At 49.1% G+C, this 144,179-nt stretch overlaps 1 long non-coding RNA gene and 5 pseudogenes across 2 annotated transcripts; 4 read left to right on the top strand and 2 right to left on the bottom strand.

Annotated features, from left to right (window-relative positions):
- The first annotated feature begins 3,647 nt into the window (after window positions 1–3,647).
- Window positions 3,648–5,435, top strand: LOC149338478 (uncharacterized). Its single transcript, XR_016283738.1, has 3 exons — window positions 3,648–3,726; window positions 3,821–3,983; window positions 5,100–5,435. It is a non-coding gene; the product is annotated as an uncharacterized LOC149338478 (long non-coding RNA).
- A 24,695-nt stretch (window positions 5,436–30,130) lies between these two features.
- On the top strand, window positions 30,131–31,575 carry LOC149338477 (uncharacterized; annotated as a pseudogene).
- A 2,396-nt stretch (window positions 31,576–33,971) lies between these two features.
- Window positions 33,972–50,155, top strand: LOC149338476 (uncharacterized; annotated as a pseudogene).
- Window positions 50,156–52,030: 1,875 nt separating this feature from the next.
- Window positions 52,031–111,642, bottom strand: LOC149338475 (uncharacterized; annotated as a pseudogene).
- Window positions 111,643–127,337: 15,695 nt separating this feature from the next.
- Window positions 127,338–128,976, top strand: LOC149338474 (uncharacterized; annotated as a pseudogene).
- A 919-nt stretch (window positions 128,977–129,895) lies between these two features.
- LOC149338473 (uncharacterized) lies at window positions 129,896–132,094 on the bottom strand (annotated as a pseudogene). Its single transcript, XR_016283852.1, has 4 exons — window positions 131,490–132,094; window positions 131,144–131,343; window positions 130,659–130,986; window positions 129,896–130,590 (listed from the first exon to the last, which is right to left on the bottom strand). The product of XR_016283852.1 is annotated as an uncharacterized LOC149338473 (transcript).
- Between the last annotated feature and the right edge of the window lie 12,085 nt (window positions 132,095–144,179).

Genomic DNA, 144,179 nt, shown 5'->3' with positions numbered 1-144,179 from the left:
CAAAGTCATGCGTGTATCTAGAAAAACTTCCGTCCCACCTCACTACTACATCGATAACATTTCGTTGGAATCAGCCTCATCATATAAGTGCATCGGCGTCCACATTACTTATTATCTTAACTGGTCTCTTCATACCGAGAACATAATTGAAAATGCTAATCGCATGCTTTGCTACTTACGTCGCAACTTCTTTAACGTTCCTTCCAATTTGAAACTACTGCTTTATCAAACACTAATACGGTAAAAACTCGAGCATGCAACACGTGTATGGCACCCTGCTCATGACTTCATTAATGATCTTGAGCTGGTGCAAAATAACTCTGTGCGTTTAATCCTTGTTAACTACAACCGCACAGCTATGAAGTCTAATATCTGCCTCCCATAACTGACATCGCGTAGAAAAGTGTTTCGTATCATCCTGTTCCACAAGCTGTACCATCATCCCGCTCTTCGTGATCACCTCATCCCCCGTACAATTTCTGTATCCCGCCGCATTGATCATGATCACAAAGTTGGAAGTACGTCATGCAACAGAAAATGCTGCTCGCAGTCATTCCTGCCGCGAACCTCATGCGACTGGAACCACCTTACCGCAGAAGTTGCCGGCACTGAAAATTACGAGCAGTTCCGCGTAGCACTAGCTAACATTGTATATTCAGGCGCTGTTTAATGTTCATGTAATCAACTGTATTTTTCTCTCAGTTTTAGTATATTTACCATTCCCCCTGTGTAATGCCACTAGCCCGTTGTGCTCTAAGCGGTGCGGGCCGGGCTCTATTATTTTACTTTCCTTTTAGACTAGCCCACCCTAACATCTGTGTAATGCCACTGGCCTTGAGGGGTAAATAAATAAATAAACAAACAGAGTAATATGCAAGCCTCTCACACAACATTCACTAATATTTCTTTCTTTCTGTAATAACAATTTGTAGACAGCCTAAAGGCTCATATTTCACTGACGTGAAGGTTCATTTTTCAGTCACAGTTCCATACTGTAGAGCGCAGGATAGCGCTTGTGCTGCATAGTTATTCTTCTGTGTGTGTCATTGTAGGCGCTATTGTTTGTTTTCTCAAGTACTATGCACCGTGTATCCCAAACTGAAGTTCTTCTAAATCTTCTTTGATATTAGCAGTTGCAAATTCAAGCCTTCTGCAGGATTTGAAGGAGGCCCAAGGAGACGAGGACTAATTTTATGCATATGCAAATGTAAACAGCTAATCTATCTGTACTATTGTAACTTGCATTCTCTTTTTTGCTTTATGTGCTGTTCTTATATTTCGTGCCATAATGCTGAATGTCGTGATTTTTGTATGTATTATAGTGTAAATTGATACTGTATGTCTGCTGTCAAAGTGTTTTCTTTTTCTTTACTGTAATGCGCGATTGTAATGTTTATCTCTTATATTGTTTGGTGTACTTTCCATGTTCTTTTAAAGTACCAACTTGTTTTTCCTACGTTCAAAACTGTCATCTAATGGTCCCCTGGGCCTTGTCAAGCTGTGTGCACAGCTTTTAGCCCAGGGTGACCAGCCAGATTTTTCTGGTAAATAAAGTGCATTGACTGATTTATTAATTCATTGATATGCAACTTACAAATGATTGGAAATGAGGGGAACATGTGCACAGGGCGGAAAGCGCGTGATCTGCCAGGAAACACTGAGGTGGCCCCGAGAAGGGCCTTTAGTAAGGACGACATCCGTTTTGTGCCTCTTCACTAAGCAGCGAGGACACGGCGTGCGCAGTCCTCGTTTTGCACGAGCTGTCGAAGCAATCCTTGGTAAAAAAAAAAACACGAGGGAACAAAGTCGTGCTGTGTATGCAGATGCGATCGCCTCGTGGTTCCATTCACGGCGAACAACCATCCGGCAAGCCTGGCTCTTTCGACGGATTCAGGAAACGACTGAAAAGAACAAAAGTAAGGAGCGAAGAAAGGTGCACTGCTTACAGGTTAGAACACAAAAACAAAGCTAGGCGCTGCACTCGGTTAACCCATTCAACGAGGCGTGGCGTGAGCTTTAAATCCGATTTCGACAAGGCGTGAGAAGTCGCTAAAGAAGCAAAGGCACACTGCACTGAATGAATGATATAGATAGACTAAGCGCAAGTCATAACTTCTCTAAAGCCACACTGCACTCGTTTAACCCTGCAACGAGGCCTAGCTCGGGTTCTGATGTCTGGCGCCGATTTCGACAAAGAGAGGGAACACGGCCGCGAGATTGATGCCCGCAATCTTCCAGGAAGCAATGAAGCGGCCCTGAAAAGGGCCGTTTGGAGCAGATCTTCAACGTCAACCTACAGCGGCGTGGCGGCGAGCAGTAGGCCCAGCGTCCGCGGCGAACAATGACATCGGCTTCCGAGAAGCATATCCAGGGAACGACGCTGCAAAAAAAAAAAAAAAGTTTCGTTACAAGCACCGCAATTTGGTGAGTCCTCAATGCACGAGAAAACTTGCGACAATGTAGTTCAGTCCTTACCTCAGGGTTGAGAATGCGCACCCCCGACAAGCGCGTCAGCGTAGCTGTCAAACGGCGGTCCTCAAAGCGCGCCTGATGCGGATCCTTGTAGTGCCGCGGCAAAAACTTTAAATACGAGCACGACACTAGCCACGTGCTCCTGGGGAAACGGCGAAAGCCGCAAGCAAAAACTGCACAGAAATTTCAGCTGGCTGTCGCCGCCGAGCGCACCACGCACGAACGCCATAGCTGCACACGCCTCGAAACGAGCGCGCCGAGGATCACGAAACGAATGCGGCATGCCCGCTCACCACGCACGCGCGGCGCGGCGGGTGCACCTAGCGATTCCCCAGGCGCTCTAGGGAGAGGTCGAGAAAGGCGCGCTGACGCCACGTCCGGTTGAGAACGAGGGCGAAGTCAAAAAACGTCACGGAGAAGCGCATCCCATCGACCAATCAGCGTTTCCAGCCTGCCGTCCCGCAAACGCTTCTGAGCCCACTACCCTCTTCTAGCTCACTTTACCGAGGGGCGCCGATGGAGTTGGGCCTTCAGCGTTGATGGCGCTAGCGATGGGTCTAGATCATGAGAGTGAGCATTTAGGTAATCTTTGGAACCGAATTAAAATACTTTTTAAATGTTTGTTGCGTCCAACACCTGGCGTTGAGTGCCCTTGCATACATAGGAATCCCATAGCAGGCTTTTTATAGCTTCAAAATTTGGTGCCTCCACCCCTTTAAAGACTTGTCGCTTCGTGCGGGTGTTAAAGGGGCAGGCGAAAGCTCTCGGCATCGAACTGTGTAGAGCGATTTCAAGGTTAACGCCGCACGTGCATAGACTAAAGGCTCGTTTATAGTCCGACGTGACGCATGCGCGCGCGAGCGCGCGGCACAGCGACGTCACGCTAGCAGAAACGGGGCACTCTACAGTCCGGCGCGCCAACGTCGCCGACGTCCACCAACGCGCTCCGGCTGCACAACGTCGAAATAGAACCTGCTCTATCTCGCGCCGACAGCAGACGCCTGCGCTACCCAGAATGCACTGCGTGTCTGACCGAGAGTCTTTGCGCGCAACGCGGGAGGCACGGTCCACAACGGGAAGCCATGGCGGAAGTAGGCAGCATGGCCGTGTATTCCGACAGCGTCATTGAGGCATTCATTGAGGCAATTAGCAGACATCCGTGTGTGTATGATACTCGAAAACTCGAATACAGGGACACGGAGCGGAAGGAAAACGCCTGGAAACGGATCGCAAGGGAAAGCGGCCTGGCTACAGGTAAAATAAGCCGTCGCTACTCGCCGTCTGTAGTGTTTACCCTTTGTTGTGGTTGCTGCAAGCCGCTTGTTTTTCTTTTTCTTTCGTACTGTAGTGGACGAATGCCTAAAGTTGTGGAAGCGGCTCCGAGATCGTTACACGAGAGAACAGAAGGCAATTGAGCTGTCCAAAAGGAGTGGGAGCGGATATGTTGCGAAGCGAACGTGGGAATTCGCCCAAGCTATGGAATTTGACCGGGATTGCGGCCGACCAAGAAAGTACGTATTGAACGCAACGCACTTTTATTTGTCATATTACGCGCTTGTTATTTTGTGTCAGCAGTCGTATGGTATATTATGCGATGCCCCCAAGCCTGCTGCTTGACAGTGACAGGTCAAAACACATGCAGCTTGTATGTGCAGCGTGTACTACTTGTGTGTACGGAGGTGGTGGCCGCTGGCGTGCGGCACGGAACTTGCGTGTACAACAGCGCGCTAGCAGTGGAACTTTTTCATAACTGGTTTGCATGTGTATGTGAATGGGCTTTGTATACATAGTGCAGTGTTTTGAGATTACGTTCTTTCCGCCATCCCCTCTCGAAAATCCCTACAATCTGCATTGCGCCACTCTGTCGTTTCTCCTGTCACTAATTTCCTCCGGGCGGAGCTTTTTCAGTAGATAGCAGATGCCGCAAATGACATCGCTCTTTGCCTTTGTCTTCCATTTTTTGCTATTTATGTAGAACTTTACTAACAGCACCGAATGCCTCAAAGCATTCAGGCTTGCATCCGCATGGCTTGCATGATAGATGTCATGGGTTCATTAAATGACTGCGCTGAAAATGCAGTGGACGAAAATCTGTAAAAACAAAGTCTGGAGCAGATTGTCGTACCGATCATCAGCTTCTTGTTGCCAAATTTAAGCTTCGATTGAAGCAAGCTCAGAAAGCTAGCAGGCCATTCACGTACGATTTGGATCAAATTCCATCAGAATATGCAGTGGAAGTGAGAAACCAATTTCAAGAATTGGATCTAGGTGAGAGGGCGCTTGAAGAGATGTGGACTGATGTTCGTGTATCTTACCGGAGGTTACTGCTGAGATAGTGCCAAAGGCAAAGAAATGCAAGAAAGCAAGATGGTTGTCTCAAGAGGCATGGCAAGTAGCCGAGGAAAGGAGGTTGGCAAAAGTTATGGGTGAAAGAGAAAGATGCAAGATTCTAAATGCTGATTTTCAGACTAGCAAGAAGAGATAATAATGCCTTCTCGAACATGCAGTGCAAAGAAGTTGAGGACAACAGCCAATTGAGGAACTCAATGGCTCTGTATAAGATAATTAAAGATATCAAAGGAAGTGCTGCCTTTATGCAATTTATTGACATCTGTTTTCTCTTCCAGAACAACGTGTAGTTCCACTGCACGACAGACAGAGAGGCCAGTGCTTGATGAGCCCAGCACCGCAGAAGACATCTTCGCAGCAATGATGGATGGCCCCTCAGTTCATTCAACACCTGAAACAGCAGCAGAAAGCTGCGACAAGCAGATAGAATTACCTGCACCTCCAGAAAGCCTTGTGAGAAGGCCCGAGGCCAAAAAACGAAAAAATGACAGTTTTGAGGATCAGCTGCTTTTGCAGCTTCAAAAAAAAATGTCTGAAAATGAGGCCTTTGGTCTATCAATTGGGATGACCCTTGGCAGGTGGCCGCCACAGATAGCCAGCCAATGCAAGGCAAAAATAATGGACATCATAGCATCATTTGAACCACAATGTTTATAAGTACTGTGCACTCCCCTTTTTTTGCAATAAATTCAAATTTCAATAATCCCCAACTTGTGTGATATACTTGGAAGCAAGCACACATGACAGTTTTGCGATCATTTCTTGCTTTCCTGCAAAAAGAAGAGACATAGAATTTTGGTTCTCACAGCCATTGATGCAACTAGTGCACTGTCGGCCAGTCTGGACTACAGCTTAATTGGATTTGTTTGGACATGCAGCTGTCTTTTCAACCTGGCATAGTAGCATTGTCTCAGGTGGCCTTGCATGTGAAATTAGATCCTCTGTGTTATATGCACATTTCTGAAAACAGTAAGATATTTAGTACTGTTTTCTCATAAGACAATAAAAGGTTGCAGAATCAGCAACATACCAGTCAGTAGTGAGGAGTCTGGGTACTTTTTTTAAACGCTGTTTGCGTGCAAGCTTATTTCCTTCTCCTCGTTTACTACAGTCGGATTAAACTTTCGCCTGCAGTGAAACTGTCCACATTGTGGGCCACCACACAGAAATCGTCCGTGACAAAAGAACGGTAGTGTGCTGTGCTAACTTTTTATGTTGCCTAAAAAAGAAGCTAATCCCAAGTAAAAATACGCCCTAGAATTTTGATGCCTCTGGTGTGTTTATTATAGTCAAAGATTAAAAAGCTGATTTCGCTTATTGTTGTGCTTGGTCAGTGCAGTAATACGGGACGCTGCAGACCGTGGCCCATTGTTACTAAATACTGTTTTGTAAGTTGTATCCTACTATAGCAATGTGCTTATGATCATACACACTTGCATTTTCATCATTTGTCTCACGCTGGAGAGGTTCAGAAGGCACTGTGAAGTCATTCTATTCCAGTGGGTATACGAACAGCACAGAAATTAAGGAATCATTTATGAAATCTAACACTGACTCTAGCGACCATATGGGGCTGTGCAATGTTGCGGCTCAGCAGCAGATCGGTAATAGGTGCAACTAGGTAGTCACCATCAGGGATAGACAGGTTGGGACGCAGGGCAACGAAAGATGCGGCTCGTGATGGCAGAGAAACTTGGCTAGGAGAATACAATCAGGGCACAGAAGACAAGGGTTCGGGATCGATGGGTGGGAGAGCAAGGTGCAAAACGCCTTGCGAACAGTTGATAAGAGCTGAGCATTCACACAGAAAATTGAAACCAAAAATAAGGTCATGTGCACAGGGGTCCAAAACAGTCAACTCTACCAGCAGACCATGGCCGGCAACACTAACGCGAGCGGTACAGAGTCCTTCAACAGCAACCGTGGCATCGTCCGCGACAAGCACTCAAGACTGAGCAGGTGTGGGGTTGAGTCATTGCAGCTGTTCCCCGCAGGGAGGCGTCTGCAGCATGCAGACGTTGGTGAGTGGCGACACCACGGGGTTAACCCGAGCATCCGCAGGGACATCCCCTCAGGGGGATGATGGTGAACAATGCGTCACCACGGACCCGAGCATCCGCGCTTAGCCGTGCGTGGCATCGCCGTGTCCGGGGAAAAGGGGATCCTGGTGGTTGAGCCGATGCCGAGCGTTTGGACCCTTAAGGCCCCTCGGCAGAGGCAACACACCACTTTGGCCCCAGCTTCCTGTAGACGGCACCTCCGGCCTGACCCGACCGGGGGAAATCGGCAGTCGCCTTTTCCTGTCCTCCCCTCTACCTTTCACTTTCCTATTTCCTTTCTTACAACTTTCCTGTATCCTCCTCTCTTCTTTGTTTTTTCCTTTTTCCTGGCGGCGAGGGTTAATCGTGTGTGACCAACTACCCTGAGTTGAGTCATATTAGGTTATAGTTAAGGTGTACAGCTGGCGTGGGCAGGACTTTCTTTCAAGTACCTGTCGCGTCCCCTTGTTGGACTCCATGGTGGGTGGCTGGCACCATGACCGAAAAACTACATTTTTTTATGGCTCCCCCCCTTTCAAAACTTGATCGCTCTCTCAAGAGAGGGCGGACCGAAGCAGATGACTTTTTCCAGAAAAGAAAAGTATCCTTTCCAAAATTTCATGTCATTCACAGTAAAGCAGAAGAAACACAAGCAAGGATAATATCCCCATTCCAAGTCTCAAAACGCTTGACGGATGCCTTAAGCCTTGGCTACAAGGTGTCAAAAATGGCCAGTGGCGACTTACTTCTTGAACTGCGCGACAGCATACAACACTCAAAAGTTGCAACAATTGTATCCATTGGGGACATCCCTGTCTCTGTGACCCCACATCGGTCTCTGAATACTGTACGAGGCGTCATTTCTGAAATAGATTTTGTCCACCTTTCTGAAAAGGAAATGCTCGAAGGACTTACTGACCAAGAAGTTATAGATGTCCACCGGATCAAGATCCGGAAGGATGGCAAAGAAGTGGACACCAAACACCTGATCTTGACATTCAACATGAGCACATTACCCGAATCCATTGAAGTAGGCTACCTGAAAATAAATGTAAGACCGTATATTCCCAACCCACGCAGATGTTTCAACTGCCAGAGATTTGGCCACGGCTCCCAGAGTTGTCGCGGCCGCAAAACTTGCGCAAAATGCTCTTCGAAGGACCACCAATCCGAAGAATGTGTTGCTAACCTACGGTGTGCAAACTGTGATGGCGACCATGCTGCCTACTCCAGGGCTTGTCCGTCCTGGAAAAAAGAGAAAGAAATCATTACTCTCAAGACTACGCAAAACATTTCTTTCAAAGAAGCAAGAAGGCAATACTCTCAAACAAACAAATTCACCTTCACTGCAAAAACAAACTTCGCCGATGTGGTGCGTGGGCGCGGCGCACCACACCAGGCTTCGGCACCTGTCCAGGCCACACGTAGTGAGCCTGTGGCGGGGCCATCCGCGCCGTCTGGTGGAGTAGCTCACGCTACTCCGCCTACCCCAAAGGAGGGGACGCAGACCCCCGGGTCGGCGGGCCCAAAGACCTCTTCCCACAGGTCGAGGTCAAATTCGAAAATCAATGTGCCTCCTGCACGGTCGTCCAGTGCCTCCGCAGAGGCGATGGACACGACCCCGGGCAGCCCCTCGCCGTCCACGTCGGACGGTCGGCGGAGCTCCCTGGATCGGTCAAAAAGAGACAGGCCCCGAGTCACGGGGCCATAAACAACTTGATCTAGTTTTTTCAATCAGTACAAACACAAAACTAAGATGGCTTTCATAATACAATGGAACTGTAGAGGAATGTTGAGGAACTACAATGATATAACTCATATTCTAGGGTCAGTGATGCCTCTAGCCCTATGTCTCCAGGAGACCAATCTTGGTCCACAACATTCAAATATCTTAAAACATTACACAACTTTCAGGCGTGATCGCGAACATGCAAATAGACTCTCGGGAGGCGTCGCAATCATCATCCAAAGCGGCGTCCCGGCTCAAGAAATCAAACTGAAAACAAAACTTGAGGCGGTTGCGGTTAGCGTCATCAGCTACAAAACCATTACAATATGTTCTGTATATCTTCCCCCACACATCACATTAACATGCCAAGATCTAGAAGGCCTGATCGATCAACTGCCGGAGCCATTCCTGGTAGTTGGCGATTTTAACGCTCACTCTCCGTTTTGGGGAAGCGAACGCTGTGACTCTAGAGGCCAAACAATCGAAGATTTTATACTTTCGAATAATGTCTGTCTTTTAAATACGGGAAAAGCCACATATTGCTGTCCAAGCACAGCAAAAATGAGCTCTCTCGATTTAGCTTTCGCATCACCATTACTTTTTAACGATTTTAAATGGGATGTTTTAAATGACCCCATGGGCAGCGATCACTTACCTACCATCATCAGGCTCTCATCATCGACTCCAATCATCCCCACAAGGCCACGGCGCTGGAAAATTCAGCTCGCCGACTGGTCACTTTTTACAAAAAGTGCCACTCTGGAAAAGGAATTTTGTGACGACCTTAGCACAGATGAAATTAATGAGAAGTTTACTGAATGCATAATATCGGCCGCAACACTCGCTATACCACAAACAACAGGACTTGCAGAAAAGAAACACAAAGTTTGGTGGACAAAAGAATGCACATTAGCAAAAAAACAACAAAAGAAAGCCTGGAGCGCTCTGCGTCGATATCCCACTGCAGAGAACCTACTCACCTTTAAGAAGGCAAAAGCCAGAGCGCGGTATGTGCGAAGAAATGCAGAGAAAACCTCTCGGCAGAAATATGTCTCCTCAATAAATAGTTCAATAACATCAAAGAAAATGTGGGAAAAAGTTCGTAAATTTACTGGTGACCATACCCCTTTCACACTTCCTCTCTTGACGGCACCCGGGACACAAACATCTTTAGAAGAACAGGCCAACATACTGGGCGAGCATTTTGCTGAGATCTCAAGCTCATCCAACTACACAAACACATTTCAGAAACACAAATCAATAGCTGAAAAACAAAAATTTCCATCTGGAGCAGGTGTACATGAGGATTATAACCAGCCTCTCACACTACAAGAATTAAATAAAGTATTATCTTCTGGAAAAAAGACAGCACCAGGACCAGACAACGTGCATTACGCTATGCTTGCACATCTCTCCGAGGCTGCTGTAGAGGCACTGTTAAAATTCTTTAATAAAATCTGGATAACTGGAAATATACCTGACGAGTGGAAAAAAGCAGTCATAATACCTTTTCTCAAACCCGGAAAACCACCAACAAGTCCTAGCAGTTACAGACCAATAGCCCTCACCAGCTGCATTGCTAAATCTTTCGAAAGTGTAATAAACATTAGATTGACCTTCGTACTTGAATCTCGGCAACTACTAGATAAACACCAATGTGGGTTTAAGAAAACATGCTCCACCACAGATCATCTTGTCCGCCTAGAAAACACCATCCGGGAGGCGTTCATCCACAAGCAGCACTGTATTGGGGTCTTCTTCGACTTGGAGAAGGCCTACGATACTACGTGGAAGTTCGGCATCCTCCGTGACCTAGCAGAGCTAGGTATCCGCGGCAGGATGTTGAACTGCTTGAACGACTTCCTGGCTAACCGCACATTCCGAGTCCGCCTAGGAGCAACTCTCTCCATGACTTTCACCCAAGAGAACGGCGTACCCCAGGGGTGCATTCTAAGCACGACACTCTTCATAGTAAAAATGAATTCCTTAGCTAAAATAATACCCAAGTCCATAATGTATTCAGTCTATGTAGATGACCTACAAATAGCATGCACGTCCTCTAGCATATCAACCTGTGAGAGACAAATACAAATCACACTAAATAAACTAGGTGCTTGGGCAGACATAAATGGGTTTAAATTTTCTCCTCAAAAAACAGTAGCTGTTCTTTTTTCATTGCGACGAGGCCTACAGGTCGATCCCAATCTATACTTGAATCACACTGCGCTACCAATTAAACTAGAACACAAATTTTTAGGCGTAACTTTCGACAAGAAACTCACATTTCTACCACATATTAACAACCTTAAAAAGAAAGCTTCTCAAGCCCTCAATATCTTAAAAGTTCTCTCACGGAAGCGGTGGGGGTCCGATAGAGCAAGCCTTTTACAAATATATCGCTCTCTGGTGCGCTCCAAGCTGGACTACGGGTGCATAGTATATGGTTCGGCAAGAGCATCCTACTTAAAAAGATTAGACCCCATTCATAATCTTGGTCTGCGCCTATCATCTGGAGCATACAGATGATAGGCGCAGTAGCCAGCCTATACGTTGAAACTAATGAGCCCGCTCTTGAGGACCGAAGAATCGCACTAACATGCACATACGTCTTAAAAATCTGTTCTCTTCCGAAACATCTCTGCCATCCAGTTGTCACCAAGTGCCCATCTAAAAGATTATTCATCAACAAACCACATTCTATCAGACCATTACTATTGCGCTTTGAAGACAAATGTGAAGAGCTAACAGTACTAGATGCCCTACCGAATATTGCACAAAGGAATGAATATTTACCACCATGGTACAGCCTGCCTTCAGTATGTGACCTCACAATGACACATTTAGATAAAAAGCAAACGCCAAACGAGTACATATTACAGGAATTCTTTGCACTACAAGAAAAGTATGACACTTACATTGAATTTTATACCGATGGCTCAAAAACAGAAAATCACGTTGGAAGTGCAGTAATCCAAGGAAAAAACAAACAGATAATGCGACTACCAGAATGCGCATCGGTTTTTACTGCTGAGTGTTATGCCATCTTTGTAGCTGTGGAAAAAGTAGTAAGAGAGAATATCAAAAATAGCATCATTTACACCGATTCCCTGAGTATGCTCAAAGCACTGCACTCCAGAAATGCTGCTGAACCCATAATAGGTAACATCATACATAACATTGTTAAAATCACAAAACAAAAACGTAACATTAAATTCTGCTGGGTTCCTAGCCATGTTGGAATCGTAGGTAATGAAAAAGCAGATGTATGCGCTGCACAAGCCCGGAATGGCCAAATAAAACAAGTGAGCATACCGCACAGGGATTGCTTAAAGTTTATCAACAGTAAACTCAGAAATAAGTGGCAGGCCGCATGGCAAGATCACGTAAACAACAAATTACATTCTGTGAAACCAATTTTAGGGGAATGGCAATCATGTAGGCATCAAGAACGTTTTACTGAAGTTATTTTATGTCGGCTCCGCATTGGACACACCCACCTCACGCACAACTTTCTGCTAGCCAAACAAAACAAACCTCTCTGTGAAATGTGTGGTGCTGAACTCACAGTGAACCACATTTTAATTTCATGCATAAAATTAGAAGAACTAAGAAAGAAATATTTCACAACATTTTACAGGGAAAGCATCCCATTACACCCCATGCTACTCTTAGGTGATCGAGCACTGGTTGACATATCATGTATTTTTAGGTTTCTCAAGGAAGCCAACGTTTTAAACAAACTCTAAGTATTTTTAAAAAGCTTCACCATTAACAAAAACTCTAACCTTGAGGTTGGCGCAGCATAGCCTCAGTTGCTTTTGCGCCATAAAAATCAATATAACTAACTAACTCATTGCAGCTGTTCTGGTGTAGCGACCGCTGCGAAGCTCCGTGGTGCAACGTGCCAGGACGCGGAGGATGGGAAAACCCGTGCCTTCACCAAGATCTTACGAGGCGGAAGGAGTTCACAGCACGTAAACCACACAAGACACAAGCACAGGGCACATGGGACATCAAGGCACAGGCTACCATGATGAAACAAGCCAGCGAGCGCATGCCAGACCCACACATACTCTTCGTCTGCATCGTCCTTGTTCTCTCGAAGCAATATTGTTACGGGGAAATACTATTTACATTTATTTACAAGCGGTAGGATAATAGTTCCTAGCGGCGAGCATCAGGAAGCACCAACGCCAGCAGGAAGCACCAACAACCTCTTCTTCTTCGTGCGACCCTTTCACGCGGGAGGCCACTTCGACTTCCACTTTCTCTTCGTCGTAGCATGAGTCCTAGAGCTGTGCACGGGCCGCAAATTTCAGCCCGCGTCCGGCCCGAGCCCTACACTACTGACGGAGGCCCGGCCCGGCCCGGCCCGAAACCTAAGCCCGCCCGGGCCCGGCCCGGGTTAAGGCCCGGCCCGAGTTAAGGCCCGGGCCCGGCCCGACCTGCAAAACTGAAATTGAAGTGAGGATGAAACAGAAAGAGATAATTTAAGGGAAATCAGTTTATTTCAATGTTTTTAAAATGCTCGGCTCTCATGGTCTAGATGAAAATTAGTGAGTATATGCAAACACGGCGCATGTAGAGAGTTATCACTCCAAGTTATTATGTAAAAACAACAAATCGTCCATTGATGACGGCTTGAGGCAAGTGCGGCGCTCCTGCATAATGAACCCGGCAGCGCTGAAATTTCTCTCGCTGCTTGAACTGGTAGCCGGAATGGCTAACACTTTCTTGGCAAGAAGAGAAAGCTTTGGGTACGTCGCTGCCTTGCTTCTCCAAAACTGTGATAGCTCAAACTCTGAGCAAGGGGTCGACTCTGTGGCCAAGTACTCGCTCAGCTCGTCTCTTTCGGCACTCTGATTGCTGATTTCGTCGCTCCACTCGCTGAACAAATCCATGCACGGCTTTTTCGCAGGAGGTTGTTTTTGCATAGTTTCCGGCAACTCCTGTGGTGTCGACGCGACGAGCTCTCGTATGCGCCCGTACACTTATCGCGCTCCTCGGCGGAAAGCATCCTCAGGTGCCGAAATTGTGGGCAGAACATCGTTGCTATCTTGTGCTCCATGGTCAGGATAACCTTTTTCTTCAGGAAATGTTGGGCACGTTGTTGAATTTTCGCCATTTCTGTGGCATTTGATAGATGGACTTGGTCATGAAGAATTCTTTCAAGTTTGGCAAAGTGCAGTAAGGCCAAAGGCAACGTTGGTGTTTTTTCCGCCTCCAGGGCTCTTGTTGCTTCTGAAAACGGCTCCAGAAATGCGATTAGTTCCTTGAGAACCGTCTTGTCCAAGTTGTCCATGATGGAAGAGTTCCTCACTGCAAGAAGAGCTTCAATTTCTGCAATTTGGCCGAATATAGATTTCAGCATAGAAAGTTTAGAATTCCACCTTGTCGGAACTTCCTGGCGAACGGTTTGATTGAGTTGGCTGGCTAGGCCACTTTGTTTAAGAAATTTCACAACTGATTTGACATTTTCCAGTGTCTAACACATGGGGCTTCAGCTTGAATGAAATCTTCAGAGAATGTGTTTCGAAGAATGGTATTGAGAAGATGCGCGCAGCAGTTCATTCTGTTGTAGGACTGGAGAGCACACATGATGTTCGCACCCTGGTCAGTCACGAACGTAGCCTTCTGCAGAGCATCCCTGTCAATCCCCAGTTTAGAAAAACAGCGTTGCAACTCTTTCCGAATGTTTTCCCCAGTCTTGCGTTCCTCAGAAAAATTACAAGTAAAAAGAACGTGGGCGTGCAGACACCACTCGCTGTCAATGTAATGTGCCGTAGCCGTCGTGTACGCCACTTTGCGAAAATCGTCTGTCCACATATCCGTAGTGATCGCACAGCGACCCTCGATCATAGCTGTGGCAACATTCGGCATTAAGTTGCCTCGAATTTGCGTTGATAGGTCGGCTACTTTTCTGGAGACAGCAGTGCGATGCGGAAGGACATCACGGACATCGACATTGCCATGGCGAGCACCAATGCTGATTAACTCTTGTGCTACTTTTGCAAAGCCACTGCCACTGACCACGTCAAATGGACGCATATCTTTAGCACAGAAGTGTGCTAAAGCTGCAGTCAACTTTTCCTTCGCCGATGCTGGAAGCTGTGAGCTTGACGGTTTCAGAAACGAAGGTATTGTACTTGCGTTGGCTGAGCTGCTTTTACACCGGTGCCTCTGCAGATGCGATGTTCCAGTTTTAGAAGACTCGTAGGCGAAGAACGTCTTGCACATCTTGCACTGTACATGACCCAGGGGAGAATTCGTTGCACACTCACTGACGACGAGAAACTTGTCCCATACAGCGCTCTTAGCATCAGGTTTGGGATTAATCTTAAAGCGTCCGCTGGAAATTACGCTTCTAAGGTTTTCGGCAGTCAACTTCTCCATGGTACACGCCTGAATGCTTCAAGCTCATAACGTGTACGAAATAAACGAACTGTTCTTAAGTACGAAACGGAATGACAGAGGCGTGGTCTCGTAAGCCCTATAGATGTCGTGCCGCGACTGGCCGCTGTTTGTGTTGTCAAAGGATAAGCCAGCCAATAATTAAGCTGCAGCATGGCTTTTTCCTGGAAACGGCGGCGTTGCGGCTATGTTCCTGCTTCTGCTGTTCACAGGAAGGAAGGGGCTGTGTTTACTTCGCTGGCAAGCAAATACGGGGAAACACCCCAACCAAGCCTCTGTCGGAAGTAGAAGAGAGAATGCAATCCCTGCCGCGGTGCTTTAGGTGCGTTTCGAATCGTCTTCCCGAGAAAAGCGCGAAACGTCCCAGGTCTTCCCGAGAATTGGACAAAGCGTCCCATCTTTCCCTTCGCTTGATACCGACAACGGCGAGTCAAAGAAGTCAATCCTTTCCCCGGACGCTGCTGCAAAAAAAAAGGACCTCTCTTGCGCTGGCAGTGACGTTCCGTTTGACAACCTCCCGTCAACAGCCAGTGCCGCAGTTCATTAGAAAATCTTCCCTTGCCACCACTGCTTGGCTAAATTGTATGCGTTGCAAGGGCGACCCCGCGTGCGCCGTACGCAGCCTCACCTTCGCTTCATACTACCCTTCATACTGCAAGGCTCCCAGAACTAGTGGCTTCCAGCATTGGTACCTGCTAGAAACTAAAATGCGTTTCGAGCCCCACCTAGCTTTTGCTTGCTTTTTGTTAGCATTTGTACTTTCTACCCTCCTAGTACATTCCTTACTTGATGGTGCTAACACAAAGCACTTCCTGCTGTGCCTGCAAAGCCCCAGCGCACCGTGGCTAAATTCACACTTTCGCAGAAGACAGCTTTTGTCCAAAGTTTAGAGCCTAGGGGGTTTGGTTCTGAGTCACACGGTGTGGCTCGTGATGCATTCCTAGAGTTCCAAGCCTGGAAGTAAAATTCCTAGTTCTGCCCCCTTCAGTGAATATGACTGCCATGAATACTACAGGAACCTTACTACCCGGAAACCCGCAGAGCTCTACACTTTTGACTAAAGGCTAATTCACTCTGGTGACTCGCGGAGCCACTCGAATCGTCACGGAGGGGGCGACCCCAATGAGTCGCCAGCGACATGTTTGGTGCCCGATTTCGCTGTCCTCCGTGACTAATCGAGTCGCGCGACCTCCGTGCATTCACGTGACGGCAACTAAACTTTGCGCCTACGCAGGTAGCCATGGCGAGCAAGACGATAATGGTCACAACACGTCGTTGTTGCCACACGAGCGAGAATCCTGTTGTCCTGTACATGTGATAATGACCCCCCCCCCTCCCACCCTGCCCCCGTCAAAGCGTGGCGGAGGGTACTTTTGCGAGTGCCTTCGGTTCGACACACAACACCTTCCTTTGTGCAGTGTCATTTGGGCTCGTGAGACCACTCATGTGGAGATTAGTTTCGAACCTTGCAACAGTAGGGCGGCTGGAGCCACGCAGGACCAATCACGATCGCGAAGCCCGGCCGGCCCGTCCGAGACAAATATACCGTGGCCCGAGCCCGGCCCGGGCCCGGGAGAATAGACTTCCGCAAGGCCCGAGCCCGGCCCGCGGGCCGGGCCGGGTACGGGCTTTCGGGCCGGCCCGAGCCCGTGCACAGCTCTAAGCATGACCCCCGGCGGCATGAGCGCCGTCCCGGCGTTAGGCCGGTGATAGAGGAGCGGCGTGGTAGGGCTTGAGGCGCATAACGTGAACAATGTCGGTGGGTGGTGTACATGAAGAGGAGGCAGGTGTATGAGGAGCAACTTCATACGTGACATCGGTGACCTGACGCACAACACGATAAGGACCATGGTAGGGAGACAAAAGTTTTTCAGAGAGACCGACGCGACGGGAAGGGGACCACAGAAGAACGAGCGACCCCGGTTCGTAGGTGACGTGACGATGACGATTATCGTACAATGACTTCTGCGCTTGTTGGGACGCTTGGAGCCGAGTTCGGGCGATTTGGCGAGCGTCTTCAGCTTGAGCAATGGCGTCCCGGGCGAAGGCGGTGACGGGACGGTCAGCGGATGGCACGAGTGTGTCCAATGGCAGGACGGCGTGTCTGCCGTATAAGAGATAGAACGGAGAGTAACCAGTTGTGTCATGCCTGGAGGTGTTGTAAGCGAACGTCACATAGGGCAAGGCGAGATCCCAGTCTTTGTGGTCGGGGGAGACGTACATAGACAACATGTCTGTTAATGTTCGATTCAAACGCTCGGTTAGCCCGTTTGTCTGTGGGTGGTATGCTGTGGCAATCTTATGCTTGGTAGAACACGAACGCAGGATGTCGTCGACAACTCTGGACAGGAAATAGCGTCCGCGGTCTGTGAGTAATTGACGAGGGGCACCATGTTGTAGAATAAGACTGTGCAAAAGAAAGTCAGCGACATCGGTCGCGCAGCTCGTAGGCAGCGCACGGGTGATCGCATACCGAGTGGCATAGTCCGTGGCTACTGCGATCCACCTATTTCCGGAATCCGAGGTCGGGAATGATCCGAGGAGATCGAGCCCTACACGGTGGAACGGCTCCACAGGCACGTCTATAGGATGCAGAAGACCAGGAGGTGGTGCCGAAGGCTTCTTTCTGCGCTGACAAAGGTCGCAATTGGTGACGTAATGCCGGACTGTACGGTATAATCCAGGCCAAAAGAAACGGCGCCGTATGCGGTCGTAAGTTCGTGCCACACCAAGGTGGCCAGCTGCAGGCAGGTCATGGAGTTCTGCAATTATAGAAGACCGCAGCTGCTGGGGAATGACTAGGAGGAGTGAGGGCCCGTCAGGACGGAAGTTGCGGCGATAGAGAATGTCATTTTTAGTAACGAAGAGCTGCAGGGAGCGCTTCAAGCTTCCAGAGCTGAGGCCCTCGATGATGGTTTGCAAATATGGGTCTTTGCGCTGCTCCTCGGCGATGTTTTGTAGATCAGAAATGCCAAACAGGGAAGGGATATCGTCAGGGTCACTGAGAGCAGGTGGCTCGACAGGGTACCGAGACAGGCAATCAGCGTCTTGATGGAGACGTCCAGACTTGTACACGACAGTGTACGAATATTCCTGAAGGCGTAGCGCCCAGCGGCCAAGACGCCCAGAAGGGTCTTTCAGCGAGGACAGCCAGCATAGGGCGTGGTGGTCCGTGACAACAGAAAAAACACGCCCGAACAAGTATGGCCGGAATTTAGCTACAGCCCAAACCAGAGCGAGGCACTCACGTTCCGTAATGGAGTAATTTCGCTCGGCAGGTGAAAGCAGGCGGCTAGCATACGCAACCACGTGGTGTGGGCCCCGGGAGCGTTGAACCAGCACGGCTCCGATCCCGTAGCCACAGGCGTCCGTGCGGAGTTCAGTAGGGGCCGCGGGATCAAAATGTGCCAGAATCGGGGATGATGTCAGCAGGCGGACAAGCGTGGAAAACGCATTTTGTTGATCAGAGCCCCAGGTAAAGTCTGTGCCCGTCTTCAGGAGGTCAGTGAGGGGACGAGCGATAAGGGCAAAATCTTGAATAAAACGGCGAAAGTAGGAGCACAGCCCAAGAAAACTGCGCACGTCTTTCTGAGAATTTGGGCGAGGGAACTGTTGCACCGCTGCAATTTTAGCTGGATCAGGACGTACACCGGAGGCATCGACGAGATGTCCCAGAATGGTGAGTTGCCGGCGGCCGAATTGGCATTTGGACGAGTTGAGCTGGAGCCCAGCCGTACGAAAGACAGTCAGGATACTCCTGAGACGTTCAAGGTGCGAGGCAAATGTGGGCGAGAAGACAACATCGTCAAGGTAGCACAGACACGTAGTCCACTTAAATCCGCGAAGGAGTGAGTCCATCATCCGTTCGAAAGTAGCTGGTGCATTACAAAGTCCGAACGGCATCACTTTGAACTGGTATAAACCGTCAGGTGTGACGAAAGCTGTCTTTTCGCGGTCTTGCTCGTCAACGGCAATTTGCCAATAACCGGAACGAAGGTCAATGGAAGAAAAGTATTGAGATCCGTGGAGACAGTCGAGAGCGTCATCGATCCTAGGGAGTGGGTAGACGTCTCTTCTTGTGATGCGGTTCAGGTGGCGGTAGTCGACGCAGAAACGCCAACGGCCGTCTTTCTTTTTAACAAGGACGACTGGAGAGGCCCAAGGACTGGACGACGGTTCGATTATGTCCTTAGCGAGCATCTTTTCGACTTCCTGTTGTATCACTTGGCGTTCGGAGCTGGACACCCTATAAGGCCGGCGGTGCAGAGGAGTGGCGTCACCAGTGTTGATACGATGCTTCACAATAGTCGTACGAGCTAAAGGGCGGTCATTGAAGTCAAATATGTCCTAAAAAGATGCCAGAAGATGGGTAAGCGCCTCAGCTTGGTCGGCAAAGAGATCTGAAGCGATCATATTGGCAAAGTGGTCAGGTCTCGAAAGAGCTGTGACATGATCGTCCGGAGAGGACGATACACAATTTGTGACTGCAGAGATCACGTATTCATCGGTAGGGGACTGCGTGGCGAGGCACATGTCATGAGGAAGCGTCTGGACGTGCGTACTGAAGTTGAGAACAGGTAACCACGCGCTGTTTGCCGAGACTGCGACAACCGTATGGGCAAGGGCAACATTCTTTGTGACGGGCAAATCAAGGACAGGGGTGATGATATACTGGCCGTTAGGAAGAGGTGGAACAGATTTAAACAATACGTAAGTTGCGGCTTCAGGTGGTAAACGGGTGAACTCGGCAGTACAGAGACGGTGCACAACTGGGGCAGGTGGTTCTGAGAGGTACGGTAGGTCCAACTCAACAACACTCGTAGCACAGTCAATAAGGGCTGCGTGCTCACTAAGGAAATCAAGGCCGAGTATGACGTCATGAGGGCACTGATTCAGGACGGTAAAGAGCAGAGTGGTTTGGCTGTCAGAAATCGTCACACGAGCAGCACACAGGCCGAGGACTGGGGACGTTGTGCCATCGGCAACTCGAACAACAGCTGTAGGAGCAGGCGTCAGTACTTTGCGGAGGCGGCGTCGTAGGTTGGAACTCATCACAGAAATGTGGGCGCCCGTGTCAATCAGAGCAGAGACGGCAACGCCATCGACTTGTATGGTCAGTAAATTGCGCGGGGCACGAAGAACTAAACGAGGATTTTGGAGCCGGGTCGTATCTGCAGCATCACCTCTGGACGCTGCAGAAATTAGTTTTCCGCCTGTGATCGTCCGTAGGGGCCGGGAGAGGAAGCGCGCGGTCGTTGCGGCGAACGGGACTGGCGGCGCTGTGGAGATGGTGAGCGGCTGAAGCGGGGCGGCGGGACGTCGGTGGTGGGTCTTGACGTGTCCAAGGGTCGCGAGAAAGAGCTTGAGTGCAGCGTCGGGGCGATAAGGTGGGGTCGAGTAACGGTTCCGCTGGGAGGAGTACCATCGACTACGGCAATGACGGGCGATGTGGCCGACACGGGAACAGTTGAAACAGATAGGCCTGTCGTCGGGCGTACGCCACTCGGAGGGGTTGCGCGGCCGAGGAGCGGCGTAAACAGGCCGGACAGGGTATAGAGGAGGGACTTCGGGCACTTGGGAGGGATGAAGAACGGCGACAGAGGACAAACCCAAGTTAGCAAGTTCCTGGCGGACGACGGCTTGAATAAGTGGCAGGGGCAGGGGCTGGTTGGCTGCAGGTGTTGCTAAGGAGGCCGGAGCAATGGCTTCAAGCTCACGGCGTACGATACGGGTCACGTTCTCTGGTGAGGTCGGCTGGTTCCGTGGACAAAGATCTTGGCAGGACGAAGACGCAGCCGTGTTGGGCAGGCGTGCGATATGCTGGGTGATCCGTCGGCTTTTGGCATCCTCGAAGCGGCGGCATTCTTTTACGATGTCTGCAATCTTGTCGCAGTTCTTATAAACGAGCAGATTGAAGGCATCGTCTGCAATGCCCTTCAGCACATGTCGGACTTTGTCAGCCTCGCTCATCTCCTTATCGACCGTGTAGCACAAAGCCAACACATCCTGAATATAGGACACGTAGGACTCCGTGGATGACTGGGCGCGACTGGCAAGATCTCTTTTAGCGGCAAGCTGCCGGCCGAGTGGTTTGCCGAAAAGGTCAATAAGTTTCTGCTTACAGTCATCCCAACTGGTTAATGTCTCTTCGTTACTGTCGTACCACTTCAGCGCCGTGCCCTTAAGGTAAAAAACCACGTTCGCAAGCATGAAAGTTTGGTCCCACCGGTTGTTAGCGCTGCACCGTTCATACTTGCGAAGCCAGGTCTCAACGTCAGCGTCGTCGTCCCCAGAGAAGGGTCCAGGATCTCGAGGGTGAGTGAGGACCACCGAGGACACTGATGCTGCCGAATCCGGTGGAGCGGCTTCCGTCATTGTAAGCCGTGGAAGGCAGCGGCGGCGTGAAAGGTACGTCGGGGGTGGAAGGTAGCGCCCGCTGCGTAGTTCCGTCTTGCCGCACCTCCACCAGGATGTTACGGGGAAATACTATTTACATTTATTTACAAGCGGTAGGATAATAGTTCCTAGCGGCGAGCATCAGGAAGCACCAACGCCAGCAGGAAGCACCAACAACCTCTTCTTCTTCGTGCGACCCTTTCACGCGGGAGGCCACTTCGACTTCCACTTTCTCTTCGTCGTAGCAATATGTACCGTATCATAGATGATACGCTATGCGGTAAGGGGTTGACGTCACTTCACAGCCTGTGTGTGCTTGAGTGCCTCCTTGAACGAAATTCATTTCTTGTGCTTTGATTTCGTCCAGTAATACCGGTTATGAAGCGATGTTACTGATGGAAATTTACTTTGTGGCCTTCACTGCACCATTTGCTTCCGACTAAGGAGTACTCCATCCAATCACTTCAACACCTTCGCACAACTTGCAGCTGCCAAGGCACGGAACCTTCTTGTGACATGAAGTATTGTGTCAAATCGTCTCTCATTGCCAAGGCAGCTGGTGAAGAACGGTTGCTGGAAGATACGTGCTGTTCCTGCACCGAAGCTACCGACTGCCTCCAAGATCCGTCTTGAATTCTCTGCCCACTGGGCCTGTCACCATACTCGCTGGGGCAGTAGGCATTGTCCGCCATCAAGAAATTGTGCAGACATACCGCCGCCTTGATCATGTCATCGAGGAGTTTGAGGTCTCCACTGACAGTTCCTAGGAATGACCGCCACCTCGATACTAAAATGCCAAAGGCATTTTCTACGCACCGCCGTGCTCGAGAAAGTCGGTAGTTGAATATTTTCTTGGCTTCGTTCAGGTTTCTGCCTGGGTATGGCCGCATCAAATATGTGCGGAGGGGAAATGCGGCATCTCCTAGCAAACATGGGGCCCACCTAGATGCACCTGAGGGCAGATGGTAGCTGCCATCCTCCAGCTTCTTCCTGATATCACTTTCTCTGAAAAAGGAGCCATCTGACTGGCGGCCTTGCGCACCAATGTCTACCAGTGTGAAGCGGTAGTCGGCATCCGCTACTGCCAGCACAAGGAGGGAGTAAAAGCCCTTATAATTATGGAATTCCGATCCACTGTCCTCCGGGCATCGGATAGCAAAATGCTTTCCATCGATGCTACCTACAGCATTTGGAAAATTCCATTTGGAGTGGAAGTTCTTCATAATTGCCGTCCACTCTTGCGTACCTGGTGTTTTTAATACCACAGGTGCAAGGCAGTCCCATATTGCAGGAAGCGTCCCCTTCAGAATCCCAGACAGGGTAGACGGATGCATTCGATAGCTGAATGCTATATTGTGCATTGAGCCACCTGTTGCCAGGAGCCTGTAAAGTGCAGTAATGGTTATGGATTATCAAACGTGTTTACATGCTTTTCATTTTGTCACTTTGAGGCAGGAATAGAAATACAAGTAATGAGGATCCCTTGGCCCACAAGCAGTGATCATTGACAAGCACAAAAAAAAACAGCAAAATATTCTACAGACTAGTACCATTGCCAACAAACAACGCAACAATTGGCACAGCCACCCTTTTGTTCCCAGTGCATGCGATCACCTTATGTCCTGAACCGAGATAGGAGTGGTAAGTTTAGCAAGCTCACACAAAACTGCAACACATCACAGAAAGATGAAAAATTAATGCACAACACTGCATGTGTGAGCTACAGTTGTGCTTAAATTATCATGGTCATGCAGGTGCATGTATGTTTGGTAAATGATAATGTTTGCAAACTTTGGCCTAGAGCAAACATTGGAAGCCAGGAAAAAGCAACCTGAGTCTTTCAGCTGGTGGCACACTACATGAAATGAGAGTGTGTGCCCATGCTGAAAGTGTGTGCCCATGAGAGTGTGTGCCCATGCACAAAAAAATGTCACAGCATGGAAGAAAATGAATCATTTGATAATATGGACACTACTTCCTCAGGCAGCTTGTTCCATTCCGAAACCGTTTTGGGGAAAAAAGACATTTTAAAAAGTTGAGTCCGGCACCTGTATTGTTTAACTTTAAGTGAATGATCTCTACGTAAAGACACGTAATCAGGGTTGGCTATATATTTGGTTCTGTCTATTCCAGTTCTAGAATGAAATATATTATGAAATAATTTTAAACGCAGTACTTTCCTACGTTTTTGAAGTGAGTCCCAACCCAAAGATTTTTTCGCGCTCGTTACACTAAAATATCGCCCATAGTTATTGAAAACAAAACGAACGGCCAAATTCTGAACTCTTTCTAGCTTTTGAACGTCAAGCAAGGTTTTCGGATCCCAGACTGTGCAAGCATACTCAAGTATGCTTCTAACGTTTGTATTATACAGCAGTTCTTTAGTCTTTACAGGGAAAAGTTTAGCGTTACGTCGCAGGAAACCTAAAACACGACAGGCTTTGGCAGTAACGAAATGCACGTGACGATGCCAAGACATTGAACTTGTTAAATATACACCAAGATATTTAAATTCCAACACTGAAAGCAGTCTGCTATTATTTATGTTATAAGTGAAAATATGGGGAACCTTCTTTTTAGTGAAACACATATGTACAGATTTTTGTAAGTTAATATGCATTCTCCAGTTCTCACACCACTGGGCCACTTTACACAAATCCTGTTGTAATGCATCGCAGTCACTTTGATCGTTAATAATTCTATACAATACACAATCGTCCGCAAAAAGACGCATGTATGAAGAAATACCTGAAAAGATGTCATTCATGTAAATTATGAACAGTAATGGGCCCAAGACGGATCCCTGAGGCACCCCTGATGTTACAGCCACCTCATGCGATTGTTTCCCGTTGACAACAACACATTGACGCCTAACGCTCAAATATTCCTTTATCCACCTAATAACGTTCTCATTTATGTTGTACCAGTATAATTTTTGTATTAATAAGGAATGTGATACAACGTCAAAGGCCTTCTTAAAATCTAGAAAAATACAGTCAACAGAATATCCCTTATCTAAAGCACTTGACAGGTCATGTACAAATTCGGTAAGCTGGGTGACACACGAGTAACCACTGCGAAAGCCATGTTGATTAGTATTTAATAATGAATGTATACTAAGATGATTCATAATACTAGTATAAAACACATGCTCTAAAACTTTGCATAATACACTGGTCAAGGACACTGGTCGATAATTTGAAACAACATTCGTAGGTCCCGATTTATGTATAGGTACAACATTAGCAAGCCTCCATTAATCAGGCAAGGAGCCTTCCTGTAATGACTTTGTGAAAAGAATTTGAAGGTACCTTGACAACGCAAAAGCGCAAGAAGAGAGCAGGATCGTGGGTAAGCCGTCCGGACCGGTGGCACTGTTATCTTTTAAGCGTTCTAAGAGCGACACAATTCCTCGCTGATCAAATTCAATGTTCTCCATGGGTTCCGTACAGTTCAAGGCAAGGCGAAAATCGGCAGGGCTATTGCTGTCCTCAGCAGAAAAAACTGAGCTGAAAAACGTGTTAAAGCACTTGGCTTTCTCCAGATTATCATGAACGATACTTCCGTTGTGATCGAGTGGCGGGATAGACAATTCATCCTTTCTGTTTTTTTTTATGTACTGCCAAAATTCTTTAGGGCGATCCTGGATACGCATGTCGAAAGACTGAAAGTAGGTAAATTTAGCCTCTTTGACCGAAGCATTCATATCCTTTGTAATCTTTTTTAACTGATCCATGTTATCTTCCGACGGATTTCTTTTGAAGCGCGCATATAGTTGTTGCCTCTTTTCAACGACTCTGCGCAGCGCTTTTGTGAACCATGGCTTGCTTTTGCTGCGACGTTTCGTCATCACCCATGACGGCACATGCCGCTCACGCAAATCAAAAAGTTTGGCTGTCAGTGTGCGCCACAGCTCATCAACGCTGAGTGACATTTTTTTGTGTATAATAATTCCGTGTTCTTTCTATCTCATTGTTATCTTTTTTTTTTGTAACCACCTGCACACGGTGGCATTTGTGTACTTTTTCTTCTACCCCCCCACTGTAATGCCAGACAATGGCGCTGTGGGTATGATGATAAAAAAAAAAAATATACGCTTGAAGCTAGGCACAGGATGTCCAAAACACCTGAAAAGTAAATCGGCCATGTTTCTGTCATGCTCAAAGATAAACAAATCTAGGTCACAAAGAGCATAATCGTTTTGCATGCTTCGTTTAGGTTTTTTTTTCAGTACCCTTGTCATGTATGCGAGAACTTCTTAAATTTGGAGACAATAATTTCTCTTCTACAAGGTGGCAGTTATTTAATGCCTATCTGCGTCTTTGTCGTTTCTCTCTTGCCCCTTGTGTTTCTTAATGAATTTGTAATACTGATAATCTCTTGCAATTTTTATTTTTTAGTTCTTTACACAATGCAAACAGACATGTGAATAAAAGTTTTGAGGCAGTTTTGGCTCACACAATTACTATAGTACAACCTTATTTTCTAAGCGGTGATATGGTTGCTCTTCTGGTGTCGGTTTCACTGTCTCTATATACACATATATCTAAGGGGATGGTGCAAAAGGCCAGAAATATATCCCGCCCAAAGCACAGCAGCAAGATGTAGTGCTGTGGGCAACATTCACGATATGAAAGTTTATGGATCTTGTATTTTTGTAAAACCAATTTTTGGTTCTGATTCTGACTCACCTCAAAGTGACTGCAAGGCGCTCTGCTGGTGATATAGGACTTCTATGATTTGGTGGGTGGAGCACCCTGTGGTACACTAAGGCCAACAGACGATCGAAGGAAGCCTTGGTCATTCTGTGTGCAATATTTCAAAACATATGACATTCCGACATCATCAAATGTGACAACAAACTAACATCAGCAGTAATATTCTTAGCCCATTGTTGAATTTCCATTTCACTGCAAAGCGGTAAAGAAAAATTACTGAACAGCCAATCATTCCTTTACGTATAACTCTGAACAAAAAACAATGCCTGGACAATATTTCAGGAAAGGTTTATAAACAATCAACAAATAGCGACATACAGAAAAAGATGCCAAGCACTGCAATAACACATAAATATCAAGTTCTGAACACAAATAAGCTGTGATGCAAACCCACTGAAACCGCAATAATATATGTCTGGAACGCTGCACTACAACAGCAAACATTGGTTGTGTTCTTTCAATTCCTGCTGTAAAGATTTTAGCATGTGTCAGTAAGCATTTACCGCGATAAAGGCCACTCTTGCGCAGCCAATAAACTGCTGAGATAAAACTGGAAGACGTGCTCTGCGTTCAGTTACCTGAAGTATTTGAAGTGATACTCCGGGTCAGATTGCCGAAGCTCCTGCACAAGGTGATGGAATTCTCCAAATGTTGTGCGCTTGTCAAATATTTCTCTGACATACATGCTCCTCTTTCACTTGCGCCGATGCCGATCCAACAGCAGCGAAATGGCAAGGTTCTGCTGGGCGGGATATGCCCAAGCCATTTCAATCAGAGAGCACCAGAGGCGTTTGCAAGCGGCGACCAAGGAGACGAGCGCGTCGGAACAAACCGCATGCAAAAAGAGACGACTGCAAAGGAAACGGAAGCAGTCTTCGCGCAAAACATGATGGTACATAAGGCAGAGTAGACAAATAAGTTAGTGCGAGTACCACCACTTCGATTCAGGGATACAAGAAAGGTGTCTATTCATTTATCTACTTGTTCTGACAAGCGACGTGCGCCAAGAGTCGTCGAGCGACGCCCGACTGTAGAGTGGCGCGCACAGCGTAGCGAGCTCGCTACGCTGCGCGCGCCACTGACGTGACGCGTACGCCGCTCAGCGCGCGCGTCACGTCGGACTATAAACGAGCCTTAAGAGCAGGAACAGCGCGAGGGCCGCACTATCTTCCGTGGCGAGGGAGACATCAAGGTAACTTCCCTCACTTTTATGCGAAGCATACTACTTTAGCTACCACTTCAGCCCTTCACCGTGGTTATGCGCCTCCAAATCACGTGATACATGACGTCACACCACGTGACACGATGACGTCACGACTGTAGAGAAACGGGGGCCCACCTCGCGCCGTCGCTGTGGTTGTGCGCCTCCAAATTACGCGACACGATGATGCTTCGCATTCTCCAGGCTTAACCAAGTTAAGCCTCAGCCATTTTTCTGCTCTTCTTTGAGCAGCTGCCACTCCCCTCTGAGCCAGCTCGCTCTTTTTCTATTGCTTTTAGGGCGACCTCATGCTTGTGGGTGTGGACGGTTCCGACGACGAGCATAGGGTTACCACACCATCGGCTTTAGCACAAACGGCGTTATCGTTAAATAAGAGGCAACGAAGCGCACGAGTGACCTCGGGATAAAAAGAGGGTGGCGAGCTGATCTCTGAGGTGATCGCTGTAAACCGGAACAGCCAAGGAAGGAAAGAACGCGCAGTCTTGTGTTCGCAATATGTCACGCCGGTCGACGCTCGCCCGTAATCTTTCAAATCGCGCAAGACTGCGTCACGAGGAATATCGCTTTATACAGCACACGGGCGCACTGTATTTCGCCGTCATTGAGGTGCGGCCGCACCTCAGCCAGGGTCGAGACCGAGTACTTCGGCGGAGGAACCAAGCGCCTTAAACCAGTCAACCATCGTGACGGGTCTGATATGAATACTTTTTTCTTACTCAAAAGTATCGGCGTTAAAGAGAAAAAGCAAAAGGTAGCTGTGTAACTGAACTTAATCACTGTCTGGAAGCGTAAGTAACTTATAAATAGAAACATATGCGCGAGCAGGAGAGTGGCAGCGAAAGCGTGACAAAAAAAAAAAAAAAACATGCCGCCACTGCCACTCAATTGCTCGGGTACTGCGCCGGAGTACCCGGGTTCGAACCCGATCGCGGCGGCTGCGTTTCGATGGAGACGATACGCAAAATGCGCCCGTGTGCTGTGTGATGTTAGTGCACGTTAACCAGGTGGTATAAATAACTTATTCTGGAGACCTCTATTACGGCACCACTTTCTTCCTTCACTCCCTCCTTTATCCCTTCCCTTACTACGACGCGGTCCGCGGGTGTCTACAGAGATATGTGACAGTTAACTGCACCATTTCCTTTCCTCAGCACAATTTTCATTTTCGCTAAAATTGCTCAGTTTCCAGATATTTTCAATGCCATTATATTTGCAAATTAATACTGCGTATTATGACGCATTCCGTAATGGTGGCTCTGTGGGCGGTGTAGCATTGAGACCCGCACTTAGCCGTCGGACGATTCCACAGAGACCGAGAAGGCGGCACAAAAAGTGCTCGCCTTGTGCCGCCTTCGCGTTAGCAACTACAAAGCTCGAGTTCCTGCGGCAAAAAGACGAGTTCAGATGCCTCTTCAGTGCACCATTAAGCTCTAAATCTCTGTATGGGAAGGAGAACCCCTGTCCTCACTTTCAAATAACTTTTTGATCTTTTGGGAAATCGCAAGGGCTCTACTATACGAATATGAAGCAAACCATGCAACCTGGTTACTTTTGGCAAAGACTATACGTACGCTTAACAAATTAAATGGTGTAATCTTACCAGCTCATTGTCTTCATCCCAGCATTCGCCTCTTTCGCGCCCATCTTCAGTGGCAGTTTCATCTGCTTCAGTTTCGCTGGAGCTGTCCGAGTCATCCGTGCTCAAGTACGACTCATGTCGCTCAGAGTGCGTTTGTGCATCTGACTCGTCTGTACCACAGAGACGTCGTCAGCGTGTTCCATTTCGGGACATGAAGTCGCCTCTTCTGCAGGAGTATTCCATTGGGCACCTGACGGGACTGACATCTCCTCTTCGTCGCAGCTTGTGTCGGAAGAGTTTGGTCGTCCAGCCTGGCAGTCGGAAGTATACTGCGTTTCATACATAGCAGGCAACGCTGCGAAAGCTAGCGCGCCTGTTCGCGCAGGCCAAGACCGCACGCAAAAAGTAGTTCGCCAAACAACGAAAGCGAACACAAACATATTTCGTAGCGACAAATCGTAAGTGCCTCTTATACCTCTGCTACACGGATGCGTTGGAATGGCATTCGAGTCGAACGGCATTCGAAACTTCGAATGGCATTCGGAATGGACGGACCCGCGCGGTGCTACACGACCGTTTCCAAACGCATTCGAAGGCTTCAGTATTCTGTCGTCATGCTTCAGGGGCGCTGCTGCCGTCAAGTTTTGTTTTGAAAAGTATAGCAGCAACATTTAATTTGTATAGTTGTAATTCATTAGAAAACTGCACCCTTCTGCAATAAAACGCCTTTTCGAAGAAAATTTTGTATTTATCTATTACTAAACGCTTCTGTGTTAGAAAAGAGGCAAGAGCCCACAGGCGTGACGTCATATGTATATATATTTTTTGCGGTCTGTTGGCTACACTGGTCTCTCACTACTGCGTTGCTCGTGCTGGTCGCTCGCTGTTTTCTGCAACCGTCTGAAAATGAGTGACAACGAAGATTTTCAGCTAGCTTTAGGGGTTGTTAACATCATGCAGCTGGACTCAGAAATAGAAGCGGCAAAAGCGGAAGCCGACGAAATTGAGGAGCGGCTACATTTCCTGAACGGCCTGATCACTGGAGCTGCCATGGCATCTGCACGAGTAGAAAGGAGTGCGTGGATGCTCCCTCGCAACGAAGGTTGGTTCGAGCGAATTGTGCCCCAGCTCAGCGAACTGGAATTTAAAAGACACTTCCGTGTGACACGCGGTACGTTTCGATATATAGCTGACAAGTGCCGACGGATGCTGCAGCGCATGGACACTAATATGCGCGAGGCTATCTCTGTCGAGAAGCGTGTTGCCATCGGACTTTTCAAGTTGTGCTCCTCGGCGGAAGACAGGACTGTCGCTCTCGTTTTTGGTGTCGGGCGGTCGTCGGCAAATGCAGTGTTCCACGAGTTTTGTTTGGTCGTCGTGGAAGTTCTGGATGCCGACTGGATCCGGATGCCCACTGCGCAAGGCATGGAGGAGCACATGCAGGAGTTTTTTGCCGTATCTGCATTCCCGCACGCAGTGGGCGCCTTGGACGGGTGTCACTTCCCTGTGTCGCCACCGGAAGAACACGCTAGCGACTACATGAACTACAAGGGGTGGTAAGCAGTTTCTATAATTTCATCACATGTTCAAATGTATGACATTCGTTTTAAGAGGATATGTTTTAAGAGGATATGATTGCATATGCAACAGACAAACTTTTATGCCGCCTGGCTTCCTGCTCAGTACCTGAATTAAAAGCTGTGTTTTATTGCTGCTAATTTGTTTGGTACAAAAGCAGCGACAGCGCGTACAAACAACCATGTTTTTAGCCTCCTCAGTTCTTTCACTTAAGCTAGTTTACTCTTAGCCCGTTTTGACTTCTGTGGCAGTGCTGACCCATGGCGTACTTATGGGACACTCTTGGAGGAAGCAGTGGAGTAGAGAAGGGTGGGAGGGTCAATTTAACTCTGTATGAAATATTTTTAATTCAAAGAAATGGGGCTTATGTTGTGTCCTCGTACAGGGAGGGGGATGACGTCCCTCCCTCCCCTCATCTGGCCGTATATGTTTCATTTTCACTTTTTGGAAGTTGTGATATTTGCACTGTATTGATGTCACCTATTTGCTTGTCCTAAAATTCTGCAGGTACAGCATAATCCTGCTGGCCCTGGTGGACCACCGATACAAGTTTGTTTGTAAGCGTTGGTTGGCCAGGACGGTGCTATGACTCCTATGCGTACCACAGGTCAAGCCTGTCGGACATCGTCGACGGACCCTTATTTCAGTCGCCAGTCGCCATGATGAGCGGCACAGCAGTGCCACCGCTCATTCTGTGCGACCAGGCATTCCCCCTGACTGCCAACCTAATAAAGCCATTTAGCCACCGAGGGCAGCTGAACGAGGCAAAAAAGACTTTCAACTATCACCTGTCCAAGTCCAGGCGTATAGTAGAAAACGCATTTGGCAGGATGAAGGCGAGGTTCCGGTTTGTTATGAAGCGCATGGAGTGCACAATTGGCAATGCTCGCCTTGCCATCCATGCAAGTTGTGTCTTGCACAACGTATGCGAGCATTTTCGGGATGAGGTGCTCCCACAGTGGCATGCTGAGGCTGAGGCTAACAGCATGGTCCTTGAACAGCCAGCGCACACCACTGACGTTGTGCTAGGCACTGGCCAAGCTGTACGGGAAGCAGTTGTAGAATTTTACCGACAGCAGTAAACATGTTGTGCCGGAAAACAAAACGTACAAAACGTGTGTACTCAGGCTATGAGGGACACCATAGTGAAGGTCTCTCGAAATTTCAACCACCTGGGGCTCTTTAACGTGCACTGACATCGCACAGTGCACGGGTCTCTAGATTTTCACCACCATCGATATTTGACCGCCGCGGCTGGGATCGAACCAGAGTCTTTCGGGTCAGCAGCCGAGTGCCATAACCGCTGAGCCACCATGGCGGCTTGTTAGTGTGTGTGTGTGCTCATCAGTCTACCGGGGAAAGACAGGATTCATCGGCATGCTGTGAACACCCTTGTGTGTGCATATGAATGTGGGAAGATGTAAATACATAGCTTGCACGTGACGTCACTTCCGCCTCCATCAAGCGCTTGCGGCCATGCTGCCGAACCATTCGGCCGTCTCCACCCGTCCTCCCTGCGATGCCTGACCACTCCTCGGACGCTTTCGATCATTTTTTTTATCTTTAGGGCGCGATGCCTACTCCACAGAGGAATGAACCATTCAGTGCAGGCTACTGTTCTGAACTTATTTGATCGCCGCGCGTACGCTACGCACACAAGGGGAAAATTTGCGACGACAGAGGTCCGTACACGCTGCGACCGGGAGTCGATGCGGCGATGGGTGTGGATGTGTTCCCTGAAGTGAACCAGGGGGATATCGTGTACTCTTTCCAGCTTTGTGAAATTGGAAGAAATGAAAGCCTTCTAATCAATGGAAGCAGACAACGAATTCTACAGTATAGGTAGGTGAGAAGCCTGTCTGCGATGCGCCTACGAGCCGAAAAGCTCGGCTTCGGCCCGCCGCTTTCTCTGCCGTCATTGCTCGCTGCGGTCGTGGCGATCCGAACCGGCTTGCCTAGTGCTGTAACTAGGATGCAACGACGCGGGACCCAGTCTGGGTTTGTGTTGTCAGACAAATCGGATGGGGTCAATCAAAACAGCAACATTCACTTCAAGGTGTAACCATTGCTTCCCACGTTTTCGCAAACATTTAGTTGACGACTCAAGCCTCTTACCTGTCACAAAGTGGGCTCCGCACACAACTAAATTTCAGTTATCGGGGTCCAAATTGTCGCGCTTAATGCGAGCCAGCCACAGCTCGCTCAGATTCGTACTAAGTCATGGAGCGTTCGCACTTGCATGCCTACGATTATCTGACGAATGGAGGTGAAGTTCGTGTTAATCGGCTTCTCGTTTCACCTGGACCTGTCGCTACGGTTGGAGCAGCCAAGGATGGCACACAAAACCATACTGAATCTACGGATGGACGAGAACCAACACGATGCGAGCTAACACAGGCAGCGGTAAGCTAGAAGCGGTTTGGCGGTGGTTCTGCAGCATGGCCGACTAGCAGCCGACGGCCACGGGATGTGACGTCGGTGCAAGCTACGTATATTTGTGAATGCTTTGGTCTGCCAAGGAGAGACAACACTCGTCTTGCCTTCTCGTTACATGCCCTGCCAGTGCCCATTATTTATTGATTTTGACCAGGATATCATTAACCCAGTCCATTTGTATTTTCATGGCTACGAGAAAGGTTGAATGTACGTCTGATTCCAAGCTAGCATGAATCTTGTTCCGCGTGGATGGCCTGTTTGCAATGTTTTTTTTTTGTCCTGCATGAAGGGGTGCAGTGCTCATACAACAGAAGTGGGAGCAGGTAACGTTCTTGCTTCATTGACACTGTGTTGAAAGATCTGCTTTGGGTCGCATTGTGGCTCCGCAGAACAGTGACACTTTCTTGCACTGGTGCTCTCGAGTGCAAAAACTTTTTGCATTGTTCCCCATTTCCGACACTTGCGGCTCATCTCGTATGCTTTTGAAATTGTGCGCAGCCTTGATAACCTGAGCTTTCTTCTTGCATTATTCGTTGTGAAGCTTGTTGCACTTTTCTGTAATTTTGTCTTAACTTCCACTTCACTGTTGACCGCTACGTACAGAAGAAAAGTTGAAGCATAAAGTGTTTATTCCGTGGAAAAGGTTTTTCCTCACAATTCGTTATTGGATGGCTTGCTTTCTGGACGCGTTTGTTGTGGAACAAACATGTTCAGATCAACGAGGCACCACTGTGCTTTAACCTTATGTGTCCGTTCAACCACTGCTGTGCATTGTCGTCATGTCTGTCCTAAATACCCTGTAATTTTTATTGCAGTGCGACCCATGCACAGATTATTGTTCTTTGGATAAATCATTCCTAGCAACATCGTGGGGGAAATGTTATTTATTTTCTTTTTTTTCATTCTTTGTTGGCTCTTTCAAAATATTTTGTCATTGCGCTATACAGTTTCTCTTGCATTTGAAGCTGGCGCTACCGCAGGTCAAATTCTTTTTGTCTCGCTGCCCGGAGGTCCTCTCTTAAACTCTTTTGCTCTTCTAGTAATGCAGCAAAATCAACACAGGCTGGCCTCTTGCGGCCTCGTGCTGGCTGCCGTTGCCTACTCTGCTGCATTTGCTGCGCACCTCCAGCTGAGTGGGCAGCAGCAGGGTCTACAGAAGGCAGCTGTGAGCAGCTCTCTTCCCCCTCCAGGTCGCTGCGGTCGTGGACCACAGATGACTGGACCACAGCTGAGCACTGCGGTTCGTCATCTGTGGCACTGTGCTCTCCAGACTCCATGCCCCGAATGATCTGCACAATGCAATAAAATGGATGCACAGTGAAAAACCTGACCTCAAGTTTTAAAAACACCTTTCACCATATATAAAGCTTCCCTTGAGGAGCAGCTCTAGCAGAACATGAAACCTTGCATGTAACTGTAAGCGTCATCTGTGTCACACTGAAAAAAAACAGTCAAGGAACAGGAAGGATACAACTGCGTGCTTATGACTCATATACCTGTTCTACGGAAGCAGTGCTTTCACGCACAAGTGAGGCGTCATTCATAGGAAGGCGCCCCAGAAATGTTGCCAGGCGGTGGAAGTGCGGCCACGGGATGGCGCCGGACCCTGTAGTCTGTTTCTTTTGCCAGAAACTGAAATAAAGGACAAGAGTACTGTTTGAAAATTGAACAGCATGCCTTCTCGTTTGACAGAAAAATGCCTGAGCAGCTTAGTGCTGCAAAAGGTAGGATGAGGTGGTTTAAAAGCAATAAGCATACAAAGTGCTGCACATTTTGTGTCCTGCACCTAACCAAGCCTATCGTCTTGAAAAACTTTTGAACTGCATTGCAGACTATAGGCCCCCATGGCCCGATTTTGGTAATAACAGCGTATTAACTTGCATCACAGTTCATTCTCCACAATCATCATAAATGGGTGCAATTGGCAGTACAAACTAGTTTGTTTGGATTAGTACAGTTTGTTTTGAAATGCCTTTTTTTTTTTACTTCCACCTGTAATCCTTGTACTTCTAATCCGCAATGTGTGAAAGGATGCATGCCACAAAGTAATTTCATAACCGCGGTAGTACAAAGCCTGGACGATAAACGCGTCGAGGCCCTCTGCACTCTCTCTACCAAGAATATTAATAAACAAAAGCACCTGTGTAAACGCCGCAGTGTCGCACTGGGTAAGGAGTTCTGCTGCTGAACGCGACAGCGAACCTCAAGAGCGGCGGCTGCATGTCGATGGTGCCGAAATGATAAAACACCAGCTTGACGTACGTTTGACACAGTAGACCACTGCAGCGTCCTAACCAGCGACGTTGCGGATGCACGCGAGTGATCGCCTTCGCAACGAAAATTTCCGAAAATGTGTCACCGCTCCCTTTGCTTTGCATGCCTGCCTCTGATCTGCGCGATTCGTAAACGGGGCCGCAAGTACTGGTAGCAATGCAGCAAGTCTGCTGCTAAATAGGGGACAGCTGCACTGTGCCGATCACAATTTGGCCTCCTGTGCGGCGGCAGCGGCGCGCGATGTATAAAAAGTTCTTACCGCAATTTGTGGGACAAATTCTCTATCTTTGTGTGAACTTGCTGTTTTGTCCTCTGGAAGCCGGCAGCTCGAAGCTCAGCAGCAATTTCTTCGTAAATGTTGCTGTTACGCTTTCGCCGACGCAGGTCGGCCAGCCTCTCCTCCCAACAGTCAATCAAGACACTTGTCTCTCGCTCTGTCCAAACCTGCCGCGGTTGAGAAGGCTGCGCTCGTTGATTTGATTCGAAAAAGTGCAATAAACTTCACTTAATTTAAAAAAAAGGCTCACTAAACGCACGCACACACACACACACACACGCAGACGCACACACGAACACAACTACAAAATGTACAACAAAAACAAAGCAATCGCAACACCACCACAAACAGAAAAACTGGCTCTTCCAATATGGCTTCCTCTCGGTTCTACATTGGGTTCTAGAGTATGTGGTCAATTTGCTTGAAAACAACACTTTTAGCAAGGATTTGTGCATTATATGTAAAAAAAAATTAAAATTTCGTCGTTTAACGAACGCATTTGCTCTTCGCTAGTTCTGCTCCAACTTGTGGCGCAAAGACGCTGCGCTCGAGAGTACACGCGCTTGTGCCTCGAAGGCATTCCAAAATCTCGAATGTTTTCGTGGAGCGCCGTCGACTGGAAAGTCATTCCAACCGAATGCCGTTCAAAAACGTTGTGTAGCAGCGCACGTTTGGCAGTCGAGTCGAATGACGTTCGGTTGGAAGGCATTCGAAACGCCCGTGTAGCAGGGGTATTAGACTTCGTTTTGACTCTTGCCACATTTTCGTCTTGCGGCTCGTGGAGATTTCGAGAAGCACAAAGTACACGTGGTGGTATGATACGCTGTTGGTAGGGCGAATCGCTTCTACTAAATCCGCGCCCAAAAAAGTAGTTCACATTCAGTGAAAATCATGGAGGAAGGAAAGAACTAAGGAGAGGCCCTGACGTCACTTTTTGTGAAGCCGCCCAGCAACCGGAAGTTGGCTCGGCTCTCCTCACTATCTTCTTTCTCCACCGAGCTTACGGGGCAGGGATCGGGCGCGGCTCGCAAGCACTTCGTAAAAGAAAGGTATCAAAAAACCGCGCCGCTCGCCGCTACACTCCTACACCTCCTTCCGCGCAAACACGCACCCAGACACAGACCGGCGCACAGGTGCGGTGAACCTTTTCCGACGCCAGGCGAAGAAAGACGACATTGCGCACCATCCTCCTCGGGCTACCGTACACCCGCCGTGTGGCCTTCGAAACGCAGCTCAGCATCGCCGAGAGCGGCTTCATGTTTCTGTGCTGTTTGGTGAGGTGCGAAAGTTCGCTGAACAAAACAATCAACGCTTCTTCGCGTGTCGAAGCGCGGTTCCGGAGTGCCACCTTTTCGCGAGATTCATTTCAATGCATCGATCGCTCCGCGTAACGACACCAAGTTTGACGAACAAAATATCAAATGAGAGGTTATTTGCTGCATTTAAAAGCAATCTTAGATGCGTGCGGAACGTCACGACGCCAGGTAACACGCAAGGCCGAACAACACACCGTGCCGAAAGCCCGTCCACCGCCACCGAGAAGCACTCGGGCCCCTAGCAACAACGACGCTAACGACGCCGTACGCCGTTGCTAGTGGCCCGATGAGTGGCGACACCACGGGGTTAACCCGAGCATCCGCAGGGACATCCCCGCAGGGGGATGATGGTGAACAATGCGTCACCACGGACCCGAGCATCCGCGCTTAGCCGTGCGTGGCATCGCCGTGTCCGGGGAAAAGGGGATCCTGGTGGTTGAGCCGATGCCGAGCGTTTGGACCCTTAAGGCCCCTCGGCGGAGGCAACACACCACTTTGGCCCCAGCTTCCTGCAGACGGCACCTCCGGCCTGACCCGACCGGGGGAAATCGGCAGTCGCCTTTTCCTGTCCTCCCCTCTATCTTTCACTTTCTTATATCTTTCTTACAACTCTCCTGTCTCCTCCTCTTTTCTTTGTTTTTTCCTCTTTTTCCTGGCGGCGAGGGTTAACCGTGTGTGACCAACTACCCTGAGTTGAGTCATATTAGGTTATAGTTAAGGTGTACAGCTGGCGTGGGCAGGACTTGCTTTCAAGTTCCTGTCGCGTCCCCCTGTTGGACTCCATGGTGGGTGGCTGGCACCATGACCGAAAAACCTCAATGTTTTATGGCTCCCCCCCTTTCAAAACCTGATCGCTCTCTTAAAAGAGTGCGGAACGAGGCAGCAGACTTTTTTTCGAAAAAGAAACCTACATTCACAAAGTTTCATGTGATACATAGCAACAGTGACGAAAAGCAAGCTCGAATAATATCCCCATTCCTTGTAACTAAATGTTTAACAGATACCTTAGGGCCTGGCTATAAGGTATCAAAAATGGCCAGCGGCGACCTACTTCTTGAACTACGCGAGAGCATCCAGTGCTCAAAACTCTCAAACATCGATTCCATAGGGGACATCTCTGTCTCCGTAACTCCCCACCGATCCCTCAACACGGTCAAAGGCGTAATCTCAGAGGCTGACTTCATCCATCTAACAGAAACCGAAATGCTTGAAGGACTTTCCGATCAAAATGTAATTGAAGTGCACAGAATCAAAATCCGCAAAGACAACAAAGAAATAGACACCAAACACATGGTCCTCACGTTTAACACCAGCAGTTTGCCCGAAACGATCGATGTTGGATACCTGAAAATCACCGTAAGGCATTACATACCCAATCCCCGTCGCTGCTTCAATTGCCAGAAGTTTGGCCATGGCTCACAGAGCTGCCGCGGCCGCAAAACCTGCGCGAAATGCGCATCAAAGGACCACCAGTCTCAGGAATGCGACGCAGCACTACGCTGCGCAAACTGCGAAGGCGACCACGCTGCGTACTCCAGGGCGTGTCCGTCCTGGAAAAAGGAAAAAGAAATCATCATCATTAAGACCAAAGAAAACATTTCATTCAAAGAAGCGAGGAGGCGTTTTGCGCTTACCAACACATTCTCCTTCACAGCGAAACCTAACTTCGCTGATGTGGTGCGCGGGGGCGTAGCACCACACAGCACTCCAGCACCTGCCGAGGCCAGTTCTACTGCGCCTGTGGCAGGGCCACCCACGCCCCAGGCAGGGACAGCGAAGGCTGCTCTGCCAACTCCAAGCCAGGGAGTGCCGGCCCATGGGTCGACATCCCGCAGGACTTCCCCCCGTCGGGGGAGGCCTGACACTCACCCACCCGCGGCTTCCCCGCGGTCGTCCAGCACCTCTTGCGAGGTAATGGACCAAACTCCCAGCCCGCCTGCTTTACAGCGGCGGAACAGCTCCCTTGAGCGGAAAAAAGACAGGACCGTCATAACGGCCCCAGAAAATAAGTAAACTCTCAATCACTCCTATCCCAAACATAAATATGGCTTTTCTCGTTCAGTGGAACTGTAGAGGAATGTTGAGGAACTACAGTGACATAAAAGATATTCTAGGGTCAATCTCGCCCGTAGCTTTATGTCTTCAGGAGACCAATCTTGGTCCACAACATGCAAATATCCTGAAACACTATAAAACTTTTAGACGCGATCGTGAGCAGGCAAATAGACTCTCTGGAGGCGTCGCGATTGTCGTGCAAAGCGGCGTCCCTGCTCGAGAAATCACACTCAAAACAAAGCTTGAAGCTGTTGCGGTCAGTGTTGTCAGCCATAAAACAATTTCTATCTGTTCTGTATATATTCCTCCACATTTTACATTAACAGTCCACGATTTACAAGAACTTGTCAATGAACTTCCAGAACCGTATCTAGTAATTGGGGACTTTAACGCTCACTCCCCTTTTTGGGGAAGTGAGCACCGTGACTCTAGGGGTCAAATAATTGAAGATTTTATCCTCACAAATAATGTATGTCTTTTAAATACAGAAAAAGCCACGTACTGCTCCCCTGCCTCCGGGAAAATGACCTTTTTAGATTTGTCTTTTAGCTCACCTTCTGTTTTTAATGATTTTAAATGGGATGTCATTGACAATCCATATGGCAGTGACCACCTCCCTGTACTAATCACTTTAACATCCCCACCGGAAATACTCCCTACAAGGCCACGTCGCTGGAAGCTCCACCTCGCCGACTGGTCATTTTTTAGAGCAAAGGCAACTTTAGAGAATATAGTTTTAGAAAATCTTACTATCGACCAGATAAACGAAAAATTTACTAATTGTATCATAACTGCCGCACTCACAGCTATTCCTCAGTCGTCAGGAGTGACGCGACAAAACCATAAAGTATGGTGGACAAAAGAATGTAAAGAAACTAAAAAACAACAAAACAGAGCTTGGGGCAAATTCCGTAGGTATCCGACACATGAAAATCTCTTAATTTTTAAAAAGGCAAAAGCTAAAGCTCGGTACGTCCGTCGCAGTGCCGAGAAAGCTTCATGGCAGAATTATGTTTCATCTATCAACAGTCAGATCCCATCTAAAAAAATGTGGGAGCAGGTTCGGAAATTAAACGGTAGCTTTTCACCATTCACAATTCCGCTTTTAACAACACCTGGCACACAAACAAGCATAGAGGAACAGGCAGACATATTGGGGGAACATTTCACTGCAGTTTCAAGTTCATCACACTACACGCAGTCCTTTTTAAAGTACAAAAATACAGCTGAAAAACAGAGGCTGCCAACAACTGGAGGTGCAAATGAAAAATACAATAGTCTAATTACCCTCCAAGAAATCAACAGAGTACTGTCTGCCGGAAAAAAAACTGCTCCAGGACCCGACCATATACATTATGAAATGCTTGCACATCTTTCTGAGCCTGCCATAGAAGCACTTTTAAGATTCTTCAACACAGTTTGGATGTCAGGGAATATACCTGAAGCCTGGAAGAAAGCTATTATTGTACCGTTTCTTAAACCTAGTAAACCCCCAACCTCTCCTAGCAGTTATAGACCCATAGCCTTAACCAGTTGCCTCGCCAAATCCTTCGAAAGTGTCCTAAATATAAGACTAACCTTTGTTCTTCAATCCTGTGAACTGCTTGATATCCATCAGTGTGGATTTAAAAAAGGATGCTCCACTACAGATCACTTAGTCCGCCTTGAAAATACTTTCAGGGAAGCTTTTATACACAAACAACACTGTCTTAGTGTCTTTTTTGATTTAGAAAAAGCATATGATACAACCTGGAGGTTCGGGATTCTCCAGGACTTAGCTGAGCTCGGCATCCGTGGCAGAATGCTCAACTGCATTAAAGACTTTTTGTCTAACCGCTCATTTAATGTCCGCCTAGGCTCAACCCTTTCGAGGGACTTCATTCAGGAAAATGGAGTTCCTCAAGGGTGCATTTTAAGCACAACTCTCTTCGTTGTAAAAATGAATTCTATTAGAAAAATAATCCCAAGGTCCATTATGTACTCCATGTATGTTGATGATCTTCAGATAGCGTGCACATCTTCCAATATATCCACATGCGAACGACAAGTACAGCTTACAATCAACAAAATGGCAACATGGGCAGACAAGAATGGTTTCCAGTTCTGAACACAGAAAACAGTAGCCTTACTTTTTTCACTCAAACGAGGCTTGCACACAGATCCCACATTACACCTAAACCAAACCGAACTACCTTTAAAAAGGAACACAAATTTCTAGGCATAACCTTTGATAAAAAGCTTACTTTCCTGCCTCACATAAACGCACTAAAAAAGAAGGCGTCGATAGCACTGAACATACTGAAAGTCCTTTCACGCAAACACTGGGGTTCTGATCGGGTATGCCTTCTACACATTTATCGCTCTGTAGTACGTTCCATTCTAGATTATGGTTGCATAGTGTATGGATCAGCAAGGCCATCGTACTTGAAGCGACTGGATCCTGTTCACAATTTGGGATTGCGCCTTTCAACTGGTGCATACAGGACGTCACCAATAAAAAGCCTGTACGTAGAAACCAATGAACCACCACTTGCAGACAGAAGAACAACGCTCTCATGCTCATACATTTTAAAGATCCGTTCCCAGCCTAAACACATCTATTACCCACTCGTTACAAAGTGCCCATCCCGAACACTATTTACCAACAGACCCCTCGCAATCAGGCCACTTCTTCTCCGCTTTGAAGAGAAATGCCAAGAACTAGATATAATGGACACATTGCCTAATATTGCCCGCAAACGTGATCCACTCCCGCCTTGGTACTGCCTACCATCTGTGTGCGACTTCACATTAACACAATTTCAGAAGAAACATACACCGCATGAACAGATATTACAAGAGTATTTAGCACTAAACGAAAAATACAGAGAATACGAAGCATTTTATACCGATGGATCAAAATCGGCGCACTACGTGGGTAGTGCTGTAGTTCAGAATAATTGGGAAAAAATAGTACGGCTACCTGAGTGTGCATCCATTTTCACCGCCGAGTGTTACGCAGTCTTGCTAGGTGTAGAAAAAATAATAAACGAGAACATTCAGAACAGTATCATTTACACTGATTCTCTGAGCATACTAACCTCACTTCATCATAGAAATGCAGTGGCACCACTAATTGGTGATATCATACACAACATAAGAAGCGCCACAATACAGGGACAAGACAAAATTTTGCTGGGTTCCCAGTCACATTGGAATCACTGGCAATGAGAAGGCAGATGAATGCGCTGGAAAAGCTCGGAACAAAGAAATAAAGAAAGTGTACATTCCTTGCAAAGATGGTATGAGGTTGGTGCAGTGCAAATTAAGGAATAAATGGCAGTCGCAATGGAACATCGAAAGAAATAATAAGCTACATTTAGTAAAACCCATCCTAGGCGAATGGAAATCATGCTCACACCAAAAACGATTCATCGAAGTTATTTTATGCCGTCTCCGTATTGGACACACTCATCTCACACACAACTTCCTGCTATTAAGAAAGACAAACCTCTTTGCGAGCAATGCGGACATGAACTTACCGTAAACCACATACTACTATCATGCACAAAACTTGAATCAGTAAGGAAAAAATATTTTGCTATATTTTACAAAGAACATATTCCATTTCATCCAGCCTTGATTTTAGCTGAACATGCACCCGTTAGTATGCTTGATGTTTTTAGCTTTTTAAAGGAAGCCGGTGTTCTTCAAAAACTGTAATGTTCTTACCCTGTGCTTCTCTACTTAAAACGATACACCTCAGCCACTTTCTCAGTCCTGAGAAGGAGGCTGAGATTTTTATCTGAGTAGTTGGTGGCCTCGAGATCCTTGGCAAGCCAAGGATGTCCACGGAGGTTAACCAACTTTTAAAAGCTTCTGCAAACAGCCATTTCTAAAGTGTTTGTATTTAATCAGCCAGGTAATAAAAACAACTTTTAGGCCCTTTACACCACCGTTTTTATACACTTTGTCTTCAAACTTTGCTCGAGCCAATTTTACTAAACCTTGTTCTTGGCGCATGATAGCCTTAGCCGCTTATGCGCCATTAAACACAACACAACACAACGCTAGTGGCCCGAGTTTTCTTAGCAACAACGACAACGTTGCTAGTGGCCCGACTTTTTAAGCCTAAATTTTGACGTCACTTCCGCCACATTCTCGCCAATGCATTGGGAATACGAAGGGCCTCTCCTTAGTTTTCCTTCCTCCATGGTGAAAATTATGGCCAGAGAGCCCGAACACTGAGCGCCTCGCAGCTTCGACTGTGAATTTCAATGCTACTACATCGTTTTATACCGCTCTTCGTATTCGTCCAAATAATGACCGGAGTTTCGAGAAGAACGAATGATGATACGTGGCGGAGTAATCTAGTTTCGCGGACGCACTACTTCAGCAACCTCTGCAGCGTTGTCTCCTATGTATGAAACGGAGTATAGATGCAGTTGCTGCAGCTGCCTCCAGACGATGCTTTGTGCGAATCGGCACTTTTTTTAAATCCTAGTAGTAGTGGCGATATTTTCTTTTCGGACCCATGGTTGCGCTGCTGCAAGCAGCAGCAACCAACTACTACTTATGACGGCGGAGATATGAGCCAAGCAGCAACCAACTACTGCTTATGACGGGAGATGTCAGCTACGAACGGATATTCGACAACCTGATGCGGATGCTTACGTGGGGGACAGACTGGAAAAACCCCAGAACTATGTTTACGGAAAACATTCCTGGGCACTACACGAGACACAAAAGATTTTGCCCTCGTGTCGTCAGGCGACTCGCGGGTGCGGGCACGTGCAAACGGCCAGCCTCCTTTTCTTCTCGCATAGTCACGCCACACAGGACACGAGTAGGACGCGCGAAAAGCTCAGAGTGTGCCATCAGAAGAGGATATCCTGGTGCCATCTCTTTCTGTGGCCTTTCTTTATCTGGCCCTCCGAGAATTCTTGGATCTCGGATGCGAATTTTAGCTCCAAAAAGGTGCAAATTTCAATGCCAGCATATAGCTTGCGGGGGCCTTGTTTAAACTGGGTTCCAGGCCACAAATAAAAGAGTAATCTTAAAATAAGCAGTTAGGATTATACATTTTTTCCTCCATGCTATAGAGCGTGTTTTATTTACCTTATACTCCTTCGATGGTATAAACGACGTTGCAGTTTATTTTTAGAGTGCTATTTATTTCCAAAAGTGATTGAAATTGCTAGCAAAGGATATGTTGGCCCAAAATTGTAGTAAAGAGGCGGCATTGAAACAGTGAAATAGCAAGCAACCATCGGCCAAGCACGACTCGGTGGCCTACGAGGGCAATCATTGCATATTTGCCGGCCGGGCAAAGCATTCGAAGTGGATGAAGCATGGTGAGCGCTACGGGGGCGTCATCGAAAGCGAAGCTACTGCCCGTGGCCATGGGTCAACTAACAGCAGTGATTTGAAAAGTTTGAATGCTTGACTGACCGTGGTGATCATATGTTGTGCGTCGCTTGTTCAGTTGGCAGGATCTTTTGCGTGATACCACGTGCAGGCAGTGTCAGACAGCGGACAACGCAGCTGATACATTCTCTGCCATGATGCGCTGCGCTAACATGAGCTTTGGAATGACAGATGAAGCTCTCTAAAACTCACGTGATTTGGCGCATGTAGATTTTTGGCAATGCGTCGTTGATGCGTAGCTGGCCACATGTTTCCTCGGATGACTACGTTCAAGTGGACCACAATATCGTAGAGCAGCGTGCTCTAACGAAGTCGTTGAACACCAAGTACGAGCACTTGTCTAGCGCAAGGAATGTGATTAATTCTATTTGAATTATTTTTTAATTAGTCATTTAAATTTTATTTCTGAATAAAAAAAGGTGACAGCTTGCCGTCAGCAAAAAAAGCGCATTTACTCAAAAAAAAAAAAAGTGGCCGACTCTCCGCCAGCTGCCGTGGACGCTTCAACCACGATAGTTATAGCCCGTTTCTAAAGTTGATTGTTGGCAGCAGGGGCGTAGTCAAGGGGGTGTTTCGGTGTCAGAACACCCCCGAAATTTTCTGAGCGCTGCACCCCCCCCCCCCTCTTTCTCTCTCCTGTCTTTATCATGCATGCTATTTACACACCGCATCGATATAATGAAATGTAGAAACGAAAATAAAAGTTTCGGAAAAGATTGATGTACGTTGTCGCGGCTCTATAATAGGAAGCGGAAGTTTCTGCAGAAAATAGTCACTATTCTTCGCTTTCGCGCGACGTACGGCAATCCTTTAATGCTAGGCACTGTCCACCCAATTAAACACACCTTTTCACATCACCATACTTACCATCATTTGCATTGTCCTGAAATGAACGTAAACTATCGCGAAAATAAAAAGTGTTTTTCCTTTTTAAAAGTGCCTCACCTACCGGGAGCAGGTTCGCATGCATGGGGTAGAAGTTTTGACTAATGCCATTCGTTCGCAGCTGTTGACTTTGTTGTAGAGCGGAAGAGGAGCGCATTCGTGCTTGAACTGCCCCCGCTCTCGACACGAAGCACTTCAAGAAGCCAACTGCAATCGCCTGCTTGGGAAAACAGCACACTGTCGCTGTAGGGCACACAGGCGACACAACCGGCTCCGCCGACGCCATGTTGGTAGATGGCGACGCATCACTACCTCGCAGCAGACCTCCGCAGAGCTGTGCTCGTACGGGCTTTGTCTGTTAATTTTTGAAGCACTCTCTACCTTCTAAGTCTACCAGTCCAAACTATGTTTTCAATTGCTGTGCTCATTGTTTGATTAATAGTACTACACTGCTCAAGTATTCAAGGGACTATTCTTTGTGTTCCTGCAGCCCTGATTGGACGAGAGAGCTCTGCCTTCCGTAGTGCTGCAAACATCTTGTGAGACGAAGTATAGGTGCCATAGGGACAGCGACGGTGCCTGTGTTGGCTGGGTGTCACCACTTCGCGCAATTTAGCGCGCGTTCCCAGACACCCCTAGAGCATGTGGGGGTAACAGTCTTGGTGACAAAGGAGATGCCCTCGACTCAGCGTGGCAAGCTCAACCAGGGACCAGCTACCAAGTGACAAGGGGTTTGGTCGTTAGTTCACGACGATGCAGTCCCGCAGACTGGCGCACGCTGCCTCGTTGGGCCGTGGCTGGGCGAGTGGTGCTGTCCCGGGAGTCGAGCGGGTGCGCTTCTCTGAAGCTTAAACGGCGGCTCGGGCTGACAGACAGCGGTCGACGCCCTTCATATATAGGCCTCTTGCGCTGGAGTTTGAGGTAACGTGGCGGCGCCTGGTGGCGGCAAGGAAAGTTGGGTGGGTGGAACCAGGTTTGGTACTAGCGGTAGTAGCGAGCCCTGGCTGCGGCGGGCGCACCTTTCTAGCCTGCGTTTTACGTCGATTCGCACGTTTTTCTGCGCTGTTGTGAGTGCGACAAGGTTCGTCACTTGTCACCGACCACGATGCGGCCCGGCCGTGCCCTAGTTTTTCGAAAAACGACGCTCCGTGTGCCTTAGGACGAAATCCAGGCAGCAGAAGGAATCGGCGACGCCGATCCACCCGAGAGACCTAGCTCAGCCTCGTAAAAGCGGTACTGCTGCGTCGTGGGCTGCCACGAGCAAGAAGGTCTGGATCCAAATATCAAATTCTACCGTTTTCGTTCAAGGGCTACGAAGCAGAGCGCCGGGCGTGCTGCATAGCTGCAGTTCGACGCACTGAGCAATGGCTCTTTCATACTCCGACGTTCTCGGCGCGCGCAAGCGCGTCGGGTGTGGTCGAACAAGTCACGTTGGCGACGCTGCGCCAGGCTGAAATTCGCCCCCCTATACATAGCTTGCACGTGGCGTCACTTCCGCCCCTATCAAGCGCTTGCGGCCATGCTGCCGAACCATTCGGCCGACCCCGCCCGTCTGTCCTGCGATGCCTGACCACTCCTCGTACGCTTTGGATTATTTTCTTATCTTTCGGGCGCGATGCCTACTTCACAGAGGAATGAACCATTCAGTGCAGGCTACTGGTCTGAACTTATTCGATCGGCGCGCGTACGCTACGCAGACAAAGTGAAAATTTGCGACGATATAGGTCCGTACACGCTGCGACTGGGAGTCAACGCGACGATGGGCGTTGATGTGTTCCCTGTAGTGACCCAGGGGGATATCGTGTACAATTTCTAGCTTTGTGAAGTTGGAAGAAATGAAAGCCTTCGAATCTATTGAAGTACACAAAGATTTCTACAGCAGGTGGGGGAGAAGCCTGGCTATACTAGACTAAAAGCTCGGCTTCGGCCCGCCGCTTTCTCTGCCGTCATTGCTCGCTGCGGTCGTGGCGATCCGAACCGTCTTGCCTAGTGCTGTCGCTAGGATGCAGCGACGCGGGATCCAGTCTGGATTTGTGTTGTCAGACAAATCGGATGGCATCCATCAAACCAGCAACATTCACTTCAGGGTGTAGCCATTGCTTCCCACATTTTCGCAAACATTTAGTTGACGACACAAGCCTCTTACCTGTCACAAAGTGCGCTCCTCACACAAGTAAATTTCGGTTGTCAGGGTCCAAATCGTCGCGCTTAATGCGAGCCAGCCACAGCTCGCGCAGATTCGTACTGAGCCATGGATGCTCGCACTTGTATGCCTACGATTATCTTATGAATGCGGAAAGAGTTCGTGTTAATCGGCTACTCCTTTCGCCTGGAGCTGTCGCTACGGTTGGAGCAGCCAAGGGTGGCAGACAAAACCATACTGAATCTACGGATGGACGAGAACCGACACGTTGCGAGCTAACATAGGCAGCGGTAAGCTAGAGGCGGTCTGGCGGTGGATCGGCAGCATGGCCGACTCGCGACCGACTGCCACCGAATGTGACGTCGGTGCAAGCTATGTATACACCAGCCGCATCGACGCGAGACAGCGCTTTAGCGACAAGCGGCGCGCATGCGCAGAAATCCATTCATCCGGCCTGTTGCCTCCGAGTAGCGGTTACGCGCTCCGCAGCCGACGCGCGTGGTGCATTCTGGGTTCGCGGCTTCGACGCACCCGGCGCAAAATAGGCACATGTTTCCTTTCGACGCCAACATCGTCAGAGCGCGTCGAAGCCGCCGAAAACGTCGATGGTCAAGCGGCGTCGGAGTATAGAGGGTCCGCTTTGGCTAACGTGACGTGGCAGTGCCGCGCTCGTGCACGTTACGCCGGAGTATAACAGTGTCCTAACAGAGCCCTAAGCGAACCTTCGCGTTGTGCTGGCTGCTCCGCTCGCCTTGATGTTTGTTTGGTGATCTGCGTTGCTGAATACCGTCCTTGTGCACATACAGTCCAGGCGGCAAACCGTGGGATGCAGTGCCGAACACCAGGATATGCAGTCGCTACTTTGCGGGTAACGAGAAAAACAATTCCGCCAGTCACCCCGCACATGTACCATCTTTGCCCAATCAGGCTGCCGCGAAGGCTGTGGGAGCAGGCACGCGGCCGTGCGGCGGCGTTGCGCTTGCTATTGCCGGCTGGCGCTCGCCCGCTCCGAGGGTGCAGCAGCTGACGTAACTTTGCACCCTCACCCTCGTTTCTTTGATGATACTCCTAAAACGCGAAAGCGCAGCGCGCACATCTTACGAACATAATTTTATCATCTGAGAAACGAGGGTGAAGGTGAAAGTTGCGTCAGCTGCTGCACCCTCGGAGTGGGCGAGCGCCGGCCAGGGACATCGAGCGCAACGCCGCCGCACGGCGGCGCGCCTGCTCCCACAGCTTTAGAAAAACTTTTTGTTGGGCTAGATGGTGCATGTTGTAAGAAAAGAACAGTAGCGCAACCAAGACGAACACAATGTGGTTCGTCTTGTGTTCGTCTTGGTTGCGCTACTGTTCTTTTCTTACAACATGCTCCCACAGCCTTTGCGCAGCCTGGTTACTTTTGGTTAAGACGGTACCTACAATCTTTCCGCGGTCTACAGCCGGTCTCTTCCGTCCGACTCTTCAAGTCACTTGGAATGGTTTCAGAGGGGAGTGGACCGTTTTATGAGCCAGGGGGTCCACTGGTTGTCCTGCGGAAGGGAGCGTCGGCTGCTGCTGCCGTTGTACTCTGTAGTACAACTTTCGGTGCGGTGCTTCCAATTGATTTTTTTTTTCTGGTCATTCCAAACATTTAGGTGGCGGAAAAGGGGCCAGAAGCAGAGTTTCTGAGCTGCTGGGAGCAACGTCCCAGACATGAAAACTGCGTCCGAGGAAATATTCAACGAGGGAAACGAAGATGTAACCTGAAAATTTCTCTAAGTAAAACTATTCGCCTTGGTGATGTATAATTGTCGCATTTCTGAACATTGTCACCTCCTTTACATTACAAACGTGTACTTACTGAAGTCTTTACATTTTTGCACCTTTTACTTACCATGCAGCCTTCAACCCACTCTTGGCAACAGAGGCCTGCAGGGTGTTCTGACTGCACTCAGGCTCTTGCTGACCAGACAAGAGCAGACATACATGGAGGCTTTCTCACAGTATCAACTCAAGGTGATGAGGACTGTAGCCCCGCACCTCTGAAAGACGGCTTGACTTCTGCCGGCACTCAGCGACTTTAAACGTCATCACAAACTGATAACTAGCAGATGGCTGCACGTGCAGTTCGACCACACACGAAGGTTTGCTACTTTGCTCGTTATGAAAGCATTGTAAGTGCCCCTGATGCATTACGAAGTTTGTGTGGGGTGGACAGTAATGTGTTTTCTTTATTGCTTAGTCTTTTTTTCAAGCTGTCCGGGAAAGAGCGACTGATGTAACAATTGCGAACAAACTTCTCATGTTTCTTATGAAAATGAAACTCGGAGTATCTTTTTCCGCCATTGGTGTCATGTTTGGGGTGCATAACAGCACTGCCTGCCGTATCTTTTATGCAGTTCTGATTACATTGGCAGAGGTAACAAAAGATTGGATTTATAAGCCCCCTATTGAAGACAAAGGTTTCACAGCCTGAATGTTCCAAGAAAAATTATCCACAATGCACTTTGGTCATTTACTGCACTGAAGTTAAAACCGAAACACCGTCAAAGGTTAGGCAGCAGCACATGCTGTTTTCTTTGTAAAAAGGTTGCCACACACTATAATTTTTAGTTGCAATTATTCCAAATGGAATGGTGGTCTTTGCATCGAAGCCTTTCAGCGGGCGATGCTCTGATACACAAATCACTCTTGATTCTGGTTTTCTTCACCTAATTGAACCAGACGAGATGATCTTGGCTGAAAAACATTTCCTTGGTATTCGTAAACAGCTTGCTCACAAAGGAGTTGTAATGATCATGCCGCCCTTTTCAGCTGGAAGTGGCGTCCATTTTCTCCAGAAAAGAAATGGAACAAACCTACACAATTGCACCTGTGCGCATTCATGTTGAGAGGGTGATCCAAAGAATTAAGCTATACGGCATCCTGAAATACGAAGTTCCAATTTCACTTATTTAGTCTACGAAGGAAGTTTTCTATATTAGCTGTGTTTTAGCAAATCTTCAACCTCACATAACTGCAATGACACAAGCACAATGACAAGAATGTGGCCTTTTAATTTGAAGTTAAATAGCTGTGGTGTTTCCTTGGGCGCTTCAGTGTATATGAGACTTAATGTCCGAAAGCTGCTGATATCCTGTGAAAGACACAGTCGCAGAGGGCACCAGATTAATTCTTACTATCTATGGTTCTTTAATATGCACAGCAGGCAGGTGTGTTTGCATTTTGCCTTTGTTGAAATTTAGCCACTGCAGCAGGGATTTTGTCCCATGTTCTTCCGAATGGAAAAAGATGCCTGATCAGGTGATGCCCATATTGTCTAATGATGCATGTTCTTTCTTTGCCGTGATATTTATGTGTATATGTATTGTTAAATCCAGAACGTTATTTTTTCTTCCTAATGTGCAGTGGTTTTCTGTATATATTTTTTTGTTTTCAACCTCTCCACTTCAATGCCACTCGATTGCACAGCGGGTGTTGGGATAAATAAGCTTTGCGCATGCTGGATGGTGTGGTACATTACTGCACAGTACCACACCAACTTAGTTTTCAAACTTAGTTTTAATTCTTGCCTAGGCCCAACGTAAGGTCCAAAAATAAAAAAAAAACTTGCAGGATTGTTCCATCGTGGGCTGAGGCAGTCGGAGATAGGAATTGTAGGAAATAGTGTTTAGTTAGAGGAAATTATGCAGCAGGGGACTGAGAAGACTCTCTTGTAGCACAGGCAACCACACTGGTACTGACAGATTGCATCTCATATCTTTCGATGGGTTCAAACACATTGGGCGTCAGGTTGTATAGCTGCTTTCAAATGGTGGTTACGTCTGGGTAGATTTAGTGGTAGCTGTCAGTTGCGGCAGCAATATGCCTTATTCATCAATATTTGCCTTTTCCTTCACTATAGAGCACGTGTACGTGACATCACTCTGTTGAGAGCTCTCAGCGTGGCACATTGCCATGCTGTTTTGCAGTGACATATGTGACATTAGTGGATGCAGGCCAGAGGGCTGTGACGTGCGTTACCATAACATGAGCTGGCACTGTGCACGTTATTGCATGTTATTCAATAATCATGTCAGGTGGTCTGTGCTGTAGACATTATCGTCATTGTGAAAGTGAGGAACGACTAAGAAAACCCTGCACTTTAAAACTGCAGGCATTGCACGTGTCTTGTGAGCTAGCTCCTGCAATGCACTGGCTCTCTGCAAAGCATGAGTCAGCAGACTGTGGCATCAGTAAACATTGTGAAGTTGGGCACGCTGTAAAAACAATTTATTTGAAAACCTTGGCATCTATTTCCAATGCAAAAAAAATACCACAGTAGAAACATTTCTCACGTACCTGTACACTGATGTAAATACTTGCCACTTATGCTCCTTAGCACATATTGCTTCAACTCTGGAGAAGCCAAACAAGGTCTATACAAACTAACTTCACAAGTGGTTAGCAGTGTATTAGAGTACACGTTTGAGGGTTACAAGGGTTAATGCGCAGTCTAGTTGATTATCCATACGTCTCAAAAGTAAGCAAATATTTTCAGACGCACACATGAAAGGACATACACAACGCTGAGTATGTCCCTTTCTGCCTGTGTTTGAGTCTTTTTGCACTATTTTAAGAAGTATACATGTGTGAGAACTGCTTCTACAAGTGTACTCTCCTCACACAATCGAAAGCCATTGTGACAAGTCTGGAAGCCGTTGACATGTGCTAGCTTCCACTCCACTGCGAGCACCTGTCAGATAATTGAATGCAGCAAATTAACCTTAAAAAAGGTGCTTAATGCAGAACTAAAAATTTTCGAGCCTCGGAATTTCTCCTGGCAAAAAGGGCTCATCACGCTCAACAACAATCGTCACAGTTTGCTTGGAGGTGTAAACAATAAAAAAAGCACTGCGTTGTGTTCGTTCGTACATCGCAGTTTGCATTTGTATGTAATACTGATGGCGCTTGCTGACCGCCAAGTGTCCATCTCTGTACACAATGTGCTTGATGAAGCTTACTTCGTTATTGTGGTCGATAAGTACATCGTCTTTCCTGGAGTATGGGCACTGTGTTGTGTTCGTTACGTAGATCGCAGTTTGGATTTGTGTGTAATACTGATGGGGCTTGTTGACTTCCAAGTGTCCATCTCTGTACGCAATGTACTTGAGGAAGCCTACTTCATTATTGTGGTCGATAAGTACATCGTCTTTCCTGGAGTATGGGCACTGTGTTGTGTTCGTTACGTAGATCGCAGTTTGGATTTGTGTGTAATACTGATGAGGCTTGTTGACTTCCAAGTGTCCATCTCTGTACACAATGTACTTGAGGAAGCTTACTTCATTATTGTGGTCGATAAGTACATCGTCTTTCCTGGAGTATGGGCACTGTGTTGTGTTCGTTACGTAGATCGCAGTTTGGATTTGTGTGTAATACTGATGGGGCTTGTTGACTTCCAAGTGTCCATCTCTGCACGCAATGTACTTGAGGAAGCCTACTTCATTATTGTGGTCGATAAGTACATCGTCTTTCCTGGAGTATGGGCACTGTGTTGTGTTCGTTACGTAGATCGCAGTTTGGATTTGTGTGTAATACTGATGGGGCTTGTTGACTGCCAAGTGTCCATCTCTGTACACAATGTACTTGAGGAAGCTTACTTCGTTATTGTGGTCGATAAGTACATCGTATTTCCTGGAGTATGGGCACTGTGTTGTGTTCGTCACGTAGATCGCAGTTTGGATTTGTGTGTAATACTGATGGCGCTTGCTGACCGCCAAGTGTCCGTCGCTGTACACAATGTGCTTGATGAAGCTTACTTCATTATTGTGGTCGATAAGTACATCGTCTTTCCTGGAGTATGGGCACTGTGTTTTGTTCGTTACGTAGATCGCAGTTTGGATTTGTGTGTAATACTGATGGGGCTTGTTGACTGCCAAGTGTCTATCTCTGTACGCAATGTACTTGAGGAAGCTTGCTTCATTCTTGTGGTCGATAAGTACATCGTGTTTCCTGGAGTATGGGCACTGTGTTGTGTTCGTTACGTAGATCGCAGTTTGGATTTGTGTGTAATACTGATGGGGCTTGTTGACTTCCAAGTGTCCATCTCTGTACACAATGTACAATGTAAAATTTCACAGGTTCTTTAGCTTCCTCGCACCAAGGGTGCCCCGCCAGAGACGGTCTCTCGATGAGTAGAGATGCAGGGACAAAGGGAATACTTATGTACAGTTTATGTACAGCAATTTACAATAGATACAAGTTCAGGCACTAGAGACAAATTACACAGCAAAGGACAAACAACAAAAAGGTGGATCTGGCTAACACTAGGGGAGGCCCCTACTCGGCGTAGCCGAAGATGCGTAGCATCTCACCTTAGCGCAGAACGCCCGCTTCCGGCTCCGGGGCCCGGTTTTAAAGCCTTAAAGGCCCGGCCCACATTCCGTAGCTTCCAATCATGTTGCGGTCTTAACATGATTGGTTCATCCAGGGCATGGCCAGCCCTCCAGCTTCCGTAAGGTGGAGCACTCTCTCCACCACAAAAGAAAAACAAACACAAATAGACATTCGTACCGGCACGTGCGCGAATCGGTACCGCGGGGCGGGGGGGACACCCGTACTTCTTAGCGCGTTCGCGAGCGGCCGCGTTCCAAATAGGAGACGCTTCGCTTTGAGCGCCCCCAGCCGCGTTCCGATGACCCCGCGTACACTACCGATCCCTTACACGCCCTTCCCAAGATTCTACAAAGGGCTCAAATGCCACTTTTAGAATTACAGCAACAAGGGATCGAACCAACTCATGAAATCGCCGCGAGGGCGACGTACATAGAGCAGTCACATATCGTGTCATCACAGGCAAACAAAACCTGACGCAAAGTGCACACGCGCACCAACAAAACAAGCGAAATGCACACATTCAAGTACGCGTTTCACACAATCAAATACAGCGCCTTGACTGAAGTCCAAGTTGTCGCGCTGCGACCAGTTGCACCTGCATGCACACACTCTTTCTCGCGAATGAGCACACACGCACACAGACACTCGCAACCGGAGCGTTCATTGGCACTTATATGGGGTCCGTAAGCGGCCACGTGAGCCTCCTTAGTCGCACCGAGCGTCCCTGTGTGCGTTCGAGCCACCACGCGTCTCAATCGACACGATCAACGCCCAATGGCTACTATGTTCATTAGGCCGGTGCCACAGCGGGGCAAGAACTCAACAGCTGGTGACCTCCAGGATCAAACACGTCCCGGTCCTCGATGGGTACAAATCCCTGACCACACGACGCACCTGAGGGCCCGCTCTCTCTGGCGCGCAGGTACGAACCGCGTGCTGCGCAAGGAGCATAGCCCTTGCCCCGTCTAACCATACCAATGCGGCCGGTCTCGCTACGCTTGATTCGGCGTCCTGCAGCACGGAACGTAATGTTCCACGTACCGGCTTTCAACATGAAAGCCGCGCACCTGCTTCCTGGCATTTCGCCTCGCTTAGAGCCATTTGCCCCGTTCCTGCTCATGTAAACACTGACGTTGCCGTTCTCTGCTTGATAGGCATTTGCCGGCTTCGTGGCATCGTCTAACTCCGAGGCTTCATGAGCTCCCTCGCAGTCACTTGACCCGAGCTTGCCTTGCGGCAAGTCGCCGCTCATTTCCAGGTCCTCAAATGACCTGGCCGGACACATACCGGGTGCGTTCGACAACAGAGCGGCGCTCTGCCCGGTCGGCCCAGCAGGCAAACCTCCGCTCTCTGCCTCGGATGAAGGGCTCTTACCACCAGTAACGCTACGGGGCACTTCATGCCCTATGGCCGACACAGTGTGTGTTTGCAGCAACGCCAGATTTTCACCTGTTACTAGCTCCGTGTCAGAGGTCACAATCTTAGTCATAGAGCCTGCAGGAATTCCATCGATGTCCTGTTTGTTATCGGACACCTTTGTCTCGATTGGCCCTAGATCATGAGAATTGGGCTGCTCCTGTTTTTTGCTAGCCGCCCGCGGTGGCGGAAAAGCTGTGATATTTCCGCGTTTTTCAGGAATCCTGTTTTCACTTCCTGAACCGTTTGCGGCCTTTCCTAACAAAGATGCGTTCCCGCATACCGGCTGATTGCTTTCAGCGTCCTCACAGCTGTTTCCCTGACCTGTGCATGACAAGCATAATCCTTTGCCTTCCAGCACAGGCGGCCTCACCTGTCGGGACTCGGAGCAGTTCTCCCTGGCTGTTTCACTGGCTCATCTACTCTTCTTGATCTTAGAGATCTCGAGCTCTACCTGCTGGCGTCTCGCTTCTATTACCTTCAAGACATACTTAACATCCTCAGGTTCTTCCTCGCGAAGCAGCGCCTTTCCGCCATTTACTTTCGCAAGTTGAGCCTGAAGCTCCGCTAAGCGCGCCTTCGCTAACTCAACCTGGTACCTCACATCAAGTAAGGGCCGGCATGGATAACCCTCCATACCGCCGTCTGTACCCTTCAACTGTCCTACCGGCTCGAACACATGAACGGGGACGTGAACAATGCGACGAAGGAAACTCACAGTTTCGATTCGTCGATCCGCATTGCCAGCTCCTTGGCGTCGCAGTCCACCGCCACTGGTCCTGTGCCCGCTGTCGTCACTTGCTGCGACCCGCCGGTGACCGTCGAGTTCTCGACGCGCTGCTTTCCTTCACCGGACGCAGTCTCGCGTCGCTGGTCCGCTGCCGTGGCCCTTGCCGCTGTCTCTCCGCAGGTCCTTTCTCGAACGCTGCTGTTGCCTGACCGTCGCCTTTCTCCCTGCGTTCAATCTTCTTCCTGCGCCGTCTTCTGATGGCCGCAGGATCCTGTCGACTGCGCCAGTAAAATTTCACAGGTTCTTTAGCTTCCTCGCACCAGGGGTGCCCCGCCAGAGACGGTCTGTCTAACTGAATACTGAAGCTTGATCTTCGCACCAGGGGTGCCCCGTCAGAGACGGTCTCTCGATGAGTAGAGATGCAGGGATAAAGGGAATACTTATGTACAGTTTATGTACAGCAATTTACAATAGATACAAGTTCAGGCACTAGAGACAAATTACACAGCAAAGGACAAACAACAAAAAGGTGGATCTGGCTAACACTAGGGGAGGCCCCTACTCGGCGTAGCCGAAGATGCGTAGCATCTCACCTTAGCGCAGGACGCCCGCTTCCGGCTCCGGGGCCCGGTTTTAAAGCCTTAAAGGCCCGGCCCACATTCCGTAGCTTCCAATCATGTTGCGGTCTTAACATGATTGGTTCATCCAGGGCATGGCCAGCCCTCCAGCTTCCCTAAGGTAGAGCACTCTCTCCACCACAAAATAAAAACAAACACAAATAGACATTCGTGCCGGCAAGTGCGCGAATCGGTACCACGGGGCGGGGGGGACACCAGTACTTCTTAGCGCGTTCGCGAGCGGCCGCGTTCCAAATAGGAGACGCTTCGCTTTGAGCGCCCCCAGCCGTGTTCCGATGACCCCGCGTACACTACCGATCCCTTACAAGGAAGCTTACTTCATTATTGTGGTCGATAAGTACATCGTCTTTCCTGGAGTATGGGCACTGTGTTGTGTTTGTTACGTAGATCGCAGTTCGGATTTGTGTGTAATACTGATGGGGCTTGTTGACTCCCAAGTGTCCATCTATGTACACAATGTACTTGAGGAAGCTTACTTCATTATTGTGGCCGATAAGTACATTGTCTTTCCTGGAGTATGGGCACTGTGCTGTGTTCGTTACGTAGATCGCAGTTCGGATTTGTGTGTAATACTGATGGGGCTTGTTGACTTCCAAGTGTCCATCTCTGTACACAATGTACTTGAGGAAGCTTACTTCATTATTGTGGTCGATAAGTACATCGTCTTTCCTGGAGTATGGGCACTGTGTTGTGTTCGTTACGTAGATCGCAGTTCGGATTTGTGTGTAATACTGATGGGGCTTGTTGACTTCCAAGTGTCTATCTCTGTACACAATGTACTTGAGGAAGCTTACTTCATTATTGTGGCCGATAAGTACATCGTCTTTCCTGCAGTATGGGCACTGTGTTGTGTTCGTTACGTAGATCGCAGTTCGGATTTGTGTGTAATACTGATGGGGCTTGTTGACTCCCAAGTGTCCATCTCTGTACACAATGTACTTGAGGAAGCTTACTTCATTATTGTGGTCGATAAGTACATCGTCTTTCCTGGAGTATGGGCACTGTGTTGTGTTCGTTACGTAGATCGCAGTTCGGATTTGTATGTAATACTGATGGGGCTTGTTGACTTCCAAGTGTCCATCTCTGTACACAATGTACTTGAGGAAGCTTACTTCATTATTGTGGCCGATAAGTACATCGTCTTTCCTGGAGTATGGGCACTGTGTTGTGTTCGTTACGTAGATCGCAGTTTGGATTTCTGTGTAATACTGATGGGGCTTGTTGACTTCCAAGTGTCCATCTCTGTACACAATGTACTTGAGGAGGCTTACTTCATTATTGTGGCCGATAAGTACATCGTCTTTCCTGGAGTATGGGCACTGTGTTGTGTTCGTTACGTAGATCGCAGTTCGGATTTGTGTGTAATACTGATGGGGCTTGTTGACTTCCAAGTGTCCATCTCTGTACACAATGTACTTGAGGAAGCTTACTTCATTATTGTGGTCGATAAGTACATCGTCTTTCCTGGAGTGTGGGCACTGTGTTGTGTTCGTTACATAGATCGCAGTTCGGATTTGTGTGTAATACTGATGGGGCTTGTTGACTTCCAAGTGTCCATCTCTGTAGATAATGTACTTGAGGAAGCTCACTTCATTATTGTGGTGGATAAGTACATCGTCTTTCCTGGAGTATGGGCAGTGTTGTGTTCGTTGCATAGATCGCAGTTCTTATTTGTGTGTAATACTGATGGGGCTTGTTGACTTCCAAGTGCCCATCTCTGTACACAATGTACTTGAGGAAGCTTACTTCATTATTGTGGTCGATAAGTACATCGTCTTTCCTGGAGTATGGGCACTGTGTTGTGTTCGTTACGTAGATCGCAGTTCGGATTTGTGTGTAATACTGATGGGGCTTGTTGACTTCGAAGTGTCCATCTCTGTACACAATGTACTTGAGGAAGCTTACTTCATTATTGTGGCCGATAAGTACATCGTCTTTCCTGGAGTATGGGCACTGTGCTGTGTTCGTTACGTAGATCGCAGTTCGGATTTGTGTGTAATACTGATGGGGCTTGTTGACTTCCAAGTGTCCATCTCTGTACACAATGTACTTGAGGAAGCTTACTTCATTATTGTGGCCGATAAGTACATCGTCTTTCCTGGAGTATGGGCACTGTGCTGTGTTCGTTATGTAGATCGCAGTTCGGATTTGTGTGTAATACTGATGGGGCTTGTTGACTCCCAAGTGTCCATCTCTGTACACAATGTACTTGACGAAGCTTACTTCATTATTGTGGCCGATAAGTACATTGTCTTTCCTGGAGTATGGGCACTGTGCTGTGTTCGTTACGTAGATCGCAGTTCGGATTTGTGTGTAATACTGATGGGGCTTGTTGACTTCCAAGTGTCCATCTCTGTACACAATGTACTTGAGGAAGCTTACTTCATTATTGTGGTCGATAAGTACATCGTCTTTCCTGGAGTATGGGCACTGTGTTGTGTTCGTTACGTAGATCGCAGTTCGGATTTGTGTGTAATACTGATGGGGCTTGTTGACTTCCAAGTGTCCATCTCTGTACACAATGTACTTGAGGAAGCTTACTTCATTATTGTGGCCGATAAGTACATCGTCTTTCCTGGAGTATGGGCACTGTGTTGTGTTCGTTACGTAGATCGCAGTTCGGATTTGTGTGTAATACTGATGGGGCTTGTTGACTCCCAAGTGTCCATCTCTGTACACAATGTACTTGAGGAAGCTTACTTCATTATTGTGGTCGATAAGTACATCGTCTTTCCTGGAGTATGGGCACTGTGTTGTGTTCGTTACGTAGATCGCAGTTCGGATTTGTATGTAATACTGATGGGGCTTGTTGACTTCCAAGTGTCCATCTCTGTACACAATGTACTTGAGGAAGATTACTTCATTATTGTGGCCGATAAGTACATCGTCTTTCCTGGAGTATGGGCACTGTGTTGTGTTCGTTACGTAGATCGCAGTTTGGATTTCTGTGTAATACTGATGGGGCTTGTTGACTTCCAAGTGTCCATCTCTGTACACAATGTACTTGAGGAGGCTTACTTCATTATTGTGGCCGATAAGTACATCGTCTTTCCTGGAGTATGGGCACTGTGTTGTGTTCGTTACGTAGATCGCAGTTCGGATTTGTGTGTAATACTGATGGGGCTTGTTGACTTCCAAGTGTCCATCTCTGTACACAATGTACTTGAGGAAGCTTACTTCATTATTGTGGTCGATAAGTACATCGTCTTTCCTGGAGTGTGGGCACTGTGTTGTGTTCGTTACATAGATCGCAGTTCGGATTTGTGTGTAATACTGATGGGGCTTGTTGACTTCCAAGTGTCCATCTCTGTAGATAATGTACTTGAGGAAGCTCACTTCATTATTGTGGTGGATAAGTACATCGTCTTTCCTGGAGTATGGGCAGTGTTGTGTTCGTTGCATAGATCGCAGTTCTTATTTGTGTGTAATACTGATGGGGCTTGTTGACTTCCAAGTGCCCATCTCTGTACACAATGTACTTGAGGAAGCTTACTTCATTATTGTGGTCGATAAGTACATCGTCTTTCCTGGAGTATGGGCACTGTGTTGTGTTCGTTACGTAGATCGCAGTTCGGATTTGTGTGTAATACTGATGGGGCTTGTTGACTTCGAAGTGTCCATCTCTGTACACAATGTACTTGAGGAAGCTTACTTCATTATTGTGGCCGATAAGTACATCGTCTTTCCTGGAGTATGGGCACTGTGCTGTGTTCGTTACGTAGATCGCAGTTCGGATTTGTGTGTAATACTGATGGGGCTTGTTGACTTCCAAGTGTCCATCTCTGTACACAATGTACTTGAGGAAGCTTACTTCATTATTGTGGCCGATAAGTACATCGTCTTTCCTGGAGTATGGGCACTGTGTTGTGTTCGTTATGTAGATCGCAGTTCGGATTTGTGTGTAATACTGATGGGGCTTGTTGACTCCCAAGTGTCCATCTCTGTACACAATGTACTTGACGAAGCTTACTTCATTATTGTGGCCGATAAGTACATTGTCTTTCCTGGAGTATGGGCACTGTGCTGTGTTCGTTACGTAGATCGCAGTTCGGATTTGTGTGTAATACTGATGGGGCTTGTTGACTTCCAAGTGTCCATCTCTGTACACAATGTACTTGAGGAAGCTTACTTCATTATTGTGGTCGATAAGTACATCGTCTTTCCTGGAGTATGGGCACTGTGTTGTGTTCGTTACGTAGATCGCAGTTCGGATTTGTGTGTAATACTGATGGGGCTTGTTGACTTCCAAGTGTCCATCTCTGTACACAATGTACTTGAGGAAGCTTACTTCATTATTGTGGCCGATAAGTACATCGTCTTTCCTGGAGTATGGGCACTGTGTTGTGTTCGTTACGTAGATCGCAGTTCGGATTTGTGTGTAATACTGATGGGGCTTGTTGACTCCCAAGTGTCCATCTCTGTACACAATGTACTTGAGGAAGCTTACTTCATTATTGTGGCCGATAAGTACATTGTCTTTCCTGGAGTATGGGCACTGTGCTGTGTTCGTTACGTAGATCGCAGTTCGGATTTGTGTGTAATACTGATGGGGCTTGTTGACTTCCAAGTGTCCATCTCTGTACACAATGTACTTGAGGAAGCTTACTTCATTATTGTGGTCGATAAGTACATCGTCTTTCCTGGAGTATGGGCACTGTGTTGTGTTCGTTACGTAGATCGCAGTTCGGATTTGTGTGTAATACTGATGGGGCTTGTTGACTTCCAAGTGTCCATCTCTGTACACAATGTACTTGAGGAAGCTTACTTCATTATTGTGGCCGATAAGTACATCGTCTTTCCTGGAGTATGGGCACTGTGTTGTGTTCGTTACGTAGATCGCAGTTTGGATTTCTGTGTAATACTGATGGGGCTTGTTGACTTCCAAGTGTCCATCTCTGTACACAATGTACTTGAGGAAGCTTACTTCATTATTGTGGCCGATAAGTACATCGTCTTTCCTGGAGTATGGGCACTGTGTTGTGTTCGTTACGTAGATCGCAGTTCGGATTTGTGTGTAATACTGATGGGGCTTGTTGACTTCCAAGTGTCCATCTCTGTACACAATGTACTTGAGGAAGCTTACTTCATTATTGTGGTCGATAAGTACATCGTCTTTCCTGGAGTGTGGGCACTGTGTTGTGTTCGTTACATAGATCGCAGTTCGGATTTGTGTGTAATACTGATGGGGCTTGTTGACTTCCAAGTGTCCATCTCTGTAGATAATGTACTTGAGGAAGCTCACTTCATTGTTGTGGTGGATAAGTACATCGTCTTTCCTAGAGTATGGGCAGTGTTGTGTTCGTTACATAGATCGCAGTTCTTATTTGTGTGTAATACTGATGGGGCTTGTTGACTTCCAAGTGCCCATCTCTGTACACAATATACTTGAGGAAGCTTACTTCATTATTGTGGTCGATAAGTACATCGTCTTTCCTGGAGTATGGGCACTGTGTTGTGTTCGTTACGTAGATCGCAGTTCGGATTTGTGTGTAATACTGATGGGGCTTGTTGACTTCGAAGTGTCCATCTTGTGGGTTCCTAAGTGGACACAGGCCACCACCCACCGCGGGTTCGAGCTTCGCGCGAGCCAAGGGCCCCGATCAGCCGTCACCACACACACACTGGGACACCGCTGCAGCGCACTCAACCTCCGCTGGGAGGAGAGCGATTCGCCGCAAAGAAATAGGCCTCCAAGTTCACAAAGGAGACGTTTATTCACGTCGTCCTCCAGCAGATACACACACACTCAATAGTCACCCCGTCCCGGGGCGCGCGAGGAGCAAGGCTCCGCTGCGCGCACGAAGCGACTCGAGTAATGCGCACCGCTAGCACGCCGCTGCAGGAGAATGTCCCCGCGGCAGTGCTGTGATCTCTGTCTCGTGTCGACCGTTGGGCCGGTTGCGAGAGAGAGTGGGCATTCAACGCACGGTACGCCTGTCTGAGGTCGCTGGACCCCGAGTGACAGGCTCGAGCCGCTGCAGGTCAGAGGACACGTGCGGGCGAGCTCGAGTAAGCACTGGTCCGAACGGCAAGGCCGGCACGGACAAACAGTAACGTACGCACCTTACGCTGTCTCGGAGGGATCTCTCTCTCTGGGGCCCCGCTCGGACGGTCGCGCGGAGCGCGGCCGCCCCAAAGCGGGTCCCGATTTCCCGCCAAAAGGCGCCAATGGCAAAGGCCCTTGGGGAGCCGGGGCGGAGCTGTGGCTAAATGACAGTGATTAGTCACCCAGCCGCCTCTCCACCGCCTGAGGCGGGAGCAAGGGAAAGAGGAGAAACAACGCGGGAGGCCGGCAGAGCCGCGCAAAGACGACGGCGGAAAGCCAGATTCCCACATCCCCCTCTCCTTAAATGCCCTCCTACCCATCGGCAAAGCACGCGGCCAAAATAAAGAAATCAATACAGAAAAAAAATAAGCTACACTTCAGTTCCAAAATAAAGAAATGAATACACACAAAAAAAAAACTAGCTACACTTCAGTTCAAAAAATAAAGAAATGAATACACAAAAAAAAAACTAGCTACACTTCAGTTCCAGCCAGAACAATGTAAAAAAAACAAAGGAAAAACAAGGCAAACAACACTTGCATACGCTTCAGTAAATCAAAACAGCTTCCAGATTATATACACGGTACACAAGAAGATGTGAATACAACTGTACAACTATGTTACAGGTGGATGCCAGCCTCAAAGTTCGGTGGCGCGGCCCAGTGGGCCTGTCGGCGACTCACCGCTCGCAGACTTGAAGTTGAACGGGTTGGGAGGGCCGACGACTGATGGCGGTCTTCTTTCCGTTGATGACGACGGGGCCGCGGCAGAGCACTGACCTCGCGCCCTTGGACACGACATCACGTTCGGGCACAAGAAAGTTAGTGCACCCCTTTCACGCCGGCTGAAACGGGCGAGGACGTTCGGCGGCGTCCAGATGTGTAACCTTGTCCACAGCGAGGGGTCCTTCTCATCCTCGCGCTCACGCAGAAGGACACAACGGCACAACTCACAGGCGTCGCCTTGGCTCATGGTTACGCGCGCACACAGTCACAGCCACAACCACGCATACACCGGCAAGTGCGCGGACGCTGGTCGGCGACAACGATCCCCTCATCAGAAGCGTCCAGAGGCGCCGCGGCGAGGGTCAAAGGGTGCACTTTACGCCCCCCGATCGCCCCAAACGCCCCGCCAACCCTCCATACGGGCCGCACAAAACTCGCACCGCGACACACGGCTCCTTAACGAGCCAACCACCCACAGTCGGGCCGGAAATGAGAAAAGGCGCGCTGTACAAACGACACCTAATCCAATCTATTCCTTCTAGAAGATAAGAGCAAGCACGAGCGGGCTGAAGTTTGCCTATGTACAAGTCTGGTAAAAAAAAACTGAACGCCAATGCTGACGCATGTTGCCTATGTACAATCTCGGTACGCTAGAACGAAAACAGACGTACAAGCAGGAAACGAAAGTGGCTAGAAACTGACGCAAGCAAACAAATAAATAAACTGATAAACACACAAGGCTGGAACTGATCCTGCTGCCAAAACAACAAAAAAAAAACACACCGTGCTTCGCCTGGGTAGGGCCCGACGAGAAAGCTCGCCAGCTAGCTGAGGCTGCGTGCCTTCGGTTGCGGAAGAGTCCGCCGTCCGGCATCAATCACACCGGTGACCGTCGCCTCAGATTGTACCGGTGCTCCGTACGCTTGCGTTCCGCAGCACCAGTTGTGCCTTTGCGCTTGCCTTTGATACCAATGGGTACCGGCGCAAGCTCGTCAGACCGTGACGCGTAGGCCTCCAGGTCCATGAACCCCTGCTTGCTCCTGGGGAAAGGCCCCATCAAATCGCAGGTGGCCATCTGCCACGGACGCACACTGTCAATCGGTTTCATCATTACAGGCGGCTTGCCGCCCCGTGACTTCACCGCTTGACAGACATGGCAGGAACGGCAATAGCGGAAAATGTCACGCTTCATGCCGGGCCACGTCACCGAATGGCTCAGTTTTGCAAAAACTTTGGAGTCACTCAGATGACCGGCCAGTGGTTCGTCATGAGAGAATCGCAAAAGTGCGCCTCTTAGACTTTTGGGGATAACCACCTAGAACGGGTCGATGGACTCGTCATCGGTGGCTATGCACTTCAGCACGAGCCCGTCATGGTCCAGCAAATATGAATCCCCGGGGTTCGCCGCGACACACGCTGGCTTCTGCCCCCCCTGCGCCCGCTACAATACAAGTAGCGTCACGGCGCTCCGTCTCCCTGAGACCGTCGCTCACCTCGCGACAAAAGGGGTCATTTTGCTGGGCTTTCAGTAGCTCTTACGGCTGAAAACGATTCCAGTCATCCCAGAGGGGAGCATGGTCTCGTCCCCACTCAGGTTTGCAGCCAAAATTTCCGTTCGCGTCGGCACCTCCGAGGCGCTCACGAAGAGCTTTGCCTCTCGTCCGCTTTGCGAAGCGCTGCTCGCCTGGTTAGCGGAATGGGTTAACCCGTTTGCGGGTTCCCCCTCCTTGCCGCCCGGCGGCTCGTCCGCTGTTTCGCCCCCTCCGCCTACAGGCGTCAAGGCGCCGCTGGCGAGTGGGGCACGGGATAGCGCGTCAGCTACCACGTTTGTGCTCCCCTTTCGACACTGCACGGAAAAGTCGTAATGCTGTATCAGGAGAGCCCAGCGCGCCAGCCGACCCGCAGGCTCGCGGAGCCGCATCAGCCAACTAAGCGCACTGCACCCCTGCCTCAGTGGAGGCTTGGGTGGGCTGCACGAACGAGGGAGGCAAGGCTCCTAGTTCGATGAGCGGCGTGGTTTCCACAGGGAACCGGGCCAGCGCCTCGCCGTTCCCAGAGCAGAATTGACTGCTCGCGGGGCACGGCTGCTGCTGTTCGAAACTGCCGGTTGCGGCAGCGTGACACGAACTGCTTTCGCACTGGGCGGAAAGCATGCACAGCTGAGGCATGTGACCAGCGGATGCACCGCAGGGTGCTTCCGATACAGCTCCAATGGGAGCCACGTGGTCAACATTTTGGGTTGTGTCACCGTAAACCCCAATGGGGGCCGCGGCCAACCACGGTGTCTAGCTATTCGAAGGAACAGCAGCCAGCGCATCAAACGACGCTACAACTCCGTAGGGAGCCGACATGTAGCTGCCGAGTGCCGCGCTGGGGGTGGTAGACACGGTGCGCAAGCGTGATCGTCAAGGCGACCTGCTCGGCTAATGTGCCATCAAAGGCGTAAGCGCCAATGACTTAGCACGTTGGGCGCCAGTTGTGGGTTCCTAAGTGGACACAGGCCACCACCCACCGCGGGTTCGAGCTTCGCGCGAGCCAAGGGCCCCGATCAGCCGTCACCACACACACACTGGGACACCGCTGCAGCGCACTCAACCTCCGCTGGGAGGAGAGCGATTCGCCGCAAAGAAATAGGCCTCCAAGTTCACAAAGGAGACGTTTATTCACGTCGTCCTCCAGCAGATACACACACACTCAATAGTCACCCCGTCCCGGGGCGCGCGAGGAGCAAGGCTCCGCTGCGCGCACGAAGCGACTCGAGTAATGCGCACCGCTAGCACGCCGCTGCAGGAGAATGTCCCCGCGGCAGTGCTGTGATCTCTGTCTCGTGTCGACCGTTGGGCCGGTTGCGAGAGAGAGTGGGCATTCAACGCACGGTACGCCTGTCTGAGGTCGCTGGACCCCGAGTGACAGGCTCGAGCCGCTGCAGGTCAGAGGACACGTGCGGGCGAGCTCGAGTAAGCACTGGTCCGAACGGCAAGGCCGGCACGGACAAACAGTAACGTACGCACCTTACGCTGTCTCGGAGGGATCTCTCTCTCTGGGGCCCCGCTCGGACGGTCGCGCGGAGCGCGGCCGCCCCAAAGCGGGTCCCGATTTCCCGCCAAAAGGCGCCAATGGCAAAGGCCCTTGGGGAGCCGGGGCGGAGCTGTGGCTAAATGACAGTGATTAGTCACCCAGCCGCCTCTCCACCGCCTGAGGCGGGAGCAAGGGAAAGAGGAGAAACAACGCGGGAGGCCGGCAGAGCCGCGCAAAGACGACGGCGGAAAGCCAGATTCCCACAATCTCTGTACACAATGTACTTGAGGAAGCTTACTTCATTATTGTGGCCGATAAGTACATCGTCTTTCCTGGAGTATGGGCACTGTGCTGTGTTCGTTACGTAGATCGCAGTTCGGATTTGTGTGTAATACTGATGGGGCTTGTTGACTTCCAAGTGTCCATCTCTGTACACAATGTACTTGAGGAAGCTTACTTCATTATTGTGGCCGATAAGTACATCGTCTTTCCTGGAGTATGGGCACTGTGTTGTGTTCGTTACGTAGATCGCAGTTCGGATTTGTGTGTAATACTGATGGGGCTTGTTGACTCCCAAGTGTCCATCTCTGTACACAATGTACTTGAGGAAGCTTACTTCATTATTGTGGCCGATAAGTACATTGTCTTTCCTGGAGTATGGGCACTGTGCTGTGTTCGTTACGTAGATCGCAGTTCGGATTTGTGTGTAATACTGATGGGGCTTGTTGACTTCCAAGTGTCCATCTCTGTACACAATGTACTTGAGGAAGCTTACTTCATTATTGTGGTCGATAAGTACATCGTCTTTCCTGGAGTATGGGCACTCTATCTCCAGCAGCGTTGTCTGGTCTCCATATTTGGAAAATGTCGTCGGGGCGGGCACACAGCCATGGTTGCTTCAGGTGCACAATGAGCCTAACCTGAGGTTGTATTGGTTGAGAGTGTGTAGCGCAGAATATGCCACATTCCAAGCTGTTTGTACATGTGACTGATATGAAAGGGTTTCAATCTGCACTTTCCTAACAAAACTTCACAATTTATTATAACTGGGTCAAGAGCATTTTGCTGTTATATCTTTCTATGAAGAAAGATGGTAAAACATTATGGCTTCAGACTGCAGGCCTGCTTTTCACATAATGTAGATATGAAGCATCACCGCATTCGATCGTTCTGCTAAAAGTTACTTGCTACTCTTATTTTACATTGTAGGTGGTCGAATGCAACATAAATGCAGTTTACTGCCAGATATGCTGGTAGTAGTGGCAGTAGGCATATCATTTTGGCACTGGTCTACTGCATTTAAATTTGCCGTCTTTTATTTGATTCTTTTTTTTGGTTTTATAGGATAACGAGTTTAGATTTCATGCACACTTGGGGACATTCAAACAGGAAAAAAGTTTTCTGATGTAGTGCTACTCAGTGTTGTAGCACAAAGATTTACCGCCCGAAAAAAAACAGTCGTATATGTACTAATCTGGAAATCTGCTGTAGTCATTGCAGCTCCCATACCAAGTTTTCTAATATTACAGGCCTTCATGCAGCTCACAACTTACCTGCAAAACAGGCATTCCTTCTTTCTGCTCGAACTGTACCCTGGCTACAGCTGCAGTCTTTCGTCCTAAGGAAATGAAGAAATTTACAATATTTTGTGCATTAGTCGAAAATCAGCTCATTACAGTTTACATGCTGCATTCAGTTCACCGTGCATAACTGCCTTCCTAAAGAAAGGCTTCCTGTGCATAATTTGTTCGCCAAGAGTGTCTAGTGGCAGCCTTCTAGCGACAACTGCATGGGCGATTGAACTTGACAACCGGACCTGCACAAACAGGAACAGTGAAACACTTTTCTATTTTCTGCCTATTTTACGCATTATAATTATCTTTGGAAATGCTACACTGCAGCAAACTCACAAACATTGTACTGATATCTCAGTTGATTTACCTTTTGCAGCCAGCCTGCAGGACTGTACCCACAGCAATCTCCTCGGCATCCTCTTTGGAACACAGGACTTTAGAAAAAAATAACTCGGCTTCTTTTCCAGTTATTTGTGTGGTTACGTCGCATCGTGATATGGTCAGCACTTTAGGTGTCTTAGAGGCTTATGCCATTACACTGTACACAGGCATGTCTGCCTCCATGCTATCATTTTTTTGTAGACTTGATAGGCGAGATTTTTGCAAAGCTGCTTCTTTACTTACTGCAACACTCCTATTCTCATCTTTTTGTGAGGCACTTATTAAAGCTATTTTTTGGATCTCATCGTGAGGACAGGCCATTTCGGAAAAATGTTCATAGCCGTATGATGGGGAAACCCGGTTGGGGCGTCTGCCTCCGATGAATGCCTTCTTCGGACCTGCGACATGGGTAGTTAGAAGGTAATATACGGGAGTTCATGTCAACAGACTGTATAATACTACATATGTGTATACATAAACTGCACGTATAAATAGTAGCTGTCCAAAGTCAAATGGTAAAACTTACGACCGAACAGGTCTTCAATAGATTCTCTGCCATCTATACTCGGCTTCTGTGAAGGGCGGCCCCCGGTTTGTGGAACCTCTGTGCATGAGGGCGGCTGGAACTCCTTCACCCACAGGACCACAGCAGCAGTATGCTTGCATTAGCCCAAGTCATGCATGTGCATTTGCAAGTGAAAATGCCACGCTGAGGTGAAAGCTGAAATGCATATGTAGCGAACAGCCGCATATGCAGGCGTAGAATGAGAATTTATGCATTCTCCAACACAACTTGTCTAGTATACAAACCTACATAGGCAGTTGGACCAAGAAAGCAGCAAGGCAGCAAAAAGTGTACCATGGCAATCACCAAAGAGTTGGGAATGCGCAACGGAGCAAGCAGCAAAAAGTGAGAAACGAATAGCATAATTCAGAGACCATATTAAGAGAATGCGCAACACAGCAAAAAGCGCAAAAAAAATGCATAGCATAATTCATAGGTCATGTCAACATCTCACTTCGGATAATCACTATTAAGGCAAATCGACATAGCTGCAGGCATGGCTGGTGATTCACCACAAATGGGCGGGCTGATTAGGCGCGAATTTGCTACCCACTACGAGCAGCCCAGCGTCGAGAGTGAAATGTGCTCGTTGTTGACCTCAAACTAACACATTTGTGGCAGCGCGGCATTACTGATAACAGCGAACGTGTTCGAGCGATGTTGTTTTAATGGATGAAAAGCTACATGAAGCGCGCAGCGTACGAGCTCGTGCTGCAGCGCCATTCGCACGTTGCTACGGGCTCGTATGCACTGCATCATGTCAGCTTTTGCTCAAGGAACAAATGGTGGCTACTACAATGCAGGCATGACTACGTGTTTAGCGAGATGCAGTCAACAAAGATTGCAGGAGGCCCGCCGTTTCGTGGCATGCTGAGAGACCGCTGCTGGGGCATCGTGTACCGTCGTGCGCTCGAGCAGTCCCATACGCATGTCTCTTTAGCGCGGCTGCGAATTCGTATGTTGAAAGTATTTCATCACGTTGGGGCGCTTGAATCTGGAAGCTTGCAGACCTCACCTGAAGTTCAACTTCGTACACGATTCTCTTCACTTGCGAATGACACCGCGCTGAAACTTCGCCGCTTATTTCTTGAACGGAGTACACGTACTCGGTGTTGCATAATTTCTTCCCTTTACACAGCGTGCCAGCCCTGAAAAAAATCGGCAACCGATATTCGCTGTAGGCTATGGCATAGCACGAGCGAAAGTCGCGGGTCCGTACTGCTAACGTGCTTTCCGAATAAGACGCCAGAGCTCGGTGCTACCCAGGCTGAGGGCAGAGGGCGCTCTTTAGCACCATTTTCGCAGCGCCCTTTGGGCAATGCAAGAGGCCTACAGACAAGCTCTGCGTCTGTTCGTTCTTCGCGCGAAGGCAGGCGCGCAAATGCACACAGTATCATCAGTGCAATTTCCTTCTCCCTCTCGCGCCGGGCACGCGTCCCCATTGGTCAGGCGCGAAGGCTGGCTTCGAGATGCTTCGAGATCTTTCTTGTGTGGCGCTGCCGCCGGGGCGCGAGTGAAGAGGGAGAGGGGATCACTTAGCACATGCAAGGCTACGCATTCTCCGCTAGCACTGAGTAGAAACTACTGCGACATTCTAGAAAAATAGACGACATGCGCCACCGTAATTAATGGCGTCGCGCTGGCGAGCGATGGTAGAGAGGGCCGCAACACAGACAAGGCAAGGCGCTCTCCGGAGTTTCCTTCTCCCCTGTTTTGCGAGATCGCATCCGCACTGCGCTTTTTTTTTTCCAAAAATGCGCCGAATTTTGTGACACCGGGTCGAGCGTTTCATCGAAACTCTGCTCTGACGTAGCCGGCGGTTGGATCCACCGCCGTCGACGGGAAGAGTACTGTGACGAAGAAGGCGAAGCTGGCAGTGTCGCGGGACGGAGCGCTCGCGCTAGGCCAGCGGCCATTAAATCATCTCGGTTTGGTTTGGTTTGGTTTATGGGGTTTAACGTCCCAAAGCGACCAAGGCTATGACAGACGCCGTAGTGGAGGGCTCCGGAAATTTCGACCACCAGGGGTTCTTTAACATGCACTGACATCGCACAGTACACGGGCCTCTAGAATTTCTCCTCCAAAGAAATTCTAGCCGCCGCGGCCGGGATCGAACCCGCGTCTTTTGGGTCAGCAGCCGAACACCATAACTGCTGAGCCACCGCGGCGGCTAAATCATCTCGGCAACAACAACAACAACAACAACAACAAATCATCTCATTGTCATCAGTCATCTCGTCTCTGGCCGCCACGTAACAGTATGATTCGTCAGCCGTAGCGCGCACATCACAGGACAAGTGCAACCTGACGCCACTCGATGTCGGTATAAATACCAAGGGACATCTTGGACAACGTTCAAAATCATAGTAAGCTATGTTCCACTCAACGCCTGCGACTGGAGCTTGCTAGAATGCATATGCTTACACCCACGAAACAAGTCATGTCCTTGGTTTGAGTTCGAAATTTGGTCTCTGTACTCCTTCAATAAACAGCGCAGAAAAAAGACGCGTAGTACAGAGAATGAACTGCTAACAACTTCATCTTTTATGGCCAGTAACCGCAAGAAATATACGCGAAATGTGGCGACAAAAACAGACTAACAGGCCAGTGTAGAGCGTTCTGGAGGATTTCTAACATTTATTATGGCCAGGATTCTGGTTCATACGCCCCTAGTTCACAAATCTGTCACCACGCGCCGCATGAAGTTGAGCTCCTCCTTCTCATCTTACATTCCTCCTTCCTGGTTTGGGAGAGAGATGCTTTCACCTTCCCCCATTGTCCACTTATTGTGTAGTCCCCCCGCGTGAACTCAGCTTTTCGGGGCCCCGGCTGAGATTCTCTTTATTCTTTTGTCACCCAGCGTGTTCAAGGCGCGCTGATTGTGTGGCTCCCCTACTCACTCCCTTCTTTGCTGGGATGAAAGAAAAGAAGCCGGACGGTGGCTAGTGCGGTGTACGCACGCCGTCTTCGTCGAAAAATTGGTCGCGGTTTAGCACTGCTAACTACGAAATATTTTGCGAAAGCAGGTTTTTGCATGTGGACACCAACGCCGCGTAGCTGTTTCCTTTCCTTTCGGGACTTGGGCACAAATGAAAGTCGTTGAAGACGACGAGACGAAAAGCACAGCGTGAGAGTATGCTGCAGTTTAGCACGAGGAGTGATCGGCTCCGGCGAGAGCATAGTGCTCTCGTGTACAGGCCAGCGAGACTGACCGGTTTGCACCGCCGCCGGTTCCAAACTCAGTCGCGGCAATATTTCTTTTGTTTTGTTTGTTCATTTATTTACATGACCATCCCCGCAGGGAGGCGTCTGCAGCATGCAGACGTTGGTGAGTGGCGACACCACGGGGTTAACCCGAGCATCCTCAGGGACATCCCCGCAGGGGGATGATGGTGAACAATGCGTCACCACGGACCCGAGCATCCGCGCTTAGCCGTGCGTGGCATCGCCGTGTCCGGGGAAAAGGGGATCCTGGTGGTTGAGCTGATGCCGAGCGTTTGGACCCTTAAGGCCCCTCGGCGGAGGCAACACACCACTTTGGCCCCAGCTTCCTGTAGACGGCACCTCCGGCCTGACCCGACCGGGGGAAATCGGCAGTCGCCTTTTCCTGTTCTCCTCTCAATCTTTCACTTTCCTATCTCCTTTCTTACAACTCTCCTGTATCCTCCTCCCTTCTTGGTTTTTTCCTCTTTTTCCTGGCGGCGAGGGTTAACCGTGTGTGACCAACTACCCTGTGTTGAGTCATATTAGGTTATAGTTAAGGTGTACAGCTGGCGTGGGCAGGACTTTCTTTCAAGTTCCTGTCGCGTCCCCTTGTTGGACTCCATGGTGGGTGGCTGGCACCATGACCGAAAAACATCAATTTTTTATGGCTCCCCCCCTTTCCAAACCTGATCGCTCTCTTAAAAGAGTGCGGAACGAAGCAGAGAACTTTTTTTCCAAAAAGAAACCAACATTTGCCAAATTCCATGTCATCCACAGTGAAGTTCAAGATAAACAGGCCAGAATTCTATCCCCCTTCATGGTATCGAAGTGCTTAACAGAAGCTTTGGGCCCCGGCTACAAAGTATCCAAAATGACCAGTGGCGATTTATTGCTGGAACTCCGAGAAAATGTCCAAACCACCAAACTCTGTAACATAGTGTCTATTGGGGACACACCTGTCTCCATCACTGCACACCGATCCCTCAACACTGTCCGTGGCGTCATCTCAGAAAATGATTTTCTACACCTTACCGAGAAAGAAATGCTGGAAGGGCTTTCCGAGCAAAATGTCATTGATGTATATCGAATCAAGATCCGCAAGGACAACAAAGAAATAGATACCAAACACCTAGTCCTGACTTTTAACACATGCACATTGCCCGAAACCATCGACGTTGGATACCTCAAAGTAAATGTAAGACACTACATCCCTAACCCCCGAAGGTGCTTTAATTGTCAACGGTTTGGCCACGGATCGCAGAGTTGCCGCGGCCACAAAACTTGCGCGAAATGCGCGTCGAAGGAACACCATTCTGAGGAATGCGACGCAGCTCTACGCTGCTCTAATTGTGAAGGAGAACATGCTGCGTACTCCAGGGCGTGTCCGTCCTGGAAGAAGGAAAAGGAAATCATCACCATTAAGACCAAGGAAAACATTTCATTCAAAGAAGCCAGAAGGCGTTTTGCACTGACAAATACATTCTCTTTCACAGCCAAACCAAACTATGCTGACGTGGCGCGCAGGGGCGGTGCACCACGCAGCACTCCGGCATCTGCCGCGGCCACTCCCACCGCGCCTGTGGTAGTGCCATCAACGCCCCAGGCAGAGACAGCCAAGGCTGCTCTGCCAACTCCAAGCCAGGGAGTGCCGGCCCATGGGCCAGCATCCCGCAGGACTTCCCCCCGTCGGGGGAGGCCTGACACCAACACATCCGCGGCTTCGCGGTCCTCCAGCACCTCTGGTGAGGTGATGGATACAACTACCACTCCGCCCGCTTTGCGGCGGCGGACCGGCTCGTGAGAAAAGATAAAACCCCGGTAACGGGCCCAGAACAGTAAATTCCTTCAGTTCCATTCACACCCAAAAAAAAAACATGATATTTGCTATTCAATGGAACTGTAGAGGAATGTTAAGGAACTACAGTGATATAACACATATTCTAGGGTCCGTGATGCCTCTAGCTCTATGTCTCCAGGAGACCAATCTTGGTCCACAACATTCAAATATCTTAAAGCATTATACAACTTTTAGGCGTGATCGCGAACATGCAAGTAGACTCTCGGGAGGCGTCGCAATCATCATCCAAAGCGGCGTCCCGGCTCAAGAAATCAAACTGAAAACAAAACTTGAGGCGGTTGCGGTTAGCGTCATCAGCTACAAAACCATAACAATATGTTCTGTATATCTTCCCCCACACATCACATTAACATGCCAAGATCTAGAAGGCCTGATCGATGAACTGCCGGAGCCATTTCTGGTAGTTGGCGATTTTAACGCTCACTCTCCGTTTTGGGGAAGCGAACGCTGCGACTCTAGAGGCCAAACAATCGAAGATTTTATACTTTCGAATAATGTCTGTCTTTTAAATACGGGAAAAGCCACATATTGCTGCCCAAGCTCAGCAAAAATGAGCTCTCTCGATTTAGCCTTCGCATCACCATTACTTTTTAACGATTTTAAATGGGATGTTTTAAATGACCCCATGGGCAGCGATCACTTACCTACCGTCATCAGGCTCTCATCATCCACTCCAATCATCCCCACAAGGCCACGGCGCTGGAAAATTCAGCTTGCCGACTGGTCACTCTTTACAAAAAGTGCCACTCTGGAAAAGGAATTTTGTGACGACCTTAGCACAGATGAAATTAATCAGAAGTTTACTGAATGCATAATATCGGCCGCAACACTCGCTATACCACAAACAACAGGACTTGCACAAAAGAAACACAAAGTGTGGTGGACAAAAGAATGCACATTAGCAAAAAAACAACAAAACAAAGCCTGGAGCGCTCTGCGTCGATATCCCACTGCAGAGAACTTACTTACCTTTAAGAAGGCAAAAGCCAGAGCGCGGTATGTCCGAAGAAATGCAGAAAAAACCTCTTGGCAGAAATATGTCTCCTCAATAAACAGCTCAACAACATCAAAGAAAATGTGGGAAAAAGTGCGTAAATTTACTGGTGACCATACCCCTTTCACACTTCCTCTCTTGACAGCACCCGGGACACAAACATCTTTAGAAGAACAGGCTAACATACTGGGCGAGCATTTTGCTGAGATCTCAAGCTCATCCAACTACACAAGCACATTTCAAAAACACAAAGCAATAGCTGAAAAACAAAAATTTCCATCTGGAGCAGGTGTTCATGAGGATTACAACCAGCCTCTCACACTACAAGAAATAAATAAGGTATTATCTTCTGGAAAAAAGACAGCACCAGGACCAGACAACGTGCATTACGCTATGCTTGCACATCTCTCCGAGGCTGCTGTAGAGGCACTGTTAAAATTCTTTAATAAAATCTGGATAACTGGAAATATACCTGACGAGTGGAAAAAAGCAGTCATAATACCTTTTCTCAAACCCGGAAAACCACCAACAAGTCCTAGCAGTTACAGACCAATAGCCCTCACCAGCTGCATTGCTAAATCTTTCGAAAGTGTAATAAACATTAGACTGACCTTCGTACTTGAATCTCGGCAACTACTAGATAAACACCAATGTGGGTTCAAAAAAGGATGCTCGACCACAGATCACCTTGTCCGTCTAGAAAACACCATCCGGGAGGCGTTCATCCACAAGCAGCACTGTATTGGGGTCTTCTTCGACCTGGAGAAGGCCTACGATACTACGTGGAAGTTCGGCATCCTCCGTGACCTAGCAGAGCTAGGTATCCGCGGCAGGATGTTGAACTGCTTGAACGACTTCCTGGCTAACCGCACATTCCGAGTCCGCCTAGGAGCAACTCTCTCCATGACTTTCACCCAAGAGAACGGCGTACCCCAGGGGTGCATTCTAAGCACGACACTCTTCATAATAAAAATGAATTCCTTAGCTAAAGAAATACCCAAGTCCATAATGTATTCAGTTTATGTAGATGACCTACAAATAGCATGCACGTCCTCTAGCATATCAACCTGTGAGAGACAAATACAAATCACACTAAATAAACTAGGTTCTTGGGCAGACAAAAATGGATTTAAATTTTCCCCTCAAAAAACAGTAGCTGTTCTTTTCTCATTGCGACGAGGCCTACAGGTCGATCCCAGTCTATACCTGAATCACACAGCGCTACCAATTAAACAAGAACACAAATTTTTAGGCCTCACTTTCGACAAGAAACTCACATTTCTACCACGCATTAACAACCTTAAAAAGAAAGCTTCTCAAGCCCTCAATGTCTTAAAAGTGCTCTCACGGAAGCGGTGGGGGTCCGATAGAGCAAGCCTTTTACAAATATATCGCTCTCTGGTGCGCTCCAAGCTGGACTACGGGTGCATAGTATATGGCTCGGCAAGAGCATCCTACTTGAAAAGATTAGACCCCATTCATAATCTTGGTCTCCGCCTATCATCTGGAGCATACAGAACATCACCAGTAGCCAGCCTATACGTTGAAACTAATGAGCCCGCTCTTGAGGACCGAAGAATCGCACTAACATGCACATACGTCTTAAAAATCCGTTCTCTTCCGAAACATCTCTGCCATCCAGTTGTCACCAAGTGCCCATCTAAAAGATTATTCATCAACAAACCACATTCTATCAGGCCATTACTACTGCGCTTTGAAGATAAATGTGAAGAGCTAACAGTACTAGATGCCCTACCGAATATTGCACAAAGGAATGAATATTTGCCACCATGGTACAGCCTGCCTTCAGTATGTGACTTCACAATGACACATTTAGACAAAAAGCAAACGCCAAACGAGTACATATTACAGGAATTCTTTGCACTACAAGAAACGTATGACACCTACATTGGATTTTATACCGATGGCTCAAAAACAGAAAGTCATGTTGGAAGTGCAGTAATCCAAGAAAAAATAAACAGATAATGCGACTACCAGAATGCGCATCAGTTTTTACTGCTGAGTGTTATGCCATCTTCATAGCTGTAGAAAAAATAGTAAGAGAGAACATCAAAAATAGCATCATTTACACCGATTCCCTCAGTATGCTCAAAGCACTGCACTCCAGGAATGCTACTGAACCCATAATAGGAAACATCATACATAACATAGTTAAAATCACAAAACAAAAGCACAACATTAAATTCTGCTGGGTTCCTAGCCATGTTGGAATTGTAGGTAATGAGAAAGCAGATGTATGTGCTGCACAAGCCCGGAATGGCCAAATAAAGCAAGTGAACATACCGCACAGGGATTGTTTAAAGTTTATCTACAGTAAACTCAGAAATAAGTGGCAGGCAGCATGGGAAGAGCACGCAAACAACAAATTACATTCTGTTAAGCCCATTTTAGGGGAATGGCAATCGTGTAGGCATCAAGAACGTTTTACCGAAGTTGTTTTATGTCGGCTCCGCATTGGACACACCCACCTCACGCACAACTTTCTGCTAACCAAACAAAACAAACCTCTCTGTGACATGTGTGGTGCTGAACTCACAGTGAACCACATTTTAATTTCATGTATCAAGCTAGAAGAACTAAGAAAGAAATATTTTACAACATTTTACAGGGAAACCATCCCATTACACCCCATGTTACTTTTAGGTGATCGAGCACTGGTTGACATCTCATGTATTTTTAGGTTTCTCAAGGAAGCAAGCATTTTAAACAAACTCTAAGTATAGAAAGCTTCACCTTTAACAAAAACTCTAACCTTGTGTTTGGCGCATCATAGCCTCAGTTGCTTTTGCGCCATTAAAATCAATATAACTAACTAACTAACTATTTACATGACCACGTTACAGCGCTGCTATGTCGCTGCAGATGCTATGTTGTAATTGCTATCTTCTTGGAACAAACTTACATTTATAGCAAGACCTTGCTCGGGATTTACACACCGGAACAGTGATTTCGTACAAATAATGCAAGTCTGTATACGAGACAAGAAATACCCAAAAGTTCCAAAAGCCGTTCAGAACTTCGAGACAAGGAGAATGCCAAAGCGGCTGACAAATACAAGCTTGTTGCTGCGATAACCAGACAGTGGCGCCTTAAAAGCCCGGCAGTTGCTCTCATTAACAACATCGACAACTTCTCTAAAGTGTGAAGAACAAGGCAAATGCGCATACACATTTTCAGAGAAAGTGTATCACTAAAAATTAAGAGCCTTGACAACCGCTAGGTGAACAGTGAATCAAACGAAAAATGGAACCTAATAAACTTAAGAACCACGCAAACAGATTGCTCTAAGTCATGGGAAATTGAGGTAGCCTAAACGCCCAGTTTTGTCCCTAATTGCGTTCAGCACATGTTCTACGTAGTACGAATGATTTTTGTATTTACGAAATTATTTCCATATCAGTTATTTGGATTTTTCTGTGAGGAAATAATTTCTGCAGATCACTGTCATATCGACTAATCAGAAACACATGTCGTAAGCTTAAAGCCCAGTTACAGCGTGAACACCTCAATGTACATGAAGTAGTGCGGCAAGTAGGCACGTAGGCAGGAATTTTTTTCGATAGTGGCCCGGGGTAAATTTTGAGCTGTAGAGGGGGGGGGGGGGGGGGGCTTCGATAGGTGCCTTGTAAGCAGTTAAAAATATAATACTGCCGTGCCCGCACCGCCTAAAGTACAACGAGCTTCAACAGAATGGAAAGCTGGGCTAGTTGTAGGTTGTTCATGATGAAAATTTCTGGGCGCGAACAAACAAAGGACAGCGAAGAAACCACAGGAAAAGCGCCTTTCAGAGGAAGGCGCTTGTCCTGTGGAACGCAGAGGAAGGACTGATTACCTATAGCAGGACAGATGTTAACGCATGCTATACCCGCCACGCAAAACTGTTATTGAACAAACTAGCGGCCGCATAAGCATTAGTGAAAACACGGCATTGCGGATTTGTTTTCACTTTTTTTTTCTTTTTGCTCGAAGAGGCTGCAGTCATATGGGTCCGTCAGCGTACGCCGATCTCGTATGGTGGCCGGATACATGCAGCAGGACATGCGGCGAATTTGGGGTATTTCACATCTACGCATAACCTCAGTCACCATGTTCTTTTGATTTTTCCGAAACGGAGAAACACAATATGCATCGAGCCCGTTTCCTGCATCCGTGCAGTATTATGGAAATAGCTCTACTGAAACGTGTATCCATTTTCATGAAATTTGCCGTCGCATATATGATATAGGTTACACATCAGCGCCTCATTAGGAAGCTAACAAGTTTGAATATAAATACGAAAGTTGTTACATGGATATATATTTTTTTATCAAATCCCACACAGTGACTTTTCGTTAATAACCATTCATCTCCACTTGCCCTCATGGAATCTGGATTACCACAGGGTTCTGTACTCGGACCGATCTTGTTTTTAATTTACCTAAATGACATCAATAAAAACCTTTGCTTTACAGTCAGACTATTTACAGATGGTTGCGTACTTTATAGACAAATTAAGAACCCTTCGGATGCAAGTTATTTACAGAGGGACCTGATTAATCTTTGTAATTGTTGCAGAGGGGCAAATGGAGATCAACGTGTCGAAAACGAAAGCCATCACATTCACCGCTATTAAACCGGTGCCGTACACTTATAGTATACACGGCTTATAGGTGGAAATGGTGTCCAACATAAAATAGTTCAGCGTTCATTTGTCCTCCAATATCTCGTGGAACCTTCATATTGATACGGTGCTAAGCAAGGCATCTAAAGCGCTTGGCTTTAATAGGCGTAACCTGCATAATAATCTAAAAACTTACGGCATACACTACTTTAGTTCGCTCAAATCTCGAACACGCATCGCTTATATGGAATTCACGTCAGGCTAATATAGTAAACAAAGCTGGATCTCTTCGAAATAAGCCTGCTAGGTTAACCCCAAAGAACTACAAGAAAGAAATATATCTGAAACAAAAAGGTCCTTTAACTTACCACTCCTCGGGAAACGAGGGTTGTTCCAACGCTTGCCCTTCTTTCACAAGCTTTATCATAGTCATTCAGCCTTTTCTGCGCTACACATAACCCTAGCCAATACAGTATTTCTGCGACTTGATCACAAGCACAAAATACAGCCCATTTTTTCAGTCACCGCTTCTTCTCGCCATTCGTTCTGTGATCAGCTTCCGGAAAACGTGGCGTCTATAAATGACCATGAAACATTTGCTGATAGCATGAAGTGTTTCCTGATGCTGTGAATGGTTTTGGAGCTGCACATTTTTTACTTGCCATGGCGTGTTTACTTGATGTACGAACTATTTGAATGCTTAATACAACTTCGCTTGTGCCTAGTTGGTACATGTTGCTGTCAAGGTGAAACCTGCGCGTGTCTGTGTGTCTCTTCGTTGTGGTTCATTCCGTGTTTGAACAACCTTCACCTTGACAGTATCTGAATGTTTGCTTGTTATTGTGTATGTTCTGCGGGTGAAACTTCATTTCATTTCATTTCAGTTTATTTTTCGAGAATGTAAGTTACATCCTAGAGAGATGCAAGGGCTAAAAGCTGCTAAAAAGCAGCTTGACGGGGCCCAAGCACCTCAAATGGCAGTACACGACAGAACGCAAAAAAAGGTTTACAAAGATATATAGGTTAGAACAAACAAACACAACGAAGCAAGTGACATACTGATTCAATACAATGAAAACAATGGCAGTTTACAGACGCACTTTTATTCTACCCCCCCCCCCCCCCCCCCAAGTAATGCCCGCTCAGGTCCTTAGGGTAATTCAATAAAAAAATAAAAAGAAACGAACGGTGGTCTCTTACAGTCTGCACTGCAGTTCTTTCCAACACGGGTGCATACCCTTCTGATACATATCGCATGTTTCGGTGTTAGTTTCCCAACACTTAGGACGAAGCCAGCATCTGCCAATCCTCCGTCAGTAAACCGCTAAGCATGAAGGCGTTCTGGGTAACAAGGTTGTGCATAGACTAACTGGCAACAACAGTTATTCGGGCTAGCCATTCCTGTCTGCCAGTGGTGTTTTTTCATCGCCTTCGAAAATCCTGGGATTTTTCAGTCATATTAATAATGTTTCACAAATAAGGAGATTACAAATGCAACTCAAAAGATGCAAAAGATAGCCAGGAGAAGCGCATCAAAAATAAGGAGAAAAGTTTGATGCAAAATATTCGAAATACTGGAGGAACGGAGCTAGTTTTGGAAGTGCCGCTTTAAACGAAATGTTCAGACCGCTTTCTATTCCCGGCTTTATGGTTTTTCCCGGAGATGGCGGCACCAGTCCGGAGAGTCAGAAAAGATTTTTTGTTTGCGCTGTGACAAAAACTCAGTGACTGAGAACACGCAAGACTATGCAGTCTTGGTGTTAGAATAAATAGCTCACTGCCGGCGAAGTTTTTGTGCAAGTTTGAATGAGATAACTCTCGTGTTTATTGATAATACCATCCATAAGCTTCACAGCACAAAGACCTCAATTTATACCAATTAGCTTCTGAAGTAGATCTTAATTCTAAATGGCAGGGATCAGTGCGCGCTGGTATTTAAATGATGCGTGCGGTGCGTAGCCGAGGCATTGGATCGATGGCGTGGGACCTCAGGTGGCAGCGATGCGTGGGAACTATTCCGGGAAAGGTTTACGGGACGAGAGGCGTGGGGGGCGTCCGTGCGTCCTTCTTGGCTGTGTGGCGCAGCCTTCCCAAATCGAGTTAAGCCTTTATTTTGCTGGTCGATCTTATTGTCTCAGCTGGTGCGTTAGCTCTGAGCGCACAAGAACGGCGGCTGTTCGATGTCTCGCGCAATGCAAGTGCGATACAGCCTTACGCTGTCGTTCAACCGGCGCAAGGGAGGAATAAATGTTGGCGCAGTCAGCTTGGGTGTTGCACAATTATTTGTGGACGTATTCGTTGCGGTGTTTGCGTTTATTTTCTTTCAAAAATTCAGACAGTTACAGCTGTCCAGGAAAAGAGTGCTAAAGGCGGCATGAGGGGTTATCTGACTTTTACCTCAGCTGCAAATGAGGCCCATAGAATGGAAATACTAATTTGAGCATAATGAAGATACTGAACGAAGTAAGGTCGCCCATTTAGCAAGGTTGTCTTGCACAAAAGGACAATTCCAAGTGCAATGAAAAAATACGTCTCATCTGGAATAACTTTTCACCATACACTTACGTTTACCTGAAGACAATGAAGAATAATGCGGAAGGGATATTATAAACAAGAATAAAAGTGCCGAAACTAGAATGTCTACAAAAACGTCATGTTACATACGGTACAGAAACTGCGTCTCTTACTGCTTCCAAAAAGTACGCAGCAAGAAGCGTTCCTCTATGATATTATCAGGTCAAAGTAAAAAAATTTAGAAGGTTGCAAATTTGTTAGCATAAGTAAGAGTTTTTCGTAATTTAGTCTTATGCACACCAAGAATTCCTACGGTCTGATCTCTTCTAATCAGGGTGTTAAACCGGAACCGGAACCTGGCCAGTATTTTTGCCCGGATCTGGAATTGAACTGAATCAAAATTTTTCCGCCATATTTGAACTGAACCGGTAGTGGAACGATTTGAAGAAACCATTCCGAGCTAATTGAAGACACGTTTTAGCCCTACTATTGGTACAGCTATACCTTCTAGACTCTATAGGACAGCACGGCACGCTTATTTTTTTCCAACAAAACTAAAGGTCGTACCGCGCACGTTTAGCCACGAATAAATTAAGCCAGACAGTGGAAAAATTGCACCCAATCGGCGAGATAACAAAAATGAGCGCCTGGCATGTAAGAAAAAGATATAGTGCTTGCATAATGCGCATTTGGTGTTTAGATGGAGGTGAAATTCCAAAGGCACCCTTCTGCTGTGGGATGTCAATGCACGTTAAAGATCCCCTCGTGGTAAAAATTACTCCAAAACCCTCGTGTCCGACACCTCTTTCTCTCATTCTTCCTCCACCCCTTCTTGATCCCTTCCCTCAAGATGGAGCTCAGGTGTCGATCGAGAATTCACAAGTTACTGCGCCCTCTCTTTTCCTCAAAAAGAGTTGATATTTTCATTGCAAAGACATTTCACACCAGATCGTTGGGAAACGTTGAGTTATTGTTGTGTCCCCTTATTGCTTTTGTGTGTGTGCGCCCCCTCCTAACGACCACTCGCATTCCCCTCCTAACGACAGCTCGCATCCCCTCCTAACGACCGCTTGCCCCTCGTCGCACGCTGTCGCCGGATGCCCCCCCACGGTGCGCCCCCGCACCCTCCTCCTGTTCTGGGAAGCCACTCCCTGCCGTGGACGCTTCTCCACTCCCTCCTTTCTTCGGGCGGCCAGTTCGGCTCCTGCCTCGGTCGACGCTGGTCGCACCCTCATCGGCTCTAAATAAACGAAGTCTAAAAGTACCGTGTGCGTCTTTCGCTGCATTCAACACAGCGACCGGACACGACAGTGGCGACGAGAAAGTGGATTCGACCCGCGCTACGCAACGCTATTGACAAGCCATGGCTACGCGAGGGTTTCCCAATCAGATACCAGAATTCAACGGCTCATCGTGGTCATCGTGGGTTGGACGCCTTCAGTTCTACTTTGAAGCTAACAACATCACAGACCCAGCCTTGAAGAGGGCCAACCTGCTGACGCTGTGCGGGGAGCAGACCTACGATACTGTCTGCGCCCTTATTCAGCCAAGCACACCAGCGGCAGTGTCTTACGACGACATCGTAAAAGCGCTGCAAAAGCACTACGACCCAAGGCCATCCGAGGTCTACAGCCGGGCTCGCTTCCAACGACGAGATCAACTGGGAGGAGAAACTGTGAGCGCCTACGTAGCCGCGCTCAAGAAGCTCGCTGCCGACTGCAATTTTGGAACGCTGTCGACAACAGCTACCGGGCAGGAGGGAGACGCAGCTTCTTCTGCTAACACCACCATGCTTCCCTTGGACGTGATGTTACGCGACAGATTTGTGTGCGGACTGAGTGACGAGTCACTGCAGCAGCGCCTGTTCGCTGAGAAGGACCTCACATTCAGCAAAGCTTACGACATCGCCGTTCGAGCGGAGAGCGCCGGTCACCAGCAGAGAGGGATTCGCCGGAACACCGAGCCGGTACACCAGACAAGCAACCAGGTGCGCAAGCCTTCTGTTGTTGTAAAATCGGTCAAAAAGGCACAACGCTGCTGGCGGTGTGACGACCAACACAACCCCCAGGGATGTCGATTCCAGTCAGCCACGTGTAATTTTTGCCACAAGCGAGGGCATATCGAAAGAGCATGCATTACGAAACGGAGACTTGCCAAGATAAAGTCACCTTCCCAGCCTAATCACAGCGTCAACGCCTCAGAGAATACGCCGCTATCTGATCTCCATGGAACAACATCAGCAACACCATCTGTGTTGTACGACCTGAACACCATGAATCTCGGCACGCGACCGAAGATTTTTACAGAAGTAAGCGTACATCACCAGCTGATTAAGTTCGAGGTGGACTCCGGCGCAGCCTGTACTCTGATCAGTGAGGACACGTTCCGAACTTCATGGCCATCTGACGCACCCGCCCTGCAACAAGACGACACGCACCTGCGAACGTGGTCAGGACAGAATCTGCCACTATTGGGCTCTGCCAACGTGCAGGTTAACTACAACGGCCAGACCCATACGCTACCTCTGCTTGTTGTGAAGGGCACAGGATCAAGCCTTCTAGGGAGAAACTGGTTTTCTCCACTAGGCGTGATGATATGCGGCATACACCAGACGCCGAGCCAGAACATGGTTGAGCAACTGCAAGAGAAATACGAAAGAGTATTCTCGGAAGAGATTCCAGGAAACGAAGGGCCCCCGGTCACACTGGAGTTGTTGGACAACGCGCAACCCAAATTTCTGAAGGCCAGGCCGGTGCCGTTTGCTCTCCGAGATTCAGTTGAAAAAGAGTTGGACAAACTGGAGCAGCAAGGTGTCATCGAGCCGACGCAGCATTCAGAATGGGCCACACCACTTGTCGTAGTTCGCAAGAAGAACGGAACCATACGCCTCTGCGGAGACTACCGGAGCACCGTCAATCTTGCGACTAAAGCGTCCTCTTACCCGCTACCGACACCTGAAGAAGTATTCAGTGTACTACGTGGCGCAAGAGTCTTCAGCACATTGGACCTCACCCAGGCGTATCAGCAGCTGAAGGTGAGCGAGTCAACTGCTGAATTATTGGCAATTAACACACTGAAAGGCTTGTACAAAGTCAAGCGACTGCCTTTTGGCGTAGCTGCAGCCCCGGCCATATTTCAAAAATTCATGGAGACAGTGCTTCAGGGCATCCCAGGAGTTTGTGTCTACCTTGACGATGTCATCATCAGTGGCACTTCCACTGAAGAGCATGCAGTGCGCCTAGAGCTCGTTCTCGAAAGGCTAGCAAACGCTAATTTGTGCATAAGCAAATCGAAGTGCTGTTTTGCGGTGCCAGAGGTGCAATTTCTGGGACACCGAATTGATGCGGAAGGCATTCACCCTACCGAGGACAAAGTGCGAGCGATCACAGAAGCACGAGCTCCAACAAACAAGCAGGAGCTACAGGCTTTTCTCGGACTCTTGACGTTCTACGACCGGTTCTTGGAACAAAGAGCTACCGTGGCCAACGACTTATACCAACTCCTTCGGAAAGATGTGACATGGACATGGTCGCCACGCCATCAGCAGTCATTCGATGCCCTGAAAGACCTGATTCGAAGATGTACAGTCCTCCGCCACTACGACGAAAGGAAGCCTCTGCTTTTGGCTTGCGACGCATCACCGTACGGAGTCGGCGCGGTTCTATCGCAAACTGACGAGCAAGGAAGGGAAGCTCCCATCGCCTTCGCCTCACGTACGTTGTCGCAAGCAGAACGCAACTACGCGCAACTTGACAAAGAAGGGCTAGCCATCGTCTACGCGGCGACACATTTTCACCAGTACATTGCCGGCCGGAAGGTGACCTTTATAACCGATCACCGACCGCTATTGGGCATTCTGGGACCACAAAGGCCTATGCCACCAACTTTGTCTCCGCGAATGACACGTTGGTGCATCAAACTCTCAGCGTACGACTACGCTCTGGTCTACCGCAATGGGAGTAAACATCAAAACGCCGATGCGCTAAGCCGTCTGCCACTAGACGCAACTGTTGACGAACCATTTCCACCAGGAGACGTTCTGATGTTCGAAGCACTGCCAGAACCTCCGCTTACAGCAGGCACAGTTGCAGCATCTACGCAGAAGTGCGCAGCTCTCCGGCTAGTTTACACAGCTGTTCAACAAGGCAACGTGCATAAACTCAAAGGGGACAACTTCGACGCTTACCGCAGGCGAGCTACAGAGTTGAGCACCCATCGCGGCTGCATCATATTTGGGTCCCGAGTTGTGATGCCGAGAGAACTACGCGCACAAGCTATGTCTCTCATCCACGCCGGACATCGGGGCATCGTTGCAATGAAAAAGTGTGCCAGAAGCTACATGTGGTGGCCTGGCATTGACAACGACATCGAAACAGTGGTGCGAGAATGCAAGCCTTGCCAGAGCAGCCGGAGCGCCCCGCCGAAAGCTCCTGTCCCAGAATGGGAAAAGCCAGACACACCATGGCACACACTGCACATTGATTTTGCAGGACCAATTGAGGGCTGCACTTTCCTTGTGGTCGTAGATGCCTACACAAAGTGGCTTGAGATAAAGCAAATGGGACAGACGACTTCAGCAGCAGTCATTGACAACCTCCGATCACTATTTGCAACGTTCGGCCTGCCGCGCAAGGTAGTGTCGGACAACGGAACACCGTTTGTGTCTGCGGAGATCCTCAAGTTTTATCGCGACAACGGGATCTCATCAGTTACATCGGCCCCCTACCACCCAGCGACAAACGGACAAGCTGAGCGCTACGTGGCCGAGCTAAAACGCGCCCTTGAAAGAGATCAGACAGGCTCACTGCAGCGCCGCCTTGCGCGCTTTCTCTTCAAGCAGCACACGACGGTTCAGAGCACAACAGGCCAGACCCCCTCGAAAATGATGTTCGAGCGTGAAATGCGAACCCAGCTCACAGCCATCCTCCCCGAGCCAAAGGCAGAGACGTTCCGGGAAGAAAAAGCAATTCCGCGCTGCGGCACGCTTAATGAGGGGCAGCGCGTCCTCGCCCGACAGTTTCTGAAAAAGCCACGCTGGGAGGAAGCTACAATTGTCAGACGCATAGGCCTGCGCTCTTGGCTCGTCAACATACATGGCACAGTAGCACGCCGACATCTCAACCAGCTGCGTAGATTTACGACGCCGTCTGAGAGCTGTCCGCCAGCGGAGAGAACACGTGCACCATTTTCCCACATAGCCTGGCACCTCTTCCCGGAAGAAGAGACTTCGCCCAGGACAGACCCAGGAGACACAGCGAACAACAGCCAGCCTACAAGTGTTTCTCCCCCGAGCGCACAAAGCCAGCGCGCCTCCACGCGTGAGCGCCGACCCCCTGCACGATACCAGGCAACTTTCTAAGGGGGAAGGAAGTGTTGTGTCCCCTTATTGCTTTTGTGTGTGTGCGCCCCCTCCTAACGACCACTCGCATTCCCCTCCTAACGACAGCTCGCATCCCCTCCTAACGACCGCTTGCCCCTCGTCGCACGCTGTCGCCGGATGCCCCCCCACGGTGCGCCCCCGCACCCTCCTCCTGTTCTGGGAAGCCACTCCCTGCCGTGGACGCTTCTCCACTCCCTCCTTTCTTCGGGCGGCCAGTTCGGCTCCTGCCTCGGTCGACGCTGGTCGCACCCTCATCGGCTCTAAATAAACGAAGTCTAAAAGTACCGTGTGCGTCTTTCGCTGCATTCAACACAGCGACCGGACACGACAGTGTGTGTGTGCGCCCCCTCCTAACGACCACTCGCATTCCCCTCCTAACGACAGCTCGCATCCCCTCCTAACGACCGCTTGCCCCTCGTCGCACGCTGTCACCAGATGCCCCCCCACGGTGCGCCCCCGCACCCTCCTCCTGTTCTGGGAAGCCACTCCCTTCCGTGGACGCTTCTCCACTCCCTCCTTTCTTCGGGCGGCCAGTTCGGCTCCTGCCTCGGTCGACGCTGGTCGCACCCTCATCGGCTTTAAATAAACGAAGTCTAAAAGTACCGTGTGCGTCTTTCGCTGCATTCAACACAGCGACCGGACACGACAGTTATAAAAGTCTCCTTTCACACATTTTCATAAAATGTTAGTGGGATTGTTAGAACTGCTCAACTCAAAAAGCACTGAATGATGACAGATTTCTTTTCTTTGTGTTACGTACCAACCATATGTGGAACATAGGTGCGATGACCCAACCACGTCCTGCGACATTTATCTTCGGAGGCATTCGTCGTTTCACAAAGCAGCTACAAGGTAAAAACTGCATAAATCGTAGGAGATGTTTTCGGAATTCGGTCATTGTTTACTGCAGGCGACAGAAATAAGCACAGAGAGGCGGGCTTTGGACTACCGTATACAGGGTTTACTTAAGGACAGGATTAACTGGAGAGATGGGGGAGAGGACTTTCTTCCGCAGTGCATGATCGTAGTTAGTCTAATAAGTATCATGATTATGGTCACAAGCACTAAGACCCCCAAAACACGTAAAATCCAGTTTTCTCAACACACTACTCGATAAGCGTCGATCCTTGGCGGATTGTGCCTTTGGTTTACGATATAGCATTCTGTCAGCGCTCGTCCTGCAACTCTTTGTTGAATCGTGAAGTTCCTGGGCTGCATATCTCAAAATAAATCTGAATTAATCGGCCAAACTTTCATATCTTCTTGAATGGATTTCTTTTACGCGCATACCGTATTGTGGGCTCATGGGGAGTGTTGTACCACACCTTGTCTGGCCTCGCTTTATGTGTGTAAGGGAAAAGCGGGGGAAAGAGGGCACGCCTCTTTGAGCGATCGCCTGCTAGGGGCCACTCGTGATGTACAGTGATGTCAGATCACGTCATCATAAACGAAGGGGGCTCCTCTTCCACAGACCAATCTTCGTATGCGGCCCATTGCATCCTTTAGACGGCGTTCTTGATGTGGTTGTGCGTTTAAGTTTGTGGTTGCTCTTGCGCTGTGTGCCCCAAGATGAACCTGAACCAAACGGCCCGCATAGCATCATTACTTCAAAACACACTTTCATGCAAATTACTCGCAGTGTTTCCTTTAGCTCCTCTGCAAAGTATCGAGACAGGCGGCCATGCGATGGTCGAACACAATACACACGTCTGCATTGCAGCACAATGTGCGGACTCAGAAATATCAGCACTGCAACGTCACTGCGTCAGCAGTGACGTTGCAGTGCTTCCTTCGCTGCCTGTCTTCAAAGGTGCCGAGGGTGAATATCGACATCTGCCACGGTTTAATTACTCGTAAGAGACTTAAGAACTCAGTGAGGATTTTCCTTTCACGAAGCCGAAATTTGACGGAAGAAGTGCCAGGGCTTAGAAAACGCAGCAGCGGCCGCATTGGCGCCAGCTGAAACAGCCACTGATGCGCTTAAGAAGAAACTAACGCGAGAAAATTTCTACACCATCTTGTGTGTTGAGCTCGGATATAAAGAGCCTAAGTGTATCACCTCGGATATAACGAAGTGCAGTGTGTCGACATCGGAAGCCGGAACTGGCTAATAAAGAGCGCAAAGGCGGCGAGAGGCAACACAGCCCTGTGGGAAGTAGCTTTTGTCCTAAGCGCGTTTTAGCTGGAGCCTCGTTTTCAGTGCACTTTCTAGGACGTCCCCCCCCCCCCCCCCCCTCCCTTTTAAGCTTGGCATATATTTACAGTTAGTAATGGAATTTTTGATGCTTTCCAGTCTGTTGCACATTGTTAGTACATAAGAGACAAACATACTTCTTATTCGGAGCCGTGTTTAAACACGCAAAACTTCGGTGTGCATAGTTGGAAGAAAAATGCTCTGTTTTGCCGAAATATCTCGACAAAAAAATTGAGATGAACTTTTTTTCCGCCTTTAGTGTACCACCCTGCACTTTGGCCTCAATAGCCCTGATGCATTAACGCGGGTGCGTTAAAATATCTGTTGTTGCTTGCACCGATCCGTTTGCCTCGTCTACAGAAGGGCCAGAGGGTTCTGAATTTTAATAGGTTTGTGTGGGACAGTTTCAACATCGCTAATTGTTTCGGTATGCATTTTGAAAGGAGCAGTGATCAAACTCGCCAGTAATGCAGTAATGACTGTGGCCGCGTTATAGCTTGCAGAGGTACATCAGTAAAGAGGAGATTCAGAATACAGCCATGCACCGCAAAAATTTCTAATTCAGAAATAGGTTCATGGCGTATATGTTTTCATTTCACGAACGGGAAGCACTTCTCAGAGCTGCTTCTTTTTCTCGCATAATTCGTGTCATGAATACTTCGATGAAGCTTCATTTACGTCACGTGGCGCGTTGGCACTTAAATAGCAGTGCAATGTGAAGTATTTGAGGCCACGCTTGGCGGGGAAACGATAAGATTTACGCATTTTTAGGGAGAGGGGGGTTCTGCTCAAGCCAAAGAACCGATAGTTAAATTTCTAAATAAAATTAAAGATTGCATACAAAACGCTAGCATTGTACTAAATCCAAGGAAAACATAAGGGAATGTTAGTTTCTTTTTTGTGGTGTTCGATGAATCGAATTTTAGTCGTGTTACGATTTTTAAACCAAAGATTTTTTATTAGAAAGTAGAAGGAAAGCCAACATGCAGCCGCGGTGGCACAGTTGTTATGGCGCTCGGCTGCTGACCGGATAGACGTGGGTGCGATCCATAAATAACAAAAAAACAGAATTCCGCCCTTTAAGGCATATTTTCTACCAATAATAAGTTTAGACACACCTCGATGGTATACTTGAATAACACGATGCTTCCACTGGTCCTGCCTTTTGTGGAAGCATGCGCCTATTTTCCTAAAATGAACACAGCTGCCGCGGTGGCTCAGTGGTTGTCATGCTCAGCTGCTGGCCCTGAAGACGCGGGTTCGATCCTGGCAGCGGTGTCGCATTTCGATGGAGGCGAAATGATGTCAGAGGCCCGTGTACTGTGCGATGTCGGTGCGCGTTAGAGAACCCCAGGTGGTGGAAATTACCGGAACCCTCCACTGCGGCGTCCCTCATAGCCGGAGTCGCTTTGGAACTTTAAACCAAATAAATGAAACTAAACAACCACATGCCACTGGAAAAGATGGTTTCACTACTGGTTCTCGTTTATGGTGTTTTAACGCCCCAAAGCAAACCTGGCTATGAAGGACGCCGTAGAGGAGGGCTCCGGAATAATTTCCACCACCTGGGGCTCTTTATCGAGCACTGACGTCGCACAGTGCACGATCCTCTAGTATTGCGACTGCGGCAGCTGGGATCGAACCTGCGTCTTTTGGGTTAGAGGCCGAGCACCATAACCACTGAGCCATCGCGGAGGCTAGGTTAAATTTATAATGTTCCATTGATCAACACCACAAACAAAAAATAGACAAATACAAACAAATATGCAAATACTTCCCTCCTCGCTCAGCCGGTGCTGTGATGACACGATGATGATGGTCCGCCACGTCGAAACGGAGGGGGAACAGGTGTTCCACAGTGTATAGGTTACAGAGCGGCTGTATGTTGATGACATTTCAGCCAAAAGTAAGAGGAAGAAATGGGCTCATGCATGGTACTTAATACTTCGCACAGGTGATCACCTTTGACAGTGAAGGAGCAGACAACCCCGCCGCGGTGGCTCAGTGGTTACGGCGCTTGGCTGCTGACACGAAAGACGCGGGTTCGATCCCAGCCGCGGCGGCTGAATTTCGATGGAGGCGAAATTCTAGAGGCCCGTGTGCTGTGCGTTGTCAGTGCACGTTAAAGAACCCTTGTTGGTCGAATTTTCCGGAGCCCTTCACTACGGCGTTTCTCATAGCCTTAGTTGCTTACGGACGTTAAACCCCAATAAACCAAACCAAACCGAAGGAGCGGACGCGAAAGGAAGAAGAGCGGAATCAGGGCTTGCAGAGGATCAGGGGAGGCATGAGATTCGGAAGTCTGCAGGAATATGGCGACCGCTCTTGGCGCTGTACAGGTGTGTACCGATATATTTAAAGAGGACTTTTTCCTGCCGCGATGTTCCCAATATATGTAAGGTAGTTTCTGCATCTGCGCCATAACTGAGCATGATGTAAACTCAGGTTTGCAAATGTTCCAGTGCTCACATGCTTGCAGGCAGCTCTTTGATAATGGTATTCACTCGTGGCTATGTGCTGGCAGTGCTGAGCCATATTACTATAAACGTACCGATCCTAAAGATAGCTGGGATGTAAACTTCGTGATGCTCTCAATATCAATATGAGAAACTAGTCACTACAATTAGCGAAAAGATAACGTACTGCTTATCAAAACAATGAAGAGTTGATAGCAAGCGCATGTCTTGTCTTGTGCGTGCATCTCTCGTCCTTTTCTTATCAAGATGTGTTTCGATTGTTAGCTTCGGTCTATAAAACTGCGCCAACAACTTGTGGTAGCCCATAGACATGTACAGTTTCTGTCAAAACAATATACAGCCCAAGGGGTTTGCTTCAAAGCCGTGTAGGGGGTGGGGGCTCTTAGGCACATTTGACAATCCTAAGCTTGGAAGGGTTGAGGACATAAGTTTCTCCCGCCTTCGTGAGATTAGGGCCCCAGAGTATGCAAGAGGAGCTACGCTGCAAAGCGCATAGGCAGAACCCTTGGGCTGTATACTTTCGACAAAGACTGCACATTTGGTTCGTTGAAGACAGTAGCACCAGTTTGGCAGCTAAAGAAAGTGATGGAATGGCTTTCTTCTAGGCTTGACGCATTTGTTTCATGCGTCAAATTTGTTCTCAGATTACGAATGCATAAACACTCATTTAAGAGCCCTTCCTGGAAACCACTCTCTGAATCTACAGTTGAAGGAAAACAAAACAAATTTTGAGGAATTTTTAAACGTACGGAGGAGCGGAATATTGATGTAACAGCAGCGCAGGCAGAGTAGACAGCGCCGAAATACGCGAGCGGACGGCAAAGATCCAGTACCAAAAACAAGCAAAGAAAAAGAAAAAGAAAACGAGGAGCGAATATATGCGGTATGCAGAACTTTAGTTCGGCAAGCTCGTATGATCCTGTCGCACGCAGAGAAAAATGTGTCCCGCATTTCCATACAGGCGTTCGATGCGGAACTGCCGGAGTTCGGTGTGTTTCGTCGCGTCATTCTTTGTATTTCTTGCGTCTCCTTCGCCCGCTTCTGCCGCCTTTCATCATGCCGTCTCCTCTTCTCACTTTTTCTCGTTCTTGCGAGAAGCGGTTCCGCTGCGAAATTTTCCACCGCTATCACGGCCCATTGCTCCACACTGAGTTGGGGTGATGTTTTATTAGTACGTATTTGGAGGCGCATTGGCTCGTTTTGAGGCCTTATGTTCAAAATGATGAATAAAAAAACTCGCTCTCGTCCATGATCAGAATGAAAAGAAACGTAAAAATTTTAATAACGTTATTTTTGCAGAAAAAGTTTCAAACAGGTTGCTCCGCATTCCTCGCTCGAGACTGCCAGAGAAACGCGGTCGATCAGGCGCGGGCGTGGAACTCGGAAAGCGCGCTCTTCACTGGCCCTCGGCAGTGGCGGAAAAAGTCGGTTGCCGGGAGGTTCTTAGCAAGTTTTCGAGCTATAACACGGCAGAAAGACGCGGGGGAAAAAGAGTGAAGAATGGGGCTCCGAATTATAAGTTTTCTTTTCGAGCGCTGTGCACGTGCAAAAGCAGCAGACTTGAGAACGCTTCCTTGGGCCTTTCAGATTTCGTGTCGATTTGTAGCGCGAAAGCACTTCTAGCCTCAGTAAGTCAGTCAAAAAATTTTAATATTGGTACAGGGTAATAAGGGAGTAATTACTCACTGACATCCACCCAAGCGCAGCCATACGGCCACAAAGGAAAGCTATACAGCTTTCTCAGAAACTTCGCAGTTAAAGAAAAATTCTTCCTGCTCCGGGGTTCTAACCCGACACCACCGCTTCACCAGAGCAGTCGCTCTACCAATTGCACTAACCGGGACCGCAAGCTTACGGTAGGGCGAGAGCGAATTGATCAATAACTCGAAGTGGGAACAGTATAGGGAGTGATGGGTTCTGTCGACCCCACCAGATCGCCCTCGGTCGGTGCTGAAGGCGACAACTTGGGCTCGTACTGTGACCCGGATTTGCACTTCAGGATTAGAGCTGGCCAGCGGGGTCTCCCACTTCTGCGAGCGCACAAGCTTGTGGAGTTCTTCGGGCGGTGGGTCTGCGGGGCTGTCCCAAAAGATGTGTCCTATCGTGGCTTTGGGAGAGTATTGGTTTCGAGTTGTCTCCATCTAAGCTCTTGAGGTTTGGTGAGACTTTTGTGAGGTCCCATAAAAATTCATGTTCCCATATGAATTCATACGTGCCCCATAAAAAATCATGTGGTACTTTTTGAATAGGGCTGTCAGAAACATGAATATGCAGTCTTGTATCACTCACTGTTCAACAACTTTGTTATGGCCTACTATTTATATTCCAAGTTTCTATAATGCATACGCAGATATGACCTCACATGGAAGCATTAAAAGATGCCATGGAAGCAAAATAAGAGGAATGGTATTTAGTGCCAACATAACTCTAATGCATCCTACACTCTAATTGAATGCTGCATTTAAATTTGCCCGCTTACTACAGTGCTTTGTTCGCCTGTTGCTAATAGTGCGGGCCATATTATATTATCGTGATTTCCACTTTGCCTGAATTTAAAATATCTTATCATCATCATCCACCTGGCTACGCCCACTGCAGGGCCAAGGCCTCTCCCATATCTCTCCAGTTACACCCGTCTTGTGCCAGCTGCGCCAGCCTTTACCCGCAAACTTCTTAATCTCATCCACCTACCCACCTTACTGCCGACCCCTGCTGCGCTTTTACCTTCTCTTGGAATCCTGAACCTTACCTTTACCGACCATCGGTTATTTTGCCTTCACATTACATGCACTGCCGGAGCCCATTTTGTTTTATCTTGAATCAGTCTAGGATGTCACTCATTACCCACGTTTGTTCCCTGACCCATTCTGCCCTCTTCATTCCTGCCTATTAACGTTACAAATAATTTTCCTTTTCACAGCTCGCTGCGTTGCCCTTAAAATGATCCATTTCCGTTAGCCTCTACGTTTTTGTGCCATACGAGTAGGCGAGTATGGGCAAGATACAGCTGTTATATAGTTTTCTCTTGAGGGATATTGGTAAACTGCACTGCACGATTTCAGAGAACCTATTTTTGAGAGAATCTGAGTGAACCTAGAGGTATATTTCACTCTCGCGATTCGGATTCTGCGGTCACTACCTCCCCTAAGAAGACATATTGCCTTACTACTTCCAACACCTCGCTACCAATTGCAAACGGCTGTTCTCTTCCGAGACTGTTGAGCATTACTTTGGTTTCCTGCATATTAATTTTTAGACACACTGTTCTGCTCTGCCTGTGTTGCTCGTTGATTATGCTTTGCAGTTCATCTCCCGAGTGACTTAGCAAGGCAATGTCATCAGCGAATCGCAAATTACAAAGGTATTCTCCTTGAACTCTTATCCCCGACTGTTCCCAGTCCAAGCATCTGAATGCATCCTGTAAACAGGCGGTGAATAGCATTGACGAGATCATGTCTCCCTGCCTGAAACCCTCTGTTATTGGAATTTTATTGCTGGCTTTGTGGAGGACTAGGGCAGCTATGCAGCCGTTCTACATGTGCCTAAAGAATAAAAGTCAATGGGGGCCAAATCTGGGGACCTCAGACACCATAGAAATAGCCTGCTGCGCCCAATCCACTGCAGGGAAAGTTCACGTCAAGAAAAGTCGCAGCACTGGAAGACGAATGTGGTGGCGCTCCGTCGTGAAACCTCATCGAACGCACAGTACTGAGAGGAAGCTCCGATGTGAGGTTCGCTATCACGTGCAGCGCGCGCTTGCCTCTCAGGTTTCCTTCATGAAGGTAAGGTCCAACGATACGATTTGGAAAAATTGTGCGCCGCACTTATGCAGAGCATTGCTGCTGGTGCCTTTGCTCTCGCAGCCAGTTTTGGTTTCCGACTGCCCAGTAGTGTGCATTACTCAAGTTCACTACTGCATCTATGTCGAACAACGCTTCGTCGGTCCAAAGTACGTTATTTAGGAAATCATCATCCTATCGCATTGGATGAGACGCCAGTTGCAGAAATCTCGCCTCCTCTGGAAGTCGCTGTCGGTGAGTACCTGGTGCAGAGATACGTGGTAGGGGCAAAATTAGTCCTTGGACAGGACTCTGAGATAGAGAGAGAAACAGAAAAAAAAAGTTTATTGGTTGTTCAATAAGCGTTTTGTATCTCTCTCTCCAAACTGAAGCGAAGCATTTGGCAAACGTAGGCAAACGTTGGCAAACGTTACATTGGACTGACGGGACGGTGCATCAATGAACGCTTGCTTGCGCATTACATGACAGCTGACCAATTATGCGGAGGAGGTCACATTTGCAGTTGCTCGCACGAGCCAGCATGCAGCATGCAACGCGTTTTCGAAAGGAACCCGTGTGTTGCGGAAGTTTAGCACTCAAAAGAGCACGGAAATTTTTGAACCCTTCTGTATCCCTGCTGAAAATGAGAACTGCATCAGCAGCCTTTCTGTTGCGCTCCAGAAAAAAGAAATAGTTTAGCTCAAGGCAAATGTGTTTGGTGGGTCAACCAGGTAGGCGATGTGTAAGCGTGAGTGGCAAGATACCCTTATGCCTATGTTCTTGTTTTGGTGTCTGCCGCTTTAAATAATTGCTGTCTGGCCGCGGTAACTCTTTTTGCAGCCTCAGGGGTCACTAGTACTCCTTTGCACATAAAAAAAGCCTGTTTTGTGGAATAAACCCCACGTGAAGTCCCGCGTCCGTGGTGCCTACTTTCTTCGTTTGTGTTTATGCGCTGGAATGATGTCTCATAATTATACCCAGAACCAACTAGCCCAGCTTTACACGCTTAGGATAGCAGTACAGAACGCGATTTTTTTCTGCTGAGTTCCGCTCTACATACAAGCCGAACGCCCTACAGTAATCGTCTCTCATAGCCTTAGTCGCTTTGGGACGTTAAACCCCATAAACCAACCAACCAACCAACCAACCAACCAACCAACCAACCAACCAGTAATGAAAATTTTTTTTCACGAGTTTCTTCCGACTGTCTTGCCCAATCGGCGCCTTAATAACATATATTGAGGAGCTGACAGTGAGCCAATAGCTGAACCATCCATGATCCACGAAACTCGCATTAGGGTCGCTCACAGTGGGGGGATTAAAAAAAAAGGCGCAGGCTACTATTCCAAGCCGTGCACCTAGGAAAACCGAGAACCAAGCCGGGCTACAGTTTGTGCTCATTTCAAGAACCCGGTGAATACCTGGGTCAGTGGAGAGCCGCAGCGGTGGCATAGTGGCCAGAGCATCTACCTCGCATTCGGGAGGTGGTGGGTTCGATCACCAGTGGCGCCAGGTACCCGGAAGTATTCTAAGGGTAACCATGTTTTCCTCGGCGTGATGCTCGGCTCTTCTGAGGTGAAATGCTTGTAAACAGTGTCTTTGGCCAAGCCACACTCAGTGGAAAATCATAATAATATTACCTCTCTCCGTGGAACGGTGGCACGACTGTACGTAGACCCAGTGCCTATTTTGTTTGAAAACTTGTATTCTAAAGTTACTACAATTGACGTTCGTTCCGCATACCTATGGGTAATTAGCGGCAAGAAAGGCATATGCACCGAGGATGCAGAATAAAATTTTCTACCTTGGAATTTGATATCGCACGGCAAGATCAGTCTCTCGGTAAACATGATGCTAGTTTAGTGGACGGCCATTTCTGTGCTCCTGATTTCTTGGTTGCATTGTTAGGCGCTTCTACAACATAACTTTAAAGACACCGAGTGCCGAACTTCAGTCCGGTTAGTTGTAAATACTGAGAAAAATGAAAAGGGCAAGAAAGCCAAGCACGAAAAGACACATGCACAGCGCCGTGTCTGTGTCTTTCTGTACTTGTCTTTGCTGCGCTGTTAATTTTTGCACGATAGAAGCCATATATTTTTATTTCTGATGATGCAAAACACTCCATGCTGGTCTCAAAACAATTCATGCTTTACTCGCCTTCGTGTTGTTTTTCTCGGGACGATAACTGTTGTAGAAGACGTCGGTGACTTGGTTGCGGTCAGAATATGATCTCGCGCAATGCTTCTCCGCAGCCGGTTTGTTCTCATTCTTTTACGAAGGGAGCATCCCCGCTAGCGCAAGAGTTGATTTTCCCTCCGGATCTTATAGAGGGAATATTCTAATGCTAATGATAGAGAGAATATGCTAATGATGGCGATACAGGATGCTTGAAATCTTGCAGATTCGATGTTGCTCAGTTGCGTTGCTGAAGGCCACTTCCGGAAAGTTTAACTCTTTATTAACAATTAATAAAAACAAAGAGAGATAAAAGAAAGGAGAAAACTTTTTTATATTTGACTGATTAGTAGTGTGAACCGACGAAACCAGTCCTCGGTCCCACAAACGCAGTTGTTTCAAACCCTATGTCCTCGTCCTGAGTGGGGGCAAAAACTAATTAAAGTCACAAACATTCATCCAACAAATCATTCGGGAAAGAAAACATAACCAATGAAGGATTGGGGAAAGAAAAACACAGTCATCGCGACCAACAATGTACAAAGAGTATTTCTACGTATTTTCCGTTTCTCCTGCGAGCTTGGCTAACACTCTCGTTTTCCCACGGGTGCGGCTTGTTTCGACCTCTCGTAAACGACGTTTAGAAGAAAGGCCAACTCAGAAGTCTATCTCTTACGGTGCCATCACTCACGAACTGTCTAGTCAACAGCGCTTTAGGCCGTGCAAGAACGCCTCCTGAGCGGCAAAGGCTGAGATATGGGTCAAAAGCGGTGCGATGCGGATTATGATGACTCGCCGCCGCCCGCGTGCGCCTACCTCACCGTACGGACGCGCACAATGAGCTGCGACGCGACGTCTAGGTTCCCGGGAAGGACCCGAAGGATGTGAAGCAAGGTTGACCCGACCCGTATTCTCATAATCCTGCTGTCACGCGGGGTAGGGGCAGGGTTTGGGGGGGGGGGGGGGGGGGGGGGGGCGAGAGCAGGAAAAAAAGAACTCAGCGGGCATTTTTCTTTCGTGAACACAAACGCGGGAAACCCGCATCGCGGCGGGAACCTCACTACCAGTGTTTGCCACCAGTTCGAAGTTCTCAGAGCTGTACCATTGTTTGCAACTTGCTTTTGAAAAAAAGTAAGTGATTTCTAGTAATAAATAACACAAAAAACTAACTGAATTATCTCGGAACTTGCCATTTTAAAAATTACCGATTAATTACAAAATTACAAGTAATATAATCGCTTACAAGTAATCAGTTACTTCCCTTATAATGCGTTTCGTGCAACTCTGCAACGTACCCTCCGTTATGTCTTGCCACAAGCTCAGCTTTGAGGGAAGGCTCGTTGCGAATAAACTTGAAATGTGGACGGCAGGACTCATGATTACTGCTGATGGGGAGACTAGGGGATGGGGCGGCCCGCCGGTGCACTGTAGCCACTAGCTGCTGAGCTAACGCCTCACGCGTTTCCCTTTAATGTCACCAAGCGTGCCTCTCCTGACTTCGCTAAGAAGAGCAGTCACCGCGTGCGTAATGAACGACTTCCTTCCTCCTGGCACTTCCCGAATCGACCCGTTCCACTCGAGCGGCACACACAGGCGCGCTGCGCTTTGGTTTTCGTTTGGCGCGCGCTCGTAAAAGAGGAACTGTTGTCGCAGTGTCATGATGGCCAGTGCGTTTCACGATTCATTTGCTTGCCGTCCGCCGACGTCAAATGGAAGAGAAGCCAGGGAGCGCTTCGGCCGTCGCTGCGGGTGTGCAGTTAGACGTCACTTGAGACTAATTTCTTACCAGATAACTCCCTCCGCGTTCTTGCTGCGTGCTGCTTACGAACGCTTACTACCTTTTTTACAAAGCCTTGTTTATATTGTGGCGTACTTTTTGAAGAAGGGGGGCTTTAATACCAGCCACGGAGACAGACAAGGCCAGGCAAGCTGGGGCAGCAAAGGCGAGAGATTCCTCACGGCGCGAGCCCTACTTCGTCGTCGTCAGCTATGCGCCACCTGGCAATACTGTGGCAATACTAGGTGGCAATATCCATAATGCCTCAACATTCTTCCTTTCGACAAAATGTCTGATTTTCTATTGTTTTATTGAATTGTGGTTTATACCACATTTTGCACTTGTTATGAAGACAAAGCACACTCTGAAGGAGAATTTGAAAGGAGAGAATACGGTTAACCCTCGCTATAACGAAGTCGAAGGAGACGACATTTCTTCGCTAGAGCCGTACGCGCCCCTGACCGCGACTGTCGCATTTCAGCTTGCTTATCTGCTACATATAAACGGACGACAACATGGCTGAGTTCCAGTCTGCCGCCGATGTGCGCTGAGGGAGCCTTCTACGGGTGCCACACCGTAGCCTGATATGCGTACGCCAACCAAATACGTCAGCGTTCCCAACTCGCGCCTAGATTTTCCCCATAAAACATAAACCCCACCCTAGCACCCAACCCATAAACCCATAGACCAAATACTCAAGCATCAGTACCACCTTGTGTTACCCGAAAAATAAAAAAAAAAGCTGCTGCTATTTATCAGAATTCGTACCCTTCGAGTACCTGCATTATCTGGACCTTGCACCTTGGTGCTGCCTATCTGCCCACCCTTTCCAGTGACAACCCAGCTGACAGTCCAAACACTTCGTTCTCTGTCATTTTGTGCTGCAGGTGGGACAGCAGCTGCTGCTCAAACACATCACTCCATTTACTTTTTTTTGGCACCGGAGCTGATGGCTCCCTTATTGGCTGGGAGCGGGGTGGTGCCATCCAGCCAGCAGCAGGCTCATCAGCATCAGGCAACTCTGCGGGGACTGGTGTTGCTTGCACATCTGCTTGAATGCTCCCAGCGGGCGATGCTGTGCCGTGCACCATTTCATTGAAAATGACCTCTGGTGAGGTATCTTAGTCTCCTGCCACTGCCGGGACTTTCTGGAGGTTGCATGTAGTTCTGCAAGAAAGGAACAAATATACATGTTACTAGGTCGACACCATGTTTTAGGATGAAAGAGGAAAATGCACAGTTAAAACAAAAGTTTCCAATGCTTTGCTTAGTGGCAAGTCAGCTTTCATTCCAAACCCTGACAAGCTGTGGATCACACTATTTTCAGTTAACTATAGACTCCATGTGAGCAAAGAAAAACACGTCAACAACGCAGGCAGACAGAATATGTCCAGAAGAAGTGATGGGACCACCAAGCAATCCTTCGGGAGGGAAAGACCAGAGACACTAGCTGCCGAGCACTTCCTAAGCTACTTCCTTTGATTGCCTGCAAAAGTGATGCCCTTAGTGAGGTCCAGATAGCATGGCAAACTTTTCAAACATTATATGTATAGCATTTCAATCTCAACGTGAAAAACTCTTGTTTCTCCCACAACACAGAGATGCAACCAAGAAAGAGTGAATGCTATAAACTTTACTGAAGCTCGCATTTTTTTTCTGTAAAACACAGCTGTAAAAAGACCTAAACAACATATACAACACAGCAGTGGAACTTAGTAATTTTTGCACACTTTCTAATTTCAACTGAAAACGATAAGAGCGCGATCCAGATCGAGTGCGCTTTTTGCGAGTATTTGTTTTTTTGCTTACATCGCCAAAGGCACGATAAGTAACCCGTCCCAAACATTTTTAAATTGTTTCCATGTTCCTTGCGGTTCGTGAAACTGTTAAAATAAATCTAGATACCGTGTTCGAGTGCATTAATAAAGCGGTATTCGAGCTATTTCTCGTTATCGCACATTCAGTCATACGGTGCATGACTCAGCAGGTGTTTTTTCTGGATCTCGCACTCTGATCCAACTAGTCGAGCGACAAGACAAGAGTTGGCATCCGATCATTTTCCCGCACTGTGTTAAGCAGCCGCTAGAAGGCTCACTTTCTGGGACGGCCGCAGTTTCTGTACAACTCCATGGACTGCGAAAACTCCCACTTGCTCCTCGATACTAAGACGCTGCCGCTCCGCGTCGCCAGCTCCACAGCCTTTGCCTATCGAGTGCATCGGTTGCCCAAGCGCTTCCACAGCTTTTGACAATCATCCACTGAAATCAGCGCGCATAAGGAAGACAACAAAGACATTACACCTCTTGGATCCGTGCATTCAGACAGGCACTGCACAGTCTGCACTGCAAATGTCGAGTCAATGAGGCACTCACCTGTGTCGAGGCCGCATAGCTGCCAGATCGCTTCCCAAGCGTTTCCTTTTCTTTCTTTCTGTCTACGACGCCAAGCGCATGGACTACAGTTATGTACTCCATGCAATAAAGGTACAAGCAAGGAAAAAAGCTTATTTGCATTTACAGAAGATAGTGAGCTCAACCAAAAGTGTACAAGTATATGTGAATTCTCTAATATCGAGATTTCGGAGTATTCTGCTTTCCTCTCACGAGCTTCGCGAACCTTCTCGCTTTCCGACGAGTGCGGGTTGTTTCAACCTCTGTTAAAAGCAGTTTTGAAGAAAAGCAATTTTCGAGGCCCATCTATTCGGCGCCGTCCCTCACAAACATGCGCAGTAGAAAGGCATACACGATTTGAACGAAAACATCTCCGACGGAAGTCCGTCTTCGGACAATAGTGAACAAACATTTTGCATCCACCTTCAAGAATCACCCAGAATCAAAACACCTCTATTTACGCTTGATCTGCTTGAACGGCTCATCATTGATCTCTTACGGACTGCCAAAAACTCATACGCCTGGCGTTCCGCTGCGCCCCATCGTCGACTTCACCACCTTACCGCTTAAGGCACTCTCGGCCTACCTCCACCGAGTGCTATCGCCCCTGACAGGCAACACACCAACGCACGTGCGAAACTCCACGCATTTCGTCGAACGCCTTTCCTACGTACAACTGGAAGCGGACGAGTGCATGGTTTCATTCGACGTGGTATCGCTCTTTACCAGCGTTCCTGTGCCCTTTGCCGTTTCCGCAGCGAAGCAAGCCCCGGACACTAACCTAGGCACCAGGACGAGCCTGAACCCAGAAGAACTCTGCCGCCTTTTGGAGTTTGCCTGAGCAGCACAGCTTTTTCCTTCAAAGGAGAATTTTATAAGCAGACCAGCGGCACTGCCATGGGCGCCGCGATCTCGGTGACTGCTGCCAACCTGATGGTGGGGGCCATCGAAGAGGAGGCACTGATGTCGTTTCAAGAAAAACCAAAAGTTTTCATTCGTTACAATGACTACTGCTTCTGCATTCTGATGGCATCGCAGGTAGAAAATTTCCTGACACACCTCAACTCAGTCGAACCTTCTATTGAGTTCACAACGAAAGGAGAGGTGAAAAACACACTGCCATTCCTGGATGTCTTCATACGAAGAAAAGGGGCAGATCTAAAGTTCGGTGTCTATAGGAAGCCAAGCCACACCGGCCGCTAAATAAATTTTAGCTCCAACCACCTGAATAGCCACAAGGGAACCGTCGTCTCCTCTCTTGTGGGAAGACCAATGCCAGTCTGCTCCTCCGAAGCGGAGAAAAAAGCAGAAGAGGACACCGTTTTCGCCGACCTACAGAAGAATGGCTACACACGTGGCTTCATTACAAGCGTTGGTCGCCGTCAGGCTCGGTCTACAGGGGGAACAGCGAACAATTAAAGAACGAAACGCGTGCGCGTGGTGCATCCCTACGTGTGGGAAAACATAGAATCTACGTGGACCACTAACCTGTTTCGACAATAAGCCGCTTCTTACCATGACCGAAAGACCACGTCCCAAGAGAAAAACAACCGGTGGTCGTTCGCAAAATTCCATGCTCCAAGTGTCCGGCTTCATACGTCGGCGAAACTAAAACCTCCAGCAAAGAATAAGGCAACACAAAAATGACATCCGGCTAATGAATTCAGAATACAACCCCCCCCCCCCCCCCCTCCTTCCCGCGAACACTGCGAGAGCGCGGACCACCGATTAGCCTTCGAGGAGGTGAGCCTCTTGGCAGTGGAGCCAAACCTGTTCAAGAGGCGACATGTGGATTCATGGCACATCCGGCTCACAAAGGCGGCGATGAAGAGGACTCCAGGAACGCTCCCCTCCACGTGCGTTAGTGGACTGCGCTACGTTCTAACAAAGGTAGAGCGAAGGCAGCACCCCTCTGCTGCTGGCGCTGACCCACATGGGGCGAACGTGGTCGCCGTGCTGCACCACATACGGCGAAAAACAGGCGACCGCCGCCAGACCGCAGCCGTCTCGATTTCAGTGTTGCTAACCACGGCATGGCCTTAATCTTAGCGGCAACAAAAAAAAAGATTTTTAAACTTACTCTAAAGCTATTGTTTATAAGAGGGCGCATTCCCACTTTTAGTTCAGCGTACGCTAGCAGAGACGCAAAAATAAACTGAGCCTATAGTGGCGCCATCTGGTTCTCAGGACAGGAACCATTACTGTAAACAAACCGACTCTCCTCTTAAGCCTAGAAGTGGAAGAATTGACACTAAAATAAAGCAGATTTATTACTTACATGTTTTGTTATAGGCAAGGTGAGGCGAAGCGAAAGACAGGTGCTCCATTTACGGCCAGTGAACGCAGTGAAAAAGACAGCAACAACGAGAATTAAGTCCAAAGCGGGGGGTCCGGCTTCGAAGGGCGCCGCCGTGTTTGTCGCCGCGCGGTGGAAATCGGTCTGGACCAATCGATGGGCGGAAGCTAGATGCGGGTGCAGAGTGCCCTCATTGGTCCGCGCTGACAGCTCGCATTCGCCGCTTCCGGTGAGCGGCTGACCGCCAGGCGAACGTATCTAGCACTGCTTGGCCATTCGCAGGTTTTCCGCGAGAAAATCGTTTCATGTGGGTAGGGCTTTATTCACCTCTGAAGAAGGGATCGAGTTCTTCAAAGGTGGGCAAAGTTAAAGTATTGGTTGGTGTCAGTTTTCTCTCAACTGCGGACGTACCAAGACACCCTAACAAAGAATTTCTCTCGCAAGTCTCTTCCCTGTGCATGTGAGCAGAGGTTGACCCGTGCTAATGAGTGGTCATTCTTCATGTCTGCAGCTAGCGGGGCAATGTCTTGTTGACCGCGCCTGAAGCTGTCAGCGAGCTCCGCCTAGACATCCAGCTAACGTCTTCTCGGCCTGGGGATGACGAACACCTTTGGGGAGCTGCGCGAGGCTCATCTCAGCAATCAATACTTGCGGTTAAGCAAAACACATGCGTGTAGTCGCCTACTGACCCGCCTGCACATCAATTACACAACCCAAGAGGAGAAGCGGATATCCATGCCCGAGGCCTGGCGCTTAAAGGTTCGCCCCCTCCCCAATAACATGACAAAAGATGCCCATGATGGCCGCCGCCCCGCGCGAGCGGAGGCCATTTCCAAGCAGTATGGTTCTCGACCACGGGTATTTTACACGGACGCGGCCGGTCCACACCATGGGGGTTGGTACACGGCTGCCGTTGTCCACCAAAACAACCCAGTTCAGGGCCTCACCTTCCGTGCCCCCAACCTTACATTCGCGGAGGAAGTTGCTATCGCACTTGCAGCTGCGGATCCAGCGTCCCGAGTCATTATCACCGACTCAAGGGAAGCTTGCCGCAATTTTGAACAGGGCCAAATTCCAGATCGTGCTTTCAAATTTTACAAAGATGTGAGTACCGGGATTTCCCAACCCGGCGCACCATCATCTGGGCCCCAGCACATAAGGAGATAGAGGGAAATAAGGTAGCGGACACTACCGCCCGCGCGCTTAACCACCAGGCATCGCCTCTCTCGCCGCCTGATTCGGCTACTGATTTTAATCCGGCTATTACTTTTCGGGAGATCTCTTTCCTGTATCAAAGCGCTCACGGCCGATACCCACCCCCCTGTAAAGGCCTCAAGAAGGCAGAGGAGCGTTGGCTACTTCGCCTCTACACCAACACGGTACTGTGCCCGGCAGTGCTCAAGCATTTCAATTCGGCCTTTTCGGGCGAGTGTCCACACTGTGGGGAAGTGCTGCGGACACGTATCACATGGTGTGGGCATGCCCTGCCAATCCTGCTTTCCCACCCCACCCCACCCCTCCCCACCCGAGAGGACTGGGAGGCTGCCCTGCTCGGCCGCTCAACTCTCCAGGACCAACGAGCCCTGGTGACGAGAGCCCTGGCCGCCGCGGAGGCCACAGGGGTCCCGGACTAGGGAGCCCTCCTAGTGATTGTGAGGGCCGGGCCATTCAGGCACGGTCCAAGCAATACCTCTCTTGTATATAGAACAAATAAATGTTTTACACCACCACGCCTAGACATCCTACACTTTGAGCAGCGGCACCGCAGACATGGGACAAAATTCAAGCGACGCGACGCGGATTACGATGGTGATATGTTTTGCCGAGCTAGTTGTGTGTTTGACCAGGCATCGGGTCCAGGAACAGCGCCGCTTTGCTGATGAGGGAAGGAACGTGGGCCGGAGACGGGGAGTAGAAGGGAGAAACAAGGGAAAACTGTATTCACATAATTACAAAATACGTGACAAACATATTTACAACATTATTTACAAACAGAATAAAAGCTGAGAAGAAAGACGCGGGTTCGATCCCGGCCGCGGCGGCTGAATTTCTTTGGAGGAGAAATTCGAGGCCCGTGTACTGTGCGATGTCAGTGCACGTTAAAGAACCCCAGGTGGTCAAAATTTCCGGAGCCCTCCACTAAGGCGTCTCTCATAGCCTTAGTCGCTTTGGGACGTTAGACCCCATAAATCAAACCAAACCAAAAGCTGAGAAGAGTCCCAGGAAAATCGCTGAGGGAATCACTCAGGGAATCGCTGCTCGAAGAACGTGTCGAGCGCTTTTATATAGCCTCTCCAGTTGACTTCCCGCCCTTTTCGTCCAATCACTGGGACTCCGTCTTGGGCATCGCCTTTGAATCCATTTTGTCGAAAACGGGCACTCATTAACGGAGCTCCCCTCTCTAGCGTCTTCCTCGGCTGAGTCACTTCTGAAGGTGTCCTTTCCTGATTACACATCCTCACCCACAGTTGGACGCGCAGTTGGTGACCCTTCAGGAAGCCGGCCATGGGTCCCAGGTCTTGGTCGAAGGGGGCGCCCGAAGGCGAATACGGGCAGAGCGCCGTCCACAAAGGCAGTGGCGCGGAAGATTGACAGCCCCCTCGTCACGGTGCGTGGCGGCCGGCGTCGTGGTGTCTCCCTGGTGGAGGTGCATTCTTGGGTGGAAGGTTCATTGCCATGTCGTTGAGTACGGCTTGAGGAAACCCGCTTAAGCCGAGACAACGGGGTGGCAGTGACGCCGCACTTGAAGAAAGGAGTCGTCTAGACTCAAAGTCTCCGTCCGTCGTGGCGGGCGCCACTGTTCTTTGCAAGCATTGTATGGGAGCGCGTACTCGGAGAACGTACTGCTGTAGCACAACCAAGCACTGTCTTTGGAAATGGCCCAAGTCAAGACGACCATGACAGGAATGCACAAGGCGGAGGGGGGGGGGGGGGGAAAGAAACACAACAATGGCTTGTCGCCTCCCGCATGTGTCTGCATCGCCGCAAGAACGCGCACAATGGGATGCGACCCCGACGTATACGTTCCTGGAGGGGTTTGACTTTTCCTGTATTCTTGAAATCCTCTGCTGCCAGGCTATCGCGCCTGTTAGCTACTGTGAGTCTCTGACTCACGCCCATCTCTGCTCTCCGTGCGGAGGGCAGAAAAAAAAACTCAGAGGGCATTCCCCTTCCGCGAACCCAAACGCGGCAAAGAATGCATAGCGCCTCGAACTTCACCGTCACAAGCGTATTTTTAGTTCAGCATGAGCAAAACGCACGTAACGATAAGCTCAGCGCAGTGGCGCCATCTGGTTCTTATAGCGGCAACTATTTTTGTTAACAAAACGATGCTCTTCTTAGGACTAGGCTGGTAAACATGCAAGCGATTCGGTGAACTGAGCGAACGGAGCCGCTGCGCTGCGAAGGTACTGCGAAGCGTTTCGCGAGCTTTCGTGTCCCATGCGTCGCCGCTGTGCGTTTTCCCCCCGCTGCGAAAACCAATATGGCCGGCAAAAGATATGCGCTTGCAACCAGTTCCGGTGGTTTGCAAGCACCAAAAAACGTAATATATAAGTATTATTTTGTCATCTATACTGATATTTTTTTTAAACATATATAAATCTTGCGTTTTAAGCAGTCAACACCACTTGATATATTTTTTTTTAAACAAAGGTTTGTACGCGCGGCGTACAAACTCTGCTACTACTGGTCACGTGGCAACACCGGGTCTTCATTGGTTCTGAAGCGGTGCTGCCGAACCTTGCCGCTCCGACCGCTGGAGCTGCCGCCGCCGCTCGAGAGCGGGTGCATGCGCCGCAGTGGCGGGATTCACGAGCGTTTCGCTTGCATGTGAACCAAGCCTTTAGGACTAGGAGCGGCAGAATCGTCACTAAAAATAAACAAACAAAGCGAATTTGTCTCCCCAATGGTTTATTGCAGGTGAGCCGAGACGAAGCGATAGCATAGTGGCCCATTTATGGCTACTGAACGTACAGGAAACGACAAATTCGGTAAGAGGCGAGGGGTCCTGCTTAGAAGGGACCACAATTTTGGAAACGATGTTTGAACGCACCCAAGAGTCGCGCACGCCGAAATCGGAAAATTGCGCTCGTATCGCGAGCGTACAGTGGGCAATACGCATCTCTAGAACGACCGAATTGTGTGTTCCGCAGCTCCCGAAGCCGGTGTGGCCAAGAAGGCAAAAAATGACGATGAAATCCCAAGAGTTTAACTGCACATGCTTACATCCAGACTATTTTTAACCACATGTTATCGCTAGATATCGCGTGTTGAGCTCGAAACATGCCCAGAACGTGTTCTAGACAAGCGTTGCGCCCTCTGTACTTTACGGCTCGCTATGAAATAGCGTTTGGCGCATGCACAGTTTAAGCACGCTAGCCCATGTACCCTTAAAATCCGAGCTCCCTGTACGCGAAAACTCGCACTACGTCGTCAAGCTACCAGCGGTGCCGTCGCGCGCATCATTTTTGCCGTGTCGCTTGCCTCGTCGCTCGGATCTGCACCAACAGAAAATTCCGCTCGTCGTCCGGAAGTCCCCCGCGTTTGGAACCAGGAAACCCACACTGGCTGTTTCCGGTTTGTCGCAGCTTCTCCTCCGAGACCTATCTTCGCATCAGCAAGCGCGCCGTCCTGGTCATCGCCGCGGTAGAGAGTGAATGAAAGACTTTATTGTCTGACAGGAGAAGACAACCTCATCCTACCCTCCGGCTCTCCCTCTCAGTCGAGAAATGAGGGCCAGGAGGGATTTGGGTGGACAGGGTCGCCGTGTGAGATGCTGGCCTGGATTTCTCGAATCCCGGCACTCAGTCGTACGGCGAGGAGCTTGTGCTCAGTGTCCGGCCTACGCAGCAAGGTCTCCCAGGCGTCTCTACCACTTCTTTTATTCGCCCTGCCTGGGGATTGAGTGCACTCCCAAATAATATGGTTGACGGTCGCTCTCGCTCCACATTTCTTACTTGTCATCCTCAATGACCGGGATAATATGTTTAATTAGTATTGGGTGCGCGTAGACGCCTGTTTGAAGACGTCTCCACGCTACCCCTTGCTGATCATTAAACTAAGCTTTAGCTGTGAGGCAGACCCGCAAGATTTAAATATTGAAAACAATCTTATTGTCGGTTACGGAGGCCTAGCAACATTTGTAGCGGGCTCACTGCAGGGAGAGATGCGTGTCGAGCCGCTGTTACCGGCGCTCGATCCACCGTGCCACTGCGCTGCAACTGTATGCGTGCAGAAACACTCGCGGCGCGTATTCTCACTTGCATATTATAGTTTGACAACTTACAAGCAGATTGCGGTGGCTGTTCGTGGTAGTCCTTTTTACTAAGCCGTAGTGTGCAGGCGCCGAAAGAAAGCACACCTCCCCATGAATCCGTGATAGGTTACTTTGTCTCCGCAAGCCCGCTGGCTTGGTTGCTGACGCTGCACCGCCGGCGCAGAGAAAATGTTTCTTTTGCCCTCGCTATGAGGCACACCCCCAAAATTTTGAGAGAGATAACAGGTTACGGGCGTGATTACTAAGCTCGAGTGCGCAAGCAGGGACCGCTGTGCACGTGGCATGCCGCCTTCGCTTGTTTGGAGGTTGCCCACTTCGCCTCGCCACTCTCTTTTTCGTGCATATGGAGCCTACTGGCATGAAATTCTGCAGCGTCGGAACGCCGCCTATGCACTCATCGCAGCTTTGGTAGTGCTGCAAGGAAATACTGCGATGGGGCATAAATAACGCATTTGTGTGTATGTATGCGTGCATGTCGGGGAACGTCATTTTGCCCTCTATGTGGCGACCGTTCTGACTGCATTACTCGCAAGTACAATAACCAGTGTTCCCAGCTATTGCTTTCACGTACATGCATGCCGAGGCGTCACAGATCATAGCAGCAAGGCTCACCTCAACATGAGCGCCTTAAAAATGACGCCATTTGAAATAACTTTATGTACTTCTTCCACAAAGGGCTCCAGAGGTTTTGGCTCGCGTACACCGCAACAACAGCTGAACATAAATATAGATTCGCATGTTGCTGATTCGGCACAGTGTGGACCAGATGCGCAAATGGCAACATTTGTAAAGGAGAACCGCGTCAATATTGCCGTGCACTTTAATTTCACGAGGAACAGTTCCTGTCGCAAATGCTTGTCGGGTGCCTCCCACCAGCCCGAAATGGAAATCAGTCAATCAATTGTTCAATCAATCGAATTTATTTTCACACTCTGGCAAACACCTTACAATTACAAGCCTGAAAAAGCCTGATGGGGCCTGTATAGCAGTGTCTGTCAGACAGCGAAAAGTCGCGTGCAGTGCATTGCATACATAAAAAAAGGATAGATAAGTAAATAACAGAAAGAAAACATAAAAGTACGACAGAAACTGCAAAATTTAACTGATCAATGTTTGTAGTTAATTAGAAAAAGAGCTGGATGCCTGAAACCATTTCAGCACCATCAGCATGTCAACACTTTCTGGGGGAAGATTTGACCATGAAAGAGCTGACTAGACGAGAAGTGCGAGAAATTGATGTGCGGCAATAATTCCAACATAAAATTAAAGGTTAGGTGAAAACAGATAAACACGATAGTTTCTTTAGTTTACAATTCGTATTTAGGCAGGACACATTTCTAGTATTCATCGGACCCGCTGTGCTCAAGATGTTCTTTCCGCTGTGTTCTCATCACTGTGCGCGCGTCTTTCGGCAAGTTAGCGATGCCTTGTCGCCTGCAGAAGCATAGAATGTCATTAATACAGGCATGGGTGAGGTTATGCCTGCTGGCAATAAGCGCTAGATGTTCGGCCGCCGAAAGTATGCAGTGGTCCACGGAAGCTTCCACGGGCACAGCTTCTTTTGCTTGAGCGGTCTCCACGTTGAGCACCGGAGAAGTGGAACACTCACCGTCTTCGTTGTGGCTGGAATTGCCGCTACTTGAGCATGATGATGATGATGATGAGAAGGACGCCACAGGTTCGGCATCCTTGAGTTCGCTCGCGGCTGGGTCGTTCTTTGCAGATGATGCCAGCGAGCATGCGTTGCTGCCAGCAAACGCCGAATTAGCAGCGTTTCTTGCGCGCTTCTTGTATCTGAGCTTCCGAGGGTCGCCCGCGTCAACCGAATAAACTTCGGTGGCTTTCATTCGTTTTCCATGTCCGGGATCCGATGACGTTGGCCGGGCTCTGGTGCGCAGCGATGTGCCGAATTCCTTCAGTATCTCGTCAAACTCTTTCTTCTTGATGTGGTACTTAGCCCGTTTCGAAGACATGGCTGAACACGAACTGGAAAAAAACAGCAGCGAACACGAGAAAGACCTCAGTTGCAAGCCGGGTTGCGACCGGGAAAGTGCAGCTGAGAGAAGTGTCAACCACGAAAACCGGTTGGCACAAACCCCTTTCTTTATTCCCTCCTCATCCTTTTCCGTCCGCGCGCGCGGCTCGCGGCAACACCCTCTACCCTCTAGAGAAAACGTAAGGCCTGCTGGCTCTCCCCCCCCCCCCCCCCCCTGAGCTACGTCACGCGAAAGAGGCCCACATAGAAGTTCCGTGCAGCACGTGTCGAAGCTACGAGCGGCGCACTCATGTTGAAAATGAGGCCTGGAAGGTACACAATGGTTAACCCCACCTGTACCGAGAAGTGGGGGACTAAGGCGACGACAATGCGATCGGTTCTGGAAACACGTGACACTCCTTTAACTGCCTCGGGGAAAGTCATGGAATGTGGCGACATGCTTCCGAATCCGAACGCACATTTTTTTCTAGACGTTGACTGTGCATGCAGCAGAGTCTGCAGTGAAGCTCCGCCCACATTCAGCCTCCGCGCGCAGAATTCCTCCACGACAAAAAAGTAGTCCGTTGTTGAAACTTTTCTTGTTACGTAAACAAGAAGCTTAGCACAAGAAAAAAGTTACGAGCTCTACAGTTTTGATCCGTGAATTGTTTGATTAGTCAAGCATTACAAAATTGATTTTGTTTACAGTTGCGATTGGCCAGCGGAGTAATACAAGACGCCGCGGACCGCGGCCCAGTGTTAGCAACTGCTGTTTTTATAAGTTGTATCCTACTATAGACGATGTTCTAGTTCCATCGCTGGAGTGGAATGCGGATTACGGTTCTGCCAGGATATGCCTAACAAGTGCTGCATGCTCAATTGCCGGACTAATTACAGATCGGGTCCTAAAAACCACGCTTTCAAGTTTTTCCGGGATGAACAAGAGCAGAACGCCTAGGCACCCTGCAATGCAGTTTGACCGAACAGGTCGCGCCCTCTGGCGGCGCACGCAAGAAGCTCGAAGGCGCTCGCACGCTCGGGCCTTGCATTGCTGAAGTTGCTTAGCGTGGGATTTCTCGGGTAACAGTTTTGTCAGGGTACGGATAGTTTGCACGAGGCGGCATATCGTCCTGTTGAAATAAAGTGCACCATGACCTTTGGCATGAGTTCGCGACCCACTCTTCTTCGTCTTTTGTGGCGCTTAATTGTTTTCTGAGGATGACGACCGAACTACTCGTAGACATGTTCACCGCAACTACTACGAAAGAAGCCGTTCTCCTTTTTGGACGGCATTTATTTTGTCTGGACTCAACATGCTCTTCGCGGTGGTGCGTGGTTCATGCCGGCGGACAAAAACTGCAGAGAATGTTTGCTACATTCGAATCGGAGCGAAAGCTCGGATTTGTGCTACGTAGAACACGACGATGAGCGGGCAGTGCCGCGAGACAGAGTGCTCGCGCTAGGTCAGCTGCGGACGTGCAAGATGAAAACGTTTATTAAAGCCTTAGTTGAAGGGAAGGCTGATCGGGTCCCTAGTCCGGGACGCCCTTGGTGAAAGCCGCTGCCCGTGCTCTGGCGACGAGGGCTCGTTGTTCCTCGAGGTCCGAGCTGGACAGGGCCGCCTCCCAGCCCTCCCGCGTTGGCTGATTTATGATCTCAATGCTGTCATTTTTCTGACAAGCCCATACCATGTGGTACAAGTTTGCCTTCTGGCCACAAAATTTGCACTGTGCCGAAAAGGACTCGGGCTCAATGGCGTGAAGCGTAGCTGGGTTATTGAAAGACATAATTTGTAGCCTGCGAAGGTGACATTCCTCTGATTTACTGAGACCCTTAGCGGGCCTCGGAAGTGTCTGCCTTTCAAGGCGCCCGTCCACGACTTGCATTTGGTGCACCACTGAGATTGTTGATATTCCTTGTACAGGGCCCGCAGCGTCCACGAAGAAGGCTCCTTCTTTTGTGGAATAGCACTCGTTCATCTTCTTGCTCCTCGCCACTCGTCTAGCATGATGGTGCTCCGGGTGCATGTTTTTGGGAAGCGGAAGCGTAAGGAATTTGCTCTTCCACTCTTTAGGTATATCTTGTCTCCCAGCCACTTTTGCTGCGGAAAGCTAATGTTTAAATCTTCTAAGACCCTGCGGCCAGTCGCAGTTGTGGCCAGTCGCACTACCTGGCTTGTAAGATGGGCGCTAATCAATTCATCAGCCGTGTTGTGTACCCCTAGTTTTAGTAGACGCTCCGTAGATGCTTTCATGGGTAGGCCGAGTGCCTTCTCATAAGCCGTTCGAATGATAACGTACGTAGGATAGTGTACGTGGAAGACCGATCTAGACCACCCGGGCGTGCAAAAGAATATTTTTCTCGGGTCAGAACCACCGAATTGGTGCCAAGTAGAAGGCGATGAGCGGGCAGTGTCGCGAGACAGAACACTCGCTCAAGGCCAGCTGCGAACCGACAACACGACAAGGGACGATATTGCTCGGGGTCGGTACCCATCGAATTGGTGCTTACGCAATAAAAAACGCCCAGTGCCCGGCGCTGTCAGGCGCCTTTAATGTCCGCTGTCGCTGTTCACTCATGAGAATTATCCAGAACTATTTATTGTGTTAGTGCGTAATCTGCTGTCCATTCTTAAAACTGAAATATAGTTCCCGCACTTAAGCAGGGGAGAAAACGGTCTGTGTGAAGTGTATGAAGTCAGTATGATACCTACATAAATAATTTGTATACGTAGCGCATTTCCTTGTTTTAGTAATGACCCTTTCGTTGGTTGACTTAGCTACATATGTTGCAGCAGATTGATGGTAATTACTCGTGTTTTACTCGTTTAAGTTTTGGGAAACCTCAAGCTGGCAGCCGAATAGGGATTCGAGGGTGTGCTCCAAGCATTTTGTGAATGGCGAAGAAAGCGCAATTTTTGAAAACCACCCTGGCTATGTACCTACAGTAATTAATTGGTACGACGAAACAGCGCTGACGGACGGGACAGAAGAAGAGAAAGACACATGCGCTGAACTAACAACCAGATGGTTTCTACGAAGTCTACAAGGTCTGTCATGCGGCCGTTTTTACATCGCGGAGACCGGACGGTGCGTCAACGAATGGCTACGCGAACAGGCGAAAGACACTGGCCGCATTTGTTTTTCCAGTCCCGGACTACTTGCTGGCAGGTCTGGGCTTCCGCTCGGACAGGAAAAGCGTCATGGTCACATGACCTACTTGCCATAGGCTGCTTTCGAACACGGCGCCAGAGCCGGGCTCCCCCTCGGTTACCGTACAAGGACGCTGTCATCTGCTAGCAGACGATGCAAGCCACGGCCACTACGACGCCGAAGCAACGCCGTGCGCTCGATCATGATACTGAGTCGATTTAAAGACTGTACTGTCAGCTTAGCGTAGGTGCATTACAGAACTCAGCTTCGGAGGTATGCTCGCCGCTACTGCTTGCGGCGAAGTTCGCACAAAGTAGCCCAATTCGTTGCGGAAAGGCGGATAGACGAAAGCCTCCGCAAAAATGTTGACAAGCTCTATAGCTGCTCCAGTATACGAGTGGTTCACCTGCGATGCTTTCAGGTAAGCGTACAGACAGCATGTGGCAAAACAAGCGAACAAGAACCTCTTGACGACACGAGCTAACAATACGCGCTCGCAGCTCCGAACGCGCGTCCGTGTGCGGTGGATTTCAAGAAAATAAACGAAGATGCAAGAACAAAAAGTCTTGCGATGGCTCAGAGAGGAGCTACGGAGCTCATGTGAAGGTTTAACGCATGATATCGACCTCCAGGAACACGAAAAGCACTCAAAATGCACACGGAGTCTAACTTAATATGGCTGCCAGCGCGGCGCGCAGCTATCGTCTGCTGCCTTCTCAGCAGCCCCAAGCAGCCCGCGGACTGCCATAGGCTAAAAACGAACGCGTTGCTATGGCGATGCAAGCAGGTGGGCGGAGCTTTCGGGCTGCCTGAGAAAAACAAATACCGGACTCGAGTCCGCAAGTAGTCCCGGACAGTCCGGGACTGAAAAACAAATGCGCCCACTGAAAACAGGTCACGCCGAAATAACATGGTCATTCATTCCGCGGATGGCAATGAATGTGATGCGTTTCTGAACCAAACCACTATCATAGCCAAGTACACAGATCGCACCTCGCGCCTGATATCAGAGGCCTTTCACATTCACGCATTAGGCAACTCATGTGCAAGCCAACCATCGGTGGCTCTATTCCCACAGGAGCTCGCCTTTCTTTATCAGTGATGTGTTGATAGCTCCCGTATGTATGTCACGTCATGTTCGTCCCGCATTTGCTTCCCATCTGTGCTTTGGCTTGCCCTGCTGCTTTATATTGCTTCCCCCACCCCCTCCTTTTTTTTCGCAATAAACCATTTGGTTGCTAGTTCAGCGCATGTGTATCTCTTCTTCTTCCGTCCCGTCCGTCAGCGCTGTTTCGTGGTACCAATTAACATCAACCAACCAGCCCGACTGAGCCCTCTCCTTGGACTTACAATAATCCCGAGGGTGTACAAAAAGCATTCCACTTCGCCTTCTCCTTAGCTGGCTAGATTTAACAGGTAAGCTTGTCTGTGATGTGCTGCTTGGGCTCAAGTTTGCTGTGAAAGCTGGGGCTTTTAGATGCGTGTGTTTTTTAATTAGCTTTACCGCAGAGTGGTTGGTCTCTACCAAGAAATCTGAATGTTGCGTGCACCAAAACAAAAGCCGTGTGTGCTGACTAGTAAGATTTAGTGGCATTAAAGCTTCTATAAAATGGGCAGGTGGAAACAGCGTCACTCTGGGTCATCTGCCCCTCCTGCTGCCACTGCATCACCTGCTGGCCTCGAATCAGCTTTTTCCCACACAGCTGAGGCAGCAGGAGCCAATGACACCAGCAGCACAAGCAAAATACTCGTCGAGGACATCGACTGGCTTGAATCCGCAATGGACAACCCGCGACAGTGCGGGTAGCTTGCGCTTTCCGGATGCTGCCGAGTGCAAAAAAAAGAGAGAAAAAAAACGTCCTGAGCAAACGCAGTTGTGGTGAAACGTCGACGATATTCGTAACGTTACAGACACGGTCGGAAGCCACGCCGAAAAGAGGCGCTTCAACGGCGCCGACACACGAAGGAGCGCCTGCGTGGTTGGTGACTTCTCCGTTGGTGGCGCAGATGTCGGCGCGCTGGTGGCGCCGCCCGACGATTGCAGGTTCCCTCAGAGAACTTCGTTGTATCGAAACTTCTTCAAAGAATAGTTACTTTTGTAAAATGCGTTGTAAAAAAGTGTATTTAAACTAAGCAGCTGGTTAGCACTGTAGGTAGCGAATGCAGACTTTCAAGAAAACTCTCTTGCCAAGATACAGCTGCTATTTAAACAAAAATTTAACTTCTCTGTAGGTTTGCGAGCATCACCTGCGAGGATGGCCACAAGTGCGAAGTTGTGTTGAAACACCTCTTGCGGTGTAGCACCAACATTTTGCATAAGAATTACTGTTGCAAGGTGAATGACAAGATATTGGATGCCAACGCCGAGGCAAAAAAGAGAAAAGCTGAAAACTCTGCGGAATAACGCAGCGATTTCTTTCTAAATAGCAACATGAGTGTTTTTTATGTCAACTTCTAAACCCACTTGCTATTTTGTAAATACGTAAACTGTGGCAATGTATGTATCTGTATCGAAAGCGATCGTATCCATCTAAAATATAATCTTAGAACAAATACATGCGTCCCCAATAAAAACACACATACCCAGTTGTGAAGCTAATCGAGAGTGTTTAATTCCTCATTATCGCTGTGCTCCATAAAACTAGGTGAAAAAAAGGGAGAAGTTTTAAAACATTGGTAACTTTATTTCAAATAATGCATAAAGAAAAACATCTACTGAGAAAGCGCAATGCGATAGAAGTGCTGACATCAGTGCTTAAAGGGCCACTGACCAGGGCACAGACATTTTTGAAAAACAAGCCCACTGCATAGATGAGGCATCGAAGATAACCTCTGCCAAATACTAGAGCCATGCGCGCCCCGAAAAGCTGCGAAAATTCAAATCAAAGCCCGCTCGTTCTTTCCTTCAACAAAATCGGTCCGCCCCACTACTCTGAACCCCGTTGACGTCATGGGGGGTTACTTTCGCTAAAGGCACTCCATTGGTGCATCGTTCTGACTGACGGGAGAAGGTTGGGCGCAGCCTTGGCGTCGCGTCGTCTGCGCAACGCTTTCCGCAGCGTCTTCTGGTTTGGCTCATGCCTACAAACCCGCATGAAGGAACAAAAAAAAAAAAAAACTGCGGAGGGAGCGTGCGGCGACAGCCTTGAACCCTAGTCATAAAAAGTAAAAAATAGTAAAACTGAGGGAGTTGGTTCGACCCCCCCCCCCGCCGTGATCACGTCACGAGACGCTCTGCGTGCGCGCTCCCTTCTCAGTTTTTTTTCTTCTATGCAAGCCCCCCAAAACAAGGTTTTAATTACTAGTGCAGCAGAGCCTTTCCCTCGCTGGCCCACTTGACCGCTCCGCACAGACACCGCTTATCCTTCATGCATCTTGCGTACGCCTTGACTCCAATGAACGACATGGGCTTCGGAGCGGAGAAAAGACACAAACACACAGAACACAAACACACATGAAGAAAAGCAAACGGGCGGTTGCCGGGCCCGCACTTCGCCGTGTGTTTCGAACAGAACCGACTTCCGCCCCTCCGGTCGTGAAGCGGTGGGGAGGCCTAAAAAAAAATGAAAAGGTGGCAACTGGGAATAACAAACAGATGTAAGAAAGGATGCGCTCGCTAACAAGTCTAGGTGGTCGAGCCGATCGCGCCTCTCGATCGTTCAGTGTGCGCGCCCGCAGCCCCCCCCCCCCTCCCCTCGAACAGACCCAGCAGCAAAAACCAAGAAAAGAATTCTATTGAAGGTGGGGCCATGACGTAGCCCTGTGACGCACTCCACAGACACCACGCCTCCAGCTTACATCGGAGAAAGAAGGGGTGATTTTGCCTTGCCGAGCCTACTCGAGGAGGAGCGGGAGTGAAAAATTTCGATGAGGGAATGGAAGGAGAGGAGGCTCGCTCAAAGAGAGGTAGAGAGTGTTTGAGACCAGGGGGTGGGCAGGGGCCCTTTAAACAATCTTTGCACAGATGGTTTGCGGCTAGTATTTCAATATAAATGCCGCGTAAAGAGCCTGCTATTCATTCCAGCATTTTAACTAAAGAAAAAATGTGGACTGATAAATGGAAGCTCAGTGCTGCTAGTGATTCCAGTCGCGATTCCTTGAACTCCGCCATAAGTGGCGGCGACTCTGGGCCTTTTTTCGTGACGTCATGGGAGGAGTACTCAGGCCTTGCGGGCTCCTTTTCCTTCCCCTCGCCACCTTTTGCAAGAGCCGCCTCGGTGGCTCAGTGGTTATGGTGCTCAGCCGCTGACCCGAAAGACGCGGGTTCGATCCCGGTCGTGGCGGTCAAATTTCGATGTAGGCGAAATTCTAGATGGCCGTATACTGTGCGATGTCAGTGCACGTTTAAGAACCCCAGGTGGTCGAAATAAACCAATAGCCCAATAAACCAATCAAACAACCAACCTTTTGCAAGAAGCCAGAGGACATCATTAAAACAATAAAATGCTGGCCACGAATGGCACTGCTTGGCATGTGCGCGTGGTGTCATGCGAGCCACGTTTTTACACTCAACTTCATAAACCATACGAACTAGGCTGTACTGTTTCAAAAGTGAGGGGTGTTATTGCCGTTCTGCTCAAGTGTGCACTGCCTTACTTAGAGCGCGGTTCCTGGAAAAAGGCACAGGAAAAAAAAAACAGCTGGAAATGTACCTTTGAATTTTCTCCTGAGCCATCCACAGTGCGAGCTAACAAACAGACAGCACCGAGCGCCGTCGAGTGGTTTGTCAGGTGTGTGCGAGCCGGTCCTGTTATGCGTTATGTACTCGGGTCTCTGATAAGGAACTTTTTTAGATCATGCGCTCTTCTTTGTTCCCGAGTCCATCAGTTTTGCGTCATCGTCGTCAGCGGCGGCCGCACTCCCACCCGCAGGAAGAACCTTCCATCCCGTCTCTATCGATCGCCATGCGCTTGAGCTTTGTTGATCCGCCCCCAAGTTCAGGCAAAACGAGCGAAGTGTGCGCGCGTGCGTGCGGTGCAACCAGGCTACAAGGGTGCCTCGATGTGCCGCATCGCCGTGCAGAATGGGGGCACCGCCTTCGTGGCCGTCACCTTAAAGCAAGCGCAGAAACCACGTCGGCCTGTATTATTGTTCAGCATGCGCTTGGGACAACAGGCTCAAATGCACGTGTACTCGCAATTCTGAGCGCTTCTTGAACATACAAGTAAAGGAGAAAAGAACTAGGGCATGCTTGCATGCATAGCTTTCAGAGAAAATAGATTTTGTGAGGCTAAGTCAGCACGTACTCTTTGGCCGCCTCGTATGCTCAAAACAGTTATTTTGACCGGAGTGTCTGCTTTATAAATCAATGCCTTTCTGTACTGCCGGGTATGAATGAGTTTATAGGGTGTATGACATGCAGTAGCCTTCAATTTCATCTCTTGCTACAGGTGAACAACTAGTTTACCTTTCAGTCAGCCGCGTACACCGAAAATGTTGTGCATTGAGGGAGCGAGCGAGCGAGTGAGTGAACGTTTATTGAAGAGGATGGTGACGGGAGCGCATGAGAGTGGGCCCTCAGACCAGGGCTCCGGAGGCTTCTGCCGACCTTCTGGCGATCAAGAGGAGCGCTGCCCGGTCGTCGAGGCGTACGCTGGTCAACTTAACCTCCCACAGTTCCAGGGCGGCCGCATTACGCGGGGAACACATGTGCGAACTGTGGCGCGACGCGTCGCTGACGAACGCTCGCAGCACCAGAACCGGGAACACACGGGAGCGCCGCCGGCAACGACGGGTCGATGCGTTCAAGCTCCGCCTATACTCCGAGTTGCCAGACTGGTGCTGAGGTATTTTTATGAGAAAAGAGTTATTAAACAAAAAAGAGAAATTATATGTAGTTAAAACACACGGAGCGGTGAGCATCGCTGCGCCGCTCTACTCAAGCTCCGCCCACAACCGGAGTCGCACTTCGCCGCCGTGCAGCAGTACCAAGTACCTGAGCGCTGCTTGGGATGGTGTACAAATATCACAAGAAAAGACACGATCGCCTTGTTATCAGAAAGTCTGCTCGAGCAGTGACAAACCATGCCTGCTTATGTTGCGAGCTTTCGGCAACGGCACCGCTCACGGGCGGTCCGGGCGACGAGCTCTGCTGCTGCCTGGCTGCCGTGGTCGCTCTTTCGCATCGAAGCCGCAGCGGCCGGCGCTTCGGAAGTCGGATGAGCTATAATAAAAGGCCTACTCCACACATCGCTCTACTTTAAACAGCATCATCTCACAATAAAGTAATAGTATGGTTAATTTCCACGACGCCTTCGGCAGCGAAGCGAGCGGGCGCCAGGCGAGCCGGACCCCAACGTCAGGCCAGCGGCAGCTGCGAGGCGGTTGTGGCAAGAAGTTTGCTTGTATCACAGTCGTTACCTTTACCAGCAGCTCCGTATTGGTCAGTGATCCTCAAAAATGACATCTTTTTCACATTGCTCAATCTAGGGTTTATTATTTAAGTCAAGAACAAACTTTAGCTAGTTTTTATGACGCCGGCAGACGGGATCCAGGCTTGCCGGCCGGCCGGCATGCTCGGCGTCCTTCACGTTCGCACATGAAAATACAAAACAGCCATGTACCAGAGAGGATGCTTCCTAGATTCGATCAACGACAATATACCTGTGCAAAAGAGGATCTTTCGGCAACGACACCGCCTGCGGTAACGCCGGGCGACGAACAGCGCACTGGTCCCGGCTGCCCTAGTCAACGCTAGGCCTAGCTGGCTTATCGTCGAAGCCGCAGCTGACGGCGCTTCGGAATTCGCCTGCGCTATAATAAAAGGCCTACTATTCACATCGCTTTACTGCGAAGTCGTCCCATAGTAAAAGATACGTTCGATTTCCACTACGCCTTCAGAAACGGAGCTAGCAGACGGCAGGCGAACCGCACCAAGTAGCAGCAGCACCGAAGCGGCTGTGGGATGAAATTTGCTTGTATCGCCGTCATCACTTTTACCAGCAACTCGGTATAGGCCAACGCTCGTCAGAAATGATGCAATTTCGACATGCATCTATCCCTGGGCTTGCTAGAACGTGAACAAACAATACTAGGGCGTTTTTCAGTCGCCGGCGGCCGGCATCAAAGCTGGCAGACCGGCCCGGCGTGTCTCGTCCCTGAGTCATCATGACGCTGCCGCTCCCCGCGCTCGCATTGGCTCCCGCTTCCCGTCGTTGCGTTTGCCGCGCGCGGCTCGTCGTTGACATCCAGCAGGTTGGACGCATGCGACGAGCTGCGATCAGTCGTTGCGACGACGGTCGCAACGACGCGCCGCAGCGAATCGATTGCACGCACTTTTCGCGCATGTGTCCCCACCTTTACGCGGTTATAAGTAGACGCAGCAGGAAAAGAGTAGACGTGATAACTAGACCAAGCTTTTACACATATCGCGCATTAACTCACACGGCACTTTACTTCAAAACAATTCTCAGCAACTCTTTGAAGCTATACCTCTGGCAGCACGCCTAGCAGAATGCATTTCCTGAATCAGGTTATCCAAGATTAGTGCCAGCTACAGTTTTGCTGCCGTAAAGCACTAATTCAAGTGTCAGACGGGCAAACTTAACTTCACTTAAATTTAGCTCGACCTCACCCCTGTTTGGCAGGGCTGCACTTCGCCTCGCGATGTGTCACTACACGAGAAAGAAAAATCTTCATCCGGAATGAACTTTTGTACTGCGCAGTCACCTTGCTTCCTCGCGACCCTTAAGCAAGGCGAAGCCGCTGCACCTGCCAGTTCACGACAGAAGCTTCCTCGCGATTACTCGAACTCCGCGTCATGCACTGTAAATGACTTAATTTGCAATATTACGTACTTACGAATATCCAAGACCTTGCGAAAGATTATTCCCTCGAATAATTTAAGAAAAGGTAGCTGACGGAACCTATCACCGGAGCTTCGCGAGATTTAGTACTCGCGAAACGATCACTTGCTAAATTCCAGAATGGATGACTTAGATGAAGGTTTCCGGAACTAAAATCCTTGTTCACAGACTGTGTTTGTACTCCCTACTGTACCCCCAAACGGGGTTGGCGCGGGAGGAGATGTGTCCGGCCGCGTCCATTGTATTCTTTATCTAGAAGGAGAGGGGAACACACCCTAATCTGCTTGAGCCTGAAGCCTTGACGGTTGCCGCCAGCTTTCAAGATCGAGTGTAAAGGGCAGTTCTTGAAGGGGTACAATCGCGCATACCTTTGACAAATACCAGGCTCGACATGCTTCCCGGGTTCGCATCGCGCCTTCGAGCACACAAGGGAAGAGTGCGAGTGACAAACGATCATCGTTGCTGAATTGCAGGGAAGCTGCATTACAGGACGATGTTGTCTAACTAAGTACCTTCGTTCGCAGACTGCGTTTTCACTTCCTGCTCTACCCACAACAGGGGTTAGCGTGAAGGGAGATGAGTCAGTCGCCCTCCATTGTAATCTTTTGAGAAATGGAGAGCGCTATTCACCTTACTGAGCGTAAACCGGAACGCAAGACCACTGCCATCAGTTTTCGAGACCGGGTGTAAAGGGCGCATGTCGAAAGGTTACAATAGTACTTTCCCCTGGAAGGAACCTATCGCGGCTTACTCCTCGTGCTCACACTGCGTTCTCACCTCTGCTAGGAACACCAAAAGTGAGCGTGAGCTGCGAATCCAAAGTGGCCATGCATTTCTTTTGATTATTGTTGGTGATAGGATAGCTAGTGTGTGGATATTTTGGATTCACTGGAAAGCTTTTACAGTAACTCTATTGTGTCCTTCCGGCAACTGGTTTCTAACGCAGATGAGGAGGATTCACATAGGGAACTTCGGGAGGAGATGGAGTTACTGACGTCACTGGTCGGCGAAGCCCTCATACTCGCTCCCACATTCACACGAAGTCTAAAGTCGCGTTTCCATGAATGCGACAGAATTCGAGGAAAAGTGCAAAAACGGTGAGGAAGAGAGCAGAGCACGAGTCGTTCCTTTTCTTCTCAAATCCTGCTCTTTCCCTCAAAAAGTTCACTGCAGTCGACTTCTGTCGCATTTAAGTAACCGAGAGTTATGATGGATGACAGTTTCTCGACGACAGAGGTCCGGTGCGCGCCGTTTCCTCGAAGTGCTTCGTGTTTTCACATGACTCACAAAGCGCTGCTCCGTTTCAAAGATCCGGCTGTTGAGGCGCAATGGACAAAATTGTCCGTTTTCGGTCCTGAACCGGTTTTACTGGTGCCGAGCACTTCCCCGCCGCTTTTGTTCCCCGATACGAGACGCCTAGCAGCCTTTTATGCGAAGCATATTACTAGAGCTGCACTACAGCCCGTCGAGCGCGGCGGTGGAGCTACTATTGACCTTTAGCGTGACCACATGACACCACGTGACACCATGACGTCACAGCAGAGGAGAGATGGGCTGCCGGCTTGCGCGGTCGGCCGCGGCGGTGGAGGCTCCACATCAGAGGCGCGGCGGCTGACCACGTGACAACATGACGTCACAGCAGAGGGGAGAGGGACTGCCGGCTCGCGTGGTCGGCCGCGGCGGTGGAGGCTCCACATCAGAGGCGCTGCAGCTGACCACGTGACGCTACAGCAGCGGTATAAAGCTGAGCTTGCCTCAGCTTTCCAATGTACTTTCCATGGGTGCCAAGAATGCTGTTGTAGCCTGTGCTGGGGCAGCGGTGGTACACTCTGCATTGAATTCACCGATGATCCCGTATATAGCCGCCACGGCAATCCTTGCTACACTTCTAGTGGTTGTATTAAAATGACGAACTATTCAACCAAGGAAAGCCATGTATTACCAAGCCTAGCCATCAATATGCTTCGCATCTGACTAGGCTTAACCTTAGCTAAGCCTCAGCCATTTTCTTCTCTCCCAATCGGAAACCTTTCTGGTTCACATCCCTGTCATTCCCCTATCTCTGTATCTATCTCTCTTTGAGAGCTTCCTCGGTACGGCGCATGTATTCCGCATCGGACCAGAAACACGTGCGCTGGTGACGTAGGCTGGCCGTTTTTCCCGACCCGCGTGTTGCATTTTGTGTGCCGCGTTGAGTTAGGGACCGAAAAAAAGAGAAGGCGACCACGCGCAGGGCGCGCGCGCGCCTGGCGTCGCCGCCATGCCGGCAGCAAAAAGGCTTAAGCCTTTTACGTTTTTCGGTCGTGTGCCGCATGGCACAACCACGCTAGAATTGACTAAGATTGTAGTCAAACGTTTTAATAAGAATGAGCTTGGAGGCGTGCAGGACTTCACAGGGGGAAAGTATGAGGTCTTTCTTAGGACACGGGCTGCTGTGGAAAAGTTCTTGCAGGACCCCGTTGTTGAAGTGAAAAACATTGCAGTGCCATTCGAGAACAGAGGCACGAGGGCGAAGATGGTGCACGTCTTCGGTTATTCCGCGGAGCACCATGATGTAGAGCTCGTACGCGCTTTGCACCCGTTTGGTAAGATCGTCAGTGTGTCGCGGGAAACAGTGCCGGGATTTCCCGCTATGACCACGGGGATCAGGCGCGTTAAGATCGAGATGAAGAGGGCCGTCCCCAACATCCTGGACGTGATCGACGCCACCGTACAGTACGAGTACGAGGGTGTTGTTCGCGCTTGCCGGAAGTATAGCTTGCAGGGCCACATGGGGGCCAACTGCGAAACTCCGCAGTGTGTTAGGTGGGGGGCCTACGGGCACGAAACCTGCGAGGCCGCGTGTCCCAAGTGCGACGAAGACCACGACGTGCGGGCCTGCAAGAAGCGCACCTTTGCGTCAATTGTGGGCGAAGATGAAGAAGAAGGACAGCCGCCAGTGGCCTGGGAGCAGCCCTTGCCCACCATGAGCCAGGCGGCCGAAGCAACCAAAGAAGAAGACGCCACGAAGGACAGCGCAGCAGCCGAGACCGCCCCCAACGTGGAGCAACCACCGGCGGAATCAGAAGCAAGCGGATCCGCGTCCCTGGAGACCTCAGCCACGGCTGCAGGTCCAATATACGTGGTTCCGACCACCCAGGACCAGACCAACGAAGAACAAGGCATTGACGCCACCAACGCCCGCCCGAAACGCAAGCGAAGTCCCAGGAAGAAGACCAAGAAGCAGACCAAAAACAACTTACCAGAAGCCAGCTCAAGTTTTTCAGCAGGTGGGCCCCTAACAAAGCGCGCCTTTCTTAAGAACCCACCACGCCTAGCTAGTTCTAGCGAAAGCGAGGCTGACAGCGACGAGGAGACAGGCGCGTCAACCCCCTGCCAGTTCTGTGGGGGCAAGGCATGTGACTGTGAGCTAGTTTCAGATAGTAGTTATGAATCAACTCCAGACTTCCCTCTCGCCTCGCCTGTCGTGACGCAGAGGGGGAAACCCATTCCATCGTCTGACTAACCGACTGCCCGTCCCGGCCCCCCCCCCCCCCCCCCCCCCCACATCCCTCACGCTCGCCCCCCACCATCATGGCTTTCTCCCTTGTACTATGCACGCTGAACTGTCGCGGCCTCACGAGGGCACCTAAATAAGCGGAAGTCGTGCACGTGGCGCGAAGCAAGCGCATGGGTTTTTCCAACCACCCTAAGCGACCACAGGTTCCTTGTCACCCGTCTGTGTGCCCCAGACATTGCACCGCGAGCCAAGGGGTGCTGGAGACTGAATGTCAGACTCTTAGACGATGACCGCGTAGCCCAAGATGTCGCACGTGCGATAAAACAGCACGTCCCCCCATCAATGTCAGCGCAACCTTGGGACGAGATGAAGCAACGCGTTAAGGAGACTTTTCAAGAGTAGGGGGATAAGTTAGAGCGAGAGGAACGGGAGGAAATCTGAATAGTGTCTGATAGTATTATCGCGCTATCCGCCCCCCTCTCGCAGGGACCGAGCATTGCTCCAACCCTGACGGCGCTACGCAAGGAGCTACATCACTTGCTTAACCGCCGTTGGGACAGGCTGCGCGCAACTGCGCGGGTCGAGCGATGGGAGCGAGAAGCATGGTGTGCTCGACACTTGTTGCGCCGCCGACTCGCGACAAAGAGCGACACGCTCACCGCGGTAGCTGACCCCGTCACAGGCGCTCTAACCAGCGCGGATGGGGTGCTAAGCGCCGCGCGGTGCTTCTGTGAGGATTTATACACAGCCGAGCCCTGTTTTTCGGATGAGTTCCCTCTAGAAGGCCCGTGCGAGGAGCCCGCAGTAGACGCGACCTGGATATCCGAGGACGATCTTTACGCGGCGCTACAACTAATGAAGCCGAATCGCAGCCCGGGCACGGACGGACTTCCGCCAGCCTTTTACAAGAAGTTCTGGCCTCTCCTGAAGCGCCCTTTCACGAACCTTCTCAACCAACTGGTGGAGCAAGGTGCGCTGACGGAGAGTATGAACGAAGGGCTGATCACCTTGTTGTGCAAGGATAGCAGCAAGTCGACTTATCTGAGAGCATAGCGGCCTATAGGAGGTATTCACATGACGTCAAACGCTAGGGTCGCTGCAGTCGATCGCAGTCGCCACCATATTCGTGGTCGTCCGCTTCCGCTTGCCGCCGCTGTCCCGCTGTGAAACGACTGTGCTGCTGTGCCGTGTCGATGCGATGTCTTCAGAGGAAACAGCACAGTGCAGATCGGTCAGAATGCGGTTAAGCGCGTACGCACGTGAGTTGAAAGAGCCTGAAAAGTCGCGCTATGTGGACAAGGTGCGATTGTGCGGCGCGGTCGACCCTCTTGACTTGAATGAAGCAGAAGTGAAGTGCGACGTTAATCTTTTGCCAAGTGTGGGCCTCAGTGACATAAAGGATTACCTCGTCCATGCAACCAGCTTTATAACTAGAGAGCAGCTGAAATGCTACAAAGCATTGGAAGCCCACAATTACCTCACCAGCGGTTGGGAGCGGTAACCGCGCCTCAAAGTTCTCGCCGACAGCCGAGTTGTCATCGCGTGGTATCGAGCATTGATGTGATTTTTTGTTTTAATCGTCGTGTTTGCGAGAACGATTTAATGGCTTGGGAGTCATCGGCAGCGGCGGAAATGTGCCGACTGTTAATCAAACACCGCGAAATTTTACCCGTTTTGTCACTGATGTAAGCTCTGTGTACGCCAGCGATCGCGGAGTGTCGAGAAGTGATGTTTGTTTTTTATTTGGCGTTCCGCGAACACCTTTTGACTGCGAGTCTCACATCGGCAGCGCCTTAAGTTGTCTGCTGTTCGACTGTAACATTTAGCTGCCGAGACACTGACATTCATACGTTTTGTACCAGATCTTCACTGTAGCTTTTTGGCGCACGCATGTACAGTGGTGGGTTGCTGATTATTGCTCATAAGCTAATTGCTAGTTCTACTTTTGTGGCACCATCGCATAGTTACGCGTAAGCAACGTTTGCATTTTTCTAACGCTCTGCGAGATAGCAAATCTAAAGGCTTTTGTAGATTTTTTTTTTCACCAGCTTATTCTCACTTTTATGCAGGTTCTACACTCTCAGTCAGTGAGTGACAAACCACTGCACCCCTGGCTCCTCGTACACCAAGATGGAAATGTGCAAGCTGCCCATTGCACATGTAAGGCAGGCTTAGGGGAAGCCTGTTCCCACATTGGTGCAGTTTTGTTTTACATACAGGCTGTTGTGCAGAGACGGGATGGACAAGCTTGCACTGAAAAAGAAAATGCCTGACTTCCTCCACCAGTACGGTTCATTGAACCTAAACCTGCATCAGGTGTGAGCTTCACATCCTCAAAAATGAAGAAGAGGATAATGGATGGAGAAACACCATGTCGTGTGAAACGGCGCTCAGTGAGCATTCAACCGACTACAGATGAGCAGTAGTCACAGTTTTTGGCAACATGCCACCAAAGTGGGAGCCGACCTGCACTGTTGTCTTTGGAACCATAGTATGCGCACGAGTTCATCCCTGTTGCGACCCAGTTTCCAAGTGCCATCCTCACAAACATGCAGCAAGACTATCAACCCACCACATGGAGTGCCGTGATGGAGAGATGTTCCCAGCTGGCTGAAAGCATCACAGTGGATCTACAGGTACAGTATGGCTGGCCTTTGTACTTGCATTTTTTATCTAGCTCTGCTAATTTGGCTAGAGCATTAAAAAAAAGCAAGCGAGTGTGCCTAGGCTGTAACAATTTGCTTTGTATTTCAGCTTGCAGATAACATCGAGAAGAATACAAGAGAACAAGCCAAATGCACCAAGTGGTTCGCTTTCAGGGCTGGCCGCATCACTGCATATAACGCAAAGGCAGTCTGCCGAACATCCCTGAGTGACCCTGCGATGTCACTACTGAGAAAAATTTGTTACCCTGAAACCACAAGCTTTTGGTCCCCACAGACTGCTTGGGGGAAAGAAAAAGAATCAAATGCAAGAGATGCTTACAAGGCTGTATCAGAAAATGTACACTTAAATTTTGCATGCAAAGATTCGGGGCTGCACATCTCAACCGAGCGGCCATATTTAGCCGCCTCTCTTGATGGCGTCATAAATTGCATCTGCTGCAAAGAAGGCGTCCTGGAAATAAAATGCCCATATAATGGCAGGGAAGAACATGCTCGGGAGCTCACAAAATTGAAGTCTTCCTGTATAACTCTTGTGGATGGGGCTGTCAAGCTCAAGAGTGACCACCCTTATTATTACCAGGCCCAGATGCAAATGTTTGTGTGCAAAGTGAACTACTGCGACTTTGTGCTGTGGACACTAAAGGACTTTATTGTGATCCGTGTTTACAAAGATACGCAGTTCTGTGATGCGATGGTGAAGCGCTGTGAACAATATTTTAAGACTATCCTTCTGCCCGAACTTTGCTTCCACTACTGGACCGAGAGGAGCAGTCGTGATCTTCAAGACACTGCTGAAAACAGTGGAAATTTGCCAGAAAATACTGGAGACACTGAGAGGAGTGACGGAAACCAACAAGACCCTGAGACCTCAGAAGAGCAGGTTTATTGTTTTTGCCAGGAGCCTGAATCAGGCAAGATGGTGATGTGTGACAACTCTTCTTGCAATTATGTGTGGTTTCACTTCAAATGCGTGAAGCTGAAAGCAGCACCAAAAGGAAATTGTTACTGCCGTGAGTGCAAAAAGGTGTAGCACTTGTAGTGCAATAACTTGCTTTTTCGTCACAGGAGCAGCATAGTGCACATTAAAAATTTACAAAAGCTGGATGGTCTACCTCATCTTTGTCTGGAGTCACCCAAATGGAACAGTGGAGTTACTCAAATTGCATAGTGCTGCACATACAAAGGCTATCTTATCAAGCACAGTGGGTTCGTTTTCTCCAGATGCAAGCACCTCCACAGGCAGTGTGTACTTTAAAATTCGGTACTTATTGCGGAGCAGTCCAATGACTCTCTCGACATGAATCCTAACATTTGCAAGCCTTCGAGTCTTCCACTTCACATGCCGAAAGTTGGGGCTTGCCTTTGGTGAAAGCAGGAATTACAAGCTTTGCACAGTGAAGTCCAACACTGTCCCCGATGGTAAAGTCCCTGTCTGCCAAAAAATAATCTCCAGGCTGGAGGTTATTCAGTACGCCACAAGTTTCTGTAATGACCTTGCCACTTGTGCGTCCACACCATCCACGAGAAATAAATGTGACGACACCCTGTGGGGCAATTCCGATTAGATACTTGATTGTATTGTGGTGTTTATAGTTCGAATATGTGTGTGATCTTGGCAGGAGAGATGAAGGGCGCTCTATAAACACCTCAAAACAGTCGAGTATCACAGCTACCTTTGTCCCGAAAGACTGCCGAAACGCCATAGGCATTGTTGCCTGCAACTCTACAGACCCTGGCCATCTCACAGCATGAGAGAGGCGAGCAAAGGCAACATCAATCCACTTGTTGACGATCCTTGACACAGTTGGCTGGGATATGTTAAACCTGCAAGTGACAAGACAGCAGATTATTTTATACACAACACTTATCAACTCAGTGTAAGAGGCGATTACCTGTATGCCAAATCCTGCAATGGCACGTTTAAACGAAGCCGGATGAGGAATATGAGCATCTCCTGGAAGAGGGTGAGGCTGTTCCGGCTTGTGTGTGCAATGCCTTCCTTAAGGACTTGAAGAAGGCCCATCAGAATGGTGAAATTCGGCAGTCCTGTGTAAAACTGCAACATGTCTTCATTCTCCTTCATACAGTCTTCGGTAAGAGACTGCTTGCTCAATTTGTTTCGCACTTCTCCCAGCTCCGCAAGCAAGTGGCGATTTTCATTTTCAGTTTGCTCAATTTGCTCCATTGTCAGGTCTGTGGCTTGTGAAAAGTCTGCCTTCCCTGAAAAGATACCACCAATGTGCAACTTACCAATCAAGTCACTGCAAGGACACCATGACAAATTAAAAAAACAATTGGATTTCTTTCACTGAAAGCCATATGAAAATGTTACAACTTTAAAAATGCATAAACTCGAGTAAAGCAGTACCTTTGTCACCCTCGTGGGAACATTCATCTCCGTCGGTGCATTCTTGACTAGGTGCCTCTCGAATATCGGGACAATCGCTAAAAAGCTCTTCATCGTCTCCCTGGGGCACTGGCGAATCTGTTCCAGCGTTGGTTTCATTCTGTACATTGGTATGCTGCTGCTTCAAAGGACTTTGTGATTGCTTCGCTCGTCGCCTTTTCCTCGTGTACCTGAAAGGAAGTCTTACATTCAACTACTTGAGAAATGCAAAATCATCAGGTTTCTTTTGAATGACGATGTTAAAAGCCTGCCGGAAGTAACCAGCGGCAATATTTATGAGCGGGTAAGTATGCATCCAAATCGCGGACGGTCGTACCGAGATGACGCGGCGTTGCTGTTTCCTTCGCTCCCATGCCCAAGATAAAGGGAGGGCGCCCAGCCCGGGTTGGACTCGTCCATTATGTATGCTGGACGACCTGCGAAAATGCAGTTCTGTTAAGTCGCTTGCGAGCTATCTCTCGACGAGACGTGCAGCTGCTTTACGATGGCAAACTGCATGCAGTCGCTAACAACGCGGAACCGCGATCTCCGGACTTCCAGTGCTTACCTGAAATGAAATGCCTCCCACAGACTTTGTAGTGGTTAGCATTGCGGTCCATATCTTTGCGGTTAATACGGCGAAACCATTCCGCCCTTCTCCGTGTCGACATTTCGTTGGTACGTGCGCACTGATGGGTTACCACTTTGGGTATGGGGAAAAAACCGACGTTTGCCACATTCTCATCGTTCGCACTCTTCCGCGAGTGGGCACTGCGCCCGTACACAGCACAGTTCACCATTGCAGCAGGCAGAAAAGCGGTTCGAAGAAAACAAAACGCGCGCACGAACAAGCAGCCACCATCCGACGCGCGCGCCGAATGAACCCGACCACCGATATGGCGCGCCAGCCGTGACGACGCTCGCGCCACCTGGTAGCGCGGTCTCAGTGAATACCTCCTATAACGCTGTTAAGCAGCGATTATAAGCTGCTCACCAAGTGCCTCTCGTTGCGGGTTACGCCAGCTCTCTCTACCATCGTGGGACCACGGCAGGCCTGTTGCGTCCCAGGGCGTTCGGTAGAGCTGCACGGACTGGCGTTGAAAGACTTGTTAACGTGGTTGAAGTCTCGTGACCTGGGGGGCCTACTGCTCTCCCTCGATCAGGAGAAAGTGTTCGATCGCCTCAACCATAGCTACTTGCTCAAACAGCTAGAGCATGCACGCTTAGAGGCAGGACTCATCCAAATGGTGGGAATTCTGTATGCGGCACCGCGCGCGGCAGTAATCGTCCAGGGCCGCATCTCTGGGTGGTTTCCAGTAGCGCGTGGCGTCAGACAGGGCTGCCCGCTCTCTCCGCTTCTGTACGTTCTAGCTGTAGAACACCTCCTGCAACGCCTTGTAGCTGACATGCGCATTAAGCGCACTGTCCTGCCAGTGGGTCCCCCTGCAGTGCCTGTGTTCGGATATGCAGACGATATCACTATCGTCGTCCCGGACGCAGCATCAGCAGAGCGGGCACTGGAGATAGCTGAGCAATATTGCGCGGCTAGTGGAGAGCGGCTCAATAAGCGCAAAAGTACCATCATGGCACTACGCGATGAGAGCCGGCCAAACCTCCCTGAGGTACCCGCGGTTAGCGAGACGCGCATGCCAGGCTTTTTCTTCGACAGAAACGGACCCTCAGGACGCAACTGGAACGAGGTCGTCACAAAGCTCGCCACGAAAACAGCAGACCTTGGACAACTGCGATGCCCACTCACCGCACAAGCCACCATCATCCGGACCCTGCCGATCACCATCTTCAGTTTCAGCCCAAGCATCCTGGATGTCCCTGCAGAGGTGAGAAGGAGAGCGGAGAAGTTGATCTTCAAATTCCTGTGGCAAGGAGCGCCATAGAAGATCAGACGCGCGGTTGTCAAGCAACCAAGACTCAAGGAAGGACTTGAAATTCCCGACCTGGACGCCCTGGCCAGAGCCTTGCATGTGCATTGGACGCTCCGCGCGGTCGAGTGCGATATACCGCCAACAAGAACACTAACTTTGTTCTTTCTCTCCATGCGGCTATAGTAGGATACAACTTAAAAAAACAGCAGTTGCTAACACTGGGCCGCGGTCCGCGGCGTCTGGTATTGCTCCGCTGGGAAATCGCAACTGTAAACGATATCAGCTTTTCAATTTTTGACTATACCAAACAATCCACGCATCAAAACTCAGGAAGTCAATGTTTTTCTTGTGAGCTTCTTGTTTACGTAACAAGAAACGTTTAAGAGCGGACTACTTTTTCGTCGTGGAGGAATTCTGTGCACGGAGGTTGAATGTGGGAGGAGCTTCACTGCCGACTTAAGTTTTATCCGACTATAGGTGCATTCACGCAGCGGCCGCTGCGGCACACCACTCCCCGCGCGGGGGCACCACTCGCATTCTATGGCGCAGCGGCCGCGGATTTGAACCACATCAGTGCCAAAGACCAGCCTGGAAATTCCTGACGGCTCACTTCTTGGACGCGCGCCGCGCTTCATTCATGGGGCGCTTCACACGAGGAATCCTGCCGATACGACGCCACGCCTTCGTTTTGCGAAGCTCCGGACTCGTGGATACCTGCCCCTACTGTGGAACACCAGAGACGGCAACGCACATGTTTCAAGACTGCGTGGTTCCTGCAGCCCTTCTCGAGCGCCTTCGCGTTCTGTTCAGCCTCCCGGGCATCCCGTATCAGACCATCCGATACTTCAACCCGATGCCTAGTGAGGCACGGAGCCAGTTCACGCTGGCGCTTCCGGAAGTCAACTACCAGGTTTGGTTGGCCCGATGCCATGTATCATTCAGTGAAAGAATCCCCAACCTAATGGAGATCAAGAACAAGATCAGGAAGGAACTCTGGTTTCACCTTCAGCGCACCTATAGGAACCAAGAAGTTCTGCGAAGAATGGGGCCGGCCGTGCATCATCTTCGAAGCGGAGCAAGAATCAGCATGAAGTATTAGGGAGCCTGCTCGCAGCAGGAGTTGATCATCCGCCGGGGTGGAATGAGTGCGGCGCACTCGTACCGCTCCCCCCTCCCACCGGTGATGACGCTTCCGCCTGCTTGAGCCCCTTGGCAGGGAAACCGCCTGCAGCCCCAAAACAAAACCTCCCTCACCCGCATGGTGTGGGGGGGCCTTGCCTCGGGTGGCACTTGAGTGATGATGGATGGCCGAGGTCTGAATCCTCAATGGGGGACAGCGCCTATAGCGCTGTCTCCCCTTCCACTTGACAAGGCAAGGGTGGCGGCACCGCCTTCGCGGCCGCCATCTTGGGGCAAGCGCAGAAACGCTAGGCAGTGGAGCGTTGGCCGGTACTCTTGTTCAGAATGCGCTTGCGCTACCAGGCTAAGCGCTTTTTGACCGAAGATATGAAAGAGGAAAGAACTGGCGTATGCTTGCACACTTAGCTCGAAGAAAAGGCCAATTGTGAAACAAAGTCAGCACGTACTTTTTGGCCGGTAGAATGCGCAAAGCAGCTATATGGACAGCAGTGACTGCTTTATGAAGTAATGCCTTTCTTTATTGGTCGGCATGAATGAGTTTATAGGGTGCATAACGTGCAATAACCTTCAATTCCGTCTCTTGCTACCAGTCGACAACTGGTTTACGTTTCAGTTAGCCATGTATATTGAAAATCATTTGTATCACATTGGTCTATCGTAAACCGTAAAATAGGTACAGCAGGCAAAGATGAGCCATGAAGAGTAGACCAAACTTTGACACGTGTCGGACGCTAATGAGTGCGGTATTTTATTGCAGGCAGCTTGCTTCCTCGCGACCGCTTTCGCAATGCGATGCTGCTGCACCAACCAGTTCACGACAGAAGTTTCCTCGCGACTGCTCGAACTGCGAGCAACAGACTTCTAAACTTGTAACTTGTAGACTTATAACTCGTAAAAGGGGAGAGTGCTAGTCCCTAAAGATCGTCGCTGTGTTGCGCTCCGCGAATGATAATAAAGTATACCGGGTCGCTCTTTGAATGTGACAGAAACATTCAAATGTGTAAGGGATATAGCAGGCGCAATTGTACATATGTTCTGATAAACAGAAAACAACGCGCTGGTCTCGTTGCCAAAAAGTTTGATGCAACGCGTTTTATATTTTTTTTTTGCACTGCAGGATGCACTGGTTCACTTGAGGTAACACACATCCTTCAACATGACCGGGAGCAGATGGGACGAGATGAAGGGTGCAGTCAGAGAGGCTTTTCAGGGCTGGGAAAGCGGCTGGCATGCGAGGAGCGATTGGACCACCGTGTTTTGTCTCGGATGCTATTATTGTGCTTTCCAGTCCGCTGTCACAAGGCCCAAGCATTGCCTTAAAACTGGAGGCGCTTCGGAAAGAGATACACCAATTGTTAAACTGGCGTTGGAACAAGCTTCGCGCAACCGCGCGCCGAGCTATGGGAATGTGGGACATGGTGCTCGAGACACATGCTGTGACGCCGACTCACTAGCAAGAGCCACACTTTAGCGACGGTACAGGATCCTACCTCTGGAGTGCTCACCACGAAGCCCGAAGAACGAACCTGTCGTAGACGGCATATGGATAACCGAGGAAGAACTGTACGCCACCCTCCTAATGATGAAGCCTAATAGAAGTCCAGGCACTGACGGCCTTTCGCCTGCTTTCTACAAGACATTTTCGCTGCTACTAAAGAAGCCCTTCGCAAATCGACTTAACACATTCCTCGAAGATGGCACGCTTACTCCAAAAATTAATGAACCACTGATTACGCTTGTATTAAACGACCAAAGCAGGGCGATGGACCTAAGAGCATGACGTCGTATCACACTGTTGAACAGCTATTACAAGATCATCGCCAAATGCCTATCACTGCGCCTAACACCTGCGCTCTCCACCACCGTCGGACCACAGCAGGCCTGCTGCGTGCCCGGCCGATCGGTGGAGGTGCATGGCATCGTCGTAAAGGACCTGAAAACACGGCTCAAGTCGCGCAACCTCAAAGGCACTTTGCTCTCCCTAGATCGAGAGAAAACCTTCGACCGAGGGTCCCACCCATACCTTTTCAAGCAACTGGAACATACGACTCAACGCACGCTTCATCGGCATGGTGCGCGCGATGTACGGGGCGCCACCCGCTGCGGTGATAGTCTACAGACGCGTCTCCAACAACTTCGCGCTCACTCGGTGTGTCCGGCAGGGGTGCCCGCTATCTCCGCTGCTTTATGTCGTAGCAGTTGAGCCGCTCCTGCAGCGCCTGACCTCCGACCCTCGTATGACGAGAACCATTCTCACAGTGCTCCCCCCTCCCCAGAAGTCATCGTCGCCAACAACCACTCGGGCGCGACAGTACTAGAGAACACGAACTGCTACTGCGCTGCAAGCGGTGCACGCTTAAACAAGAGCAAAAGGTCGGCCATGCCTCTCAACTGCGCCAACACCCTAGCAGTCCCAGGAGTCCCAACAGTCCACAAGACAAGTTTGCTCGAATTTTTCGTCAACCGTGACGGGCCATCGGCGCGGAACTGGGAAGTAGCCGAGGAGAAGGTGGCTACGTCTCTGACATGATAAAGTTGCGTTGGCAACTAACAACCCAAGCCACGATTGCTCGCACCTTGCTCATCATCCTTCTGAGCTTCAGTGCAAGCATCTTAGAAGTACCCCCTGCTACGCAGAAGCGTATGAACCAGACCACCTTCCGCTTTGTGTGGCAGGGCGCCCCAGATAAAGTCAAGCGCGCTGTAGTCCGCCAGCCCAGACAGAAAAGGCCTGGGTATCCCCGATCTGACAGCCTTGGCCAGAGCGCTGCATGTCAAGTGGATTGTCCGCACAGTAGAGTGCGACATGCCTCTGACAAGAATGCTACCCACCTTTTTCTTGTCCACACGGCTAACAGCCTTTAAAGCCAGCCGCTGTCACACAGCACTACTCGTGCGGGCACCCCTTGCCTTTTACAGCGTGGTCGCTGCAGACATGCAGTTCTTAAAGGAGTATGGACACCTAGCTTTTGGGTGCGAGTTTTTTTCTTTGTAAAGAGGCATATGACGTTATTAGACACGGATTACCACTTCATATCCTCCTACGAGCGGTAAATAATTGATAGTCGATTTTCTTTCTCTTGCTGTTTCGGTTTCAACAGCCGAGTGATGGCTGTGACGTCAGAGAGAGGTTATAGATCACGTGATGCGTGGGAAACTGCAATATAATCAGTGCTTCTACATAAGTTGCCATTTCGGCTCATGGGGATGGCTGGCTTCAGCACATTAGTGTTAACAAAATGAAGCACCGATTATATCAGTTTTTCCATGCCTCAAGTGACCTCTTTGACGTCACAGCCATTGTTCGGCTGTTGAAACCGTAGCCAAAACAGCGTGACCCCACATCTCCCAGACCACCGGCACGGATAGGTGATGTTAAGAGAGCGTCCGATGTAGCATTACATCGGCGCGCACTTTCTGGACACACGCCGAGCATCCTACATGTAGCGCCACGCTCGCGTTGTCCTTCGCATCCGCTGCCGCGCCTTCGTAGCGTCGCTGTCAGGACTGATTGAGGCGTGTCCCTTGTGCAGAGTGCGTGAGACGTCTGAGAACATTTTTTCCGAATGCATCCTGTCGGTATCACCACTAGAAAGGCTAAGATACCTCTACCAACTCCCAGGAATCCCTTATCGCACAGTGTGATATCTGAACTCCCTGCCAAGCGAGGACCGGAAGCAATTTTTCCTGGCACTGGGCAAGATCCACTATCATGTCTGGGTAGCGCGCGACCGCGCATCTTACAGCGCACGAACGCCCAGCATCCTAGAACTAAAGAACAAAGTACGCAAAGAGCTCTGGTTCCATCTTAAGAGGCAGCAGCGTCATCTTGGAGGAAAGATGTTTTTGAAGAACGGGGCCGCAAAATGATAATATTTGAAGAATTTGCCTGAAAAATAAAAGCCAACTATTAGGAGGTCTGCTCGAGTCAGGCTTTGATCAGAAGGGGTGCTGCGAACGCGGCGCACTTGCACTGCGCACCCCTCCGGGCGGTGACAAGCCTCACACAGCCTGATAGCACAAGCCCCTTTGCATTGAACTGCCCGCTCCCCAAAACAAGACCCCCCTCATCCTTGCCGTTGGGAGACCTTGCCTGTGGATGCCGTAGGATGATGATGGTAGGCTGAGATCTGTATTATCAGTGGGAGACAGCGCTCTTCCCTGTCTTCCCTTCCATCTGGCAAGCAAGGACGACTCCCACAGGATTACTCTTCGGGCTACCTGTGGATTTTAATGATGCGGCTTGGGGCATGGACGATTGTTGGACCTCCAGCTGATCTCTCCCTGGCGGTTTGGATTACGTCGCATCGGGTTGTTGAGGCGGCCGGCTGGCCTTCCCTTTTATTGTTAGGGTAAGGGCTAGGCGTGCTTCCGCGTACTGCCTCTGTGACGCGCTCCCGAAGTGTCGCGTTGCTGTCTCGAGTGTGTGCAGTGAAAGTGTCAGTGCTGTGTCGCCGCGGCGTTCGCGTCGCTACCGCTCCATAGCTGCGCGACTGTCTGTGTCGTGTAGCCGCTTCGAGCGGCACGCGAGGACTGCGAAAGGGCGGTTCGCCGGCCGTGTACCACACGTGCCACGATGGACTTCACCAAGAGCGTGGAAGCCCTTCACCTTTTTCGCGCGGATGCCGACAGGCACCACGACGCTTGACCTAACCAAGATCTTGGTGAAGGGCTTCTCCAAGGCAGAGAGCTAGGAGGAGGTCAAAATTTCATGGGCGGAAAGTTCGAGATATTCTTGAAGACGAAAGCAGCAGTGGAGCTTTTACTACAAGACCCCACAGCCGAAGTTAAGGGAACGGAGGTGACCCTTGAGTACCGTGGTACGCAGGCTAAGCTCGTGAGAGCCTTCGGATACTTATCGCAGCACCACGATGTGAGCTGGTGGTCACGCTCCAGCTGTTCGGGAAGATCATCAATGTGCAGCGCGAATCTGTGCCGGGGTTCCCGATGGTCACCACAGGCATCAGAAGGATAAGGATGGGTATGCAGAATGCGGTGCCAAACTTCATCGATGTAACTGACAGCACAGTTAAGCTCGAGTACGAAGGCCTGCTTCGCGTCTGCCGTCGCTGTGGCATTCAGGGCCACATTCTGCAGATTTGCTTCTCCCGTTTGGAGGTACAAGTGAAAGGCAAGCACAGCAGACAGAGCAAACACCAAGTTGATTTGCAAGACAGCAACTGAAAAGGATTTTTAATTATAGATTGAGCAGGGGCCAACGAATCATTGAAAGTGCATTTGGCATATTCTTGCCCAAAGGTGGCGGATCCTACGTCAACCTTCTAAGGCCAAGGAGGAAAACATCAAACGCATTATAACCGTTTGTGCGGCACTGCATAACTTTCTAATGACACAGACACCTGCATCCCGCGCTGCGTATTGCCGACCAGGCACCATCGATCACGATGACTGGCAAGGGTGGCTGGTTGAAGGAACGTGGAGGCAGGAGGTTAATGGAAACGGAGCGCTGGTACCTCTCCATGGCGTGGGTTACCACCCAACTAGGTATTCATGTTGCTCAATGATATGCATACAAACCCTTTTTATTTTGCGTTGCTCACTCCAATGTGCGTGTCACTGGTTGTTAAAGCTGTCTGGTTTGATGTGGCGAGGAAAATACTTTTGCTTTAATGTTCCGTGTGTTCTACGTACATTCAGGGTAGCCTATGCTACAAGAGGCAAGCTGAGTGAACATTTCTTCAGAAGCAGCAGGGTCTCGTGGCCGGAGGAAATGATCAGCAGGAGCACAGTGGAGACAACGATAACATTTATTTTTGCTTCGTACTCAGTCTAACAGTGTGTTTTGTACTTCACAGCTAATATTTAACTGAGCATAACACACAACCCTCATATGCTTTGTTGTCCTCGGAAAAGAAAACAAATAAATTATGCTATGTGCTGAGCGTTATATGGCATGGATACAATTAGTAGCAATGTGGAGGTGTACAAAGGTATTAGCCCGGTACTGCCCTGTATGCATGTTATACATAAATGCATAATTCACATTTCTGATCGCAAAAAAAAAAACAGATCCGTTGAGCATTAGACAAACTGCATTTTGGAACAGCGCACTGCGGTGGCCCAGAAGTTATTACAAATTGCGGTGGTGCACATTAGAAGAAAACCATGTGGTCGAAATTTATTTAGAACCCTCCACCAGGGTGCGCTGTCTTTTCTATTAAATAAAAGGACTAGGCTAGGGGTAGTTTATTTAGGGAGCGGGGACAAATGCAGGCAAGAAAACAAGGATCTAGTTAAGTGCCGCAATGACGATATAAAGCCGTATGGAGACGGTGTCGATATTATTCTGCTTGGAGACATGAATGGCCACATCGAGGATCTGGATGGATACACAGATTGTAACGGGAAGTTAATGCTAGACTTCTGTGAGCGGCAAAACCTAGTTATTGTCAATAGAGAAAATAAATGTGAGGCACAAATCACTTGCGAATCCCGTAACAGGCAGACAACCACTGACTACTGTCTAATGTCGCAGGGCATCTACAGCAAGCTCGCAATAATGGAAATAGACGAAGAGGGGAAGTACAGCCTAGGAAGTGATCATAAACGTATTAGTCTACAGTCGGGAGCCCTAGTCGAAAGAGAAATGCAGCGAAGTCAAAAAGGCAACGCAAAATTAAAGATGAACAAATAACGCTAATAGCAGCCGATATAGAAGAAGTAATCGAGAAACGCCCCACGGAAAAGTGCGATTATAATCAGTTAGCACTACTCATCGCTACAAAAAACAAGCGAAAGGAGTAAACCGCTGGAGAGGAAAGAGGAAGCCACGAAGCTGGTGGGATATGGAAATTAAGGAGGCCATAGAACAACGACGAACGGCTTCAGGGAAACACAGAGAAGCAAAAAGGGCGCAGTTATCTTAAGAGAAAATAGGCAAAAAAATCGACAAAAGAAACAGCAAGTTCAGGTCCTAGTCCAGGCTAAAATAAAACAGTCCTCTGATAAATGGCTGGCTGAAGTTCGCGAGGCAAATAAAGGGGGGCAAGAAAATTCTGGAACCATATAAGCTGGTTGGAAAAAACAAATCAAAGAAAGCAGGAACAGATTGAAGATGCTGAGGAAAAATGTTTAGAGGGAGACGATGCTGTGAACTACATTACGTCATTTGTAGCTGCGTCTTTTAGCAACGACAATGGGGTAATCTCCCCAAGTGAGGCGGCAACACAGGACAGCAAAATAGGGAACAGCTTAGAACTGACTAGTCTTAACTGGAAAAAGGCGGAAGCAAACATTCCTAAAACTACATCGGCAGGGATAGTCGAAATTCCAATTAAGCTGATTAATGAACTGGGCCCAAGAAGCAAGGAAGCGCTGATAAAAGCATTGGAGACAGTAAAAAAATAAGCAAATTCCGCACAGCTGCAGACAGAGTAAAATGAATTTTATTTAAAAAGGGAAAGGAGATGAGATGAATATAAAATCCTTCCGTCCGATTACGATAACATCTGTTATGTACAGGCTGGAAATGCAGGCAATGCAAAAATGCAGTCATGGGAAGAAGGTAATCGGATACTCGGGGGAACATCAGAATGGGTTCAGAAGCGGTAGGCGCTTAGATGATAGCCTGTTCGTGCTTACCCAATGCATAGAAACAGCTAAGGCGGAAAACAGACGTCTGTATTTAGCCTTTCTGGACATAAGCGGTGCATACGATAACGTGAACAGGGAACTCCTGTGGAGCATATTAAAAGATTTAGGTATCGGTCATGAGGTAATTGATTTTCTACACGAAATCTATCGAGATAATAAAGTTGAAATTATATGGGAAGGGGAAAAAGTACCACAACTGTGGGGGCGCACAAAGGATTAAGGCAAGGTTGTCCTCTATCACCGCTGCTGTTCATGCTTTATGTGGTAAATATGGAAAGAAGGCTAGAAGAAAGTAATCTAGGTTATAATCTGTCGTACAGATTAGGCGGAAATGTAGTTGAGCGGCGACTCCCGGGTTTAATGTATGCGGATGATATAGTACTGATAGGAGATAGCCAGGAAGAACTACAAACTTTGGTTAATTGTTGTGGAGACGAAGGAGACGCTCTAGGATTCAGTTTTAGCGCAACTAAGTCAGGTGTCCTGATTTTCAACGATACAACTGATCAGGGGCTTACAATACAAGGCCAGGAAATACCCAAAGTGGCTGAATACAACTACCTCGCGATATGGCTAAACGAAGGGCAGATGTACACAGAAAAGCACGAACAGTCTCTTAGGGAAAAAGGACGAAGGGTTGCCGGGATAATAAAACATAGCGCATTATGGGGGTACAACAAATATAAAGTACTAAGAGTATTTGGAAAGGAATAATGGTGCCGGGGCTTACTTTCGGCAATGCGGTTCTGTGTTTAAGGGCAGAAGTTCAGTCGAGATTAGACGCAAATCAGAGAGCTGTTCGAAGATTAGCACTAGGTGCCCATGGCAAAACCACAAACGAGGTAGTACAAGGAGATATGGGCTGGACATCTTTCGAAGCACAGGAAGCTAAGAACAAAATACTATATGAAGAACGCCTGAGGAAATTGGACGATAACAGGTGGGCAGCTAAGGTATTTAAATATTCATACAGGAAGAGCGTTGACTCGCAGTGGCGGAAGAGAACTAGAAAACTAACCTGTAAGTATCGAGGTCATAAGGATGGAGAAAGAAAGAGCATTAAGGTAGGTAGGTAGGAAAGACTTTAATTTCTCTAGAAAGGTGCTAGTAGCAGACGAGAAAGAAGAGGTCCATCTTCCTTCTTCTCACAGGGTCGGTGCCCCTATTCCAGGGCTCCGCTGAGCTTCGCTGCTCGTTGGGCGTGCTGGATAAGACCTTGTTGGCAACCCAGATCGCCGCTGGAGAGCCGGCTCTCCCACTGTTCTGCACTCGGGTCTTTGCGAAAGTTGTCGTTTTTACTGCATTCCCACGTGATGTGGTACAACGATGGTTTGCTACCACACCACGGGCAAGTGTCCCGATATTGCGTCGGGTAAATCTTGCTAAGGATATGCAGGTTTGGGAATGTTCCTGTCTGCAATCTTCGCCAATACACTGCCTCTAGTTGATTTAGATCAGGATGAGGCGGCGGATAGCGGATCCGTACCCCCTTATAGTAGTTGAGAATGTCTGAGTACGTAGGGCTGACTCGGTCGGGTAGATCGTCCGATTGGGAGGAAGCTCGGCTCGTATACCCTCGAGCTACCTCGTCGGCGCGTTCGTTCCCGGCTATGTCGGTGTGTCCTGGCACCCAGTAAATGCTGTGTGTGACTTTTGGTGGGGTCGCGCTCTGGAGGAGCCGGAGCGCGGCGCGACCTATGCGGCCGTTCATGTAGTTACGGCACGCTTCTCTCGAATCTGTAAGGATCGTAAGGGACATGTTGCTTCGATAACCGGCTACCGCCGCTAGAGCTACGGCCAGCTCCTCCCCTTCGGTTACCGTGCAATCCCTCACTGAGGCGCTAGCTAATTCCTTTAAGTTCGAATCAATAACTACCGCCACTGTGCTGTTATGTGAGCTTCCTGTATACGGAGCCGCGTCCGTGTATACCGTTGTGGATTTTGTAGCTAGATTTTGTTGTACATACCTCGCCCGGGCTGCCCTACGGGCCGCATGCAAGTTGGGGTCCATGTTCCGGGGAAGGGAGCGAACCTTTAGCGTCTGGCGAATTGCGTCCGGTATGCTCGCAGTACGATTCTCGAATTCCGCAGTTCGGCCTAGCCCCAGTCGCCTAAGGAGCGAGCGCCCCGTAGGAGTCTGCTGGAGCCTAGCTAACTGCGTGACCAGTTGGGCTTCTTTGATCTCTTCGAAGGTGTTGTGAATTCCAAGAGCCAGTAGTTTTTCGTTGGAGGTGGTCATTGGTAGATGCAGGGCAGTCTTGTAAGCTTTGCGGAGTATGGTATCTGCACTATCCACTTCTCCTTTGTTGAGGTTGAAGTACGGGAGGGCGTAACCCACGCGACTGACCACCAGGCTCTGAACCAGGCGCAGGGTATCCCCCTCTCGCATG

The sequence above is a fragment of the Amblyomma mixtum genome, chromosome 6, assembly GCF_055824585.1.
Source record: "Amblyomma mixtum isolate Tamu chromosome 6, ASM5582458v1, whole genome shotgun sequence".
NCBI lineage: Eukaryota > Metazoa > Arthropoda > Arachnida > Ixodida > Ixodidae > Amblyomma > Amblyomma mixtum.
The sequence above is the reverse complement of the archived record's forward strand: the minus strand, read 5'-3'. Positions and strand labels throughout refer to the sequence as shown.